This window comes from Netta rufina, assembly GCF_964035555.1.
Source record: "Netta rufina genome assembly, chromosome: 3".
In the NCBI taxonomy this organism is placed as follows: Eukaryota; Metazoa; Chordata; class Aves; order Anseriformes; family Anatidae; genus Netta; species Netta rufina.
The window spans coordinates 79,121,420-79,229,030 of NC_140125.1; the positions used below are offsets into that span (position 1 = coordinate 79,121,420).

The following is a 107,611-nucleotide window of genomic DNA, read 5'->3' on the forward strand; positions in this document are numbered from 1 at the left end:
TCAAGTCAGATAAGTGAAGAAACATTACCACTTCAAACGGTAAAAAAGTCAAAAGAAATTTGAAATTTAACAGACCAGCAACTGAAGGCCATGTATTGTCTGTGAAGCATCAGATAGGTTGTGAACCTGGATTTCCCAGTCAATGGGGAAACAGGGGAGGGTCCCTGTCATCGAGAAATAAAGTATATAAACAGTACTGTGTGACTAGTAGGTGCACTCCTGCTTGTGGGATGCCTGCCATTGCAATTGCGAATAAATTACTACTTCACTGAGATCCTTGCCTGAGCCTGAGTTATTGGCTACAGAGTGTTTCTCACATTATTAGATGACACCAAGTTAGGTGCATGTGTCGATCTGCTCGAGGGTAGGAAGGCTCTGCAGGAGGATCTGGACAGGCTGCACCGATGGGCTGAGGTCAACTGCATGAAGTTCAACAAGGCCAAGTGCCGGGTCCTGCACTTGGGGCGCAACAACCCCAAGCAGAGCTACGGGCTGGGAGATGAGTGGTTGGAAAGCTGCCAGGCAGAGAAGGACCTGGGAGTGATGGTTGATAGTCGGCTGAATATGAGCCAGCAGTGTGCTCAGGTGGCCAAGAAGGCCAACAGCATCCTGGCTTGCATAAGAAACAGTGTGACCAGCAGGACTAGGGAGGTGAACGTCCCCCTGTACTCAGCTCTGGTGAGGCCGCACCTCGAGTACTGTGTTCAGTTTTGGGCCCCTCGCTACAAGAAGGACATCGAGGTGCTTGAGCGGGTCCAGAGAAGGGCGACGAAGCTGGTGAGGGGCCTGGAGAACAAGTCCTACGAGGAGCGGCTGAGGGAGCTGGGCTTGTTCAGCCTGGAGAAAAGAAGGCTCAGGGGCCACCTTATTGCTCTTTACGGATACTTTAAAGGAGGCTGTAGCGAGGTGGGGGTTGGTCTATTCTCCCATGTGCCTGGTGACAGGACAAGGGGGAACGGGCTTAAGTTGCACCAGGGGAGTTTTAGGCTGGATGTTAGGAAGAACTTCTTTACCGAAAGGGTTGTTAGGCATTGGAATGGGCTGCCCAGGGAAGTGGTGGAGTCACCATCCCTGGAAGTCTTCAAAAGACGTTTAGATGTAGAGCTTAGGGATATGGTTTAGTGGGGACTGCCAGCGTTAGGTCAGAGGTTGGACTCGATGATCTTGAGGTCTCTTCCAACCTAGAAATTCTGTGAATCTGTGGTTGTTGTTGTTGTTATTATTATTATTATTATCATCATCATCATCATCATCATCATCATCATCATCATCATCATCATGATAAATTAGTGGGGGTTTGTTCATTGTCTTTGAGGAACTTGGAGAATCTGTTGAGGAGATAAGGTTGTACAATTTAATGGCCTTGATAAAGGGGGAGGATTAAGCAGATACCAGGAGGGGGTGTTGGGTAAACATCCTTGAGTAAAACCAGACTCTGTGAAATTCCTTACCACAAGACATCCTTTTTTCCACTTCACTTCCCCCACCTGAACACGAAGCAGAGGAACAACGACCCCTCTCTCAACAATAGACTGCGCAGCCTCAGCCAGTTCAACAAGTCCTGATAAGCCGGAATTCAACTGCTATAAAACAGCAACACTGGAAAGGGAAGTTGCGTGCTGTTGCGGAGCGGAGACTCCCCAGCCGCCCAGCGCTGTTTTGCTTGTGTCTGCTTACTTGATTAATAAAATAATTTCAATAGACCAGTAAATTGTGTGGTCTAATTTATAACAATCATCATCAATGGTTGTTCTGTATCTGCAGGGATTTTACTGGAGCTATGCTGATATACACCAGTTGTTACTAGTTGTCTTATCATTGACCTTCTCTTCATTTTCAAAGGCAATGAGGAGATATTTCCCTCAATTATGTGTTCTTGCTAAACATAAAGTTTGCCAGTCATGAGTGGCAATACTCTAACCTGAAAATATAATTATGAGATGAAATTGTAGGATTTTAATATTTGCTCCATAGAAACACTTACCTGTTGCAGTAACAAGAAAGGAACAGCTGAGGATCATTTTGCTTTTAGGACTAATATCTCAAGCAGTATGGATAATTTCGAATAAATTAATAACATTGTTGGGATCAGATGTTGTTTACTGGCTATTTTAAACAAATGAAATGACGAATTTGCTGAACCCCTAAGTATTATTTAAGTGGTTCTGGCAATTCTCCCAGAAGACAGAGGACAACAAATGTGATACCAATTTTTCCAAAGGCTCCAGGGACACCTGCACAGCTCAGCCTACGGGGAACACATGCTTCACAAACCTAATAGAACTCTTTAGAAAAGTTAGTGAGCATATGAATAAGGGTGATTTGGCTTGTACAGTGTACCTGGATTTTTAAAAAGCCTTACACAAGGTCCTCAGGAAAAGCTTTCAAAGAAACTAATCAGTCATGAAATGACAAAAGAGGCTCCCTTTTCGATTAATAGCTGCTAGCAAGATCCATCAAGGGCTATTAAACATAATTGTCCAGTTGCAGCCTGTATTCAGGAAATCCTTAAAATGGTAATTGCTACAACTAGGATGGCAAAGCCATCACCACCTGCTCGTCCTTCACTTACACTCTTTCCTGAAGTATTTGCTCCTGTCTGTCAGGCACATAATGCTAGGCAAGGAGACTTACTCTGACCTAAAGCAGCCTTTCTGATATTCTTAGCTAAGTATAGAATTATACACTAAGGGATAAAAAGTATCTACATTTTTCTCTTTTTAATGATAAAAGATATCTTCCTCGTGAAACATAATAATTTTATATAAAAATAGAATAACAATTTCCACATCAATAGCTCCTTTTATGAAGAAAATCAAACTTACAAAATTGTCCTTTTCTGTCCAAAATTAACCCTTATTGCCCCTCCCCCCTCCCCTTTTTTTTTTTTTTTTAATTGTCTCAGTACAATGTAGGGGGCAATGCAGAAATACATAATTTGTTCAGGTTATAGAAGATTTTTGAGGAAGGAACATAATTTCTGCAGTCTGATGAGTTATGGTGAGAGGCCTCCACTGCAGAGCTCTGGGAGGCTGCTGGGAACAGGGGCCAGCCAGAAGCACTTGTGTGCTTGGCAGGGCTAGGCTTGGATAAAGTCCTGAAGTACTGAACACGAGGAAAGGTTGGATGACAACATGGGCTCTGCATCGGTAACAACTTGTATAAGAGAGTGTGAGAGTATAAGAGACAGCAGAACTCTTCCAGTCAACTTTTGTGCATGTAAGCATTCTCCCCTAGATGCAAGTAGACCTATCCCCTAAACAAAACTGTTAGTAGGAAAGATTTCTGTCTGTGTTCTAAACAGAACTGCTCTCTCAGTCTGTTGAGCTCTCAGAATGATCTCCTGGCAAGCCATAATGGTTTGCTGCTGTTTTTTGGAGTTGTACAAATTGCCTATGTGTAAATATAACCCAACAGTAAAAGGCACCATGTATACTGATCAACGCATTCAAGAAAGCAAACTGGTGTTTATTTTCATAATCCTTTGACTTCATATGGAACTCATTTTTACAGAGAGAGAAAAAAAATAATTTCCAGAGATAAAAGCCTAAATTTATATGTACATAAATCCTCTGCAATCCCATCTGAACTTCCTGACTTTCTGGACCTCCAGCTAGCAGACCACGTGGCTCCACCCAGAAATCATGCCTAGTTTTAGGTCCCTTTTTTCAAAAAAATCTTGAGAGAAAGACTAGAGTCAGTGTCTTTTTCTTCCCTTCCCTTCCCTTCCCTTCCCTTCCCTTCCCTTCCCTTCCCTTCCCTTCCCTTCCCTTCCCTTCCCTTCCCTTCCCTTCCCTTCCCTTCCCTTCCCTTCCCTTCCCTTCCCTTCCCTTCCCTTCCGTTTTCATGGACAACTTATCTTGTAGAATCAAAAGTTAAACTGATTTAATATAGTGAGAAGAAAAAAAAAAAATTTACATCCTTCTGTGATTTTTCTTCTTTGGCTTAACAGGCTGGTTTGAAAGACAGTGCTTTTTCACTGATAAGTCTGAGTCTCATCATTCATGCTGTTCACACTGGCATAATGGTATTAGAATAGTTGCTTTCTAATAATGGTGGAAAAGCCACAGGCTGGCGGCAACATTCAGAAGCATTACTATTTCTAAGACTGCTTTGGAATATTTTCACCATTTATTTCCTCTTTATGCATATGAAATTAACCAAGCATAGCAAGGTTTTCTTTCATACATCTGGTTCGCTATACTGCATGGGGAAATTTGTTATCACGAAAAATAAAGGAATCTTAGTATTTTTCCTTATTTATTTATATTTCCTAATCTTCGTTTAACAGAGACTCTCTTTCAACAGCCTTACAACTTATTTCAAGATGTTTAAGCACTGTTGAGGGACCAGAGCAGAACTTTTTTGGTTTGGAGACTGCCAAAGACCAGATGATCATAGGGTGGAGCTGGCAGATAATGTGACAGCTGCTGCAAAATCTGGATCTCCATTGCATGTCCCTCTTTCACTGCTCCAACTGGCAAGCTCACAAGGGCACATAAGAATGCTGCAGGTACTAAATTGTGACCTATAACTACCTCTGATGTTCAAGCATTGACCCAGAAGACATTATCAAGAAAGATAAAAGTTTGAGATATTAAATGCAACTGCATTTCAGGTATTTTCTTCAATACTGTAATTGTTGACTCCTGAGTTGCAGAGGTCTATTGGATAATATTCTGGCTAATCTACATGGCCTCAGAGATACAGCTTATTATTTTAGCAACAAAGACTCTGTTCTTTTGGAGTGCTTACACCTTTCTTTCCCCCCACTTTTTTACTTTTTTTTTTTTTTTTTTTTTTAACTGTTTTAAGTTTTGACTTTGGACTGTCATTTTACCTATATTTATTTCTCATATGATTCTTTTTCTCCTTGAGGTGTTTAGGTTAAAAGAGGAACACTGGTCAAATATCATACAATGACAATGGTGTCAGGAAAAGTTTACGTAGTCTGCTGTGAATTCAACATGTCCCCTAGAGGATCCAATTCCTGTACTTAAAAACTCTGACATCTGAAGAAGAGGGATATTTGTTTAACTATGCAAGAGTTTAGAGTGTGTCTATCTAGTCTGCTACTAAGAATAATGTGGCAGTCCTGCTTATTCATTACTAGTAGCTCCCTGATTTCTTCTTGTTGCAGATAGGTTTATTGTAACCTAAGGCAGGAAGAAGAATTGTGGTAATTTTTATTAGTCTTCTGACACAAACTTTTTTGTCCTTGTTTAGTACTAGTGCAAATGGATTTTTGCTGTTTCATCTCTAGTAAATATTGTCCAGTCTAGCTTTTTTTTCTTAGTTTTCTCAGGCTTTTGCAGAATGTTATTACGACAAATTTGCTTGATCTGCTCCTATATTTTGTGTAAATACAATTATTTACTATGGATATCCTTTATGACTAAAAAGTATTTATCTTATATTTTATATCTTGTATTTTGTATCTTGTATGCCATGGTAACTCAAATTCATCCTACAAAACGTGTCTTCAATGACAATATGTGCCATTGGCAATGTGTGGCAACTGTACAGGAAAAGTGTTCATCTAAAGGAAATACTTCCTGACCTCCCTCCATCTCTCATCCATCAGAGCCCTGGCCTGGGGCAAGTGAGCTCCTCTGGCTGTCCAGAACCTGTCTTAGTCAGCAGCATGGTCAGGATGGCCTTTGCCAGCTCTTCCTTGCACTCTCATCTTACTTTTTGCACAGTTTGTCTTGAGCAGCCAGTGTTTCACACCTACTCTGATAGAAACCTTTCAATGCTGAACAAGGTTAACCCCTATTTCAACTCTAGGGCTTAAAGCTAGGACAGGCAGAACTGTGTTGTGCTGTCTGCTGGAGGGATTGGCACTATGCTTTTCAGTAGCCTCCCACCACTTCTAGAATACCCCCCAACCTGCTTTGTTTTGGAGCAAAGTGATTTGGCAAAAAGTGACCAAGTTGCAAATAGCATTTGCCTATGTCCATGTAGCAAAGCTGTTTTAGGTGGACATGACATGTCTCATAAAAAAGGCGATGAGATTTCCTGCCAGCACTTAGTAACGAATCAGAGCTTGGAGACAGAGATGTCATTCTTGCCTACCCAACTGGTACACAGATAAGAAAAGACAGCTCCAGGCTATACAACAACAGAGGCAGGTTCCAGATCTGGTGTTTCAAGAAAAATAATAAAATGAAATTTTATTTTTTTCCCAGGTTGTAACATCTCTGACAACATGTCAAGTGCTGGAAGTTGAAAGGGCAAGTGAAAGAGCTGGGTGGTTTCAGGGCAGTTTCAGGGCAATGTGGATGGTAACTGAGAGAAATCAATGTGGTGCTGGACTAAATGGTGCTGGGGGTCTGTTAAAGGTCACTGTCCAGTGCCCATTATCTGGGCTAAATCAGAGGCCAAGAAGTACCCTCATCTATCTCTTGCAATGTGGCAAAGTGAAGGCCACACAAAAGCTTTCTTAATACTTTCTTAAATGATGTGCCTCATTAACTTCTGGTTCCCTGAGCTTCCCTGCGTAGTCAGTGAGAGGATGATAGTTCACCCACTGCTATTTTTCTCACTCGACAGTCTCAGGAGAAAGGGCCTTAAACTTTGATATCTTGTCAATAGGACTAAAAGCTTCAGGATAGCACTGAGATGTGTTTCAGGAGGTAGATGAGCTCCTTGCTGTATATATATCATAATCCCAATGATGGAGAATGAAAGGGGAGAGCAGCAGGATGAACCCAGACTTGCCCACTCAAGCAGTTGCACTCTAGTTTTATATTCAGTTGGTACACACTGACCGACTATATTTTTATATAAATATATTTTTATTTCAAATATTTTTATTGATTTAGAAGACCATCCGTTTGCATATTGTGAACTGTCCCATTTTCTACTGGACGATTAGGGGAAACATATTTCAGGGATTATGAAAGTGGAAAAAAGCCTCAGTCTGTGTCTTAGTGATGATTTGAAATGTATGCAAGCTCTATAATGCTAGACTGTCATGGCAGGAACTTCATATTAAGTTTGATTTATGGAAAGACCACATGTACCATTTCTGTAGTCATCAGACTTTTGTGTGAGTCGTTGTAACTGGTCTCATGATAATGGGAAGACTTCAAACAAAGGTGCTGCTGTGGCATCCTGATGCCACATGATATATGAGTAAATTGGAGATAGACCCATCCATTGGTTCTGTATGAAGATATGCTTTCTAATTGGTACCATGTGACTACATCCAACTTTTATTTGAATGTGATTTTTATTGGAATTGTCTTGGTAGCTTTGGTAGGACATTCCATATTTTAATTACCATCAGGGGAAAAGTATTTCAGTTCTGCTTCCTAAAAGCTTATCTCTTTTCCTGTTCTTTCACTGACAATCTTTCTGGCAGCTAAATTCTTGTTCAAACTGCTTGCCTCAGAAGATAACAAATCTGTTATGTCCATTCTTATTCTCTTCTTCTATTGTCTCATTACCTGGTACAATGTTTTGAACCTCCAGTCCACAGTGATTATCCTTTCTCTTAATGATTTTCTGAATTATTAATATTCCCTTTCTACAGAAGCCCAGAGAGTCTTGCACAAGGTTACATAAGAGGGTCACCCTGTATCTTCTAATTCATCATCTGTGCCCTAATTATGATCCTTCCTCGAAGTTTCCCAGAGAACAAAACATTTGCTTTCCTAGTTTTTTCAGATAACTATAATTATCTGACTGAAACTAATAAACACAAAGTTAAGATCTTTGATCTTCGAGGCTGCTTAAATTTGAGATTAATTTTACGATTGGGTAAGGATTTTTTTTTTTTCAGGGGAAAAAGTCTGCTTAAAGCTGAAACCATGTAATGAAGCAGCAAGAATAAGACTATAGGTGATTGGTCACACTGCTTGACAGCTGAATTATAAAGATTAATTCTCCAGTAATGTTGGCAAGTCACTATTGAGAAACTTCCCGAAAGAAATTAGTTCACTGATTCACTGTAGGTTTCTGAATGGTGAGTACACAGGAACAGCCTGTTTTGTAAAACTAACTTGACACACTCCAAACAACTGATTCATTCTGAGAAGGTCTTTCATAAAATGTCTTCTCTCTGCCTTTTTGTAAGACAAAATATCCTTTCACCCCTCTTCAGAACAGTTTTTTGCTGCTTTTCAGTATTCATTTGCCCTCTCCCTGGAGAATTCTCTGAGCCAGCCATGAAATGGGTACCCCCAAGAAAGACACAGCTGTACTGCTTACATCACCCCTGACTTAATGACCTCTACATCTCAGATGGGAACTCAAATTCAAGCCCATTCTATTCTCTGAAATTTTGACTCCAAATCAGTTGCATCATGTCATCTTTATTTGAAACATTTTAGTCCAGGTTACTCAGATTCCAAATTAAAACAACTAATGCCAAATTAATAGATAGTCATGTGCTTGCATGCTTGTTCTGATTTTAGTTCTCTGATCACCTTGTGATGACGTGCAGATAATTCTGCACAATGATGCTGTTTCTCTTATCTTTTGTCTCTGCTGACTTCTGCTTCATTCCTCATTAACGTGTCTTGGGGCTTTTTTTGCTCTTCCAGCTGTTGTAGCCATTTAGGAGCTGTTTTATACGTTTTTGTAATCTCAGCTCCTTCATGAAATACGTGCTGAAAAGTGCTCCTTAGTTAACAAAAATTAGAGGATGAACCTAGCAAAGGGAAGCTGGATGCCTTAATGTGGCTGGTTATTTAGATGGGATTGGCACTTTGAAAAAAATCTGTGTTCCATAGCACTGGAATTTATAGTTGAAAGACAACATATTACTTGCTTTGCATGTATTACTTGCTTTGCTTAAAAAATTAAAAAATAAAAGAGCGGAGAACCATGTTGTGAAATGGTTACAGAAGTATCATACTTTATAAATCACATGAGAAGTAAAACCTGACAGAGACATCACTGCAGCCCATATGCGTCATTTTATTTATCAGGGAATGAATGAATGTGTTATCTTACGCATACAGAAGAGAATCAGGCGCTGTAGCTCTTTTAGCCTTATTTATGGCAACCAACTCACCACATACTGTTACAGAAGTGGTCCTTAGTGCTGACGAAGTTAACCTGATGTCAGGAGCTTTGGTTGACTGTACTTGCTGTCAGATTGCATATGTTGCACCTTGTGTTCACATAAGTGTAGGCAGAAGGGATGTCTCACTGCTACTTGCATTTCTGCAAGCTGAGCAACATGTGCTTTGTGACAGTCATGTTGCATGACCAGGTTTGAGAGACAGGTTAAACACCCTTGGAAGAGGGAAACCTGAAAGGGGACTAGCAGGATGTTGTGAACCTGTCCCTTTTGAAGTGAGAAAACTGGATTCTATGTGTTTAAACTTTTTTTTTTTTTTTCCTTCTCTAATTTCTTTTTCTTTTCAGCACCTTTCCTCAGTAATTACAGTCTACCCTCAACATCTGAGAAGATTGTTCCTGGTAGGACAATTTCCCAACATTTCTAACTGTGACTGGAAATATACGTTCTTGATATCCTCATCCCACACAATCATATTGTCTAACTGCTATAGTGTGGAGGACAGCTAGCTTAGAAAAAGTGAAAATGCTCAGCCCAAGAATTCATGCATCGTGTGACATTACTGTAGCATCCAGTGTTAGCAAATCTGGAAGTGAACCAAGCAGTCACAAAGAAACACCTTGCAGACAGCCATACAAGTAAATGTCTTCCAGCCTCCTTGTACCTTTCCAACAGAGTGAGGAAAAACAAATAGAAAGGTAAATTTAAAAGGAGTTGGTGTATTGAGGGAGTGTTTGGTCCAAAATCTGATAACCCAGAAATCAGGAACTGTGTAAATCTTTCAACTGAGCTAACTTGCTAAATGTTTTATATCAACAAAAGCCCTAGGTTCTCTGAGTAGAGCAGATAAAATTATGCATTGTGGTAATATTTCATTAGACTTGCAAGACATCCCACAAAACTCTAGAAAGGCTCATGAACAGCAGCAGTTAGGCTTTTCTGAGCTGTACATTACAGTGTTGCTTCTTTTCAGAAGCCCAGAAAGTCCTTTTTGAGTCTCTAGCTTGCTTTCATTGTCTTTTGGGGATGGATTTGGAGCTCTGTTGCTGTGGATTATCTGAACAGAAAGTTTTTCTATTTAATGATCTGAAAAGGAGATGCTTTCTCCCCAGCTGTGTGAAACATGGAAATGTAGCCTGGAGAATGACTGTAAACGTATTCCAATTCTCTGTATTTTAATAGACCTCATCTTTTTTTCCCATATTTCATATTTTCACCCCAGTTAGCTTAAGTTCTGAGGGTTAGGCTCTTTATTTCAGAGTTATTCCTTTGCTTAGAGTGATGCTTTGTAAAACAGTCAGCTAAGCATTAATCACCATTTATCTTGTCATTTTGGCTGTGGCTGACATATATTACACTGTACCTCAGGACATACACATCTGGTGATGACAGTCATTTGTTAATTGAATGTGACTTTTAATGAACTTTTCACCCATCAGGCTATGCCAGGGATTTATGAACCACTATGTTTGTTCAAAGTGTTTTTTGTGATTTTTGGTAGCAAGGATCAAAAGGAAGCTTGCAGGGTTGTACATATTTTGCCAGTTGATCCCCATGGGTACCAAATTCATCAGCATCATCTCTGACTCAATAAATGCAAACTCTTAATGACAAGTGTTTTATAACCACTCCCAAATGTATCATCTGAGTACAGCTATTCACCACAGCAGCCATTACAGCGGGTGCACGCCTCAGAGGCAATATCACCAGGTTGACTCCTCTTCCTTCTTCTAGGTTTATTTGAGAGAAGACGGCTGCCTTGTGCATGTGCTGCTGGTGAGGCTACACACGAGTCTGTGTTCTCCATGAAGGTAACACATGGGAACAGCTCATGTTCCATTAGAAAGCAGGAACAGGCATCAAGGGTTTGTGGGTGCTTTTCCCGGGAAAGAAGTGAGGATGATCAAAATAGTAGGACACAAGACAACTGTAAGTATATTTGGGACTCAGAAAAGCAACTTTACACTGCAAACAGACCCTTTCCCAATTCTTTTTGTTCTGTTTCTAATAAGAATTTGGCTTTGATATCTGGTTTATGAAATGCCCCTTTCTTTATCTTGACTTCCGATTGCTATTTTTTACATGCCTTTGGAAGAACTGAAGATCAAACACAGAACAGGGGGAGAGAAGCTTTGGAAATTAGCAATGTATATAGAGACTTGGCAAGAGCATTAATAGATGCAAAGGAAAATTACAAGAAGAAAGAAAATAATCTCAATGAAGTCAACTTGCAATATGAATATCAAAAGAGGACTAGTTTGGAAATGGAAATGCAGCACACTTGGAATTAATGTGGACTCATTCTAGGCCTGGCATGATTCATAAAGTGCCAACAGGCTGTACAGTTTGCATCAGTATCTATGTTTCGATACAATTTTGTAACCAGGCTATTTAAATGATCTAATCCTTTTATGCATGCATGTGGGAGCCTGGAGATGAGGAAGGGTAGGCAAGAGCTGGGTATCTGCGGGGCACGTCTCACATGCAACTTGTCAGGGCCAACTCCAGGCTGAAAAAGCAGCATCTCTGTTCAAACCCTGGCTTTGTCATTTTGATACACACATTTCGGCTGCAGATTCTCGGAGCAGACATTTCTGAATACAGGCAATGTAGTCTCCTCCCTTCCTCTCAGGATGCTTTAATTCAAAGTACATATATAGTTGTCAGTCCTGCTTTAAGTCATTGCAAGATGTAAAGCCTGATGTTATATCACAGAAGACAGAACGTGTGTGTTTGGAAGTTTGCATGTATATGGATACATACATGTAACATCAGGAATCAGAAGCCTGATTTTTGCTTCACCTCCTTTAAACTTATGTGGAGTTAACTCTTGATTTGTACTGAACAGAGGCCAGTTGCTGAAGGCAAATATGTTGGAGGCAGTGCCCTCTTTTTGATCAACATGGGTATACGATGGTTACAAGAAGAAAATGTTACCACTTTGAATAATTGTGCTATGCAAACTAGAAGGGGCTCCACACGGTGCTCATTCTGTCAGTATTGTAATGAAAATGTTGGTACATAATAAATAAAAATTCAGTATTCATACTGAAACGTCTTTTCAAAATAACATCCTCCCCAAGAATATTCCTGAATGTGCTCAGAGTCTGTGCTTTCCCCAGGCAAGCAAGCAAATTTTAGGCCATAAAGCTGTGACACTGATGATGCTCTTGAACTTTCTTTTCTTTTTCTGAAGCCTATCATAAGACTTGTTGCTTTTGGCCTTTTATTAGAGGCCTCATACTTATAAAGAATGGAAAACATATATTTTGTGTATGTGTGTGTATGTTTATTTGTACCTTATGGCTATTTCTTCCATAATTTACACTTTATTACCTGTTTTTTGTTTGTTTGTTTTTGTTTTTGTGTTTTTTTTTTTCCCCTCTACATCATTCTCTATGTGGTAAAATGTCATTTAATAATGTGCTATGTGGAAAGAGTTCTTCCTTTTACTTGTTTCAAACACACTTTTTGAGGATTTCATTTACTGCCTCTTTTCCTGTGTTGGGGCAGAAGTTGCATCTGGAGCATTTTCTTTATCCCTTGACATCCTTTAATATTTTTTTAATATATTTTTATGTAGTTATTAATTCTTTTAAATCTCAAGATACTTGAGTTTCTTTATAAAGGTTTTCATAGGTCTTACGTAAAAGACCTTGACGTAAGTATTAATAATATTTAAAAGACACCAAGATCACTGGATTTTTTACATAAGAAGAAACGTGAAGCATTTGCAGATTGTGAGGCTTCCCTCCACAAAAGGCAGGTCAATGCTTCTCCACTAATTCAGATTTACTTGCATGCCAACAAATCTAAGATATCCAATATAATATTTTTAAATGGATCACCTCAACTACAAATACCCTCTTGGAGCCCTTTTCAAGATATGGTACCTTCTAGTTGTCTGACTGCTAAAACTGTTTGAATGGTAAGTTTACACTTTGGTTAGTTGACAAGCTATTCAATATCTGACCTCTATAGGATCTTCTGGGTGGGCAGAACTTAGGCCAGTTAATTTCATTATTTATTTTATTTATGTGAGCTATTCTTTTTCTTCCAACAATTCGATGTGAGATAATTCCTCAGTCCTGATTTTTGTAAAGAAAGAGTGTGTGTGGACCTCTACAAACTCCTTGGTAGTGAACACTGCAACTAAGATTTTAGTTAGCACTTCTGCCATGACTTTTGTGATCTTTCTGTTCCTTGATTATCTACCACCTGTACAAAGCTCTTACGGCCTCAAAGTTCTTATGGCCTGAGAAAAGGTTTTATTAGTAATTTTAATACCTGTCTTTAGCTAGATGTTCTTCAAAATCTTTGTTTATAGTTTTAAGCCTAATCTGTCTGGGTTTAAGCTCCCTTGTTTGCACACAACTTCCACTTTTTGAAAAATGATTTTTAGCTTCACATAATGCCTTTTACTCCTTCTAACCCTGCCAGTTTATTTATAGCAAGAATATTTTTTCTATTTTTTTTTTACAATGAATATTCATTTATTCTGAATCTCTTAAGATGATGCTTCATATAAGGGCAAAATGTCAGTTTTCTAAAACTAAATCTCTAGAAAAAAAGAGATTTCAGAAGCCTTTACTGAAGCAAGACTCTGCCTGCAGCTTAAAAGACCTCCTGAGCCTCTGATATATTGATGCAACCACAACCATGGCTGCTCAGCTCCCGTGAAATCCCAGCTGAGCACAGCTCTACCCACAGCTCCAGGAAGGGCACTTTGCAAGAGGTTTGCTTCATGAGAAAGCTGAGGAGCAGGACAGTGGTCCCGCAGCCCCTCTGCTCTCCTGCTGCTGTACCTGTCCTCTCCTGCCTATGTCCACTGTAGCAGAGACACTGTGCCTGGAGCAAGGGAGTTTTAGGGTCTGCCTGCAGGTGATGGGCATATTCATCCACCAGTTCAAACTCCTGTGCTGGCTCACTGAAGATGGGTGAAGGGAGACAGCCCTTTTTTACAACCATGCTGTAAAACCGTACCCTCCCTTGCTTCCTCAGATAGATGTATCCTTAGTAATTTTTGCACTAAAATTAAGGCGGTCAGAGTGATATGCAGCCCCGAGGCTGTAACAGTCCTGTGTTTTGCTTTTGTCTCATTTTGACTTTATTGATATCCTGTTCATTTCAGAAATTGTAGCTGTCAGGTGGAAAACATTAGGATCACAGGACAAGCAAGGATGTGGAAAACTGAATTAATTCCCCTGCTTCTAGGCACTACAGTAAAACATAATCTTCATAAATTTCTCAACTAGAATTCAAAAATATTAATCTACAATATTTTCTTCACTGGATCCTCACAATTTCATTAGAAGCTTCATTGGGATTTAATCTTTTATTGCATTCTATCAAAAATATCCAACATTATAAAGAAAGGCTTGGAATGAATATTATTAAAGTACACTAGGATTTTTTCCTAATCTTCCAGATGTCTAAAAATATAGAGACTGCACAGAGTTACATCACAAGTCTCTTAGCAAGGCTTTCAGATATAAAATCTGTTTTTCAAGTGACATTGATTTTGCTATAAAGAGGAAGAAAATGAAACTAAATGAAAGAAATAGCAGTTTATAATGAAGAAAGGGAAAAGAATCCCTGTTGTGGTTCTAAGTGGACTGCTCCATGTCCAAGGCATGCCCACAGTAGTCGATCTCAGCTGCCTTGAAAACAGCTTTCCATGACTGAATATCATTGAGGCAACTGATTTGCTCCTTTGCAGAAAGGTTTCTTCTCTCAGTGTTGCAGTAGGAACATGCACATCCCTTAAGAACAACTTCTTACCTATAGTAACCATCGCACTTAACTTACATCTGTGGTGAGTCTGGGCCTGATCAGGTGTCTGAAGGGCCCTAGGCCAAACAACACATGCCAAATCCAGCCTGTATGCAGCAGACACTGGCTGCAAAGGGAAAGGTGAGCAGCATCTTGGACTACCTCAGAAGTAAGTTCTACCACTGCATCAGTCTGAAGCAGTACACAGGTTCACATTAATATTACCAAGCTAAATCCATTAGTACAGCATTTTGGCACTAATATCTGTAATGGGGGTGTGTACAACAGTTGGGTGTATTCTTCTTTCCTCATGCATCCTCAAGTAAATGATGTACCACAGGTTAACAGCACCCTGAATTCCAGTTCCTGCAGCAAAAAATTGAGCTCCTGAGTGCAAATCGATCATATAAATACTGCCCTCATGGGCAAGTAACTGCAGTTTCCCCTTATCTGAATAAATCTTTCCTATAATCCAGAAAATTAAAAATATCTGACATTTATTTTAGTCATTTAACTAAAAATAGTAGTCATGCGGGTGTTTTTTGTTTTGTTTTGTTTTGAGAAATCAAACCAAATGCCCAAATAATAAAATAAATGACAAAGGGACTAATCATTAAAGGTTATGTGTAGTATGTTATAAGGAAAAATATTTTGGAGTGTAGAGGTATGACTCTAAACTAGAGCTCTTTAAGAGGGATTTAGAAAGGTCTAACAAAAATGCAAGATGAACAACCAATTCTAAGCCATGCACTGAGTTATTAGGTGTTTAAAGTTTCCTCTGTAAATTGAATTACTATAATAATAAGGCGTAAAGAGTTGTGACAATGGACCCCAAGTGTGCTAACTCACACCAGAAAAATGCAAGTAGGGAAGTTGCAGGAATTAGGTTCAGCAATGCCAATTTTAGTTTTGAGATAAATAGAATTCTAAACTTTCTACTGTCTTTATTTATTATCGTAGATAATTATGATGAAAAGCTTGACCTACTTTGTAGGGTATCCACTGAAAAAGAAAAAACAGACAGGTGTGATACCCATTCTTAGCTGAATCTGTGCAGTTCTGAGAAATGGGTATGAATGGAAAATAACTCTGGGGTGTTGTCCATTTGGGACTTTGGGACTACTGGGGTTCCCTCATCATTTTGCTATGACTGGATCTAGGTAGATGACAGGATTAAGGCTCAGATAAATCTGTATCGGCTGTAATGAGATTTCAAAATAAAAAATGAAAAAAGGATTTTCAGACGAATAGTCCAGAGCCCTTTGGTACAATGTACAAACTATGTCAAAATCAGTTCCTAAGATGTCGAGGTTATTTTAAAAGCCTTCAGAGCCTGTGTGCACGAAACATTTTCCCGGTGGCCTCGGCTGCGGCGGAACCTCCCCTTAACCCGAGTGTTTCCAGCGCCGCGCCACGGCGGGGCCCGGGACCGGCCCGGGACAGGAGCGGTGGGGCCGGGCGCGGGGGGACCGCGGCCACCACGAGCTCCGTCACCTTACCGCGGCCACCGAGGGCCGCCCGCGGTCGCCACCAACTTCTCAGCGGCGGCAGCAGCAGTAGCTCAAGTTGGCAGCCGCCGGCTGCTCGCCTCGGGCAAGAGCGGGAGGGCGGCCCAAGCTCCTCTGCTGGCGAAGCCAAAAAAAAAAAAAAAAAAAAAAGGGAAAGAAAGAAAAGGGAAAAGGGAGGAGGAAGGCAGAGGAACGACAGAACGGCAGACAGACGGCGGCCGGCTTCAGGTAGGTGCCGTCCCCTCCCGCCGCCATCAGGGGCAGCGCGGGGAGACCGGGGGCTACTGGGGACTACTGGGGGACGCTGGAGGCTACTGGGGGATGCTGGGGGCCGGCTTTTTGGTGTTTAGTGGTGTTTATGGGAGTGGTAGTGCTCCGGGAGCGCCTGGAGAGGCTGCGAAGAGGAGGCATCGCTGGGCTGCGTCTCGTCGGGGGGGAGCTGAGTTGAGGGGCTCCCGGGGCAGGCAGGCAAGCAGGGGTGCTCCGGCCGCTTTTCTTCGCCCTCCTCTCTCGTACTCTGTTCGGGCGGCACAGTTAAGCAGCGCTAAGGCCACGGGAAAGTAGCGAGTGGGAATAAGCGGCGTTATTCACATAGCCGCACTGCTCACTGATGTTAAAGTACATTTCTGACAAGTCAGGTCTGTGCTTCATGCTCAAAGTCGCACGGGCAAGAGAACGAAGTAACGTGGCTTTTAATTTGTTGATGCAAAAGACAGTCCTGGAAAATTAGTTAAAATACATCCTTGACTTTCATCTTTCTGTAATTGTAACAAAGTCCTTACAGGGACAGGATTTTGACCACTCACAAGACAAGAGTTTTTCTTTCTGTTTGCAACAGTGTTGCCAGTGAGGCAGTTTTTCTTAATTCAGTTCCTGTGGATGCTCTTCTCCATCTATTAAAAAGTCCTTTGTGGGCTCTGAAGAGCAGGCAAGGGCTTTTAGGGAAGGAAGAAGTAGAAATATATTCCTGCAGCAATACCCAAAGTGCTGATGTACCCTACATGCTGTTTGGTTGGTACTGGTATACCAGATTCTTAAATGATTGAGTTTTTGAAAGTAGTGAAACTTTTACAAGAAAATCTGAGCTGACTTTTTGGGCAGCATAGGGAGGAATTGTGAATGTGAAAATATATAGGGTGAGTTGACTTACCCATTGTAACTTAACCACCTTTTGTGCCTAGCAAAAAAAAAACAACAAAAAACCACATCAGAACAGAGACCTGAAAACATCTGAAATAAAGGCCATGACTCTTTGTTTACCTTTCCTCACTGAAGAAGTCATAAGGATGATGATGGTCCGGTGTTTTGGGTTTTGTTTTTGTTTTTAGCTTCAATTGCCAATATTCTCTTTGAAATGATAAATGTCTCTGTTACGATGTTTGTGAAATGTTACATTGTGGTTGATAAAAAATGCTTATATGGAGGTAAAATAAATTGGAATGTCACTAGGGATATCCAAATAACTTCTAAAAGCAATCACTTCACCATTAGAAAGTTTGGTTCCATAGGTGTTTTGAAATAAGTCCTGTTGGAATAGAGACCTGTCAGACTATGTCAAGATAGTAACAAATTTAAGCAAAGCAACAAAACATGCTTGGGAATGCTATGAAAATATCCATGGAGTTAAAAATCATGACAAATGTAAAAATATTAATGCAAATCATGAAATAGAAAATCTCTTAGTATATTGTTAATGTCTGGAAGAGCAAAATTGTTGCTTTGTGTCCATTTATTGATCTATTCTGTTCAAATAAGGTTTATTGATAGTATAACGATGAATGTTTTTAGTGCATCATTCAGAATGTACCTCTGTTCTTTTGTTTCTAAAACCTGGGATCAGTCTGTGAGGAATCATATGTGTACTTTACTTCATAAGCTAAAGATAGTTCTCCTGGGTAACTGTACACTCTCTAAACTCCTGCCAGGCCTTTTCCTGGACTTTATTGATTTCTCCTTCTGGTGAAGATGCTCCAGGACCTTGCTGACCTCTCTTTTGGGGAAAAGTGAGTCTTCAGGGGAGCAGTGAGGGAAATTTCTGTGCTCTCTCCATATCTTGAGCACCAAAGAGCCTTCATTCACTGCAATGTCTTCCTAGCATCTTCCTTGTTCTCAAACAGTTTTGTGAGCAGTTAAACAATTGAGGATTTAGAATTGAGCAATAGCTTACAGCAGCATGAATTATTGATGTAGTGTTTTTGATTTGACACTTGCTACTGTGTCATGTTGATTCAACTCGTATTTGAGTAATCTCAGGCAGTGAATTTTCTTCAGAAGATATGTAATGAAGTCATCGCCTTCTGGAGAACAAGGCAGCACACGTGAGTATCAAATGTGCCAGGAAGACAACAAGTCTAGCCATATCCCAAAGATGAATTTGTCATTCAGAAGTCTGGGATTCTCAAAGCTTGCTGATGGCCTGATTTATTCCACTGTTTGACATCCAGGCTGGCCTCTCAGACCCATGGGTTTGTTTTGCTCCAAGACTAACTACCAGCACTGAAAGGAGAAAATTACAAAAATAAGTGAAAGTGATCTTTTCTGATAGAAGTATTTGAATAGTCAAATATCTGCTTTAGAATGAATGAATGTTCTGGCATTATTTTTTTTATGGATATGGAGATCATCCAGATTTTCATTGCAACTTAAGAGTATTGCTTAGCAGAAATTCTAAGAAGTCAGGAATACTGATCTATTTGTGAAAAACTATAAAATCTGGCTTTTCATACATAAAATAATATATTGTATACTAGACTTGATAATTCTAGAGTTTTCTCAATTTGAGGTTTCTCTATGTTATTTCTTCCCTTCTGTCTTGAGTATATTTTTTGACCTGGTTTCCTACAGAGATGAAGCTGAAATAATAATGCTGTCCAACTGATAGCTCCTCTCATTGTCCACCAGAAACTTTTTTTTACCCCTGGGGATAAATTTCAACCAATATAAATAGAGGAGTAGAGATTTCAAAGTGATGACATTCTTACAAACCTCAAGACTGCTGGTGACCAGGGAGATAAGAGAGATGATGTTGATGCCCCTACTGAGGGGAGAGCAGTAGCAAGCATTCAGCTTATTAGACATTAGAAAATTCATGTGGGTACTCCATAGGATGCTGAACATCCTAGCTTTTGCTACTCACAAGGTTGGTGATTATAGTTTTCAATTTCTCTGCTCCTTGGGAGTGCACAGTCTCTAGGAGGTTTTGATCATGCCTTTTCTCCTCCATAGTTGGTTCAAAATAAACTCTTATCCTGAGATGTTTCTGGTAATGAGATATATGTAAGTGCTGCTGTTGTTCCTTGACTTTATAAACTGACCTGTTGCTTTCCTAACCCATAATTTAATACTTCTCAATGCAGGTCGATAGCTGACTGTGCAGTAATTTTCTTTTCTTATCTTGCCCCAGTGCAAACACTTGATTGCTGTGGTCACAATAAAATGTACTTTCTTCCAGTCAGTTTCTCTGAATTGCTTACAAGTTTTTGATTAGGTTGTAATTTGTTTCCTTCCGTCACTGCTGTTTCTTCTGCTTACAGCTGAATCCAAACTTTCTGTTCTGCTTTCTCTTCACAGCATGGTGTCATAACAATGTGTGTGTCATGACAAGAGAAGGATAACAGGATAATTATTAAAATGCATCATAAGTTTATCTAGCAGGGACTTATGTTCTGATATATAACTATAGTTAAGAGCTATATTTCTGCACAATTGTCCATTTTCTCCTTTATTGCCTTTCCAACATCAATACCATCACAATACTTGCCTTTTGTCTCTCTTTTGTTACCTCTCTAGAAAATTCTTTTGGGTGTTTTTTTAGAAAGTTTTGATATAGTTGATTTGTTAGTGTTCTCCTATTGTAAAAATCATATCACCTGGACTTACTGCCTGTGCATGAACATACATAAAGTAAATCAACTGTGTAGAGCACTTAGTGGTGTTAATTTTTTGTCAAATATTCATCTGCATTCAATGCAGGTGCACCAAGCTCTCCTTTACATATTTCAGAAATCATTTAAATATTATTAAAATCTGCATTCCACACTTGGTACAGAGCATCATGTTCATATAGTGATTAAATTTAACTCTATTCTACCAGCTTAGGAAGAAGGAGGCACATAAAAATACCTTTTTCTATGGGAGCAAGAACGTATGCTGGTGCAACATCTTGCCCTACCCCATCTTCTCATACTTGCACAGAGACAAACAGCCTTACCTAAACCCTTTTCAAGGATCAGGATCTCCTGGCTCTTGCCTGGCCAAGCCACATGGCACAGCCTGCTCACCTCCTGAGGCAAGGCCAGGCACAACCACTCTATTCTGGTCTTGTCCCATTTGGTTGAAGAGGCTTCTCCCACAGCTGCTTCTCACACCCACCCATCACCAGAAGTTGCTGCTCTCTCAGAAGCACAGGATGTAGCAGCATATGTAGGTGTTACCCGGTCTGTTTCAGTTAAACTGGATCTGGAGGATCTTAAAAAACCTTGCCAGTGAAAGTGCTTAACCTGAATCTCTTTGGCAGATCTGTTAGGGTGTGGAAACACCTGGGGTTATGTTGGCAGGTCTAGGAAGGAAGGGCAGTGACATCCTGCAGAGAAAGGGAAACATCCTGAGGGCATTGGCCTGGGTTTGGAGGCCAGGAAAGTGGGTTGTGGTGTGAAAGCCAGCAGCTGGGCTCAGAGCAGCCTTTTAGCTTGGTCAGCTGCAGCCAAAGCAGCTCAGCTGACTTCAGCCTAAAAAAAATCCCTCAGTGTCAGTGAGGGGAGGTGATGGTTCTGCTAAATTGGTTGTATTTCTGTTGCATGTGGGAAGATGTGTACCTTGAGCAATCTTTGAATGTGGAGCTGTGTCAGATGTACCCAGGCTAGGGTGTTTGGACAGGAGGTGTTGCAGCTAACTTGCCACAACACCATTATTGCTGAATATCTGCAGTAGAAGCTCTCCTGCATGTGCTTTCTTTGATACATAGCACAAATCTTTCCTTGCTGATTTGAGAGATAATGGCAATTCTGTACTAGACTGTGCTGCAAGGATGCAGCTCTTAATGAAAAATCTACAATTTTGCTGTGCTCTCCTTAGGAGGATCCCAGCGAAGCAATAACTGATCAGAAAGCATTTTTTTCTTTTTTATTTTTTCCTTCTGTAATCCGGATTAAGCAGTATTTGCTGTGTATGTAAAGTTAGCAACATGCTGTCTTCCTCTCTCTTTGCTTTTCCCTTCCTGTCCACATAATGCATCCGAAAGAGGAAGGTGAAGTGGGTTTGTAGCCCATGTTTATGTCTGCAGATCTAAACACACTGATGTAGGACAGGGGAATGAATAACATCAGCCAATTTCTAGCCTTAGTGGGCAAATAGGCCACCTTTTATGAGCCTTTTTATGAACCTTTAGAACTGGTTTACAACATTGAGAAATCACAAGCTTGTCAATAGGCCCCTGAGCAACCTGAAACTGTGTTCAGTAACGCCACTACAGAGTTGTTGAAATGTCCTTGGAAGACATGTTAAATTCAGCACCTCTTAGGTAGAGGCAGCTTCCTCCATTTGAACCCCAGATCCCTACTGTTGGTATTGGATGGGATTGCCATTAGGCACCTCTGTTTCTGTGAAAAGAGGCTAGTAGGTCAACAGAAATAAGTATAGAAGTGAATATCACTGTAGCACGCAAACCATTTTTATAAGACAAAACCAAATGCCTTCAGATCTCTGGGTTTGGTCTTTATCATTATTATTCTTAATGGAGCAAGACAACTTGGAGGATACCTTCCCCATTACTTTGAGGCAGTTCTAAATACAAAACATTTAGCAGTACTTGTGTGATAAGTCTTAAAAGACAAAGAAAACACAAAAACTTAAAATAAGGAAAAGGAAGGAGGAAATTTCAGTGTGTATGTCCAGAACCCTAGTAGTACTGATTATTTATAGTTTCAGGACTTTATTGCATTAAAGCTTGTAAATCTTCACCATGACATAACATATCCTGAAACCTCTTGGTGTTGTCTTAGAAGCTCTGTTGATATCAGTATTTTCATATATGCTATAGAAAATACCTAAAGTGTATTTCATGATGTCTATACTGATTAAGGAGGTATTGGGGAAGCATTGGGGAGGCAAGGACAATCCCCAGACATGGACTGTATATCTCGAAACAAGACACTGAAACTCATGATAAGGAAGCGGCAGACGGACAGAGAAACAAACGTAAGGACTATAAATCTCAAAACTGGACATTGGAATTCATTATAAAGATACAACAAACGGAAGAATTGGCAACAACCAGCTCTCGCAATTAAGAAACATGCCAATTCAGCAGATTCCTGACCAAAGGTGAAAAGTACACTGTGAGGAAGACTCGGGGTCTTCCTCCCAAAGACCCCTGCCCACGTCCCAAAGACCCCTGCCCACAATTCTTGGAAGGCTCTACGCAGGCGCAAGGTGCCAAAAGGCTAATTAGCATGAGAAGCGAGGGAAGGCGGGGATAGGTAATGCATATGTATAGGTGCTTGTAGAATATTGATAGATTGATTGTATAAATTCAAGACTGCTTTCCGCTTTAGGTATGCACGATAGGTGGAGAGATCCCCCGTGCATCCAGCGCTGCAATAAAGAATATACCACTTAAAGGAATTTTGGCTTCGATCTTTGAATCAATACCATCATTTGGTGACTGAGATACTAGACAAGCATTAATAAACCTCATGCAACTCTGTATTCTGTCTGGGTAATATATTCCTTTCTACTCAGACTTGACATCTCCTTTCAATTCTGTTTTGCCTAGCTTTGAGTCCTGTGCTATTTGTATTCTCTAGCTAAAAACCTCACCCATTGATAAGTATGATGTCTTCATTACAAGGTATTTTCTTAGACAGAATCAGAAGTGTTGGCAGCTGGTACATATTTCGTACATATTAATGAAAGTGCTCTGTCACATACTACTGTGTGATGCTAAGGAGATTATTGTTAAGGTGAGTATATATGTCCTCCTTCTTCCTCACCAAAAATAGCTATAATTCTTGGGCAATATGTGGTATGCTTTGTTCATATGTAATTACTAACTATAAAGTTAGATGTTAGAGTCTTTAATTAAGAGAGTGTCCATTAAATAGTGTTGGCAAGATTTGCTGTGTAGGTACATGTATTTTTATGTGGAGAACTTGATCTCTTCTGTCTGTTGTGGACATGGTTTGGTTAGATATGAATGATAAAGGGAACAGAAGTTGGGAAGATGGTGTCTAGAAGTTCTGTCTCTGAGTGGACAAGCAGTTCTGAAGACAGTATTTGAAATGTAACTAGAGTTTCCCCCATGGTACCATACAAAGAGATGCCCAATACCTGAAGTATATCTATATTTCTCAGGGCTTAGGCAGTTTTGAATAGCACTGTTAGATTTGGCAGATGGTGTGACAAGATGTTGGGCAATCATATGGCACTTCATTTAAATTTAAATCTAGGGTATAGTGGGAGTGCTGGAGCTTTTCCGCTGCTGAATGAATAAAAATCTGGAGGATTGGCTTTATATACTGTCCTTGGAAAAAAGGGAAAGCGTTCTGGCATTGAGGAGCAGAATAGAGCTCTGTGTTTCTGTTGCCACTTTTCCAGAGCAAATGGGATGCTCTTACAGAGAAAAACTGTAGTTGGATGATGAGATGACAGGACAGGCACAGCGATTTGCCTGCAGTCCTGCCTGTAGCAGAGCCTTGCTTGCATGCAGGAACACAGCTCCACCCCTGAAGCAAGGAGTCATGGTTCTGTAGCCCAGTTCGCCAGGGCTGTCAATGTCAAAAAAGGATGCACTTCCCCCTGGGGGAGAAACAAGAGTACCTAGAGCTCATAGGACATCAAGAGCATGATGGGTTAGGGCTGTAGCAGCTGCCCTGTGAGGAGATGCTGAGGGACAGGGACTGGCCCAGCCTGGGAGAGGTGCTGTATAAGAAGTAGCTGGGGAGACAAAGGGCCTTGGCTGAACACAGGGAGGCTCAGAACGGATTCAGGGAGAAACTTTCTCCCCATGGGACAGGCTGCCAGGGAAGGCCACTGGCACAGTTCTCAGGGTTTCTACCCCCAGTCCCACACAGCCCGGAGTAGCCCCTGCCTGACTTCAGCACTGAGCCTGCTGCCTGTTGGAACGGGGACATACCAAGTGCCCAGCCAGGCACAGCTGTCAGGGATCCCATCATCTGAAGTTCAAAGCTGAGCCTTTGAGAAGTTGCTGTTAAGTTTATATTACCATCTGTGCATGAAAAAAAAATGTAATGGGGAACAGGAACCCTAATTTCCCAGACTAGAAGAAAGCCAGTGACAAGTACCTTTAATAAGAAATAACAAATAGGCACTTAAACAGCATAGAGTTTCACAGTCCCTGTCTTTAAGAGATTACATTATCAATATATTTAATATGGCTAAATTCAGTTATGTAAAATCATTTGTAAATGTGCTGCACGTGCTCTGTTTCAGGCTTCAAGTCTAATTCAGTTAGCTGCTGCCTTTGTTGACCTAAGAGAAGCTTTCTCCAAGGCACAATGTGGTATTATGAATAGGCAGGAATTTCTGTAAACATGTTTTGCTTAAGTGTTAGCATGTGATACTTATGGTCTGCAATCAGAAATGAAACACTAATCCTATTGCTTTCTTAGAAGACGGCATCGCTTGTAATGGCGTGATTTTGAGGCTTTGAAGAAAAAGGTCCCTCAGTGGGGTTAGGTCCTTTGAAATACATTTCCTGTTTTTCTTCTTGGAAACCTCAAATATTAGAAATTCTACACCACCATCCTTGTGTTCTCTTTAAGTGTCTTCTCAGAGGAGCTGGAGTGCAGTGAAATCTCATGATAATGAAGTCTCCAGAGAAGACAGCCACTCGCTAGGCTGTTATTAAGACTGTGTCTTGCTTCTGTTTAACACATGCACGTGTGCACATGGCAAAATAAAAGCAATTGTTTCTAAAACAGACATAGTCTCACTTAAACAAACATAAAGCAAAAAGCTCCTTTCAGTGTTGTCAAAGTTGCTTCATAAACAGTGATTGCACATATGTTCCCTGAGTAGTATAAGGTTGTTTGCATTAACAAGCCAGCGGTGCTTTCAACCACCTCCTCACTTTTCCCCATCATTACTCAGAAATTGTCACTAATGGTGCTTGCTGTTTACAGTGGAGAGCTTAAAAAAAGCTTAAGAAGATGAGTGCATGAGCAATATTTTTTTTTCTTTCCCCTTGAACTTTCATTTGTTTACTGGAACAGCTAGAATTGTGAAAGGAATTGAATTGAAGAAAAATCTCTCCTGATTATTAATGGATAGTCCTTTTATTGATGTGGTTGTAAACTCTCCACTTGAATATGGAAGTCTCATTGCACAGAGCCAGGGTTTGATGCCTTTATGAGGAAGAGGATGATGAGAGGATGACAGTAGCTTTTGCTGTTCTGAATTTGGTAGTTTTATCTGTGATAGCTTGAAGAGAGTATACTTGCTCTCCATGCAGTTCTTTTTATTAATGGATTATCTCACTTTTGTGTACCTTTGCTCCTTCCGGACTGTCATTACTTAAAGCTAGCTGGAAGTAGCACTTAAAATAGAATAAATGGGATGATGTTTTTCTTAAACAGATTTACCAATAGAGCCAGTGTATTGTTTCTGTTCTACCAAGTTTTGAAAGAAAAATAAATAAATACTAATTAATTAAGCTTTACTGGTTATAAAAAATAATGCCAAATGGAAGCTTACTTGCTGTAATCATATTTAAGTAGAGACAATTGCTTGTTTTGATTGAACTGTAACAATTCATGCATCTTGCCATGGAAATTGAATGCTATTATAGAAACTCATCTATTTTAATGGAAATAATACAACCTTCAGCTGTATAGTCACTGTGTTAATTAAGTGACTGGTTAATAAGCCGGCCTTTGTAGACAGTTAAATTATGTCATGCAAAGAAGGAACAAACTCATTTGGAGACTTCTTTAGAAAGAATTAGTAATTGGTAAAGCATCTACAGAGTGTAGAAGGAAGCTGAATGAATGTACCCAGCTGACCTATTTTGCAACTTCACATGAAGTGATATGTACCTCTTTTCACATCCAAACAATATAAATTAAAACTTTGCACCATAATGATATGGAAAGTTGCTTGTTCTTTAAACTTGTATAAAAACATATAACTTTTAAGTTCTATTGCTTAAAATTAAATGCAAGTTTATATTCTGGAAAAAAAAAAAGTGAAAGATGTGATGCAGAGATGTACTTTTTTTTTTAAAAAAAAAGGGAACTTCCAAAACATAATTGTTTACTCAGCTCTTGCTGTAAGTATTTTGCTGTGAAAGTTTCCTAAGCACTCATTATGAAATGGTCATTCTTTAATTTTGTATCTCTTCCTTATTTCAGTACTTTGAAAATATATATATAATTTTCTTGCCTAGAACTTAGAAAGTATGTAAGATTAGAGCTGAATCAAAGCATATATATATATTAGAAAAAGTAAATTCTGAATTTGGACCATGCAGGTACTCTCCCCACCCCCTCTCCATCCTCTGATTTGGTTTTGGTTGTATTTGATTAAAGCCACCAAAAAGACAGAACTTTGAGTCCAGGCTTTTCTGCAGACCTGCCTCTGTCAGGGTAGGAATGAATGCATTTTTTCCTGCACTACACCTGGTTGAAAACTGGAGAACAGAGCTAACAGCTGGTCCTGTAGTCTCTGTAGTGAAGGACATTTCCTGCGATCTCAGTTTTCTTGTTAAGGCTTTCCAGTGGCAGTATTTCTTAAAAGAAGGAAAGTGGGGCTGACAGGTTTAGCTACCATCTGATGTGAGTCAAAGTGTATGTATAAATGGCAGCTGATCTGTTGTGTCTGTGATGAATGAGGCAGCCCAGCAATTTAGGCTTAGAAGACAAGGAGAGCCCAGTAAAGATGAAGTGTAATTACCATTTGAAATTAAACTTCTCTTATTTGTTCAGGTGTCTTACCAGGAGCTGTGAGGTCAAAAAAACTCTTGCCTAATAGCAAATAAATGCCAATATACTTGGTGCTTTCCAGAGCTTGTGGAAAGCTCAGGCAAGTGTTCAATGTAATAGGTCTGATGCTGAATTAGAAGGTACAAGTGTTGTTAAAAGAGGGATGAACACAGGGGAAAGATATTTAATCACATTGTCCTTGTGAGAGGAAGAATTGTGTTGCTGAGGTGCAAGACACCCAATCTCTTGATGAGAAGCTTGTAAGCAGGTTGATAAGGCTGTGACTTTGTATTTGAACCACATTTCACAGTGTAGAAGAGGGGTTCAAATTCCAAGGCAACAATTCCAAACCACACAGAAGCTGAGCTGGCAGGTGCATCTGGCTCTGCTCCTCTCCATGCCATTCTGAGCTGCTCCATCAGAAAATGGGCCAATCTAGACAGCTGAAAAAAGTAATAAATGTGCAGAGTAAGACCTAGTGCTGATTTTTCTGGTATTCATGTTGTCCTATATTTTTCGTCAGAGGCCTTGATAGGAGCAGATGGAGACACATGCTCTTTGTTGGAGACCTTTTTAAGGTTTGATCTTGCAATAGAGAGTGTAGGGCATGTATCCTCATGTTCAGAAACATGAGGATAGATGGATGATCACTAAATGGGATGTGATGAGGGGGCAGATGCTAAGCCTAAGGTAGTGGTGTGGGAGCTAAAAACAGCTCGATGTTTTGGGATCTGCACTTGCACAGTTCCAGCAGATAGCACAGCAAGCACCTAAGTTGTGATCAGTTGGAGTTGTTCTGGGATTGTTCAGAGAAGCAAATTCTGTAGGGAGGGAAAAAAACAAAAACAAAACAAACAAACAAAAACCCTTAAGCTGAGTAAGGAATATTAAGGCATGGCTACGTCTGGTGTCAGTGTGTGTGAGTTTCAAAACTTGTTAAGAAAATAAGCATATGGACTGCAATGTCTAAAAGGCACATAGGCTTTTTTGAGTGAGGAACATAGCAGACAACCCTTTTCCATTTTCCATTTCTTCAGAAAGTGTCTTCACACATTTTCTTGTATATTTATGTCTCTGAATTTAGGGAGGGAGGGAAGCTGAGGAGACAAGCAATGTTGGGTTCTGATGGAGATTAGCACCAGTTTGTTTGCAAATGGAAGTGCAGAAGAGCTGCAGTGATGTGTTATATTGTTAATTACGTTTCAGTGGAAAAGCTGAGACTCAGGAGAAAGAGGCATTTCCAGTAACAACTCTGGAATTGGAGCTCCAGCCTGCATGAACATGGTGCTTAGTATTTGTTGGTGAACTGTGGCATCTGAAATGGTACTGCTCTATACAAAAATAGAGCTTCACTGTGCTAAATGGCCACGAAACACTTATTGAGGTTCCTATTTTAATGTTTAAACTAAACAAAATAGCAGGTTGTTGGGAGAATGAATTCTGTCACAGTTACTTTCTAGAGGAAATTGTTCCCTCGTTTTTTAAATTAGAGGAACAAAAATATTTGGTCATAAATTGCATGAAAATAGCACATAATTTTCCTGCACTTCTCATTTGGGGCACTGAGTCTGTGGGACATTCACTTAAAGGAAAGCAGCTGGGGGCAGAAGCACGTAGGAGTAGGACGCAGAGCTGGGGCGACTGGCCAGCTGGTGACTTGGAAAACGAGGTGTGCAAAGCATGGAAAAAGCGTGAGGAACATTTGCTTTGTGCTGTGTGGCCTTGTGGCTTTCTGTGTACAGTGACAACAGCCATCAATTATGTAGAGCAGAGAAGTGAGGAAATGTTGGCCTTGTGTAATGTGGTGGGAGCGTTTTGCAGGAACCAAACTCCCCCAAAACCTTGGCTGGTTCTCTGAGGCCTATGAAGGTGACTGCTCGTCACAGTGAAGCGTGGGTGGACGCCTGCTTTAGTGCTGTGGTGGCTTTGCACAAGGTCCTGGCACCGTTCCTGTCCGGGGAGCCCTGGGGACACCTCTGCCACTGGCTGCTGGGGGCACCGTGGCCTGGTGCAGGTGCAGGGTCAGAGCAGGCCAAGGCCTTCAGCTGCCCCGAGTGTAGAATGTTGCCCCCTCTGAGGAGAGTTATGTGTACTGTCCGCATCACTCTTGTAGATGGTTTGTTTTCCTCGTGTTTATTCTGTCAACACACTCCTCTGAGAAGGACAAAGAACAAAAACGAGCACTGAAACAGGAGCAGCAGTAACTGCTTGTTTTATAGCCAGGGTGGGTAGGTTGAATCCAGCAAGACCTTGTAAATGCTTTCCTCCTCCACTGACTGACAAAACGAAGGTGTGGTGGCAACAGCAGTTGCACCCAGTTGTAAACATGTAGGTGGCAGGTGTCCTGATTCAGATTATTTTGCTCCTTCAAGGTAGAAGACACTTTTGATATCTTGGATCTCTCTGTCCTCCATTTAAAAATGGATTGGTGCTATAAAAATGCCGAGGCTAGGATGTTTCCTCTGGTTATAAATTTCCCACAGAAAGATCGCTCCATCTTTAACAACTTCATGCCGGGTCTGGTGCTGAAGCTTGAGTTTAACAAGGTTTATTAAAGAAGGCTGGCTGAAATTGTACTGATTTTCTTTTTCTTGCACTGTAATTGTACTTCTGAAGTAGGCTTCAGTTTTGGTAGCAAACATTACCTTATTTTCTTCTCCATAGCTCAAGAACAACTCTGGTGTTAAAATGTACCTTTTTTTTTTGGACAGGAAATGTAATGAAATATGTATTGAAGACTGGGTCTGCATGAGCAGGAAATAAATCCATAATCAAACATGGAAATCTGTAGGAAAGGTGATTTTTAGTTAAAAGATGTACCTGCCTTTTCCCATCTGCTAACTTGTTGTTTTACTGGACCTGGGGAGTCAGAGATTTGTTATGAGTCTTTGCCTTGAACCAGCAACGCCTTTTCAGATCATGGAGGAATTGTACAGGACTTTATATTCATGGGTAGCTCAGGCTTTAAAAAACCACCACCACAAACCACTAGCAACAAATCAGATGAAAAGAGCTTCTCAGGATTTAGGCTGTAGCACCTCACAGATGGCCCCACGCTGTGGTTTGGCAGTGGGGCCCCTCTGGTGGTTATGGGGCATACTGCATAGGAAGCAGCCCTCCCACCTGGAGGTCAACATTCAGCTGGGGGAGCTGTGAAGTAGGACTACATTTCCTCATAGATCTCCAGCTTATCCTCACTGGCTCCACCACTATACCTGGAGGACGGCACAGCCAGATCTTTTGCATTTACCTGTTTGCCTCAAAACAATTTTTTTTTTTTCTGTTTTTAAATGACAGAGAAGGAAAAGAGAGGCCATCAGTATGTGTTTAGTCTCAAGGAAGAGCATTGGCAATGCTTGTGCAGGCCTGAGATTGTGTAAAGCAGAATACAGGAAGACGTGCATGCTCACTGCAAAATTTCAAGTTGTCCTCTAATGTATAATAATCCTGATAATAAACATTACTTTGAGTTGTAAGACAAAGCCTTCAAAATGCAGAGTAGACAGCAGTGTCACCAGGAAAGTTTCTTGAAAGGCAAAGAAGTTTGTTTTCTTTAATGAGGCAAATGAGTTATGTCCTCGGGATTCAGTTGTGCCAAGCAGATGATAATGGAAAATCGTTATTTGTGAAAAAGTTTATGGGTATGCCTGCATTGCTATGCATGAATATTTTTCACCTCAAATAACCCCAAAATGAAGTTGGCTGAATACACAGACTCTTGAGGACTGGGCCATGCTCCATCATTTCTGTGAGATCTATCCTACCCATTGCAGCTGGCATTAAAGTGAGGACAGGTTCCTCAGGGATTCCTATTTGAGCCCTGAAAATCTCCTAAGGACAGATCTTCCACAGAAGATTTGAGCTCCATCTCCAGGACTTGGCCACTCTCACTATAAATCTTTTCTTCCTCTGCCCAAAGCAAGTTTCCTTGTTGTGACTGACCAACTCTGAGAAGAGCCTGGATCTCTTTTTAGTAGGCCCATGGAGGTGGTGGAGAGCTGCCATGGCAATCCCACCTTGGTCTTGTCATCTCCAGGCTGAATGGTGCCACTTCCCCCAGCCTCCCATCACACACTGTGTGCTGCAGCTCCTTAAATCACTCCGTGGCCTCCCAGCAGGCCCCTCTCTTCTGCAGTGTGGTGGTGCTGGGGCTGCAGCTGGGTGCCTCACTAGTGCTGACTTATGAGACATCTTCTTAAATCATGTGTGCTATAAGTGCCCTATTAAGAGCAAAGTGGACTGTGCATAAACATGAATATATGAATATATTCTGAATATATTGAATATATTCTTTCTGTTGCTGTGCATAGTTGAGAGATGGACCAGGAATAATAAGCTAGTGAATTAAAGTCAGAATTATGTTCACTTACAGGCTGCTAAAAGCTGAATAACTAGTCTCCTGTCATACATAAACCATATACACAGAGGATGGAAAAGCAAGAATACCATTAAGATGCCTGAGGTTTGGTTTCATAGCACACTGAATGCAGAGGTGACCTTTAGTTATAATCAATGTGATATCCTTGGATATAGTGTGCCAAGGCTTCCTTCCCTTGTTTTATCTGAGGTTTGATCTTGGTGATACCTGATGCAGAATAATGTGCTGTCAGTCAGCCTGCTCCAATAAAAGAAATGCTGGCAGACATGGTCCTAGAGCCAGCATGACAGAGACCCTCATGCTAATAAACATAGTCAAGTTTTGTGCAGACCAGCATTGGTGGGAGAAAGGGAGGAGGATGAGTACTGGTAAAGTGGCATGAAACTGGGGAGGGAAAATCTGCCTGTCTGAGGTGAGGCAGTATGGTGCATGCAGTGGTCATTCTGGACACAGGATTGTAGCTTTCAAACACACTTGCTTCTCTTTAGGCTTGTCATCTCCTGCTGCTAACATCAGCTATGCTTTTGTTGTTGTTGTTGTTATCGCTACTTGAAAATACAAATACTGTGTTTTCATGGTGGGTAAAATTGAATTCTCCTACTGACAGCAGCAAGAGTTCTTGCTGGGGGATTGTGAAGCAATCTGTTCTGTGGATGGGGTATGCAGAAGGTAGGACTGGGATTTAATGATTTCTGCTTTCTTTCTCATGCTCTTTGCAGAGATGCTGTTGTTCAGAGGAGAGCTAAGAAGCGCAGCCCTAACCCTCAGGGAACACCTTGAGCTGCAGCTTTGTATGGTCTGCATATTGCAAGAACAAAACCTGAAGAAAACCTTCTTCTGTTGTTCTTCTCTGCCTCCTTAGGGATTGGATGTGATTTATGGTATTTCCCTGGGGCTCCCTGCACCTCACCTCTAAAAGCCATTCATTCAGCCTTTGGCAAGCCCTAGTGGGGCAGCAGATTGCTTCAGCTGAACGTTGATAAGCAACCACACAAGCTGTGGCTAAGGTGGCTCTGGGCTTCTGTCATCCTTTTCCTTCTAATCGTGTTTTTTTAAAGAGGGATTTAGTTTTGGAACTGCTGACTTCGGCACTCACATCTATGCTGATAGCTTTATTTATGCAGATGCAGCACATAAATTGTCATGTCCTGACTGCCCAGTGTCAGGGATGTCTCTGTAGACAGGAGAGCAGGTGTTATTTCTTTGAGACATTTGACTTTTAAATTTCCTCGGTATCACCTTGCTTGAAAGAGCACTGCTTTAGGAATTGATTTCTCCAGTTGCTGCCCTTTCAGAAGGGCAACCTGCAGCACTGCAGGGCTGCCTCTGCAGCCACCAGCAGAGAGTGGCAGGGTTTCAGGGATGATCAAAATGGAAAAACCTGTGTGTTCATCTCTCTGTATGCTGCAAAACTTCCATTTTAACATTTGAGTAGAGTTCAGCACAAGTGGAGGGGTCACACAACTTCAATAGGAAGACAAAATTGATAATCTTAATGTCCTTTTCTTATTGAGCTTTTTCAGTCTTTAGAGCTCTTTCTCATTCTCTCAGTTTCTTTGAAATCTGAAACTAAACTGAATGAACAGTTAATGGGGTCTTTTCCCATTTTCATTTGAAAACAAAATGCCTTATTAGCCCAAAATACCCTTGTAATTTTCTACTTCCAGATTCTCCTTTATGCCTCTCCAAAATCAGCAGACCCATTTGACTTTTCCTTGCCACAGAAAGGACTTCCCATCTGGAGGGGACTGCTGTAAGGCTGGTTGGGGAAGGTCTTGTATACCAGCTTCTGGAGGTGGAAATCAAAATTGAAAATATTTTTGGTGATCTTCTCTTCATTAAAAATGTGATGTTTTGCCTTGCCACAGCACCAGCCTGCCAACACCAAACTAGAAAACTCTGTGTGCTGTGCTGTGCCATGCCAGTACTTGGGTGTCCAGAAAGAAATGGATTTACCTAAATTAATGTTGACTGAATGATTTGGATGTCTCCGGTGTGGAAGGGGAGGGAAATTTTCTATTTGAAGTGACACAATGGGGATTTCATTTGTAAGTTGTTTTTGTTTGTTTGTCTTTTAATTTTCTTGTTTTCCTGCAGAGTATGAGAACAGTTGTACTGGATCAGATTAAAAGGCTATGTAGTGTACAGTGTCTTGCCTCTGACAGAAGTCAAAAACAAATGGATTGGAAAAAGACTATCAACACACAACAGTACTTCCCTCTGTATATTCTCCATTAGTCCAGTGCTCAGCAGCTCATGCTTACTTGAGCCAGATGCAGTATCTTTGTGTTTAGTAGCTGTTGATAGATTTTTGCTCTCTTTCTCTTGACCTTCTCAACATTATTATTTACCTCCTGGACCCCTCAATCATCTCTTTAGATTGAATCCAGTTTTCAGGTCCAGGATAGATTTGCCTCAGACATCCAGATGTGGCTCCATAGTGACACCTGCATGACATCAAGCATGTTTGGTCCTGGAAACAATCAGGATTTGTTGCTTATCATTCCTGTGGATATCTGAAATGCTAAGATCATGTGCAGTGGAAACCAAACCATGCATCTGTGGAGGTGTGGGAATTTGCAGTGTTGGTTTCTGACAGAGGTCCTGGCCAAGGATCAAGAGATTGAGAACGATAGCCTGTCTTTTCAAAGCCAAGCCTCACTGCTGCCAGATTCATATTTCTTTTCATGGCACTGCTACCTCCTCGATGCCACCTGCCAGCTGTTATAATTATTTCCTTGTCACTAGCCCAGCTATCACCACTACTTTCTTATCTACTCCAGGTATGCAGGTACATGGCTGGTACTTAACAGGGTAAGCAGTTTTGGAGGCAGGAGCATTGCCTCTCAGCACACAAAGAAGTACTGAGGTGAGGTGGGCTGTTATGCACAGCGACCACCCTTCAGATCATCTAGCTGCTCTTTTGATTTCAGAAGGTGTGCATTCAGACATCCCAAAGGAGTTAAGTAACATAGGAATTCATCACAGCTCTGGAAGAAACCAAAATGATCCTGATGATTCCTAAGATCTTATTGAGCAGGAGCGTAGAGCTCCTTAATGTTGCATTTGAAGACGAGAAGAAAATGTATGTTTAACAAAATATTCTAAACTTACATCATTAAAATCAAGCCTGACTAGAGTAGATGATTTTTACATTGTGTCATTCAGCCTATGTTTGTAGAGCCCCCACATGAGAAGTGCAGATAACTCAGCACGTCTGCAGTCAGTAATTCAGTAAGTGCTTACAGTTGGAGTTCTTAAAGGAAGGATGCTTGCTGAGGCCTCTTGCTTTAGAGTGACTTGTTTTTGAAAATTAGTTTTCTGTTTCTGAAAACAACCTTTTTCAGAGTGCTCATTCCTGAATAGTGCAAACAGATTTTAAATATCTCAAGAGTCTGAAATACTTATGAGTAAGTAGTAGAAACACAAGGTATTAAAAAGTTTTTTTTCTCTCTGCAGCTGTGAAATTTGCTTTGAAGCAGTAGAGTGCTCTTTGGTTACACAAGTCACTGGTAGAGGAAGGAGCCACAACTGTAAGTGGATGTGGCTTAAGCATAAGATTAACCTACCTATCAGCTGTAGACATCTTTGTTAAGACTTGATAAAAGCAGAACTCATGAAATACATTTTTTCCCCTTATTTCACTGTAGATAATGCTCATGACACAAATTGTGTAGCTTAATAGTTTACAACATGAGATCAGAAATTGAATTAACCTCTTTTATCTGTTCTGATGTAAAGCCTGCATATTTCTGTCTGGAAATGGTAAAAATGTGGAAATTGATAAGCTGCATACGTTTTTGAAAGATAAACTTCTAAAATGTGGGTTTACAGTGTGCAAATCAGGCCTGCCAATATCCTTCATGTTCAGCATAGGCTGAATGAGGAGAAATAAGTAGTTGTGCTTCTTCTTAAGATTCAGAGATGTCCTAAAGGCAGAACTCTCTGATGCTGGTACAAGCCTATACAACAGCCCTCTCTTTGAGTCCTGTCCTGACTCTGAGATCCTGGAAAGTCTCTGCCTTCAGACTTCAGTGTAAGTTGGATCTGGTACTCAACCCATGTTAACTTCATATCTTTATTTCTTTAATATAGAAGCCTCTTTTTTTTTTTTTTTTTTTTTTTTTTTTTTTTTTTTTCTTCAAAGCCTCCAGGGACTATGTAGGTACACCACTGAAGCTTGCAACACTGACATCCAGATCAACATAACTATACTGGGTCAGGTGGGAACTGTGATAAAGGATTTTTTTGCATTGGAAAGACCATGTAGCAACTTCTCACAAAAAGGATGGTGGAATCTCTAAAACTGCTCTGCCTGCATGTTAAAGATGCTCTGTAAAAGCACTGCACAGACTGAATCCACACTATATTTACATATGTTAGAGGAAAGAACAAGTTGTCCTCTCTTGCGGCCGAAGAGATGCTGTGCTTGCCGTCATGTGAGCAGGCAGGAAGCCTGCGAAAGCTCTGTCCCTAGGCTGAAGTGTTGGTCCCTCGCCTGCTGCAGGGCTTTACCTGGCCAACAAGCCTGTGGCCTTCCTTAGCTGGCATAAAATGCCTTTTGGCAGAGACCAGCACTTTGGAGGCTGGCTCCTAATAAGGATGCAAACTAACCCGAAGGCATAATGAGCCAAGTGGTAGTTATGTCGAGGGCTGAACTGTGGGGGCCTCTCTAACAAGCACTTCATTAACCTGTTGTCTATCAGCTAGCTCTTTTCATGTATGATGGGACAGACATGTCTCCTCTGGGTTACTTTTCTCCAGTCTACAGTCTGGACAAGGAGTGGATGCATGTGAGAGGTAAGTGTTCGGAGTTTCTTTCACCCCTGGTTCCAAAAGAAGCTGGAGTTAGGAGTGGAGATGCTTTCACTGGCCTAGTTTGGTTCTGATTCATTCTGAAAACAGAGCATGCTCTAAAATCATAAGAGCAGCTATAATATGACATGTCTTCTTTTGTTGCCATGTCAGTAACCTTTTACATTTTATCTTGAGAATGACTGTGAAAGGCCAGGCTATCTCAGGAAAACAGTGGCAGGTTAGTGTCTGGAGAGTGCAGTGACATTTGTCATGACTTTCCATGATGCGTGAATCAGACATCTGGGTCCTCAAAGCTACGCTCCAAGTATTTGTCATTTAGCACATTCAAATCCCCTGAAAGTTCCATTTTACTCTGAACAGGTCAAATTATTTGTGAAAAGACAGAAGTGAAGGGGGTGGGAGTGGAGAAGGAGTCCTAAACCATGCACACCAAAGATCTAAAGAACGATACAAAAAAAAGGGATGCCCCCGTACTTTGGGGAGGGCTAACCAGGTGGCCTGGACATACCTCTCGTTACACCTGCCAGCTGGCTCCAGAGCTCTGCACAGTGCTGCTTTTAGCTGTCCTGGGAATGCGAGTGGGGGGCACACACATGTGCCCGAGATGCGAGTCCCAGCTGCCAGAGGGAGCCTTGCATGGGCTGGCAGGTCACATCTGTGCTGCTCCTGGTTGTCTGCTCCTTTTGTCAGGGACTGGTGGCTATCACACCCTAATATTGCTGCAGCCCTTCAGTGGTATGGCTGGAGAAGAGGAATGTGGGCTCTGGCTGGTAGCAGCAATTCCTCTGACATTTCACAGTTGGTAAGTAAGTAGTGGTTGCTCCTTCTAAATCCCGGGTAAATGAAAACCATAAATCCTCTGTTAGGAGGCATGTCTCTGTCCTCAAATGTTCTTGAGGCTATTCAGACAGCTTCAGGCTGAGTTACAGCAGTGGGCTGAGCTGGTGCCCTTCTTCCTCAATGCTTTAGAGGGATGTTGTTGTTTTTGATGTTTTTCAAGTTTAAGTCAAGGAAAAAAAAAAAAAAACAAAAAACAAACAACAAACAAATCCCAGTACAACATCAGCATCATCTATCACAGGATGAAGGCAAATCCTGTCAGAGAAGCCAAGCTCTGTCTTTGCTTTTTGCTCTTCTCTGAGGCACAGAAAGCGGAGGGGAAAAAAGTGAGCAACTGCTTCTAGGGGATAGTACTGAGGCTCAGAAATTAAAACTGGGCTAGGAGAATAGAGTCTTTGACATAGGTGCCAGGGAGGCAATTCTGAAAATGAAAGGGGAACTGACTGACTTTGTTTGTTCCACAGTTCTAGTTTTGTTTGCTTTTTATGGGCCAAATGTTTATCATGCCAATATCATTTCACTGCAGTTTTACACTAGTACAAAAGGAAAATATGTTATCAGATAGTAGTTTGATGTCTGTTCTTGTACAAATGAATCTTTAGCAAGCAATTTATTATAGTTATTTATTCTTCAGAACATCAGGGGATAAAAAAGTCACAGAGTAGAAGTACTTACATAAAGATTGTATTTCTAAGACAGCACTGGGAAAAAATAATAAATAAATAAATAAATAAATAAATAAAAGGTGCAAGTCGTGTCCACAGTGTGATATTTGATATTTGAAGCTCATATGCATAAGGACAGTATTAAAGAAAGACAGCCTTATCAGAAAGTATCAGTTTAGCATGCATTGCAAAACTACAGTACTGTTGACTTCTACAGTGTTCCTGAGTCAGCTGCATAGGAGTGGAGTTTGTGATCTTGAAGTCAGCAAAAGCATAAAATGATCTGCTAGAGAAGGTGATGGAAATATTCATGAGGTGTTTTGACCTTCACCTTTCTTTGTGGTGATCCCTGATTTATAAGTGAATATGGGAAACAAATGAATCAACATATAATGTGGTATCCTGTTCCCTAACTGTTTTTTTCCTTGGTGCTGGAGTAGGAAGTCCTCCCAGGCTGAAATGCATGGTAAATGGTTATTTACAGCTAAACTCTTTAAGGTCGAGGGTAGACTTTTTCTTTGTGTTTCACTGTATAGATTACATTGTTGCCTTTAAACTAAGGATTTGGGAAGGATGGGGTTTTAGTTTTTTCCAATAAGCTGATAAAGCCCAGGAGGCTATATGCAGCTTTATCACTTGCTGTAACAACTCATTTGCACTTTCCTGAATTTCCCTTGCCACTTATCTTTACAAAAGGTAACTGATCTAATCAAATTATGGTCTTTGATCCTCACCAAAATCAGCGCTTCTCTTCTGCAGTTGATTCCAGTGCAGTTTGAAAACTGTATTCAGGCCATGCCATAGCTTGAAACTCAGTTAACTGTTAGTGGCTTCTTAATTTTGATTTCAGAACAAACGTTTCTACCTGTTGGGATCCATTGTTCTGATGAAGAATAATGCATCATGCCACAAGACGAGTCAGAAGTGCAGCTGAATAAATTTAACATCCATGCTCTATGAGAGCAGATGTGTAGCCCAGCTTCCTTCTGCATAATGGAGCTTCATGACCACCTATGCTGGTTTCTGAAGTGCTGCAGATAGCACAAATACCTCATACAGCTTTCAGGTATTGCATGGCAACATCTTGGGGGAATTACTGCAGAACTTCATTTGTACAAGTGAACTACAAAGATGATTGCTTTTCACCAAATTGGCACTTTAACTTTAATGATGTGTGTTAACATTCTGCTGCAAATGTTTACATATCAGTAATTCCCTTTATTTTTCTAGCTTCAAAACAGCCAGCAGCTTAGTTCTATCTCTGTTCCTTGTTTTGGACTTGGAGCGCACCTGTAGGAAAGAGGCCAACAGTGTGCTAAAACTGGAGGCAACTGAAATTTTTTCCTATCTAGGCAAAACAAATACCTTTTTATGGTTTCACACTTCAGTTGTGATATGTGCAAAGTGATATAAAGAAGTGTTTATCTTAATAGCTGCCTTATATATATTTGTCCTAAGTACCAAACTACTTTATTTATTATAAAAATCTTGATAACATTCTTAAAAGTGAAAAGAGCAATTTTTTTTTCTAAGTGGTCATCTAATGATTTAGGAAGTTAATCAGTCCTGGATACAATTGTCTCTCTGGGAATGAGTTGTGGAAGCATTTTTCAAATCTATTTCAGTGCACAGTCACCCAGAGGAGCTCAAATACTTCGTGTGCACATTATCTGTTCTGGTGGGTCAGCACTGAGAGAATGGCAAAGGGGGGACAGGCTTCAGCAGGCTTAGTAAAGGATGTCTCCTTACCTCCTTAGGCTGATACGTTGTCTACTCATGATGTTCTTACACTCATCTCCAGGATGAATGTAGGAGGAAGAATTTCTAAGCAAATTTGTTACTAGCATTACGGTAGATAGATATCCAGCTATTGTCAATCAATGGCATTGGCAAATTCAATGGCTCTTCTGTTCTGAAATCATGCCTAATAAAAGAGAGGCACTGTCACAGCAAGTGATTACAGCAGTGACTTACTTGAAAAATAAAATATAGATGAATGGAAGGTGACAAAGATGGAAACCATCTGAACAGAAAGTCTTTTTGAAGGAAAATTAAGACGTGGTAGGCTTTCAAAATGCAGTGATAATTGGGATAGGATCAAATAAGAAATAGCAGGGCTAACTTGCTGAGGCTGGTTGAACTTTGTGCATGGGTTATATGCTGGAATTATTTCCATCTGTCTTTAGCAGTGGCTTTGCTAGAATAATGAAAGGCAGCAGGCTGTGGAAACAGGCACAGCAGCAGGCTGCTAGGGCAGAGATAAAAACAAACCAATAACAAACAAAACCACACAAACATCAGCAGCTTCATCGGTGCATTGGATGCTGGATGTGTCCGGAGGGCCCATGGCAGAAGGCACTTCAGGAAGCTGTGGTGCCCAGCAGCCTGCTCTGCAAACTGACTGCAAAAATCATTTCCTTAAACATGCTTTGCTTCAGGATTTTTTACCCATGCAGAGGAACGCAACTCCAATCAACCGAAGTAAATTGCAAGCTGTGAAAGAAAAAAGGAAGAGCTGACAAAATTTCTGCTTTTTTAACACTTGAGGGGAAAGCTGGAATCCTGGAAAGCTGAAGAGGCATTACAGTGGGAATGTTCATGTTTTATTTCAGCAAAAATTATATTCTCAGAAGTCACAGTTAATGTTCAAGGGACAAAGTGCAACATACCATTTACATGCCAGCTGTACTTCATTGTTTGTCACTCTTTTCAGTACAGAACCACTGCCCTTCTGCCCTTTTTATATTATACTCATTTTTTAAACTGATAAATAAGTATTAGGATTGAATGAAGGAATGAGAAGATTATAATGTACAGTTTCCATTTTTGTTATAAGAGAGCATCTTCTTGGTAGCGAAAAGAACCCTCTATCTGCAGTTTTCCAGGAGCCTGTTTCTTTAAAAAGATGTTTTCAAGATTGATTGGTATCAGGTGTGCCGAGCCGTCTGATTTCGGTGTTACTATGGTGATAACTCTTTTTAGATAGGATGTCAGAGACTATAATTGCACTTAAAAAAATCCTGTGCACAGTATGATAACCTGTGCGGAAATAGTCTACAGCCTCACTCAGACTGAGGTCTGTCTGTGTGACTTTGCTGACTGTGAGTCACCAAGATTACATACCGGTGTCTGGAGGAGATTGCTGTCCCCTCTCCCTTTCTGTGTGACAGACAGGCAGGATCAGCTCCACCAGCCTAAGAGGAAAGACAAGACTTTCATTTCGACTGACATTCCTCCAGCCCCTTTTGAGTCTGTGTCTTTCTCTGTGTCTCAGGCTACCAGATCTGCCCCAGAGGTGCTCTGGTGACATCTATGTGGCTCTACTTATGTCCACCTTGTGCTAGGTCCTGTCAATAAAAGTGTTTACTTCCATGCTAGCATCTCCATGGTTGCACTGCGGACATGGAAAGCCCAAAACTCCCCCTCCTCAAGCCTTCCCCAAATCTCTAACCGGTGATTAAAATTAAATTACCTTGCTCTTCAAAATGCTTCTTGCTAACACTTTGTATTTCATAGGCCCTAGCACTGCAGCCACACATTTGCCTTTTCACAGTTCAGCCAGCAGTAATGTTACTCTTGTTCATAAACTTTTAACTTGTGCCCCTAACCCTGCAATTGGCCCTCTGCCTGCACAGTGCTTGTCTTCTGGCTTGATCTTTTGGATTCCACAGCCTGTAGATCCTGGACTTCTGCTTCAAGCCATTTATAGTTCACTTGAAGAATAATAGCTTATTAGCTTGAATTCTGCATCAGTAAGATGGAAGGAAAAGAGGCAAGTTGGTAAGAAGTGAGGAAACCATGACATGGCTTTGTGGTCAAGAGGCATAGGGTGAAGAAACCGTGGCATCAGACAGTACCATGCCTTTCTGCCCCAATTCCTCTACCCGACTCTGCTTCTCGGTAGCTGAAAAGAGCTCTGGGCTCGGTCTCCCGTGGTTGCCCATAGGCAGGATGGGATGAGCTGCAAGGTGAATCCTGTTTTTCATGACTTGGGATTTCATTGCCCTTGTGGTCTCCTCAGAGGGTTTGGGCTGTAAGCCATGACTGCATGTCTGTCAGCGTACCAGCTTGGTACAGGAGTTCAGATGTCAGGGAAAGGTCCACTGATAGAAAACATTTTCCTAGAGTTTAATAATGCCAGAAACTTTTCTGATGAAAGCTTGAAAATTCCTGCAGTTTTAATAAGGCTCGATCCTTGCTTTTAATAACTTAACTGCTACTGTTGTTAAGTAACTTCATCTCTCTCCAATGTCTGTAGAAGTCAAAAGTAGTCAGGATTTTTTAGAGATAAGAGTAGAAAGGTGAATATTTGGACCTCTTGTCTCTGGTGGTCTCTCTTAAGCCTGTGATTGCTATTTTGAAAGATAAAATTAGAAAACATGATCAAATAAGCAATTATGGCCCCAGCTGTACGGCTTAAGTATGTGGTTTTAAGCATCCAACTACAAGAATTAAACATTTCACTGAGTGCCTTGGTGGATTGGAGCTATGTGGTACAGTGAAGAATAGTGCTACAACTTTGGAGTAAAAATGGCATTTGATTTGATATTGCACTGCAGTTCAGTTCATTGATTTGACATTATCCCTTATTGTGTTTGAGTTGTCTTTTGCCAAGTAGAAAGTGGTCTCTAATACAATAAATAGATGGAATATAGTTAAATAGCTAAAGGTGAGTGATGTCAGCAGTCCTTTAACTCAGCTTTGTTCTGTCGCTACTGTATTATTAGGTGTGTGCCCTTCAGCCATACTCAGCTTCTGTTAGAAGCCAGAATTAGTACAGGGGTCAAATTCTTAAACTGATCTCTCCCATTGAGTTTTAATGATATTCATCAATGAATTTGAGATCAGTGAGCTGTAAGAAACACATTCAAAGATGGAAACACTCAAACCAGTCCCTAATACAGGCATCAAGCTGTTTGAAAAATTAAATATCAAAAGCAGATAAAGAGCAAAAGAAGGCAGACTTGGTGTAGCATAGAGTACAAACACTGGTATGGAGTCTGAAATCTAAGGGGATGGTAAACAAGAGCATCTGTCCTTTCAAAGACCATTTTTGTCAATAAAGATATAATAAGCACGGTAATTGGCTGCTTTGCATATAACTGTATAAATGAGACTGGAAAATGCCAGCCAAGGCTACTACAGATCGGAGAGTCAAGCACTGATTTGTTTGGCATGAAGTGAGAGCTTCCACAGCTGTTTCCTTACTTGAGAAAAAAGCGACACAGGAAGTGACTTAATTTACTAATTATTGCCTTAGCCCTCACATTTTTACTTCAGTTTCCCTGATTTCTTGCTTCTCTCTGGAAAAGGCTTTTTCCTCTGATTTTGCTGTGTTCCTCTATGCAATAGAAACACACAACAGAAAACCATCTGGAAACTAGTCTCAGTGCCAGCCCCATTCAGAAGAACAAAGCTGATTTTTGATGCCTGATTTGGAGTATCAAATGCTCTGCCTAACAGAAAATCTGGTGCTATGCCCAGTTTTGGAAAGACAGAGGCTCTTAGAATGCAAAGTCACGCTGCTTCAGTTGATAGCTCCCTGGCTTTTGCACACCTGTGGCGGTGAGCAGTTCAACCTGAAAACTCTTTGTGACTGTGAATATCCTAATCCTGCTTTGTGTGTTGGCTACAAGGAGATAAACATACTCAGCAGAGCGTGCTGGTGGCAAGGAAGGTGTAATGAAATACCAGGCTGCACTTCTTAGACTATGTCTGGAAAGAATGTGTCCAGCTTTGTCCTTACCTTACAAGCAGGATGTTGATAAACTGGAGCAGGAGACCATCAAGTTGAGGAACATTTACCCTATGGAGAGAAGCTGAAAGTCTGGGGCAGGAACAACCTGTAGAAGACTTTAGGGGGATCTCAGACTGGCCTTCCTATACGTACAAATGATTACTGAGAAGATGGAACCAGGCTCTTTACAGAGTTGCACAGCAGGGAGGATAAGAAACCAGTTATAAACTAGAACTGGGCAGATTCTGACTGGAGGTAAGGAAAAACTTTTCACCATGTGGGCAGTTAAGCCCTGGCACAGATAGCCCGGAAAGGTTGTGGAGTCTCCATCCTTGGAAAGGTGTCTCCATTCTGGGACATATTCAAAACATGACTGTACAAATCCCTGAACAAACTGCTCTGAATAGTTGACCCTGCTCTGAGCAGAAGATTGAAGCAGATGACCTGAGGTCTCTTCCAACTTGAGTTTTTCTGTTACTATATATCACCAAGTTTTCAGCCATGCTTTATCCCATGCTTCTGGCTCTGTCCCAGATATCTCCTCCTGGCTGCATGTCCTATGCTACTCTTAGAGGTCTACCACTAATGCAAAATATCATTGCTGATCTCCTCCAGCTGAGCCTAGGCATGATAAAAGTTGTGCTGTTTTTGAGATGTTGACAGACTTTTTCTTTGAGAAAAACCCTACCTTGTCTCCATAAAAGAGGTGTTTAACCAGGACATGTAAGTGGTTGACCAAACAGGAAACTCTTTGGTTTGAAATGATAGCTCCTTTTTCTTCCCCAGGAGACTGACATTTTAGGATATCCCGAAATTTGTTTGTTTGATATTCAGAAACAAGCATAAGCAGACCATGATGTCTGAGAAACTACCAGAATTTTCTTCCACCTTCCCCCTGACCCCTGCCCTTTCTTCTTGTCTTGTTCACTCCATCTACCTGTAAAATGTTCAGCAAAGTCATGTAGGATACCTTGCTTTTCTTTAATTAGGCTTTCGAGTTGTCCCGGAAGTGGTGACCATAATTCATTTTCATATGCAGAATTATTTTATAAGACTAGACAGGATGAAGTTGAACTAGCTCGTGTTTTTCCTAATTATGTTAATTCTTTCCTCCCTTCAGCAGACTTTGGGAAAAGCTCAGAAAGCTCATGTTTTTTTTTCAGCAGCAAAGTTAGAATCCATACAGAATGGGAAGAGATGAAGACATCATCTAAAATGTACCCAGGAATAGCCTGAAATAATGACTTGATAATAAATGTGAAATATAGTTAAGAAAATTGCAGAATTTATTTTCTTTCCTAAAATGAAAGGACTCAAAAGTCAGATTTCTAATGTTGATTAATGACACGCAGTGCTTCTAAAATTATGATGAAGTATATAATAGACACTTTGGGACATTCTTGAATCTTTGATAATGCATCTTTTCCCCCCAAATGTTACTTCTGAAACTGAAATTTGCTAGACTGGCTGACAGTAAGGAGAGCAAAGAGTCTCTCCCAGAAAACATAGGGCCTCAAGTAGACAGGGAGGTAGGCTCATGAGTTTGTCTATTGAAAGTTGCTTTGTATCATCTAGTTATACGTGCCTTGACATCTTGTCACCACTGTTTTCTTAGCAGTTGCTGAGTTCAAATTCAGTGATTAACTTGGGATGTGACTGAGAGGACGTGGTCCTCTTAGTGCTTTCTGTTTATATACTTTTTTTAATACTTTTTTCTTTTTCCTACTTTGCCAATATAATATTGGCAATGCAAAGCAAATACTCTTTCAGAGAAATACTCAGCAGTTCCTTGGAGCATGGTCAATGCTTTTAGTGTCAAGTCTTACTTAAATAAACACACAGTGGTTTTACTTTAATTTTGTTTTGGTTTTACTAACAGCTCATTTCTGTGAACACTTTTTTCCCCATCCATTTGAGAGATAATTGGAAAAGAAGACATGTAAGAATCCATGATTTGTGGGGACAAAATGAGCACAGTCATTAAAGGACTCTGTTGGAAATTTGGGGATTGTGAACCTTGCACTGACACCAAGGGCTTGCTCTTCTTGTATAAGAATCAGTCACTGCATAAATTACAGAAGCAGTCTTTAGGCTTCAAGCATAATATTTTCCCTCTGTGTTTCAAGTGGTAGCCTGACTAATGAGAGCCCTGACCCCAGATTCTGTGACATATTTATTTTTTTCCCTTAAAAGAAGCATTGCATTAGATGTTAAAGTGTGAAGATGGTGGCAAAACTTAGTTGACTTCAAAAAGACAGAATTTAATTTAGAATACGTCCATTATCTTCTGCACAGTGGAAAGTGCTGTTGCTCAGCTTATTTTTTTCCCTAGTGAGCAAAGCATTCACCTAGGAAACAGAAGATGAAGCCAGTTTTCCTTCAGAGCCCTAGGTCTCCTCGTCTGGGCACCTTTTCAACAGGACAGAGCTCTGCTTGGTGATTTGAAGGAGTCATTGCAGAGGTGATTATTTCTTCATCTGATGAAGTTGCTGGTGAGTAGATGGAGGTATTTCCTGGCAACCCAACTTCCTTGCAATGGGTAGAATCCCTAGGCATGCCCTTCTCCCAGCTATTATCAGTTGTTTAGTTCCAGGTGCCTTTCCTTTCATGTATGAGCTTTGTAGATTGAAGTGGTTTTCTGAAGCATCAAGTCTTTGTAGATGCTTCAGCATCTACTTACATGGTTTGGTTTCTTTCTACCTTGCAGGACGGGTACCTCAAGTATTGTGGCACCCATCTAATGTGTACACATGCTCTTTGCTAAAGAAGGAGGAAGAATCCAGTCCCAGATGTTGCAAAGAATTGTGGTCTGTGGAACAAGAAATGAGGCAAGATGGGGTCAGGGACAGTACTGGACCTTCATAGTGACAGTCCACAAAAAGCTTTTGCTTATGGCTAACAGTGAGCTTTACACCCATCTTTATTCACTTTAGAGAGAAGCTGTTTCTTTTGTTTGGCTGGATTTTTTTTCATCAGCTGTAGTATGAGCCTGAACAGTTCCATATCCAGACAAATTTAGAGGGATTTATTTTCATCTTTAGTCACCTTACCTTAATAGCCATTGGAATGGCATTTGGAGGAAAAAGAATTTGGATGACATGTCTTCAGACACTGGTGTAGGAGCTGTACATCAACAGCAGTATCCATACCTAATAATACAAAATAAATGCTAATTACAGATAACCTGAAAAGGCCTTTATATGCATAGGTAAGCATTTCATCTATAAAAATAGGAGCATTCTGGACATCGATTATGTATCTCATAGTCTAATTTTAATTTCTTTACAGACTTTGTACAAGATAGCATGGTTGGCATATAGTAGTACAGACTTAACTGAGCTTGAGCAACTTAAGTTGAGAACTTTCTTCATCTGTTTAAAAAAATGACTAAGTACAACTTCTTACTATGGAAAAAGCCAGCAAGGAAAAGTCTCAGCAGTATTATTCGGAAAATAAGTTTCTTGAAACAAGAATTGTAAAATTCTTCCTTAATTAGTGATGGTATGTCAGAATAGACTTTCCACAGCCCAAACATCATGTTGCTTGGGAGATTCTGAATGCTTTCAGCATTGCAAGACCAGTGAAGTTTACCTGGATTTACAGCAAATAAAATCTGTCCTTATACAGGTAGAATGCAAGCTTGCATTAGAGCATCCTGCTATTTATGAGGAAGCTGTTAGATGGATAATAGTTTATCTGGCATCAAGCCATTTGCCAAACTTCTAAGTGTGAGACTGGTTGCTGAGTCACAGTTTCAGCAACTGCAGTAACAGCTCAGAAAAAATTTATCCTTTAGCTAGTGAAAACCCTGTAGAGCTGAAAAGATGTATTATATGTATGCTTTTGAACTTTAAAATAGAAAAGAGAGAAGCCATCAACAGACCTTTTATGTGTGCGTGTTGTTTTCTTCCTCTCCTCAGCACTTAGGTAACTATAAAGCAGCTAAAATCAACACATGAAATGTCAAGTTTGAAAGGGCATGTGTGCAAAGAAAGTGTTTCAGGCTGAGGATGTGGTTCAGAACACTGACTGTACCAACTGTTTGTCCAGTAATATAGCAACTGAGTTAAAAACACGATTTTCAGGCTTTAGGTAAACAAAAAATTTGGAATGGGAGAATGTTTTACCCTGAGAAAACATTTGCAGTTCTGTGGTTCCCTAATGACACCAGGAACGATTTACTGAAGGAGGTGGTAAGGGAAGGTATAAGGAAAGAAAATAGGTTGAAAAGGGGACTAACAGAGCTCTAGCTATTACATTTCCAGAGCTAGGCTATGTATGCGTATCAGCATGATGGCAACCATGTACTTTTCTGCTCCTGCAGCACAGGTAAGTGTGACTGTCATACATGCCATTTACTGCTTCCCTTGACTAATGCTAGTCCTTTCAGATCCTGGATCTTAGGTAGACCCCCATTCCTGCTGTTTTACAACTATACTAGTAAAATAAATGAAGCATATCTCATAACCAGTGTCCAAGAATAGTTATGTTGCTGAAGTTTTCTGGATTATGTTAATTAAGCAAAACCAATAACGTAGGCATAATTGACAAGCACAAGAAGAAAACTAATTTAACAGAGTGCTAAAAGCTGCAGGGAAGACTGCAATTTGTCTTGTAAATGTATTCTTTTTTATTGTATCAATTCCTCTTGCAAAGACATTGAGGTGGTGGTGGAGAAGTGGTACAATTGATTTTGCAGCATTTTGAAATACAATATTCTCTCCATAACAAACTCCTATCTACTTCAAAATGCTGATCTTTGAATTACTATTCTAGTAACTTCCTGGAGAGTCATTTTTTATGACTAGTACCTGCAGTCAGGGTTTTGTGCTGGGTTTGTGCAGAGTTCCATGAAGTAATGCCACTTAATCTGAAAGTCCAAAGGGAAGAATGGTCATCTCAGAGAGAACATAGGGAAGAGAACATTATATTGGGAAGTGCTGAATTCTTGGGTAGATCAATGTCAATTTAATGTGGTTTTATGGTATGCTAAAATAAATACGTAAGTGATTTGAAGGTTAATTTAATATAACTATTTAAACATATTGTTTCATTTTTTTCTCTTCTTTTTATGTCTAGATTAAACATTCAAAATAGAGATGACAGTGCACAAAAGGAGTATATATCTATGCAAATTTATTTCTATTTCTGCTAACTGATTATGGTACCACAGACATCCACTAAAATATCCCATTATAAACAAGCTCTTTTCACTTTAGTAACTAAATAATTGGCTGATATGCACAGTTTGTGGAATGATCCTGATCTCAGTTGCCCTGGTGTACATCCAGAGGAGCTTAACTCCTGTGGCATTGCTCTGGATTTACAGCAGTAGAGTTTTACTCAGCTTGGGTCCTCTGTGTCAGAAGAAACCTATCCAGTGGTTAATAAAATCCCATCACCCCTTCCACTTGTGTGTATTTGACCCTTGAAAAATGTCAGGTGGAGACTCTCTTGCCGTTGTACAAATGGTTGAGTCATTTCCTTGATTGAGAAGTTTGTTTTTCCTCAGTGTTCCTTTTCTTGTTTTTCCCTGCTGACACACTCTGCACACAAGAGCTTTTTTATTTGTACAACATCAAGTTGTTTCAGCCCTCCTGAGTTTTAAAAGCAGCGAGTTTTTTCCATTGGCAATTTGCTTCTCCGGTAGCTGTGAGATGGCAGGTTATTTTCAAAGGGGTGGTGGGAGCCAGAGCTACTGTTGCCTTCCTGAATGTCCCTCGCAGTGACTGCATACAGCTCTACCGATGGCTCTTTCCTCTTTTTAGCTCATACCTAGTCCCTGTTCCAGAAGGACTGTGCCGTGGGACTGAAGGCATACATGAACCATGAACTTTAAGGTACTTTGCATTTTGGAGAACACAATTGGGCAAGATCAGCCAACAGAGTGATCTTGAGGTAACCCTCTTCCATGCTGACCATTTGACCATGCAAATCAGCTGACAGCTAATACAAACTTAAGCAATGTGGTTATTTCCAGGTAGCTTTCTTGGCTGCTGTGAAACTCAATGTGTAGATGCTGGAATATCTGTTGTTGTAGACATTTGATGCCAATTGGGTGGGAAAGTATTATTTATCTCATAAATGTGAAAGCAATTTTTATGCTACAGTGTTGTCGTGACTGCCTATTGACAGCTTCTGAGTTATCACTTCTGATAGCAGAATGCTGTTGAATAGACACAGCTTGTTTCCTTAACTAGCATCTAGGCAGTAATTACTACCTTTGAAGTGAATGTAGCAGCACAGCAAGTGAGGAGAGTTTGCCTCTTTTAATGGAGGATGGAGAATTCATTCTAAGACCCTGTTATTAAGGACTGAGTGTAGAAAGCTTATTTTTGTACCAGAAGTGACCTAAATGGAAATGCTGAAGCCCAGAAGTCTACCTGTAAGGCACACATTCCTGTATGTGGATGTGTTGTTATATATTTGAATGGTGTTCAAGTTTTCTTTCCCTCTTGGCCATAATTCAGCTTTCCCTTGGCATTCTGCTGCAGTCAGTTGAAAGTCAGAAATTGAGATAATGTTCTAGTTGTTTCTCTGATACTCAATATCCCTTCTTGCTGTCCTGTGAGTAGTTATGCTCTCATCTGCTGTATTCTACCATTGTGTTCTCTACCTCTTGTAAGCCTTTTTTTTTTTTAATAATATTTTATGAGGTTTCATAAGTGTCTAGCATTCCTAATGAGTTGTGCTTGTCTCCTTATCACTTTGAACAAAATAAGCAAGCAGAAAAGAACCCTTTTATTTAAAATTTCCTAGCCTTTCTGATGTTCTTCTGTTTGCTGGGTTTTACATACATGTGATCAAGAAGGTCTTTTTAGTCTTTCTATCCCCTCCATTGAAACAGCAGAGTAAGAATCTTCTTTAGTATATGAATGTGGTTAGATTAAAAATAAATAAATAAATAAATAAATAAAATAAAATAAATAAATCACTTCTAGATTTATATTCAGATTTTTTTCTTTGGCCATGCCTGTCAGTGCCTTACAGAGTTCTTGGCTGAGCAGTACAGAAGTACGGTACCCACAATTTTTCTGTGGAAGCAGTTCTTCCTCCTTCAGAGAGGAAGAGTGTTTCATGAAGTGAAATGGGGGAGAGCCACTGCCCATGTGGCCCTCCAGATGGAGGCTGTCAGGCCTGTCCTGTAGAGACACTTGTATCACTGCAAGGCTTTTGGAGCTCTCTGTGACAGAGGGAGCACTGGCCATGAACAGCTCTGAACACAAAGCAATGTGTGGGCTTGGACCTGGCCTATTGGGTCTCCACACAGTCTTCATGAATTTGATGGACTCTTTACAGTTTGGGATGGGTGTTACAACAAATCCATTTTATTTTATTTTTTTCCTCAGTATGAATGAATGAACAAGACTTCTTGGAGGGATGTTTGAAGAGATTTCTATCAACTCTCTCCTAAACCTTTGTTGTGTTGAACAAATCTGTACTGTTTTGGTCGACGCTATAAGGAACAGAATGTGACCTGTGGTTTCAGAATAAGTGCAGCATGCAGATCTGTGGAAGGGTCATGACTCTTTGTCTGCATCCAATAAAATACAGAATTATTTCTTAAAAGGGGACAGGGGGAAGGTTTGAGGAAAAACTCAAACTCGTGAATAAAATAAACTTTGCAACTGCTTATTCTAAACTGAGACATAAAATGTGGCAAAGAAGATCAGAGAAAAATGTCTCCCATGGCCCCTGTAGCCTTTTGTAGCCTCTTCAAGAACAAGTGGGGAAAAGCCAGTTGCCTGAAATGCCACCATCTACAGTTCTCTACCCAGATTCACATAGGACTCCAGGAGGGAAGTGTAGGTTTCTACTCATCTCCAGTGCTGACTGGAATCTAGAAAAACAAAATCCACCATCTCTAAGGATGTACGTTCAATGGGAAAACAAGGCAAGCATCCTTCATATTTTTGACTTCTCAGATAAGGTCTTAACACAAAGTAAACGCAGAAGTATGTAAAACAAGAAGTAAATGTTTGGAGTGCTAGAACAACGTTAAACAGAACACCAGTTATACTAACACAGTTATAATTTCTAGGGGGTTGTTTTGAAAAGCTCAACTCCATACTTCTGCAAACAAAACTCCCTTGGAGTTCCTGTGAGGCAATGCAATTAGGTCTGTGTGTTTCTGGGAAAGATGCATCTTTGTAGAACGTGTCTTCCAAAAGTGCCTTTGTGTTGGTTTCAATCTGTCTAGAAACAGAAGTTTTGCTTGGTGATTGTGCCTATCTGTTTTCCTCTTTCCCTGTCTGCTTAATAAGACAAAATGGGGAACAATCCTCTTCTGAGGGATTTGCATTAAAAAAAAAAAAAAAAAAAAAAAGATTAGTTTATACTGTTGGGTGTTAGGCTGTAATATGATTAAGCTTGCAAAGCTAAAAAAGGAAATGTTCAGAGCTCATAGAAATTTTAGAAGATGTCATTAGCTTAGCAGATGGGAAAATTTTGTTTGAGAGCATTCAGCAGTTCCCGATCTCACACAACACGTTACGCAGGTATGCACTTCAGCCAGCTGTGTGGAGGATGCAAAAGCTTCCAAGTAGCTCACAAGGGTGGTAATTCCAGTTTAACATAAAATGTTAAGGCTACTAAATGTCAGCACAGACAAGCAATCTGTAGCCACCTTGAAAGTGTTTCTTTCAGGCAGTCATTCTGTAGCATCAGAGCACCTTCAGCTAGCGAGTCAAACGGCAAGCGCAGTGTCTGTGGTGAGCTGCCTCCATCTCAGTAGGAAATCCCACCCAATTCTGCTCTGAAGAGTGAAACACTTGTTCAGACTGGCCTTGCTTGTTAATTTTGCTATGGCTTGTGGGAGAAAAGCTCTGGTCCGATATGTCAAAATTAAGCCCATCTCTCACTCAGAATACAGCAGACAAAAAATGTTAAATTGATAACAATAAAAACAAGGGAAAAAGCTGACTGTTAAATTTTTATAACCAAAAGATCCAGATAAATAGGTATGCAGGCCTGCAAACTAAAGTTATTTGTATGACAGATAAGAGCAAGACTTTCCCTTATGCATCAGTGGCCCACGTACATTAAGAAAGTTAAACAAAAGTTCTGTTCTCGGTTATGTTCCAGCTAAAAACAGCTGAAGGATCTAGCCACGTTTGATTCATGTCATTTATAAAAGCACTTTTTTTTTTTTTTTTTTTTACTTTCTCCCCTCTCATCTTTTAAGACGTCCCATTTGTACTGGTTGTTTGCATAGCCTTGTTATCATTTGGGATATAAAAATAGGTGGGTTTTGTTTTGTTTTGTTTTTCTTGGTTCTTATTTAAAGCATTTTATCCAGGTGTTTTGGTAGAAGGGCATGTTTACTGAAGGATCATTTACCAAAATGGAAATGACTCTTTGAAAGCCACCTGTCTTAATTATAGGTAATTTTAATTGAATTAATTTAAAACACATTAATTCAACCATGTGGAAATTATCTGACTGGCTCAGTACATACCGTAGAAATGGCTGTTTGGTGTTTGTTCCTGAACAACAGGCAATAATCTTTGGAGGTAGAGATCTGGTTTTAAGAGTTTACTTTTTTTTTTTTTTTTTTTTTTTTTTTTTTTTTTTTTTTTTAAGGGACAATAATTCTCCTCAATTACTGAATAAGCTCAGGCAGACCATAAAACCTTCTCCTTAGTATATTTTACTGGAAGTTTGATTGAAATATGTCTATTTTCTTGAGCTACTCTATGACTGCGAAGCTCTAAGATAGTAAGGCTGTTTAATGTCCTAGAGCAAGGGCATTGGAGGGTAATAGAGATGATTCATGCTTTCATAAAATGGAAGTATATTGAAAGGCTAAAGAAATTAAACCAAATGAATCCCAGGTGTAATTCCACTGACTTGTTTAGCCTTATAACTAGTATGAATTTCACCTATTAGGCCTATTCTCTAATGGAAAAGAGACACTCTGAAATAGCATGAAAGTCAGGGAGTTTATAAATCGCTGTGATCAGTCATATCCTTTCAGGAAAAATGCAAAGAAAAAAAAAAAAAAAAAAAAAGGAGTCATCTAAATATAGGGAGGTAGGAGCAAGTAGAGTGCTGCAGATAAAACCCTTCACCTGAGCAAAAAATTAATCTCAAATAAATTGCAAAGAAAAATGTTTTGTTACTGTGGCTAATCGTATACCCTACTTGTTTCCACCTTTAGTCCTCAAGAGATTGTTGGTTCAGGGGTATTTTCTTCATTTATTTGAAATTCAATTTCAGCAGTGTTGTTCAATGGGAGCAGGCTGTACCTGGCTCGTTCCCAGAAAATTTAGGGACAAGATGTTCTCAATTATCTGTGCCACCATACTAGCCTTTCTGTGGAGGTTTAGATAATGTTTAGGTGTCTGATCCACTGGAGAAGACTGCTGTCTCCCAGTCTGAGATGGACAAATCTGACCCTGTGATCCATTCCTGAAGGTTACGGAGCATATTCCTAGTTCATTCCCCTTTTTGTACTGTCAAATTTGAATGAAAAGAGCAGAAGACTTCCAGTTAGATAAAGTTAAGCACGTGCATAACTAACTGCAGGATCAAAATGTAAATTTATACTATCAGGGTATATATTTCAGTGAATTATAATTGATTTTTTTTTTTTTATCAGCACATTAAAATATTCTGTAAATAAAATTAGGAAGTCTCATGAATCAGGGTCATTGTTTAACTTAATTATAAGGCTAAAGGCAGACACATTTCTCAAATCTCAGTCTATTTTCTTGGTGAGTTACCATAGAATGAGGCAGATTTTTTCTATCAGAAATTTCACTAAAATAAGTAAACAGGATTGCTACCAAGACTGAACAGGTATGCTGTAGAGGATACATGACTGATTGGAATTATATTAGAATAAACATGATGTGTGTCAAAAAGTGAAATTAAAATGATAAATTATTCATTTCATATTGAAGAAATATTATATATGAAGTAAAATATGTGCTAAGTCATAAATAGAGATTGAATGCAACATACAGAGCAGGGGAAAGAAGTGGAACTGATGATCCAGATTTAAAATACAATTTTAGAAGAGGGTGAAGAAAAGCAGTTCAACACAAACTCTCAAACTGCAAACTTATGTCCTATTGATTTTTTTTTTTTTTTTTTTTTTTTGGTGAATGTTAAAGTCACTGAGATGTCAAGCACAGCAGTAAGAGACTTCAATAACTCATTAAGGGGTGCTTCAGTGCACCAGGGTCACTTGCAGCCCAGGGTGAGCTCTGTTCTCTCTGTATTAGAATTCACATATCAAGCAGTTTCTTTCTTCTGGGGCTTCCTTAGAAGTCATCAGATTACTGTGAAAAGCACAGCAACATGTATTGGTTCATGGGTTAAAAACTGGCTGGATAGCCAGGCCCAAAGAGTTGTGGTGAATGGAGTCAAATCCAGTTGGACGCCGGTCACTAGTGGCGTTCCCCAGGGCTTGGTACTGGGGCCGGTCCTCTTTAATATCTTCATCGATGATCTGGACGAGGGCATCGAGTGCACCCTCAGTAAGTTCGCAGATGACACCAAGTTAGGTGCGTGTGTCGATCTGCTCGAGGGTAGGAAGGCTCTGCAGGAGGATCTGCATAGGCTGGACCGATGGGCTGAGGCCAGCTGTATGAAGTTCAACAAGGCCAAGTGCCAGGTCCTGCACCTGTGGCACAACAACCCCAAGCAACACTGCAGGTTGGGAGATGAGTGATTGGAGAGCTGCCTGGCGGAGAAGGGCCTGGGAGTATTGGTGGATAGTCGGCTGAATATGAGCCAGCAGTGTGCTCAGGTAGCCAAGAAGGCCAACAGCATCCTGGCTTGCATAAGAAACAGTGTGGCCAGCAGGGCTAGGGAAGTGATTGTCCCCCTGTACTCAGCTCTGGTGAGGCTGCACCTCAAGTACTGTGTTCAGTTTTGGGCCCCTCACTACAAGAAGGACATCGAGGTGCTCAAGTGAGTCCAGAGGAGGGCAACGAAGCTGGTGAGGGGTCTGGAGAACAAGTCTTATGAGGAGCAGCTGAGGGAGCTGGGCTTGTTTAGTCTGGAGAAAAGGAGGCTCAGGCGAGAACTCGTTGCTCTCTATAGGTACCTTAAAGGAAGCTGTAACGAGGTCTATTCTCCCATGTGCCTGGTGACAGGACAAGGGGGAAGGGGCTAAAGTTGCGCCAGGGTAGGTTTAGGTTGGATATTAGGAAGAACTTCTTTACTGAAAGGGTTGTTAGGCATTGGAATGGGCTGCCCGGGGAATTGATTGAGTCACCATCCCTGGAGGTCTTTAAAAGACATTTAGATGTAGAGCTTTGTGATATGGTTTAGTGGAGGACTTGTTAGTGTTAGGTCACAGGTTGGACTTGGTGATCTTGGAGGTGATTCTGTGATCTTCCTCTGAAGGCAGGCTGAACCAAAGTGATTTGGTAGAGCTTTCCAGCACCTGTGTTGGCCTAAGGATGTGGTTGCGAAAAAGTTTACAGGGACAGAAAATATATTTTATTAATTAGGAAAATGTCTTTGCAAAATCTTTTGGATATAACAGCTCTCCTTCAAGCTAGGATGGCTTTATAGAATTATCCTACAATAGCTCACTTATATTTGCAACATCAAGGACCTTTTACTACCCTTGAACTGAGTTAATAAAAAAATATTTCACTACCTAAATAAACATTTATGAAGTTGAGCAAAAACATTCTGCTTTCCAAAATCCTGTCCACTAAAGAAAGCTAAAAGAATTATTCTGGGTTGGATTTCCAGCAGCATTTGTGAGTGAAATAGAAGAATATTTCAGGAAACCCAGGCCATTTGTGGGTAGAAGAAGTAACTGAAGCGAGAGTAAGAATAAATTATGGGGGAAAATAGTTATGCGGAGCTTCATGGTGAAAGCAAAGAACTTGAGTCAGTAGAAACCCTGAGAACCTAGTCTTGTAGCCATCACCCCAACACTTCACTCAAACATCTGAGCAGCTATCAGACTGATATTTGCTCTTTGTGAACACAGTGGAATAGGTGCTAGCACCAACAATAAGCACTAGTGAATTATTTGAAGTTGTCAACAGCTTTGCCTTTGATTTGGTTCTTAAAGAAACTAGACAAATAATAAAAACTTGAAAAATGCTAGATTTAGAAATACCCTAATGACAACGACAAGCAGGCTTTGTTGCAGCTGTAAAGAAAATAAAATTAGCTTCTGGTACTTTAGCAGTACTTTGATTGCCCAATTAAGAGCTGAAGGTTAAGCTGACTTTGCTTTAAATGTAGTATTCAGACCCGTATGAGTAATTAGCAATGAAATGGTTAATTTCTCTTCAGGATTTTCTTTTTTTTATTTATTTTTTTTTTATTTTCTTTCCTTTATATATATATATATATGTATGTATATATTTTATTTTTTCCTTCCTTAAACAGACTGCTGTGAGTAATTCTTGGTATCGAAATAGTGACTTCTCTTTCTGTGTGCTTGGCACAATGAAGCCAGAATACAGAAATGAAAAATTGAAATAGGCAAGTTTTACTTCAGTCAGAGAAGAGTGGGTGCTTGGATTTGGTTACACTTCAGCTCTTTCAAAGTGTCCAACAGAACCACAGCATCACAAGAAAATGATGCTCTCCTGTGTTCAGACAAGGAAGTATGAAGGTGTGCGGTGCAAAACTGGCTAAACACAAGAATTTCCATGTCAGTGAGGTGCTACTGAACCTGAACAGGGAAGAAGCCCACATGTAGGACACAGAGTTCTCCAGGTGTGATTCAGACCCATCTGAGGTTGGGTCTAGCATTGCCCATATGAGCACTGCCTACATCTTTTACACAATGTATACCTATCTGTTTATTGGAATTTGCCTGAGTTTCATGACAGTAAACAAGGACAAAATGTAGCCTTACACTGATCTTTTAAAAGTGCTCATAAACCAATCAAATCAGTACTTCAAATCTTTGTTGTTTATCAAAAAGCTAAAAGATATAGCTTGTAAGTTTGAAGGAGGAAGAATCATACAAATAAGATATGATTATGTTTTTCAGTATAATTATGGAATGTTACCTAGCCATAACAAAGATAATAAAAAAAAAGTCATCTGTCATTGGCATAAACGAAACAGTAAAATGCTTCTGAGAGCTTTCCTTGCTTTTTCAGTGAAATAGACCCATGTTTTGAATGCTTAGGGACTTCAAAGCCTTTTAACCAGGTGTCTTGCTGTAGGCTGTTACCACCTACTACCTAGCTGGAGAGAAGCACTGAGTTTCATGACAGCAAGGTAGCTCTTTCACCAAACCCACTTCTGCCTCCGAGAGTCCTGGGGAAGTCTGAATGTGAAGCAGACAGGGACTTTTTGCCCTGGTAGGGAGCTGGTGTGCGGAAGCTCGCATTGTAGTTACTTGTTTTGAGGAGTCCCCACAACATCAGGGGTCATTGCAAATACTGAATCTTCAGTTAAGAAGACATAGCTTGTGGCATGTTAAAGTAGTGTGTTAAACTCTCATGTGCAGACTCTTCAGGTTTTCTGTATGTGGGCCTATTGTGGTAATTGTACACACAAACTTTTAAGCACATACATGCCTGTTTTACTGCTACCTAATTTGCTGCTAATCCATAGTCTCTGCTGGATGTATATATCCTCCAATAAGGCTGGTTTCACCCCAGGCTTTACCATGCCTCTCTTCCTCCCTGCCTACATCCTACCTGCCATCCAAATAAACTCCTCATTACATGATTTCATCCCTCTTCCTCAGTCATTTTTCAGAATTACCCTTTCTTGTCTCTTTAGTTTGCCAGGTAATTTCTTTACCTCAGATAGACCTCAGTTAGTCATTCTTTCTCCTGATGTACAAGCACACCTATAGTCTCTTACTTCTCTGCCATGCTTGTGCTCCTGTCTTTCAGCAATTTGTGCCCACATGTTCCTACAAGTCAACTTCTCTTTCCTCGCAAGGAAAGAGACTATTCCTTACTATTCCTTTTTGTAAGCACTTGCACAAGGATCTGTGTTGCTACCAACCTCCCTGTGAATATCACTACCCTTGATTCACTCTGGTCTAGTTGGAAATGTTCCTCATTCGTGCCTGTAAGATCAGAAGGGGACTTAGGCCTTCTTCAGTAACCAAATTTGGGTATATATGTGTGTTGGTTTAGTGCATAAGATTGTCCTGTTCCCATATATCCTATAATCTGCTGAATTATAAATTCATCTTCTCTCTGTTCTTTTTATATTGCACTGCACTACTTGCCTTACAGAGGGCATTATGCGGGCAGACCACAGCATACCATAAGTCGTTTGCTGCCTGAGCCTCTTCAAGTGGATTTGTCGGAGTAATTTTCTTCCACAGAGAGAGCAAGCGGAGACCAAATCACTCCCTGATTCACATAAAGAATGCAGTACTGATGTATGCATATGCTGGCTTCCACAGCTATTCATTTGTGTGTGCTTCAGGAAATGTTCCTGGGATTCTGGGGTAATGGCTACGGAGGCAGAGGGAAAAGCTCCTTTGGTTCTCCCTCAAAGAATTCGTAGTTCAAAGTCTGAGGAACAAGCTGATGGGAGAGGACAGAGGAAAGGTGTGGTGCACATGTGACCATAGTAACAAGACTAGGAGGTACAGTAAAGATACTCACTTCCTTGTGTTCCTGTGGCAATATGAAAAATCATGAAAAATACAACATAACTGCAATCTTAGTTACCAGGGCCTCTGGAAACTTACGTAGTTAAATCTGATGTCTAAGTAATTCCTAACTTACTTCTAAAGTATGTGCCTGTGGGTGGACAAACTTCTCTAGGATTTCAGGCCAGGTGTAAATCTTCAGGAAGGATATGAGGCTCTGTGGCAGAGATCAGAAAGTATATGTGTATGACAGGGGATATGTATACATTTTGCAATGGGTAATGAAGACTGTGAGGATGAATGGCCAAAATATAAGAGGAGGAATAAGGTTGTTCCCCTTCCCCACACTGAGCTTCAAGCTTCATTTCTTATTTCATAGTAGGGGATGCATTTGACTTTTATTTTTTCTTTTATTTTTTTTATTTTTTTTTTCCCCAGCATAGCTGATGCATCAGCCTTTTTTCCTTGTTGAACTGTATTTTTGACTATAACTTGTGTCTGTCGTTGCTTTTGGTCACTCAGAGACATTTGGAAAGTGACTTGCTCTCTTGCCTGGTATTGACTGCCTTCAGCTAATGTCACTTCATTTATTACTTACTGCAAATAACTTCTGATTAGGTTGTCGGTATCATGACCCTTTCTCCTCTTCCTTATTTTCTTTCACAACGGGAAATTTGTACCATTACTTAGTGCTATTATTATTCTTGTAATGTGTTTTTCTGTACATCAGAGCACTGTGTACTCAGTGTCTAAAAGCTCACAATAAACCTGTTCTACCCTGTGTAGGTTTGCAGAAGGTGAACTTCACCATAGCATCTGCACGTTCTCCATAAGTACAAAAGCATTATGACTAATACATTACATAGCTTTTTTCTCTGCTCTTTCCTATAACATAAGCTATGTGGAAGTGATCAGAAAATCCAGGTACTGTGTACAAGAGAAAGCAGAAGTTAAGAAAAAATATATTTTGTATTTGGACAGAAGATCATTGTGGTAGTCCTTAATATTTAACAAAGTTAATTGCCCATCTTGAACCATTTCTAATGAAAGCACAGACAAGATATATCTAGAAATTGTACGTCACCAAGGGGCAAAAATTGTCAGCTCCTGTCATTATCTTACAGTTTTGGCCAGCCTTTCAGATTCTGCACCCCAAACGGATGAGCACCTGAACAGCAGGAGCAAGATAGCAAGCAAGATCTTGGATTTTGACTCAGTGCTTCTTCTGAGAGGACCAATGCAGGAAATGAAGGGATGGTGTGATCCTGCTATCTCAACCTGACTGGTTTGAGACTAAGTGATAATAAGTTTTGAAAATAACATCTGGATGCCATTGCTTCAGATTATCAGAAATTATATTGCCCCTGGTACATGAAGATAGAGTAGGTAACATCCAGAGCAGAAGAACACAGATGTGTGTCCAGCTTTTTTCACTTTGCAAAGAAACCAAATTGAAAACATGTAAACAACATAGCAAACTTTCAGACGTCATGTCAAGAATGTCATGTATGAGCTGTAATAGCCCAGGCTGAGACATAAGATGTAGGAAGTCTGTAGACCCAAACATGCTTCTGCATTATAGATTCACTGAGACTGGAAATAATTTAATTTCCCTGTTAGTTAGCGTCTCTGGAGGTACTGGAAAGCCAAATCATCTTTCTGCCATGAAAAATAACAGAAACTCGTTTCAACTTCAGTGATATAATAAAAATAATTAAATAAATAATAATACTAATAATAAAGCTAAAGAATTTACTCCTTTTCCTGAGTGCTTCACTTTTAACTTTTGTGTATTTTGTCTATATTGTTATATATGTCTATATATGTCTATTCTGTCTATATTGTTTTGCCATGCCAATTATTAAGAAATGTGTGGTCTCTTATTCTACGCCCAAAACAGTCAAGACATCTGTGTATGCTATAGAAATCCTAAAGACTGCTTGCTTATATTTGTGTGCTGCCCACCACTAGGCAAATAAGTGTGTTGCAAATTTCATTGGTGGGGAAAAACACCAAACAGAGACCTCACAAAAATTGTTATGCAAATGTTCAGGTTATTATTAGTCATTATCATAATCTCTGGACAGTCTTCATTAAAATCATGACTGCTCCTAACTTTTTTTTTTTTTTTTCCTTTTCTGTGGTCCTGTACTGCTTCAGGATAAAGTGTAAAGATTATATTAGCATGTATCACAATGTTCCTAGTCTGACATCTTTGGGAAGAGCAGGCAAAGCCACAAGAGTGCAACAGCCGCAGAAGAGGATGTGGAAGCATGGCAAGTGTGTAGCAAGGAGATGTGGTTTTCATCTCAGTTGCACAGTGGGAAGTACTGCATTCAATAAGTTTTCTGTTCTCCTTACTTGAACACTTTTGAACCTACAGAATTTTGTAAAAAAGGTGCTTGAAGAACACTCCTCTTACTTAAAAGTAAAACAAAAAAAATAAAAAAAAATGAAGTTCTTCTTAAATAAAACAAGATGCTGAAATTTATCTTACAGCAGGAGACCATCAAGACACAAAATCAATCAATCTGGCTCTAGCAGTATTACTTGGCTATTCTATTTCTCAAGTGTTTCTAAGAAGATTTCATGTTTTCCAGTCTGTTCTCACTAATGAGCATTCAAAACGACTGGAAAGGTGTTTGGGAAGTGTACCTTTCAATTCAATAGTGCAGACAAAGGCCTAAGAGAAAAGTTTTCAAAAGGAGAGAAGAGTCTGAGTGGCAAAAAGTGATGCGTTTGGTTGTTCGGTTTCCTATGTGGAGTTGCAACAACATGGATGTCAGGAACATTTTGACATTTCCTGAAGAACAGTTTGTCCTTATAAGCAGAACAAAACCAGTATTTTGTCTTTGTATAAGACAGTAAAAATATGAGAAGAAAAAAGAACTATCACAAATGTGTATGGTGGTGACTTATCTACTTTTTAGTAGATAAGGTGAGCAAGAGACAGCACTGACATTTAATGTGGATTGTGGTACCTACTACGGCTACATGCTGTAAAGCATTTTTGCCTTGATCCTCGATACAAGTTGTTTTGGGAGACTTATTTATTCTTTTCCTTTGTCATTTATTTAAATAAATCTGTGACTCATTTTCCCCGGAGAAGCTGGCTATGCTGCTGACAAAAGAAGATTCAAAGATTAACAAACTAGCTGTCTTGCTTAGAAAAAAAAAAAAAAAAAAAAAAGTTGTCATTTTGCCTGCCATCCTTTTCTCTGAAGACACTCACTTGAAAATCTGATGCATACATTAATCAAACTTTACTTTTGGTGGTAGCCAGTTTGCACAAGCAGACTTCTTCCTTCCCCCTTGTGTACCAGAGAGGTCTTGCTGTGCGTCCTTTGTGGTCCTGCAGGAATTTCAGAGGGTTATCCAAGAAGATTAACTTTATACTTCTGAAATCCCTTAGCACTGTGTCATGGCCCATGAATGAGCAGCAAAATTAATCTGGTACCATGAAATACTGATGGAGTACTTGTTGTGTTACTTTTTATTTATAATGACAGCCAAAGCCCTTGTGCCTAGTTTCAGTAGGAGAGTTCTTCTGGCAGTCCATCTGCCTTCCTACTGTTGACCTGCTGCAAACAGCTACTTTCCCCACTCAACTCATGTCCCACCCTGTCCCTTCTGCTTCTGGGCTGCCTGGTTTTTGCTTTGGAAAAGAGAGAGGCAGCGAAGTAGGGAATCTTCTGCTCCAGCAATCTGTCACTCTTCCTTTAAACTGTATACCATTAGCCTGGTGAGCAGTGACATGGGAGGAACTTGACAACAATAATTTGGAAGTTGAGAAAGACAACTGCGTGCTGGCATTGGTGAGATGTACATATCTTTATCTAGGATAAGTCTACAACAAAATGAGCTCAGTGAAGCTGAAGGAGATGTTGCTGGTGGGAGGAGTGGAATTAGGAAAATTGATGCTGTGCACACTGTGATTATTATTTACCCTGTGAAAAAGCATGAAAAATGGTACACATAACACGTGTGAGAGGATGCCAGCTTCAGGAAGATAGTACCTGATGGAAATGGTGAAAAAAATAAAGCTAGACACAGATGAAGAACAAAAGAGCTCTACATCCATACCTAGATGTAGGACTTAGAAAATACAATTGTAAGGGAGCAGCAGAATGAAACTGAACAAAATCCTTAGAACATTAAAGAAAGAAATGCCATTTAGCTGCAGTACCATAGAAAGGTATTTTAAATATGGTCTGTTCCATGTTTGGAGGTAGACTTAAGTTTTGATTCATATTGTAAATTATAAGCCTGCTGGAGTAGTCTCATCTTTGAAATATACTTAGAGAGTGTCCCGTATTCAGTCATTTCTCTCCAAACTTAGAAGTGTGCTAGCTCAGTAAGTAGCCCTTAACTTTTGAACTCAGCCTTCTCCTCAGCCTCTGTTACTCAGGATTTAATACAGAAAAAATAATGAAGATAATAACATAATGGTAACTGCTACACAAAGGACAGTGTATTGGTATTTTTAGATAGCTACATTTCAGTTATGCCCACCCACCTGACAGATAATGATGGGCTGATTTCCTGTCCAACAAGTGTTCTAAGATTTGCCCCTGCATGCTTTTAAAATCAAATAAATCAAAATTCATGTACATGGAAGGATGGCAGACTGCCCTTCATCATCTTCCTGGGTTGCCTAGCATTATGCACTGACGGGAGATTACATCAGGGAGAAAGGGCTGGAGAGAAAAGGGAGGGATTTGACATAAGCGCCCAAGATGGCTAGGATGAAACTTTGCTACAGGAGAGGGTGGTTTGATACTGCTGTAGTTGTAGAGCGGATTTTCTCCATTTACAAAGTAATTGCAAGGGAGAAAAGAGGAAAAAACAAATGGACAAGGCAGGTTTGAGAAAGTCTCTGGTGTTTTAACTCATGTCAGTCTGGAGATCTTTTGATGAACAGCAGCCACCTCACAACAGTGTTGGCCCACCAACTGTGTGGCCGAAGTGAGATGGGCAGCACTGCAGCCACACCGATATTTTGGCATCAGGAACAAATCTTAATGCCTTTTCCAAGCAAAGGAAGATGCTGAGGATTTTCTGTTCTGATGTGTAACTTACAGTCCTTACCTGCTCTGGTGAGCATGTGGAGAAATATGCTGGAGAAAAATGGACACCCACAGTCAGGTAAATATGAACACCTACAAAAAGCCATGAGACTCTCTGTAAATTTGGATTCATTCTCCTTATTTTGTTATTTCTTGTTCAGGGCTGAGCTCACCCATTTTAATGAACACACCATTTTGCCATATCTAAACCAGAATTGTGATACACATACCTTGTATATTTTCTCAAAGTCATATTCTTGAGTGTCTTTTATCACTTTTATATTTTTGCTGCTTATGGGAAAGATTCATTTGGACTTGTCCTGGTTGTTTTCATGCAAGACAGAACTTTCAAATATCAGGGTCAGAACCGTTAGTCACTGACTTTGGTGGAAGAAAGTGGTTTGTTTACCAGTTCAAGTCATCCTTCAGACTTGCAGATTTTACTTAAACCTCATTTCTTGCCAAGGAGGATTCATTTCTTTTATTACAACGCATTCAGAGATACAAAAAAAAAAAAAAAAAAAAAAAAGAAAAAAAGAAAAAAGGATATTTATTTTCATAATTGGAGTGACACAGCTGAAGGAAGTTTGAGGGAGAAGAGGGAAATGTTCTTTGTGGTGGAAACAAGGTCAGCATCAGTAATCAAAGCTCTGCCCCTCCCTTCCTGCACATCAGAACAGGCAATGTTCAGCCTACAGATCTCCCTCGGTTTTTCTATCCACAAAGTGAGAGCACTACTGTTTCCCAACCTTAGCAGAATTTTAGAGTGGTGACTACGATTCTCCATTTCTTATATGAGGAACAGTAAAAATGAGACTTTGCTTATCTAACTCTCATTCTACATACAGGCAGTTGTCAATCAAAACCTGATATTCTTCCATCAGGCGGGTCTCCAACCCCATCTGTATCCTTTCCACATCACATGCTGAGCACAGTGACACAGAGACAATATTCCTGTTCTCGCACTGCACACAGAACCGCACTCATACAGAGCAAGTATTGCTTTTAATTGAACAGTTCATGTTCAATTATTATAATTTACGCTGTTAATTACTGGAAATTATTGTGTAAAATTCTGGTGTGATAGCCTTCTGTGATTCTTAATGAAACAGTCGCTAATGGGAGCTTTCACACACTATCCCTGTGTGTGACAGGCAGCTAAGTATCACCTTCTGCTCCAGGTGTTCTCACAGAAGCTGGTGCCCTGGGGTGTGATGCTGCAAACGCATCTATTCCTGATCCAAAGCCCATTGTGGTCAGCAGGAGTTTTCACATTCAATTCAATTGGCTTTGAGACAGGCTTGAGGGAACAGAACACTGTTGGCTTTATTCAGTCCAGCTTTTGGTTATTTGTTAGGTAAAAGTCACATGCACAAGCTGAGGTTAAACCAAGCAAACAAGTTATTTCTGTAGGAGCAGAGGAAAGCAAGTGGCTTGGTATTTACAGGATAAAGAAATTTTGTGCGGTTTTTTGTTTGTTTGTTTGTTTCTTTGTTTGAGGGTTCTTTTTATATAATTTACTCCTCTGTGAAAGGAATTTGTTCTAACAAGATTCTAAATAATAGTCCAAACAAGATTCCTAATAAAGAAGGTATGTTCTGCTTCGCAGAGACAGTATGACTAAACAGAGTTTCAGTTCCCTTTCCAGTGGCTGTGTGTCAAAACCACTTATAAAGAGAGCTCAGGTCATAAAAATGCATACAAGTGGCTGGCAGAAAGGTCTGTTGCTGACTTTATTCGCAGGTTTTCTGTAGGTCAAGAGCTGTGCATTGTGCTCCTCGGGTGTGCAAATGGCAACATAAGGAAATGCACAGGCACATACAGCTTCAGCACCCAACATTGAGGTATGTGGCTTTACTAACAACAGACTCACTGGGGCAAAGCCTGTGGCTGTGATTTTGTTGAGCAGCATGTTTGATTAGTGTCCATCCCGAAGAAGCAGACTGATTTCATCATTGTTTTGTTTCGTTTTGCCAGGCTGTAGCTGTTTTCTTCTCATGTTTTTGAGCAGATGTTGCTATGAGGAAAGGAGTCAGCAATGACTGATGTGGAGCCTCTGGTCACAGATTTTGCAGCATCAGGAAGGTCGGGCCGCCGGAACGCCTTGCCAGATATCTTGGGCTCTCCTGCTGGTGCTGGGACTTCAGACCTGCCACACAAACTGGCCGAGCTCTCCGTTTCAGAAGGTAATGCCTGCACATCCCAGAAGCAGGCATTTCTATGCATTCTGCCATCATGCAATTTTGATGTCAATACTAATCTCTCTGTCTTCATTCAGGATTAAGTTCAACCTTCTAAAGCAGTTACCGCTTGTACCTCCTAACAAGACAAGTTAATTTTAACCCAGACTGAGTCTGCCACATCCACCCACAGATTCTCTGTGCAGTAGGTTGTGGAAGGGTGCTGGAAACTGAATTCCAGTTCCACTGAAGAAAGGGAGAAACAATACATTGCTGGGTAGAGTGGAAAACCACCACACCAGCTATAAATTAGGGTCTCCTCCTGCACTGAGATAACATAGCACAAGACAGTAAGCTGTGCTGCTGATCTGATTACAGCTGTCATCCTAACTCAGACGTTTAGATTAAGAGTAGGGTTTGCACTGATTTACTGCTGCTACTAAGCTTTGGACATTGCTGTCTGACAGCAGTGTTGTGTTTTGCCACTTTTCTTTAGGTTGGTAAGTGCTCTGTTAATGAACACGGGTCTAATTGATGCTGGCTTTGCATTTGAAGTTTTGTTTTTGTTCTGTTTTGTTTTGTTTGTCTTTTTACTTTCAGAGAGATTGTCAGATTCTTTTCACTGCTCAGACTGGACTGAAGAAAAGCCTGATTTCTGATGCCTGTGAAAAGAGAATTATAGGTTGTCTCTGAGCATGGCTAGCCCCTACTTTTTTAGGTCCTGATTTGGAATAATTTTTTCTTTCTCATTCCTGTCACTTTTGCAGCTCTTACAAACACCACTGCAGCTGGTGGTCTCAATTCTAACAGCTGCAATGGTGCAGGGACAGCACAGTGAGCCTGTGCTAAGGAATGGAGGGCCCATGAATCCTTGCAGGTTACAGGAAGGATTTCCAGGATGTATGTCCTGTATGTCCTGCTTGTATATTGCTTAAAGCAATTGCAGGGTGTTGAATTTACAGCCTCCTAAAACACCATGAAGTTGTTGGGGGTTCTTTGATTACAATTTGTTTTTGCTCTGAACATTACATTTATACTCATGTCTTTGGGGTTCTGTAATCCAAACCCACCTTGGGCACATCAAAGGACTGCTGGTGGTGAAGGTAGGGTGGGCAGTAGGTAGGGTGGTGCTGGTGGGCAGGTAGAAACAGCACTTCCAGGAGGAATGCGAAGGGACTGGATCACCACCTCCTGGCTTTGAATGTGGGAAGGAGAGAGAAATAAGGACCTGAATGGGATCTGCTGGAAAGAGGCATTACCTTTGAAAAAGGGAATAAGGACTTATAAAGGGGAGAGGGTGGACATAAAAAAGGGGGGGGGGGGGGGGGATAACAACAAAGATGGTCAGATATATTTAGGCTGAAGGGCAGTACTGAGAAGAATTGGGGGAATCTCGAAGATTCCCCCAATTGTGTGTGACTTCAGCACTGAAAATCCATTCCAAAGTATAGACAGGCACTTAATGTTTAATGCTTTAATTTTCAAATATGATGTTTGTTTGTCTGTTTGTTTGTTTTAATTTCAAAAAGCTCTTCCACCTGGCACAGGTTGCACGTGGTGAACAGGGAGCAGGTTCCAGCAAGAGGGAACTGTTTCCCTTATGAAAGGGGATGCAGATGGGAATTGCTGTTGTTATTAGTGTCAGAAGCTGTGGAAGTAAAGCTCTTGGACTGGCTAGTCCAATCCACTGAAATATTCATTCCTACATTACGTATAACTAACCTTTGTATTGTTTAGAGCAGTGAACCATGAGGGACGTGCACAAAACCATGTTAAACAAAGCTCAAAACATACAGCAGTGGTAGATAAATGCCTCATGTTTGTTTCATTTTGGTCTCTGGAAAGCTTAGTAGTTGGAAATTATATACTTTTTAAAACATGGAAAATTTCTCTCTGATCCTTTTTTTTTTTTCCCCTGATTAAAAATAAACATGAAAGAGTGAATGCCTTGTTAAAAGAAATGTTACAGCACAACATATAATAAGCACTCTAGACAGAATAATCCTCTTCTGGTGTTCATCCAATGTATAAAGAAAAAGAAATGACACAGCTACATTAGTATTAGCAAAATGTACCAATGCTTTCTTACAAATGCAAGGACCAGCACTGCCAGGATTTGGAGAACAATTTAGAGCACGGAATTATCCTTTGCTTTTGTCGTCGGCATATAGCTGTACCAGAGCATGCCCGGAAGGAGCAGCGGCTGTTATCAGCACTCTGCAGTAGTGATAATAGAAAGTGAATACAGGACACAGTTAGTCACACTGTGACGAGTGGGCCCTGCTTGGGTGCTTTTTGGGGTTGGGAATTGGGAATTCTACAAGTACCGAATGGGAATTACAGCCTCATTTTCTTGTCAGTTAAACTTCCAATCAGCCAGCAAGCAAAATGAGGGGAACTCGTCAAAATGGAGAGAAAGTTTGTTTGTAAGTTCAAATGCTATGACTGGGAAATTGTTTGCTTGGGAAACATTTTTGGGCTCTAACAAGCAACTCTTTTGCCTGTCTCTGGCTTTAAAAATAAGCTATTAACAAAATGAAAGCCACTTCCAGCTCAGAGCAAAAAGGCTGGATAAATGAGAAAAGTGAAGATGGAACATGTGGCTATATAAAGCATGCCCTATTTTTTTCTGCTGTGAAAGATTCAGTGAAGATTGTGGGAAATGGTGAGGAGGACTCTCCATCTTGCTTCAAATTTAGCTAACACTCTTTGGATCATACATTTCCTTTCCTTCTAAAATGCTGTTACTTGCTGTCAGAGAGAAAGGTCAGGAACAGAATGTGCTAATACCATTTGTCTGGTTGAGATAAGATGCATGTATTCTTTATGAATACACAAGGATCCTGTCTGTGTGATACAAATTGCTGTGTACCCTGAAGGCTGCACCAAATTCATGTTCTCATTGATATGGATGGGAGAGATTTTGGCACCAGCTACTTCTGTCAGAGCCTAATTCTGAAATTAAGGCTATCTGTAGCCTAACTACCTCTGGTGATGTGTTAGTTTTGGAGGGCTGATACTTCCCAAAGGTGGTCTGGTAGGAGGCTGTAGTGGAACCACATTAAACAATTGATTGTTGTCACTGGTGATCCAAAGGTTAAAGAGGGGTCTGCAAGAAGTTTGAGAGCAAAGAGGCCACACTGGCCACCTGTAATCTGCTTTAGGGGAAAATTCTTCAAAAAAACTTGTCTGCTGATTTTTTTTTTCTAGGTGACTATGTATGACTGACTTGATGCACTCAGCAGCTTAGCACTTGTTGCACACCCAAATGCTGCCGAGTATGAGATTAGATTTCCTTGAGCAAAGTATGTTTTCCTCTACCCTGTTTGCAAGACTCCACTGGTATTGGACATCCAAGCCCACATAGAAGCAGCCAATTGAGGAGATTGCTCTATCTCCCCTTCCACAGCAGTGCTGTGCTATGTAATAGCGAAGGATGGCAAATAACTCATTTCTTAATTTACCAGTGTAAATCTCTAAAGCCTCCAAACCACTGAGCAGGCTGAGAACATCAAGCAGTTTCTGCCAAGAGCTTTAGCTGATGCATTGTTGTGGTATGTAGAGACCAAGATATATAATTCTTTTGTCTATTTGTGATATTTAACGGCAAGTCTTCAGGGCAAATAGCTGAAAATGTACCCCTTAGATTATGATTATTAAAGTGGATAGAACTCAGAAGATGGTACAACCAGATTTGCTGAGCAGATCCCTCCTTGCCTGCAAAAGCTACGGTCTGTCTTGGATTTGTGCATACAAACTGTTTTGTTACCATTGTTAATGCCATGTGGGACTTGAAGATAGTGTGAAAATAATTACACTTTGCAAGGAAATCAAGGCAGGAGGAGTTCTCATTTCTCAGTGACAGAAATTGAGCATCAAAAGAGATGGAGCTGAATTCTGTTGTCCTAATGATGACCTTGACCATAAATCACTTGTGCTAGGGCGCTTTTACTTGTACTACTCATGTAATCATTCCACTGTAATGTATGGAAGAATGAGCTTCCAAGCCAGAATACAAGGGAAACAAAAAATAATAAATAAATAAATAAATATATACACACACATCCCCTCATCTTGTGAAAACCGGATGAATTTTCCATGGTATTTTTGGGTAAGGAAGGTCAGCCAGATAACTGGCATGTTCATAAATTGTAATGTTATCTACCTGAAACCAAGCAATGCTGAGAGGAATGCAATCTTCTAACCTGACTTTGGAAATAAACCAGAAAAAATAATAATAATGAAAAGTTATCTCCAATCTGATTCTTACAACCAAGTGCACATTGATCAGCAGATGCAAGGAGCAGGGAAATCAGCATCAATAGGAAATTGCTTTTGGATGATGCCTTTGCAAGTTCTTTGTCTTTTGAGTTAATCTTCTTTTCCAAAGCACCCATGAGTGTGGTAATAATGAGCCAATCTAAATAGTGGTGATCAATAAACCCAAATATTTGGCTGCAATTAAAAAGCTCTGAGAGTGTGTGTAGTATAAACGTTGGATTCTGTGTTTTTTCTAGATGAAGGAGCAGAAGGTGGAGAAGTACCATCATCCAAAGCCTTGCTGGAAAGTCAAGAGGCAGAGGGAAAGAGCAGTGATTCCTAACACTTAAGGACTGCTGGAGTAGTGAAACTCATCAACAGACTTTCCAGAGTTTCCCTGTGTTGTTCCCTGTTCTGAAGTGTGGTAGCTACTGCAGCAGCACAGACAAGACTTTTGCACACCCTTGTATCTAGGTGGCATTAAGATGGAACTACTTTTTTTTTTTTTTTTCTACTGTAGTCCGTCAGAATGTTCTGAACAATGTTCTACACATCCAAATGGGAAGAGAACTAAAGAATGTATCTGTTGTTCTGAGTTTTTTAATGGTTATTGTATTCATCCTAACTAATCTTCTTTGACAGTTTCAATGAATATAAATAGCAGATGTACCAAGTAATGATCGCTTTAAAATTAAAGACCTATTTCTTAATTTTCCAAAATAGCTTCTTTCTCTCTGACACAAAGGTGTATTTATTCTCCCCACCTTAAGAAGATAATAAGTATGTATTAGATTACAGACCTAATCTGCAGTTTGTCTCCAAAGATTTTTGTTCTCATTAGGGATATATAGATGAATATGGAAAATAGAAAAAAAAACACATATATTTTTCTCTCTTCCTCCTGACTTGAAAGCATTTTGTATACCACTTAAACCACCAGTGTCTGTTTTTAAATGTTCTTTAAACTCTAGTTGATTATGGCAGATCATTTCACATATCCCACTCCCAGCAGTCTTGCTACTTCTGTCATTTCTGTTTTCAGGCTTAATATTGTAGCTATTCATGTGTATCTGAAATAAAATAGCCATGTTTGTAAGTGATTAAAACTGTTTGATCTTACAATGGAAATTAAATAGCTATTATGTTTTCCGTCTTCTGTTGAATCCTTGATGTTTCTTTTATTTGACAAGACTCAAACCCCATAATATAAAATTATTTCATCTCAGTTTTGCTTTTTTTCTTTACTGCTGATAAAGATGTTCCAGTGTTTTTGGTATTTACAAAGGGTTTTCCCCACTGAAAGGCATTGTTGTGTTATGGAAGTCATGCTCCTGAAAATACCCACATGCACTCCTTTATTGTAGGAGATCAGAGATTCATGCACAGACATGCACCGTTACTGCAACCTAAAGCAGCTGCCATTTTATGTGCTTTGTGAAACCTAACCAACGCTGACAATCAAATGCTTTTTTTTTGCCCATACAGTCTCTTTGCTGGACTGTAGCCAGAGGGAAGAAGCATCCCCAATAGGAACATCACACATCTGACGGGTATTACATCTACAAAATACCTGTGTATTGTATTGTATAGTTGGCAGAGAGCTGGCAGAGAGGTTTTACCACACCGCTACCCATGCTATACATTTGCATTTGTTCATGGGCTGTCTTTTGGGACCACTCAGCAAAGGGTAAATTTCATCCAACTGAGGCAATACTGAATAGCCTCCTCTTATCTGCATTCCTTCAACAAGGGCAGTATCTCAGAATTACTTTCAAGGTTGGAAAGGTCAATAACCTACTCTGCTGGTGCAAAACAGGTGGCTTAAGAAAGTCTGAAGTAGCTGACATGGAGGACCAGAGATGGAAACCACAGTGGAGAGGGACTCAGAGTTAACTTGTATCCGTGGCACACATGCTTGTTTGGGTTGCAGTCCCATTCTTGTACACCACCCTCCTTTATAGCATCCGGGCACATAAAAGCGTTTTTTCAAGAAGTTAAAATGATCCCATGGAAATCAAGTGGTAGAGCATTACTGAAACAGAATTCCTTATATGCTTTAAGTGGAGCATATGCTAAAATGCTCTTTTGGGTCATGACCTATATTGAATTTTTCTCTTCCATCACAGTTGCAGCACTGGATATATTTAGAATCTTCTCTTACATTAAACAGACACTGAAATTTGAGTTAGAGGAGTAGTACTTAAACAAGTATTTTGCAAGCCTGAGAAACTTTGATTTTATTTTATTTTTTTCTATTAAAATACCAGTCATGCAAAACAGATGAATTTAGCAAATTATTCATGTGATAAACTAGGTATAAAAATCACTCCACAGACACACATACACAGAGTTAATTGCTCACCAATGTTGAGTTTAGAACCTTAAGCAGGGTGCTAGACACCCTGGAAAACTGGTGCTTACTTTGTTCTTGAGCTGTATGAACCTGTCATTGAGAGAAAGGGTATGGAAAGAAGGTTAAAAGAAACACTGCACAAGAACTAAAGACAAACAGGAAGATTTAAAATGCAACTCAATTAAAAGCAGGATTAATGTGTTTGATCTGTAATATGTGGGGTTTGCAAATGACCACTACAGTCCTCATTTGCCTGTTTATTATCTGGTTGCAGATTAACCAAGTTGCAGATGCAGAAATACTTTTTTTTTTTTTTCTTTCCAAATGTATGTACGGTTTTTGTCTAAAGAATTGTTAGTCTAAGCTGCATGAGAGAGCTCTTTTGTAGTCAGGTCGGATATAAAAGATGAGTAGCTATCAGGGCTAACTATACTCTAGATCTTGTCAAATAAGCCTTTCTAGGCTGAGGCAGCTGTGTATTTCTGACCAGTATACCTAGAACTGCAAACACTGGCTGATGTGAGAAACATCATGCTGAAAAACTTTGGTACCAAAGAATTTATTAATTCTGTATTACTCTTAACTCAGACAGACAGGGGATAGTGAAGCCCCTTCCAAGCTCTTTGGGGGCCTCCAGGCCTGGGCTTTAGGGGTTTGGACAGGGTTATGGTCTGAAGCACCCCTGAAGTTGTGGTTCATTTTTTGTTAGTATCTTGAAGATAGGTCATAAATCCTGATGAACTTTGGCTGAGCCTGTAAAGAGCCAATTAAGTGCTTCTGAATACTTCCCGCTGAGCCAGTTTATCCAGCTTTAACCGATATTCAGGATATACCACCCTCCCATTAGTTTGGCTAATGAATAATTAATTATAGTGTTTTCTCTTAATCCATACAGTAACAGATTTATGGCCCTGAATCAGCAGAATATTTTAAAACATGCTTAACTCAAAATACAGACTAGTCTCACTGAAGTCAATAGAACCACTCAGTGCCTAAAATTAGGTACATACTTAATTAGCTTGATAAATGACACCATCAAACTTCTATTAGGGCTAACCTGATATTAAAATGCATTAATCCCAATTTCCATTTTCAGCGAGTGCAGCACAGGCAATAGCATCTTTTTCATCAGCATAAAACACTGTCCTGGGCTTTTATAGAGCCAAGACATGTATTAGGACCAAGCAAAAAGGTAACTGTTGTCTCGAAATTCTAGAACGTAATGAAGTAATTATTCATTCTCAGCCACACTGCATACTTAAAAGAAAAGGAAAAAAAAAAAAAAAAAAAAAGCAAGGAAATAAAAATAAACTCCTGTAACTTCATTGTGCATGCATAAAACAATTTAGGTACATTGCACATGTATAAAATTGGCCTCAATCTTTTCCAGATGTCATTAAGACAGTAATTTTCTTTGGGTCAGCCCTTCATCAGAAGCTCCATGTAAGAGGTGGGTGAACATGCTGAGGCATGTCTTTTGTTGTTATTAATCAGGAAAGCTCAATTTGTTTTCTGGAAGGCAATGAAGGAGTAAATAGGTTTTAAGGTAGAGGACTGATTATTAGAATGTTCTAATTTAGAAAGGTAAAAAGGAGTAAGTAAACTTTTTTTTTTTTTTTTAAAGCTTATTTGCTATAATTCCTCATACAGCTACCTTCACCTATGGCATATGCCATTATTCTTATTATTCTGGTATAATACTGCATCAGCTGAGCTTAAAAAGAAATGTCGGATGAAATGAGTGGCAAAACAGTTTGCAGGGTGGCATATTTTAAAAGGATTTTGCAAATCATTGATAGTACAGCAATGCAGAGGTTGGATTCGGTTGTCATTGAAGACAAAGATCATTTTACACTAATTGCAGTGTGAATTGTATCTAATTTTAGTTTTAAGTCATGAGTTACTAATCATACAGAAAATTTCTCCCGTTTTAGAAAGCCCATGAACAAAGGATTGTTCATGACAAGGAGACTGCTCAGTGGAAACATCATACATGTTTGCACTGTCCAAGATATGATATTTGGTTATATGGATCTTTGATGTGATGTGACCAATTCTCTGTTGTGCAGCTTTCAGTCCAGGTCATAACGGAATAGTAATGACTTATATGTCTTTTACATGCATAATATGCTTCCAAATGGGGCCTAGCAGACAAAAAGGATTGTGCACATAGAAGTTTCTTCATGAGTACTATACAGGAAAATAAATCTTGACGTGTATGTTAAAAGTAATCAGTATTCCTATACTCACTTTGTGGATGCTATTAATAAACAGATGCTTGTAAATGATAGGTCAGCTGCCATATACCACCTGTTTCACTGTTAGGGGTCTGCAGTTTTTGTGAGAGAATTTATTTAAATAATGCTCAGCTACTTCCATGTAAGAATCATAAATCAAAATATTAGCTGATGGCTTATTCTCAGTTTTTATCCCAGCATATTCATAGTTGCACCACAATGACCTACTGTTTGACAAGCAGAGATGTTGAATTATACCTTCTTTATCACTCCCATATAGTGAGAGACTATACAGTTATGACACATTAATAAATACAGTAGTGATCATACAAAGAATTATAACTGCACTTGCATTAATTAAAACAGAAAACACAGCAGTGGCGAGAAGAGATTTAAACCGCGCTTTACCATTGTGTATACCAAATACCTCTACATTTCATACATGCAAAGAGGAATATTTCAAGATGTAGAAAACTTCTTAGGGCTGCTTTTTATTCCTCTGTTCTCCCTGCTTGAGCTCTGTATGAGATAAAACCCATGAGGAAGAATGGAAAAGTCAGATTTATTTCTGCATGGCTTTCTTCACCGGTTTGTCACAAGCCTCATTTGCTGTGCACAAGGAGCATAAGCCCCAGACCTGCTGAGGAGCAATGAGGTTCTCCAGGATCTCCACTGGGCTGTGCTGAGCCCACTAGGGAACAATGGTCGTGAGTTTCAAAGTGGTTTGGCTGAAGTAACAAGGACTTAACTGTCCTACCACCTAGTGGGATCCTCAGTCTGCCGGGTAGTTTGTTTGAATAGATGGAGTCAGCTGTTTAAGAGACCTCAGCACCAGCTGGGAGACAGCTACTTGAGAGTGAAGTGCAAAGCAGGCAACAACTGAGCTAGTGACTGATTGTGTCCATCTGATCTGAGACACCTAGCTTTTTGCTAGGGGTCCAAACACGTCATTACAGTCAGTACCTCAATGTTTGTATATACACAAAGCTTGGTGATCACAAGCAGCAGAGATCTCGCACCTCTGAGAATATTGCTCTAATGGTTAGATTGGGAAAATAATCCTGGCTAAACCCTCCAGCTACATAAGCACTGTCACTAGCAGAGATGCAGCACTTCTTCCTGCTGTCCCTTCTAACCTACTCCCTTGTAGTGCGTCTGTCACCTCTCTGACCTGAAGACCCAGATCTCCCATGGAAACTCACTCACACTGCATGGGCAAAGGCAAGGAATTTAGGGTCCAAGGGCTGAGCTAGCCAAAAGCACGTTCAACTTGCCAGGTCTTTGACTTTTAATGCAAGCCGTATAGTTTATGGAAAAAGTATTTGGCTGATGATATAAAGCCTGCAACATAAAGGGACCCCATTTAATGATTTAGACAATCCTTACCAGTGCTTTATTACTACTTGATGAGAATCCCCCGTATAGTGACTGCAATTGCAGTGCCTATCACACAGCGCAGTGAGAAACGAATCCCTGAGAGAATGGTTTAACCTTCCTGCATGTATCTATCTGCGTTTGCCACAAGCCTTGAGCACTTCGGTCACACTCTTAAACGACCCACCAGTGGAGGCGGCCGGCGGGCACGAGATGGCGCCCGAGCCCGCGGCAGGCCATCGGCCGGGCCCTGCCGGTCCTCATAAGCGCTCCCACCCCTCCTCGCCGCGCCTCAGACATCTCAGAGTTTGGGCTGCCTTCGCTAAAAACCATGACGTGAAAAAGAGGGAGAGCTGTGGCAGCGCCAAGCAGCTCGGCTCCGGCGGCAATGCGGGACCGCGCTCCCCGGAGGGGCCGGCAGAGGGCGCCGCCGCCCGCCCGCCCGCTCGGTGCCGCCCGCGGCTGGTTGCGGCCCCGGCGCGGTGTGCAGGCTGCCGCGGGAGGGCTTCCTCGGCCCCACACCAAAACCTGACCTACCTGTCGCCTGCTCGATCGCTCAGCCAGCCCAGCCCATTCCTTTTCCCTGCCTGAATGTCTTATCTAACGCCATTTGGCGCCCACGTCAACCTCCTCACTGCCTTCAGTGCTCACTCCGTTCTTAACAGACCTGCTTATGCCTCCTTATGCCCTACATCAACTGTTAGTGCTTCAAACATCCCCTGTGAGAAAGCAGTCTCATCAGTTGCCTTTTTATACAGTAAAATGAGATGTAGAAGGACAACACATCGCTATTCCTCCCAGCAAGTACTGGACAGAGAGTTTACATGTCAGACAGACCCCAAAGACTTGAGCCAGACCCTGAATAGCCTTTGTCTTGGGCACTGAGAGAGGGAACGCTGCTCTAGGGAAAAAAAATAGCATGTGACCATGTAGATAGAGGTGGTGTTGCAATATAAAAAAGTGCTGAAATAAGTGTGTCTCAGGCATTTTCTTTCAGACAGCCTTTGAACTCTTGACTTTGTAACTTTTTGTTGTTTGTTTTTAGCGTGGGCTTTTGCGAGTGAAAATTTCTAGCTAAATTTATAAAGGATAAAATGCCGATACGTAAGAAGGAGAATATTTAAAGTTGGGGAGACTAAGAACAGTGGGAATGGGTTAAAGGAATGAAAGCTGGTCCACTTTCTTTACCACAGCCCTTCTTTGGAGCAGAGCAGATGAGTCTGTCTTGGCATGAGTGAAGACAGCCCCGTTCCTGTACCCTCTGTGGCTTCTGGACTCTGGATGTTGTCAGCACTGTCTGCAGCTCCCACCACTTGTTCAAGAAAGTTTCAAAGGTCTGGAGGAAGATGCTATTAGAGGTCTTGTCTAACTATTACAAGATTAGTTAAGGAGCTTGCCATATATAGAGGCTCTGGGTTATGTATCAGCCACACGGAGGAGGAGATCTTTTGAAATACATATACATGGATGTATACATGGAGTTGAAGGAATAGTGGATGTATCTGTACGTTCCCACTGGCACTTGTTACAGGACAATCTAGGTAGTAAGTCCCATGATTATCCAGGCAGGGACTACATGCCTGTTTTCCTTTTGATGCATATCTGCATCTTCTCCTATAACAGAGTCTGGATTTGGCAAAGCATAAGCCCACACTCAGCAAGTTACTGATGTGTTTTTAAGTCTTCCATTGTGACTTCCTCATGTGATTTCTTGCATAATCCAGGATATGGAACTTCTCTGAATTACTTCCTGTATCACGTCTAATAGCAGTGGCTGTTAGCATAGTTTACAACTTGTAGGGATGAAATATCTAATAAGGCAGTTTGTAAGTTGATCTGCTGGTTAAGCCTCCTCACAGCTAATATACACTTCATTTTTAATAAAATTTTCTCTAGACTCAACTCCCAGTGACTGGAGTTTTCATATCTTTGTATACTGGAATGCAGATTCACTCTTATTTCTCTTTTTCTGGGACTGGCTCTTAGTGGCAGGGATGACAAGTTTTCTCCAAGTTTCTCTTGTTATTAGTCCCTGTTTAAAGCTAGTAATGAACTGTCTTAACCCTGCAATGCTCAAACTTGCTTTAGAATTTTTTGTTCCGGGAAGTTTACATATTTAGACTCATGAAAACTGAAAAATGATGCAACACTTGCTCACAAACCTATCTGTAAAGCAGGGATATGTCTGCACTCTGTGAATGAATTGACAAGGGAGGTGTGTAATTCTATCTAGGTCACCCAGCATGAGCTAACATTTCAGAAGCACTCCCGCCTGGTTTGTGTCAGGCTTTTTTTTTTTTTTTTTTTATGATTATTAACAGCAGGCCCATAAATTGGTAACCTATTATTATTTTAAAAATATATATTTATAAAATTATTTATCAAGACTGTGAAATTCACAAATTTCTTCAGGACGCATTAACACTCTCTGTATTCCTCTGCCAGTTTAAGACTGCAAAAGAAGTAGCTCGTGCCACAGAAGAGATTTTGATTCAGATGAGGCAGTGTCAGAGAGATGTGGCTCTGACTAATCTGAGGGATGACTTCTGGCTTTGGCAGGGTGTGACTCAGCCCTTCCAGTCCATAGCTGGATGGAAAAGAGAGATTCATATATCAAAGTCTTGAGGCTGGTTATACTGATTGCCAAATAGTCTCACTTGGTAAGTGTTAGACAACTTCCATGGCATATACTAGGGCTGTAGAGAGTATGATACTCAGAGAGAGAGTATGATACTCAGAGATTACCTGTATCTTTAATATTGTAAAGTTCGGATTGATGATGATACAAATCATTCCTTATCTTTTCTAAAATACAGAATCCTTGAAACTTAATGCAGTGTGTTTCTGCTCCACTAGTATTCTCATTGGTCTGCTCTGAACACCAAATCTACACGAGTCTTCCAGAATAAGTTGCATCTAGTCAAATGCAAATCATCTAATCTGCTTAAATGTTTGTGCTATTCTTCTGATTATACGTGTTATTATTTTCAGTGTGTTCATTTTACATGCCTTCTGAGTTTCTTTCAGAGTCATTATTGCCCCTGGAATAGTTAGTTACTTATTTATAAGATTGCTTTTCTTTCTTCCTCTTGTGTATGACCTCGCATTTAGCCATGCTGAAGTTGTGTCTGGAAAGCTGTTTTCTAGTATTGATTTCACAATAACTAGGCGGCTGTTGTAAGTGACACTAACATTTCTGTTAACCTTTTGAGGTTTTTAAAAATAGCTTTTCTATGTTTAAATGCAAAAGAAAGCAAAGGCAAATATTAAAAGAACCAAAGGCTTAATGGTACTAAGTTAAAGTAACTTAATCTCAATAGATAGAACTGGGAGCCAGTTTTAGCACCATCTTTTTTTTTTTTTGAGACGAGGCTCAGTCTTCAGAGTCCTCTGAATGGCAGATATAGATGGCAGATCAGATATAGATATCAGATGACAAGCCCCAAGATACCCTTAAAAAGCAGTGAAGACCCTAGAGATATTTAGTAATATTTGCCTCACTCTTTCAACCATTGTATACCAGCTGTCCTATCAGCTTAAATTAGTGTGAATAAATGTCTTAATAGTTCATAATGAGGTATTAGCAGGTATTTACTTTCCAGGTCTTTCCTAATCTCATGTTGCATCAATTTGTATCCTCAGAGAGAGTCTATCAAAATGAAATGCACAATCATAGACCACTCTGTAATAAATGGCTAAATCCCAAATAGGATTGGTGTTCACCAATTAGCCAGAGACACCAGAAACAGATCTTAACATAACTTGTGCTCTGATGTTAGCCTGTCCTGGCATTATTTTAATTGAATGTTCACGCTATTAGGAAGCCTGCTAACGTGTACCTTACACTTTGCCTAAGGTACGCCTTGCTCTTAGAAGGCATGTGGTATAAACATTCTTCCCTGCTCCCACCTTGTCTATCGTATGGTCTGCTGTTCCAACAAAGCCCTTCCAGTGGCATTTACATAGCACAAAACTGGATTCTTACATCCTTACAGCTTCTTTATACCTAGGACCATTCTATGACTACTTGTGCAGCTGCATATTTAGGCATCTTCATCAGGCTTTATCTCTTTTATTTAAACTGGGATATCTAAGGATCTGCACATCAGTAAACCTAGTAATTTTCTGACTCACCACAAAGCACTATTGTTTATTTTTATTACTGGGATCAGCAAATCAGCTAGAGGATGCGTGAGATAATTTTCCTTAAGGACATTCTACTGCCCTGTTTGACATTAGATTTTTCCACAAATCAAATCATTCTCAGCCCTGAAGCAACGTCATCCATCTGACACAGCAGCTACTGAAATCCAGTTGTTTCTGTATTACGCTGAGACCAGAGCTGAACAGAGTCATAGCAGGGCTTCAAACAAGGTTAAAATGTGTTGAGTATACCCTGGTCTGCTCTCTAGGAAATCTCTTCTGCTTCCTGCTACACATACTTTTCAATGTGCTTAAATCAAAAGTAGCCCCTTCTATGAGATTCCCCAAATGCCTGAGTGAGTTAGGACCCTGAATCATGTTGGCTTTCAGTGGGATTTAATACCTAAAGTCTTTGAGTGCCAACACTTGCTTTCATATCAGGAGAGTTAGGAGTTGTGTCACTGCTATTTTTTTTTCGCATACATGGATCCATGCAAAGATGTTCTCCAGCTGCTGGGTCTGTTGATCTACACACAGAAATGATTGAATAATGCAGTCATCACTAAATTATCTGAAAGTCTTGTAATATAATATCACCTTAACTCTTGATCAAACTCTACAGAGTAATAATGGCTATCGTACTACAAAGACGGTGAAAGGATAGGTTTAATTGAGTTGCTGTAGCAAGAGTAGCCCTCCTGTGTTAGACCCACAGCAGGACATGGCAAAAAGGTAGATGAACCTGACTGCAAACACTACCTGCACTAATTTTACTACTTTTCCATAACCAGACTGCTAAGCCTCTAGTGACTGGCCACACTGATTAGATTCTCAGCAGCTCCCAACATTGATTATGAGGAATCCACCTAAGACAACCTGTTGGTCAAACTTTTCCATCACATGAGCCTGGAGTCAATTTTGTGCTTTTTTTTTTTTTTTTTCTGAACAAGTGTTTTTATTTTTATTTTTATTTTTATTTTTTTAAGGGTTGAATGGAGTTGACCTGAGTCTGTGCCCCTCATTCTCTGAATGCCTGGGGGCCTGTGAAACAGGACTATGCCAGAGGGGAAAGGTAGCAAAAAGCATTTTTTGTGTCCTTTATTCAAAGGCTGAAGGTTAGAGCTGTCCCACAGTCACCCCGGATGGCCTTTGGGAGCAATGTTTACTGATTACACTGGGGTTATAGAGGGCTTGACTGACTACAGTCATTAGGTTAGTGAACATGAACGTGAGATGCACTGGTAATGATATTCTGTGCATACTTGGGAGACAGCATTTTTCAACTTAGACCAAAAAAGGGACTTCTGTCCTTTCAGCCTTACAAGCAACAGTTGGTGGTCTGTAATTTCAAGTGATGCTGTTACTCTCCCTGTGTTTCTGAACGTGAGTTGAAAAGTCTCAGAAATACAAGTCAGAAGAGAAAGTTGGACATAAACTGAGGACTGCAAGAGGGGATGCATAACTATCAACACTATGCCTCTGTCTGTACTTCAGAGTAAGTAGATGGAAGGGTGAAGAGGAATAGATGCACTAGTTCATATCGTTAGTTAGGTTATCAAAACTAACAAAAATATGTTGTGTGGTAAAAGGAATTACGATTATATCCCTGGGGTTAATTCAGAAAGGGGTTAATTCTTTCTGAGGCCAAGTCAAAAAGTGACATCGATTACCCTATACCCAAAGACAGTGCCATACCACAAGAGCCTGAGAGAAATGCAAATGACAGTCCAAAGCTACTTTCAAAATATTAGGAAAATATTCACAAATATTTATATGTAGTGTGGCTGGACCAGGTAGACAATTGCTGAGGTTTTATTCCTAAAGCACAGGAAATCGCTTTCACTTAACCCCTGATTACTGCTGTAAGAGCTAAGAGCTAGATTCATGACTCTGGAACCTATCCCAGCCATAGGTCAGGAAAAGCTCACACCATCGCTTGAACCACAGCGCCAGGCTGATTTCTGAAAAACTCTCAGGAGATGAGACCCACTGCTTTAAAGGAATTTCCAAGAACTAGGAGGGAAACACTCACAGGAAAAGAAAAAAAAAATAGATCTTAATAGATGTAATGGTTTTAATCAGTTTTATTTCTTTCCTCATTCTTAGCTTCCAGATGGTGTAAGTTTGGGAGGCAAGACACTGTTTCCATGCAACAATAGCAAATACCAATTTGCTGAAGCAGCATCGGGATGAACGGCAGCTTAGGGATATGGTTTAGTGGGGACTGTTAGTGTTAGGTCAGAGGTTGGACTCGATGATCTTGAGGTCTCTTCCAACCTAGAAATTCTGTGATTCTGTGTGAAAGATGGCGGGGAAAGGAATCTGGACTTGGCCAGCACTGAATGAGCCAGGCTGGAAAGGCCTGAAGGGAAAGCTTCCCATGAAGGTGTTCCTGTGGTAGTGCATTTTTATTCAAGCTGAGTCCTTCATGTTTGGCACCCGCTTCTTTTTTGGCAGCGGGCTGTGTGGACGGTGGGTACTGAGGCGAGCGGGCCTGCCAAGTGCATCCCTCTGCCCTTCCACCCGCACAGGACCCCCGGGTGGGCACCGCCTGCCCCAACCCTAGGCACCCAGCGCTCCCCTTCCCCTCCCCAGCACCCAGCTGCCCTCGCCCCTTCCCACCCGGGGCCTGCCCCGGCGGGGCGGGGAAGCTCCGGGCCGCGGCCCCCGGCCTGCCCGCGGGGGCGGACCGCCGCCATCCCCGCCTGCCGGCCCCCCGCCGGGCGCCGGCTTTATATGCGGGGCGGCGCGGGCGGCACGGCGCTCCCTTGGCACCCCCAGCACCAGCACCCGCACCCGCAGCCGGCCGCCATGGTCGAGGCTTTCTGCGCGACGTGGAAGCTGGTGGACAGCCACAACTTCGACGAGTACATGAAGGCGCTGGGTAGGTAGGGCCGGCAGAGCCGGGTGTGGGGCGCCGTGGGAAGCCCGAAATGTGGGAGAGCCCCGTGCCCATGCCCATGCCCATGCCCATGCCCGGCTCCCCCAGCTGCAGGAGGTGGCCGGGTGGGCACGAAGTCAGGGCGAGCGCTGCCGGGGGCCGCGGGGTGCTGGCGCTCGCCGTGCCCCCGAGCGGCGGCTCCTCGTGGCACCGAGCGGGGGCAGCGGCAGGCCCGGGGCTGCGGCCATGTGGGGACGGGTGGCGGGGCGGCCGCAGTCCTGCGGCGGGATCGGGGCCAAAAAGTGGCATTTGTCACCGGTAACCTGCAGCTGTGGGGCAGGGGAGGAGGTCTGTGTGCCTCGGCGTGTGGCGGGAAGGATGTTTTAGGATGACGGATGTCTGATGGATCTTTGTTTTTTCCTTGGGGGTTTAGGAGTGGGGTTTGCTACACGGCAGGTGGGGAATGTGACTAAGCCCACTGTGATAATCAGCAGCGAGGGGGACAAAGTAGTGATCAGGACTCAGAGCACTTTCAAAAACACAGAAATCAGCTTTAAACTTGGAGAGGAATTTGATGAAACTACCCCAGATGATAGAAACTGCAAAGTAAGTGAACTTTTTTTTTTTTTTCCTCCTCCCTTCCTACCCCTGAGCTTGTATCCTTTGCAGGGTAGAGTCAAAGGAGAAAAAAAAAAGTAACCTCTGCTACTGCTAGCTGTAGCACTGTGTAGGACAGGAGAAAAAGACAAGATTGCATCTTGTCTACTTGCACTGTGTCTTGTCTGAATCGGCATATTATGTCTTCAGCCCCCTTTCTACCTTCCAGTGTTGAGGAATTCTGTTGGTTGCCCATTTTTTCTTTTCGTTTGATAAAAGATCATCTGGTGCAACTTTTTCTGGTTGAAATGAGGGAATGCCTTCTGCCTGTGTCATTGAAGGCTTAACAAAGCAGTTACCCAAAGCACATCTGAAAGGATGTTTCCTTCGAGACTGGAACTCAAAGGAAACTTTTTCCTTTCTTTGATACAAATGCTAATTGTATGGAGTTCACCCTTAAAACGAGGATGATTCATGTGCTTGGCTTTAAAATGGCAGGGACTACTTTTTCTTTTCAGTAGATGCATGTGGATCTAGAGAGAATTCAATAGAAAAGTGCATGCTTAACATGAGTTGAATCTTAAGTACCCCCAAATAAATGAGTGTCTGTATTTTTTGATATCTCACAGTCTGTTGTGACCCTGGATGGAGACAAGCTAGTTCACGTACAGAAGTGGGATGGCAAAGAAACAAACTTTGTTAGAGAAATAAAGGATGGCAAAATGGTAATGGTAAGTATAAAAATCACTGAACATTCACGTACACCACTAATATCATTATCTCAAACTTGTCAACTTTGTGGGTAAACGTTAACTTGCACACAAAGCCTAAACTAATTGGTGGGGAAAGCTAGGAGAGATTTTTCAAATGTTTTTTTTTTTTTTTTCTGTTTTGCATCTAGTTTTACTGACAATTCAAGAATTGCTAGTGGTTTTAGGCAGGCCAACCTGGGCATATGCCAAGTGTATCCTTTCTCTCTAGACTTTATGTAAACGCGCAAGCAAAAATAAATAAGTAAATAGTTATGGTAATTTGCAAAATATATGAAGTTCTTGATTATTATATAGGCAGTGATTTGTTGTTAGTGATAATGTAGATTTCTTTAAAAATGTTTTATATGTGCATGTGCAAATGATATTTGATTGCACAGAACAAGTATTTAAGTATTTCCATAGTAAAATAAAACTTGAGTATTGCTGGAGGTGATAGTATTTTCATATTTCATTTAAAGGCTTATTCTTCCTATCTTGTTAAAAATGATTAAAACTGCAATAGTCTGGAGAAAAATCGTTCTTGTTTTAAATTCCCATTATCTTCCTGACTTTTCAGGAACAGGTCCAGACTGACAATACTCATGCTTATTTTTGGCATAGAGTAGCTTTCGAAATAAAACCTCTTCAGCTATTTCAATTAACCTGTGTGATATGACTGTTAGAGAGAAACAGCTTTATTTTCTGAATAGTTCAAAGAGTATCTGTGTGGATGGAGACTTACAAATAATGAACTTTTTAAAGTTTATAGTCAGTGCAGCACAATGTGACAGTGATTCAAGGAAAAATACATTTCGTTTTTGGAAACAGCAACACACATACAGAAAAAAGCACTTCCTTTGGAATTTGAATGCAGTGAGCTGCTATATTCCAATTAGCAAAATACGTCCGAAGCTCACAAACTGCACTCAGTGTTTTAAACAACTGCAGTAATTGGAATATTTGTCAGTTCTAGCCACGTAAGTGCATAGAATGCATTTATTTTAGTATGAGATTCTCCTTAAGTATATACCTATGCGGAATAGTATAGAATACAAAAATGGGGGGGGGTCAGATTTTACACTGCATATTTTGATTAACTTTGGCAAAATGTGTTAAATCTGATAAACGATAAATGATAAATTTAAGAAATTACATTCACAAAATCAGAAGAATTAAACAGTCCTTTCTAGTCTCAAGTTGTATTGTAAGTGTATTATGCCTTTCTTAGGTTTGAGAGTAGCAAGGATGAAGTTACATTAATAAGGGAATCATAACTTTTTGAATTTTTTCCTCTTGCTTACTTAAAATATCAATAAAGTAAAATAAGTGTTTTTTTCTATATATTGAGTAATGTGAAACAACCTTGTTTGTCCAGTTATAGACTTCTTAATATGCTTTAAGTTATTCCAGAAAATGTCTAGTGTCTAACATCACTGTCTTTTCCTTGGACTTGCAGACTCTGACCTTTGGTGATGTGGTTGCTGTTCGCCACTATGAGAAAGCGTAGTTTACCTGACCCCTGTCCAGATGTTACTTCTGGATGGATTAATGTACCGTCCATAACTGAAAGTAGCTTAAATGCACATTTCTGGTATGAAGGATTAATAAAGATTTTTTTTGGAGGGGGGGGGTGTTTTTTTTTTTTTTTTAAAAAAAACTTTATGCCATCAAACTGGCAAACGTGTGCTGTATAGTGCAACAGGTTAAACTTTGCATTAAAACTCTGAAACACTTGCCTTTCTTTTTTACAGTAAATGGAACATATTTGAATTGTTTTGGAATGGAGATTCAACAGAAATTAAAATGTTTTTTAAACCTGTGCTCCTTTTGCATTTTATGGGATAATATTCCAGTGTTTTAGAGGGAGTTGTAAATGTTCCTTTTTCTCAGTTAAGCAGTAGAAAAGCATGTGGTGTACAAAACCCTGGGGCATTGACTGTATGGGATGTGGGGTACGTGGGAAATGAAAAACTGCCTTCATTCAGAAGAGGTAGCTTCTCTGCTGAAGAAATCTAAAGCCCCCTGTCTGTGTGTGTAGGCAGGTGTGAGAGGTTCAACCCAGTTTCAGCTCCTCTCTTCACTTGAAACATGCTATCCGGTTATCCTGTTAAGGTCAGCAGATAGACAGCCTTTGATTTCTGTGGGATTCATGTAGTTTTTGTTTTAATAGTTAGAGTTCTTTGTTTTTAGTTTGGTTAATGTGTTTTTTTGTTGTTGTTGTTTGTTTTTGCTAATATACAGAAGACTAAAGTACATCTGTTCAAAGAGTGAAGTGTTTCACAGGATGGGAGGAAAGGACCGACATGATAAAGGGAAGGACTGGGGGAGCCCAATATACAAAGCTTGTCTTTCATCTGTCTCCCCAGGGGTGGGAGGGAAAACAATACAAGACAAACCTTCTGAGATTCCTCTCCCTGCACTGTAGTTTTATAGCAAATATGTACTGGAATTTACAATGCACTGTGAGCAAATTAAGGTAAAATACTGCATAGAAGAAATAAATTAAAACTTTCCTGGAAAATATTCCCTAAAAGATTAGTGAGGCAAACACTGCCCAGTACTTTATCTTAGGAAAACTGAAGCAGTTGCTGGCATCATGGAGGAGCATGTTTGGAAACTCCCATGTTTTCTGACATGCTGGCTCAGTGGCCCATAGTGAGATGTAGGTAGCTGCAAATCTTTAAACAGGTAGGGTGGAGCTGTGGCATTCAGCTGCTCAATAGCGGGGGAGTATGGCTGCCAAGGGAGGTGCAGGAGGCGAGCCCTTCCCAACCTCCCAGGCCTGATCCTGCACTGTGCATCCCCTCAGATTTGCAACTGGATATCAGGGGAAGTGGCTTTTTGTTTCCTTAGATAGACAGCTTTCTTCCTTAAGGGCTAAGGTAACCTCAATAGCTTATCTCACTCATCCAATAAAAGTTCAGACACAACTGTGGCATCTAGCCAACAACAATACAAGCCTTAATTTGTCAGCTTCACTTTTTCACAAAGAAGCTGCCTGAAAGGAACATCAAAGTGTTTTTTTTTTTTTTTTTCTCTTATGGGGAACACTAGAAATGTAAGACAGTCCTTAATTATGAGCTATCATAAATATGTTTTAAATGGTGGATATTGATCACTTAAAAACTAGGAACTAACTGTTCATCAGAGAAATGTAAACTTGTTTCAATGGTATGGGGAGCTGGATTCTTTTTGTTCTGGGCCATTTCAGCCTCCATTTGCTTAAGCAGCATCTTCTGTCCTTTGGTTTTATTTGCTCATTTAAACCTCAATTTCAGCTTTCATTCATCTCACCCCATGTCTGCCTATCCGCCTGTGTGTGTGTTCATCACACGGGCTGTAGTCCTTGCCACCTCTTTGCACAGAGATGGGAACAGCTGCTTTTACTTCATTGCTGAGGAACACAGACTTGGGTCTCCATTAGTGGCATTCATCTTTCTGACAAGTGATTTATGGGGCATGAAGTGAAAAAAAAAAGAAAAGAAAAAAGTTTTAATCAAATATGAGACAACACTGAGACTGTTAAAACTTGGTTTACACATAAAGCCTGAATGTTGAATATTTTACATTACTTTCACTTTTTAAAAAAGATGACTTTTCCATACAGATGTGCATTCTATATGTAATATATGAAACTGTCATAAATCTTACTGGTGAGGTACTTTCCTGTTCTAAAGATGAACAATATTAATGCCAAAGTAAATAAGGGTAAGAAAAAATGGAGAAGTGTGGTATTCATGAAGTGCCTGTGGCACTGTTCAAAGGAGTGGGAAAGTGAAGGAAACACTGACACAAGGGACCTCCAGCTCTGCTAAAATGGCTTTGCAGACCACTGGAAAACAGATTTGGACAGAAAACCACCCTCAGTGGGTGGACGTGGAGGGGCAGTTTGGGGATTGATGACATTTACTCTAATTTGCTACTAAAACTGACACCGGGTCCTCCACAGGAAACTATTCTTGAGCAATGAGCTCCTCTGCGGTAACGCGTAACAGCAGGGCTGGTGTTTGCGCTGTAACTCCGCATTTTTCTGTGAGGAACCTTCCTTCCAAAAGCTACCCTAGACTTGCTCTGGCCTCCCCTAGGCCTGCCAAGCGCTCCCCGCTCTGCCCGGGCTCGGGCAGCCCCGGACTCGCCCCTTTCCTCCCCTCCCGGCCGGGGCGGTCCCGCGAGCAGCCGTCGGCGGGCAGGGCCCTCCCGGCACCGCCAACATGGAGCCGCCGGGGGGACGCGCCGCCTGCCTGGCCCTGGGCCTGGCGCTGCTCTGCTCCGCGCTGCGAGCGGCCGAGGCGGCGCCGGCCGGCCCGGGGCCCCGCTCCGCTGTGGGTGAGTGAGGCCGCCGCCAGGCCCCGCGGAGGAGCGGGGGGCGGCGGAGGGGCGGCGGGCGAGGGGGCAGCGGCGGCCCGCAGTGCCCGCCCGGCCCAGGGGGGCCCCGGGAGGGGAGGCCCCTACCAGCCCCGGGGGTCCCCTGCCAGCCCCGGCTGCCCTGGCTGCGGGTCCCATAACCCCCAAGGGGCAAGCCCCGTCCGGCGCCTCCCTGCGTGTTTCTACCCCTGCCAATACAGGCTGCTGCTGTTTTGTGTCCCAGCTAGCTGTAACTTTTAGCTAGCTGCATGCGGTGCTGCTCAGGTAGGTGCGGGTTAACCAGGGTCTCCAGGCAGTCAGCAGGGTACGCCGCACTCCAGCCGGTGTCAGGTAAGGTGAGCCGTGCCCTGCCCGCCCTGCAGTGCCCTGGAGCGTGCCCTGCAAACAGGAGTGCTGTTCTGTGCTGTCAGCCAGCAGCGTGCTTTGCCTGGCCTGGTTTCCGGCACGGTAACAGCCACAGGTGAGTGCTCTGACATTGTTTGCACGGGATTCGCCGTCCCTGTGATCACAGACGTCTCAAACCAAGCGCGCAGCAGTGTTCAGGCGTTTCCGCGTCTTGTGCTCGCAGAAGGCGCAGCGTTGTAGATCTGAAAGATTGCTGCTGGGCTTGGCTTCCTGAAATAAAGCTCCACAAGGTCGAGCCGTGTGTTGCCTGTTATGTCGCTGAGTGAGCATGTGACCTTGGGAAAATCAATTTATATCTGTCCCAGTTTCACAACCAGTGCCACCGATAGACTTGCCTTTTCCAAATGCTTTGAAACTGACAGAGAGAAATTGCTCATGTTTTACATGGGACTTGAAGGCTGCTGATCTCATACAGGCTTAATTCATCTTGTTCAATATATTCCCATGCTATTGAGTTTGTTTGTTTTTTTTTTTCCTTCGCGGTGCTAAGTGACAAGTGACTAAGAATGTGTCAACCTAGAAAATACTCAGTATTTAAGGCTGCTACACCTCTCTTTGGTAAGAAGCCCAGTCTTTTTGCTGCTGTGGCTGCTAGGGAGCAGTGCTTTGAAATCTGCACACAAGCTGATTCATGCCTTTCCTTCTAGACCATTATCTTTTATAGCAGCCTCCAGCCAGGGAAGGTGTAGAAAAATAATTAAAATTGTTACTCCCTCTCTTTTTTCAGGTGGTAGAATGGAGAAGTCCCTCTAGCACCTCCTCTGCTCTTCAGTTTCCAGATTGCTATAAATGAAAAGGAGCTCCATATTCCAGCCCCTGCCAATCTCATTTTTTTTTTTCTGCTGAATCGTTGAAACAATCCATGCCTCTGCTTCTGTTTTCATTGTTTCTAAGCAGACTATGTGAAGTACTCTTGTCAGGAATGCACCACTCATGCACACTTATCAGGCGGGATAATCAGCAATTTGTTAAATTCATTCTTCTTTACAAAACTTCAAAGAGGAACAGCAGTAGAAAAAAAATGGAGCAAACATGGGGTTATCCATGTGTATCCAATTCACATTTGCAAGTTGTAATCAGAAAGTCACAGAACTACTATATATTTTTTAAGTAAAATACTTGCACTTTTCAGAAGTCAATGTCAGAGATTCCTGTTTAACTTTAGATTCAGCTAATTACATTTATTTATTTATTTATTTTTTCCCAGGCTGTATAAGGAATGGGATTCTTAGAAGCCTGGTGAGAAATAATGCATTTTCTTTAATCTTTGTTTTCTGTAAACAGGACAGTTCTGGCATGTATCTGATCTGCATTTAGATCCAACTTACCACATCACCCCTGATCGCACCAAAGTTTGTTCTTCTTCCAAAGGAGCCAATGCCTCTAACCCAGGCCCTTTTGGAGACTTTTTGTGTGATTCTCCATATCAACTTATTTTGTCAGCATTTACATTCATGAAGGATTCAAGGCAGCAGGCTTCATTCATGATTTGGACTGGGTAAGTCACTCTACAATTAAAGCTTTTAACAGCTGGATAGGCATATAGTGCAGTAATTCACAAGTTTATATTGACACCAACACATCCTCAGTTTAGTATCTCACAAATGCTACTTTTAAAGAGTCTCCACTTGTCTGAATGGCTAATAAGTGGAAGATTGAGTATATAAGGCCTCAGGAACAGGTTTTGATCTCTGAAACCATTTGTGGGTATTGTTGGACTGTTCACTGTGACGTGTGCCATGTGACTTTATTAGTGCAAGTTAAACAGGCTGCGGGGAGGGTGGAAAGCAGAAAAATGAAAGCAAAGGAAAACTCAGAGGAATAACTGATTAGAGTGAATTATCATGGGAGGCACTGTATTTTTTGTCTTAAGGTCATTAAATATAAAGTGGATACCTTTTTAGATGTATTTCGGCTATATATTAGGTAGTGGGTTCTGTGAGATATATCTAGAATCAAGTTATATTATAACTTATGACTTCTAATCTTAAACTCTTTGTTAATAAAACCTTCTCTTTTTTTCAGAGATAGCCCTCCACATGTTCCAGTGAAAGAACTCTCGACAAAACTCGTCATTAACATCATTGGCAATATGAGTTCTACAATTCGAAGTTTCTTTCCAGATCTTCAGGTTTTCCCAGCCTTGGGAAATCATGATTACTGGCCACAGGTAAAACAAATCAGAAATTTTTTTAGGTACCATGTTAGGTTTGTTTCTCATTCCTCAGAGGGCAAGTGTGGAAAAAAAAAACAACAGTGAAATTTGTATAAATGTTACTCTGGAAACAGTATCCTATGGTTCTCCAATTAGCATTTAAAATGATAAATAAATAATTCCAATCTAAAATACAAAGTATATTTGTATGTGTTAAGTTACCCAACCAAATTTTGGTGCCAGATAAAATCTGTACATTGCCTGAGGTGATGCACGTTTACTGTTAACCATTCCTCTCCTCGTGGCTTAGGACCACCAGGTCTCATCAGTGTGTCAATACACACTTTTTCTTACTATGTAAGCCATACATATATGTAAGTCGGGCGTGTGTACAATAGCTTAACGTAACAGAGATAACATCCTTGGTGCATCTGGCAGCATGTGGTAAGGTTCAAGGCTTGCTGAAAGACCTACTGGAAGTCTACCTGCAGACATCACTGGATTTTTTTATCTCACTGATGGAATAACTTTTGTAATGTTCCCATAGTTTTGCCACTACTATTAAAAATGTGTCTTTCTTTCTTTGCTTATTCAAAATTTAGAAATATTCCCATTAACTATTTACCGTATATGTGGGCCATTGCAGCTGAGGACAGTGCTTCTTTACAGTCAGTGATCTGTGAATATTTTTCTTGGCATAGCACAAAAATAAACAGTTGCTTCATTTGTCCTTTAAAGCATATTGCAAGGTGATCTGGCAGTGCACAGGACTGAGAAACAAATTCTGTCATTGGATCTGAGGGGATCGGAAGGGATGTTGAGCAGGTCAACTAAAACAATTTGATAAAGACTTTTGTTCCAGCCTTCTGTGTTATTAATTAGGCCTATTGTGGGATATTTGGTATGGTAGATGGTATACATGGTATATAGTAGTATCATTGCCTGTAATTAGTGATTCCTAAATCAGGGAGCATTGGAAGTGCTTAGAGAGTGAACAGGGCAATGTGAGAAGGAAAATCAGAGCTAAGCATGTAGCATAGCTTGGAGCTGTGAGTGCCCAGACCAAGCTGGGACTGGAGTGTTTTCTGGTCTTAAGCTGTTAGTATAGTTTGAGCTTGTCACGTACACTCACAGGAAACAAGGTTAGTTCACCAGAAACTACTGATGATTTGGTAAATACCACCTTCAATGAAGTTTAACTCATAGTATCGTTTTTATTTTAATTAAAAAATAAAAGCAGAGAATAGTAGTCATTCAGCAGTCTCCTGTGGTATAAAGAAAAAAAGCTGTATGCAGTAACCCCATAAACAAAGAAAGATATAAATCCACATGGCAGACATTGACATTTGAATGTAGTGACACTTTTTTGACAAATATGAGTTTTGTTTGTGAAATTAAGTTTGAAGGTAGAAAAAAGATGGTCAGCAGGGGCAGCTGGACGGCAAATAGCATTTTGAAGCAGGCTGCGTATTGGAGTAACTGTTGTAGTTTTGTGTCCAAAACTACACAAGTATTTTTGTGGTGCTTTGCTTTGAAATGGCAGACTCCACTAATGCACAGAACCGGCATACGTTTCTGTTTCTGTTGGAAAAAAAACATGCGACCAGAAAATCCCCACTATGAGGTTGTTGGATTTTTTTGCTCTTGAAGACATTTTTATTTTTCTTGGGGACATGCTTGGCAATACGTACCATAGACTGGAAGTAATGTGGAGCAAGCCACACTCTGTAGGCTGTTCCAGAGAAGCAGTGGAGGCTGTTTGCTTACTATACACCAAAGAATTTTATTGCTTTCTGTTGCATTCTGACCTATCCATCATAATGATTTCACGGTCTTGGATGATTTTTCTTGCAGAGCCTATTAAAAATACTACTCAGGTTAATCAAACACTGGGATACCTTTTAGATTTTTTTTACTGTGACCTTGGTCTTTCTGCATAGTCTTTGTTTCACATTCTTGCCCCTGCTTACAACAAATGCCTTAACTGCTGTCTGATCCAAATATTCACAGAACGCTGATTTGCCTTTTAGAGCCCAAGACCAAACCACCTTCAGTCCATAACATGGCCTCTTATCTGAGATCAGACTTTGCTGTGTCTTAGTGACTTAGCTCTGGCTGAACTGATATGACTCAGAGCTTTCTTAGTAACTAATACCTGTGCATTACAAGCAACAAATGTCTGAACAGACTACTGATTGCACTGCTTCTAGACAGAGACTTAGTGCCTAAGCCTCTAATAAAGTAAGGTTAGTTTCAAAGATCTTAGAAAGGTCAAATTCTATGTTTAAGAACCCATGCACTGTAATAGTGTTCCTATTTTTTGACCTGATTTTTTTTTCCTAGCATTAAAGATTGAAGCAGGTATTTTAGAAAAGGCAAGGACAAACTGGAATCTCCCTGTCAGGGTGAGATGGGAGCATGTCTCTGATCAGGCTATGGCACTTGGGCGTTGCTTGGCTTGGACTGAAAAGTGCTGCAGTCCTTATTAGAGCTGGTATGTGAAAACATTGACAAAACTTTTCTTTTACATTTTAAATCAGAACTAGAGGATATCGTGGAAATATTGGTTAATCTCATTGAAATATTTCTGAGGGTTTTTGTGGGATTTCGGGGAGCTATGAATCCCAAGTTGTGTGAAAAATTTACCTGCTATATAAGAAACTTGGGTTCAAGCTTCTTCTCCAAGAGACTGTATTTTTAGAAGGCAAATAGATTGTGAATCTTTGGTTTATAATTTTGCAGGATGTATGGTTTTTACTTAGCTGTGCTCCTAAGGCTTGAAATATTTCTGGCGCTAGTTTAACAATGTGTTAACATTGTTAATGCTGTCAGTTCTAAGACTGGGATTTTTTTCCTGATCAGCAATACTGGATGGCGAGAAGTTTTGTTGCTTTCTGGTGTGCTACCTGGTGATCACTGGTTACACTTATGTATTATGGGAGAAATCAGGTGGGATGATAAATTAATTTTTTTGTACATGTGTCTGAATAATAAGACTTAGGCAAGTTCTGCTGTCTCACAGGATCAGCTTCCTGTAACCACCAGTGAAGTTTACAATGCTGTAGCAGATTTCTGGAAGCCTTGGCTAACTGATGAAGCAATCAGTACCTTCAGAAAAGGTAAAGTGTGTCAGTAATACATCATAAAGCTAGGACTTAGAGACTAATGATGCTATAGATTTGTCCCCTTTGTTCAGCTTTCTCACAGAATGAGTTATTACAGTGGATTATCTAGAATCGTAGAATGGTTTGAGTTGGAAGGCACTTCAACAGAACCATCCAGTTCCAACCTCCCTGCCAAGGGCAAGGACACCTCCCACCAGACCAGGTTGCTCAAAGCCCTGTCCAGCCTGGCCTTGAACACCTCCAGGGATGGGGCATCCACAGCTTCTCTGGGCAACCTGTGCCAGGGTCTCACCACTCTCTGAGTGAAGAATTTCGTCTTTACATCTGATCAAAATCTACCCTCCTTTAGTTTAAAGTCATAACCCCTTGTCCTATCACTACACTCCCTGACAAAGAGTCCCTCCTCAGCTTTCCTGTAGGCCCCCTTTAGGCACTGGAAGGCCTCTATAAGGTCTCCCTGGAGCCTTTCCTTCCCCAGGCTGAGCAACCCCAACTCCCTCAGCCTGTCCTCTTAGTTGTCCCTCTGCACTCTGTCTCTCCCCTCACCGTCCCTCTGTTCTCACCTCTGGTGAGGCTGCACCTTGAGTACTGTGTTCAGTTTTGGGCCCCTCACTTCAAGAAGGGCATTGGGGTGCTGGAGCTTGTCCAGAGAAGGGCAACGAAGCCAGTGAGGGGTCTAGAAAACAGGTCTTATGAGGAGTGGCTGAGGGAATTGCGGTTGTTTAGCCTCTAGAGAAAAGGAGTTTCAGTCTCAAATAATGACACTGTACAATTACTTTAATTGTATGGGTCATAGTGAGGTGGGGATCAGGCTCTTCTCTCAAGCACCAGGTGACAAGATGAGGGGAAATGGCCGCAAGTTGCACCAGGGGAGGTTTAGGTTGGGTACTAGGGTAAATTTCTTTACTGAAAGAGTTGTGTGGCATTGCAATAGGTTGCCAAGGGAATTGTTTGAATCACCATCTCTGGAGGTCTTCAAGAAAGGTGCGGATTGAGAACTTACTAGCGTGGTTTAGTGGTGGACTTCAGTACTAGGTTGAAAGTTTGACTTGATGATCTTGGAGGTCTTTTCCAACTGGAATGATTCTGTGATAGGAGAGGTGCTACAGTCCTTTGGTCATCTCTCTGGCCCTCCTCTGGACTTGTGCTAATAGGTCCATGTCCTTGTTGTACTGGTGACCACCAGAGCTGAACGCAGTGCTCCAGGTGGGGTCTCACAAGAGCAGAAAGGGAAAATCACTTCCCTTGACCTGCTGGCCAAGCTTCTTTTGATGCAGCCCAGGATATGGTTGGCTTTGCCCAACCTATATCTGTGCTTGGCATTTTCCTGCATTGCCAGGCACAGAGGTGAGACTGACTAGCCTGTAGTTTCCTGGGTCTTCCTTTTTTTTTTTTTTTTTTTTTTTTTTTGAGAAACAGGCTTATTTTTCCCCTCTTCCAGCCAGTGGAAACTTCACTGGAGTGTCATGACTTATCAAATATGATGGATGGCAGCTTAACAATAATGCTTCTTCTGGAAGAAGTTACTTAACTTTTTGAATATCAATGCTTATCTTCGGGGTACATTTGTTCTCCTTTGCAATAGTCATTACTGCTTCTTGTAACACGGACAGTTTTATTGGCTTTTTACCAATACTCGTGAAGTATCTTATTGTCTTCAGGACCTCATAAAAAGTGCATTTCTAGAAAAGGATGTATGATGCACAAGAAGAGTTAAATTTGGTTGTACAGAAGTTGATGACATGGTGTTTCTGTTTTGATACTGTATGGAATAGGCATATATTTCTTCAGATTATAGTACATAGTCTTGGTGATTATATTGTTAATTACATCATGTTTGTATCCAACTTACTCAACTGGTAAAATAAGGATATGCTAATTATGATTTTTCTTTTTACCAAAAGACTGAAAAATTCAGCCCAATTTCCAGACATTATGGATTTGGAATTTTAATTTGTGTTTTGTGTCCTGAAAAAGAAAGACATCTGGGTAAGAATGGAAGTAGGAATTCTAATAGGAAAATAAAACTCAAAGGAGCAGATCTTAACGTTAAAGTATATTGTTACAGCTCTATTGTCACGGCTGCAGTGAAGTCCATGAACTATGAAATTGCACCCATTGAAGTCCTGTGTGCCATGCTCTTAATTATGTCCTAGTCTAAAGCTAAATGAGTTTCGAAGTACCAGGCTTCCTGGACAAACCTATGTGTTTGCAGTATTTGTACTTCTAACAATTACTGCATCTCCGTTTGTGGTAGAAATGTTACAGGGCATTTCTTGTGCATGAATTGGATAATTGCATGTGAAACAAAAACAAAGGCAGTTACAGGCAAGGATTCATAAAATATTCAGTGTCCACTTTTCATACTAAAATGTTCCTGAAAACAGATTTTTAAGATGTTCTGTTGTGATAAGGTGATACGTAGCCTGGCTAAACACATCCTATTTTACTAGGAAGAGGAAGACTGGATATGTTGTTGGTGCTGTACTTTGATTCTAAAGTTGTGCTTTGAAGCCTTTCTTTTTTCAGATGATGTTGGTCTTACTTTCACAGGTGGCTTCTACACACAGCTGTTTGAATCAAGCGTTGGCTCTCAACCACTCAGGATAATCAGTTTGAACACAAACTTATATTACAGCCCAAATAGCGTGACTGTGAATATCACAGACCCAGCCAACCAGTTGGCCTGGCTGGAGGGAATATTGGAAGCGTCTTCAGAAAAGCAGGAAAAGGTAAGGGTAGTGAACAGAACCCATTGGTGTTATTTGTTTAAACTTTGAAGAAAAGAAGAAACTAAGAAAAGTTTAGATTTAGAGCTTAGTGAGATGGTTTAGTGGAGGACTTGTTAGTGGTAGGTCAGAGGTTGGACTAGATGATCTTGGAGGTCTCTTCCAACCTAGATGATTGTGTGATTCTGTGATATAAATATGATTTTAGAATAATATTAATGTTACCAAAGAGATGGAAAAAATCACAGTTTCATTTGTATTAATAATTCTTTGTTGAATATGCACATTATATACGTACTACAACAATTAATACAATAATTGCATACTCTTTCTCAAATTATCCAGTAAAATACCTTTTCTCTCTTATAATGTAAAATGCCATAGGAGCCAGAAGGAAAATACTTTAACTTTTGTTTCTGAATCTTTTTACTCTAAGCCTTCAGTTTTAAAATGTGCGCCCTTGGTCTGAGACAAAAGTTATCGTATTTCATTTACATTGATACATAATTATGAGTATGAAAACTAGATATCAGAAAAGATTTTGACAACCACAAAACTTAGCCAACCTTCAATTTAAGTGCTATAATAATAATTAATTGCCTAATAATACTCAGTTTTTAAGTGGGGTTATAACTTGTTGCTCATGTTTATTGATTGGTGTGGGGATTGGATCATCAGCTGACCAGGAAAAGTGTTTAGTGTGAAACATGTTTACAGTTGCTGTCTTTTTAAATATTATATTATATTGGGGGGAAAGGAGATCTTTCACTTTCTTGTGCCATTGGAGGCCAGTCTCAGTCTAAACAACAGACTTAGAGACTTACAGAAAGATCGTAATTAGTTCTTCTATGTTTATGCTGAATATCTGACCATTCCCTATAATATTCTAACACAAATATTTTTTGCTATTCCCTTGAGGTGCCAAATCATGTCTTGCCCTGGTTAACTTACGTTTTCATTTGAAACAATTGAACACATTTTTCTTTGCCCTAAAATCATGCAGAGAGTTAGCAGAACTCTTTTTCAAGAATGCACTAAGAAAAAACTATTTTTCTAATTAAATTTAAACATACTTACTCATTGTATTTTGTATAGTAAAACTGCTGTGATTTCTGGCTTTCAGAATGCCTTTTCAAAGATAGCATTAGAATAAAATTGTGTTAACCTTTTCTAAGTTAAAGCTAAAACTATCAGTTTCAAAGGAAGATGCTAATTGTGTTTTCTCTAATTTCTTAGGTGTATATAATAGGACATGTACCAGTAGGATACTTGCCATATGCGAGGAATACTACAGCTATCAGGGAGTATTACAATGAGAGACTAGTGAAGATTTTTCGCAAATACAGTAGTGTTATTGCTGGGCAGTTTTTTGGCCACACACATAGAGATAGTATCATGGTCCTCCTGGATGAAGAAGGTAAGGATGCTCTTTGAATCCTTCATCCTTTTTGATTAAAAGCAAATTAATGTTTTCTTACATGGTGTTACCGGTCAGTCTGTGTTGTAAATAACTGAAAAATGAAATTGTGAAATTCTGCTATTTATCTACAGAAGTTCAAGCCTCACACACTCGCAGATTTTTTCCAAAGAAAACCTTGCAAGACAGACTGTCTTTTTTTTCTGAAGTCTGAAGAGACTCTGCAGGCTTCCTATATTTTTAATGAATGCTCATGCCTAGACAAGAATTTCTACTCTTTCCTCTCCACTTTCTCAGTGACATGGGCAAATTGTACTAGCCAGTTGCTATTGTGTAATGTGTCAAAGGGAATGTTCTCAGGCCAACTAGACATGCTCTGTGTTCTTGTGTTTCCTGCATCATTACTGTGCCTCTCTGCTGAGTTCCCTGCTGCTTCAAAGTTAATTAAGATAGGGGTAAGCAGGAGGCAGGGGAATGAAAGTCTCTGCTTGTTGCATCTCTTAGATCAGCAAGAAAAGCACCTTCACGAAAAGCAACCAGGTTTGAAAAGTTTGTTTATTGCTTTGAAATCCCTTAATTTTAAGCGTGGATATTTCTGTATGAAACACTCTTACATCTCTAGCAGAAGATCTCTAACAAGTAGCTAGTTAAATGCTTGTGTCTACAGCATAGTGAGGCGTCTACTGCTTTGGTTTACATAAAATATCCCAATATTAATTGGCTCCTTATCTGTGTTTGTTTTTATATGAACTCATAAAAGCAATGCCCAAAACGCAGACTGGGCTAACAGGGCTTTAAATGATTTACCTTCTTGCATACCGTTAACATGGAATTAATGTCCAGTAAATATCAATCCAACCCAGGTGAAATAAATGGCCTTTAATTCACTCAAATGGTTTTCAAAACAGTCTTACACATGCATATTTTTGTCCCTTGTCCCATTTGTGCATGAAATCATCACCTCTACTGCAAATTTCACTGAGAATAGGCAGAACTTGATGCATTCTCATTACAGTTTCCATGTGCAAGTAACTGCTTCCAGAGTATTTTAATAATTTTGCATATTTTGCTAAAATTCAAACAGTGAAATTTCATGTAGCGTGATACAGTTCATTTATCTGTACAGTTTTAGGCTTTCTTCTCTTTATGTCATTTTTCTTTTTGACAAAATTTCAGAGAATTACACAGAGAACCTCTCAATACTCTTACCTGCATATTCTGCCCATTAAGACTTTTGTATGTCCTCATGTTTCAGTTACCGTAAAGATCAGTGTTTACTAACTAGATTCTGGGCTAGTCTAGATGAGTGAAGTCAGAGTCAGTTTATGATACCCTGGTGTTTCTAATGACATTATAAATACATGAAGAACAAATACATAATGCAACATGTAAAGTGTAGCATGAGGAAAGCTACTCAAAGTTCTGGATGTTTCTTCAGTAGAAATATACAAAGTACAGAGGCCTTACCTGCAGGCAAGACCATTTAGCACTTGGATAGTTGAACTGGTGTGAAGCCTCCAGTATAGATAAACTTAACTGATAAGCAGTGGATTGTAGATACACAGATTTTGGTCCATTGAATGGAAATAAATGAATTAATAGTGGTGTAACTAATCCAGGGTAAGAAATTGCTGATGTACTTAAGCTTCTCACTCTAGCTCTTGTTGTGTTGGTTCTCCATAAAAATATGTTTGAGAAAGAAATGATTGAAAGGTAAGTGTTTCCTCCATTCCCTTTTCTTGCAGAAAAGCCAGTAAATTCCTTGTTTGTGGCACCTGCTGTAACCCCAGTGAAGAATGTATGGCAAATGGAGTCCAATAACCCGGGTGTCAGATTCTATCAATATGATCTTCTCGATTATAGCTTGCTGGTATGTAAGGCTTTTAAAGCATCATTTAGGACTTAAATATTTAAATACACTGTCACTAAAAATTACAGTGAGATGTCAGCCTTTGTAGTATTCTGGTAATTGGTGGAACTTTAGTGCTTACTGTTATTTTTCTTCTTGGGCAAAGAAGATGAAATCTGAGAGAGAACTTGGTCAGTCTGTCTGGCTGCAAGACTACCCAGTGCTTCCTGTTCTCTGAACATTCCTACGATGTAGAATCAAAGATGGTCAGAATTTTTCTGGGCATAATCCTGAAACTGTTTGCAGGGAGCTCAGCTCTGCAATGGTGAAAAAGGTTCATACCAGTTATTATTAGCTTGTTTACGTACCAGTGTTGTTTGCTGGTGATTGTCTGAGCTTTGGGAGGCATGAAGTGCTTCTACAGGGTATAGAAGAGCAGATGAAGAAAATCACACTTCTAGCCATGTGATGCCTTTCATAATCATGCAGCTTTCTATATAGGGTTTATACTTTTAATAGGAAATTGTAAAGACATTTTAAAGGACAAAACTTAGAATACTTCTGTAGTCTTTATTTTTTTGGAGATATAGTGAATCCTGTGTGGTGCTTTTAGCTCTGAGTAACTCAGACATTCTCTCAGTAATTCAAAGTAAAGTCTTGACCTTGCCGAGTTCAGTGACAACACATCCTGTGGCTTGACTGAGACTGGGGTTTCCCTCTGGAGATCTGTGCTAATGTTGCCTGCTTCTTTCCTGTGCAGCTTTCATTCCTGTATCTCCATCTCTCCCTTTCCTCTGAATTCTCCCTGGGCTATTCTTTTTCTGTCCATTCTGTCCATTTCTGTCCCTCAAGCAGTGTCCACAGAAAAGAGTTCTGGATTTCACTCTTTTGCCCCAGACCCATGCCAGACACGAGCATAGTGGAATTTGGTTTACAGTTTGGACAGGAAAGACTTCTAACAGTGCCTCTGCTGCCTTTTGTGTTTCTCATTTCTTCTCCCCATCCCCCCACCATTACCACACTGCAAGTACCAGCTTTGGGTGTAAGCCCAGCTCTTGGGGTGGGACGTGACCTTCTATTCATTTGTGAATAATGAGGAGTGACAGCTTCCTAATCAATATATCACTCTAGAGACTTAATGAAGCAGGGAAGAAAGCAATACAGCAGTGCCTATTTTTTTTTCTTCTTTTTTTTTTTTTTTTTTTTTTAAACTGTAGGATCTTTGGCAGTTTTACTTGGATCTCAGAGACGCCAACAAGAAAAATGAATCGGACTGGAAATTAGAATACATCCTGACTAAAGCTTATGGTATTGAAGACTTGAAGCCTGAAAGCTTATATGAAATGGCCAAGCAGTTGTCTATGCCACACAGCAAGCTGTTTGAGCAGTATTACAATAACTTCATTGTGAGTTATGACACAACCATTGTCTGTGAAGAGGGGTGCAAGACCTGCCAAATATGTGCAATCCAATATCTGGATTATTCCTCATACACAGATTGTATCAATCAGGAAGCAATGTGGAGATGAGAAGTCTCTAGTACAATGTATATTAATATTAACTTGAGCCTTTGATTTAAAAAATCTGATCATCCTCTTGCTCAAGCGCTGACATGCTGCCAGGGAACCTGTGGGACTTGCCTGAATTTCAGGGGAATAATAAATCTCCGTAGATTTTTCTTCCTTTAAGCATATTTTCCTTCCACATCTAAATAAAAGTTTATTGGCTGTGTAATAGTGGCCAGATATTTTGCTGTTGTTTCAAGTGTACTGTGCCCCCCTGTAACAGGCATCAGAATGTATGAGAAAAGAAGTTACTCAGTGCTTTGGAAATCCAAGTCTCTTATCAGGGTGTGGACTCAATGATCTTGAGGTCTCTTCCAACCTAGAAATTCTGTGATTCTGTGATTCTGTGAAATGTAGGCAATGCCATTTCAGGCATGGGAATTGTATGGGGGTGGATTTCAGCCATCCGCTGCTGTGATTTACAAAGTGAAGACTGTAGAACCTCTGTTTGCTGAGGCTAGAGTGCAGTTACCTTGTTGATGTGATGCCAGTATTGGGCATCTCTGTCCCTGTGCTGTTTCCTTTTCTTTCTTATCCTCTTAAATTCACCTCTGTTCAGGGGCATATTTTAACGACAGCATGAATGTGATAATGGATCACAAACCTCCAACCTGAAAATACTTGAAAGTACTCAGTACACCTGAGTGTACTTTGTGATTATCCATCACCAAGTGCTTCTTTCCTATGATAGGCCTGTGTATATTGGTGCTGCTATCAAGCAGTCAGCTGGCATGAGATTTTGCAGCAGACTACAAATCAGGTTTAAATTAATCAACATCAATAATTAGACATAGCTAATGTGCAATACAGGCAAACATGCACTAACCATGATAGTCTTGGGTTTCTCAGGTTTCTGTGTTTCACAGAGCAGTTGGACACTTAATGCAAAGCTTATCACGTGTATCAATTTACAAGTGCACAAACCACTTCTTGGGACTGTGTGCACAAAATGATATATCAAGAGGACAATTTGTCTAGTGCATACAACCAAGAAAGATCTTTACTATTTTTCTGTCTCATCAAGAGTCATACTTTTAGAAACTTTGGTCAATATAATATCATACAGACTCTATTGTAGAGAATATAACTCCGGAGTAACTAGACTGTGGCAGTGGTTATGAGAGAAATCCAGTTGCAAACTGTTTATTTTCATGAGATTAAAGTCTTTATTTTAGCTGTTGAGGAATTTTCTGGTTTTGTTTCCATCCAAGCTTGAAATACTTGGAAAATCTGTCCCCATATATTTCACTAAGTCTATAGTGTTCATAATTGTAGATGCAGATACTTCAGATTTGTCATGCATCAGTCATCGGCAGAGGAAATGGCTGGTTTGGTAAATTTGCATTCAGAAACAAATCTTCCTGCGGCAACTGTGTTTAGAAATGCCATTAATGATGCATAACAGGTAGTTGTACTGTATTTTCAATTTTGTTCTCGGAGAAGGTACATGGGCATGTAAACTCTTTAGAGACATTTATTCTGGCTAATCTTGGATGTATCTGGATATGTAAATAGTGTGAGTTAACATGGGTTCCATGCAGACTGTCACTGAGGAAGTACAAGAAAGTTTCAGTAGTATATGTTGATGATTCACTCTTTGTTGGATGTGTTTATTGTTTGGTTTTCTCATGGTTTGGTTCATTAAAAAAAGCTTGTGTTACCAGTGTCACTTCTCCAAGGGCAAGCAAAGTTACGGATGGATAGCATACAGACAATTACAGTTGATTTTGCTTCAATTTGCCAGATGGGTTTTGTTCAATTCAGTTTTGTGCTTTGAACAACTTTCTCTTACTGGTTTGTTTTTGTGATTCTCTGACTTCTGTTTAAACTTAATATCTACAAACCATCCTGGAAAAGTGCAGTAAGAATTACCTAGTTACATACTCCCACTAAATATATTTTTATTGCTGGATCTTAGGGAGAACTGAACCATGTAGCAGATTAGCTCCAGAGCTCTGGTATGCTGTTTATGAGTTCTTGGGCTTCTTGCTTCCTATATTATTTTTTATCTCTGTATATGTCTGTAACTATTATTTAGTGAGCATAAAAAAATAAATGCCTACAAATATCTATTAGCAATCTATGCTCTGTTTGTTTGTTTGTTTTAAAAACATAAATGCTGACTTTATCTGGACTTTAGATGAAGCCAAGTGCTGGATGGCACCAGCCAAGGAAGTTGGTTTTGTTTCAGCCAGAAGGATATATCCCCGAAAGAGTTATATTTAGCTAGGGGCCATCTACTACAATGCATCCAGTTATGCAGCCTGGCATTCTCTGCTTCTCTTATACATAACTATATTTATTCAAGTGCAAATGGAACTGGCCAAGAAAGATCCAGGAATATGTTTAACTGCATCATCTTGTAATTTGGACGTAAAACAAAGAGCTGTTAAGAATGTTGCACTGTAATAAACAACAACAACAACAAAATCACACAAAAAACTTAAATGTCACCTAGGGTAAGGACAAATAGAGGGTGGTATTTTTGTTTCAGGTTCATACTTCATTCCTCCATGGATCTAAGAATGTTCTAGAGGTAAGTTATCCTTTCCTGACAGCATTTTTTTTTTTTTTAAGGAGTCATAACGATTAAACACCAAAGAGGAATGGCCTGATAAAACTTCTGTCTCCTGTAGACCAGACTCCTGTTTCAAATTTCATGATATTTTGTGTCCCTTTCTTGAATGAATGATTTGGAGGAATTTTTGTAAGGCCACGTATGACAGAAAGACAAAACACACCACCTAGTGGAGATGAAAGCTTTGAGTTTATCTAGAATTAAACTTGAGACATATTAACAAGGAAATAAATTTCTCAAATATTCTAGGATTTACCTTCTAGTTATTTCTTTTGTAGCAGTGCTGCCATGCTGCACAATTCTTCTGGATATTAAATTTTCTGTTTCCTAGAGGCCATGACACTTAAGGGGATCCTGAACCCTGAGGCAGGTGCAGGTCTCAGCCCACTTCCTGGGAATAAAGAGCTAACAGAAGGAATCCTCAGAGGCCTGCTCAGCTAAGTAGATAAGGATGTGATAGAAACAAAAGATCTATGGTGTCTTCTTCCCATTAGTTAATTCTCTCCTAGAGTTCACTCTCTGAACTTATGTCTACCTTAACAGGTAGTTCTTTAGGAGCACTTTAACAGCAGAGTTGATGCTGAGAAGCTGATGCCACTGCTGTAGGTTTCATTTACAACTGGAGAACATCAGATGGACCCTTGACGTGCACCTCACAGCTGTATTGCGTCTGAGAGCACTCTCTAAGAGCGCTATGCAACATGGATGAAAGTACAGTAAGTGGGGGCGATCAGTATACTTGGTCCAAAGGTGTGCTCCTGATACAAGCTAAAATTATTATTTAGTGCACCTTGAGGTCCATGTTAAATTGCTTTAGATTGAGGCACCGAGTGGTGTCTCGTCATTTCTGTTCTTCACTTGTCAGCCTGAAGAAACTGAGATGACTGGAGGAGGTGGGCAACGAGTGAACATACTGTTAGTAAAACTGGTGTTGAACTAAAGTTGTCTACAGACAGAAATAGATAACTGGGTGCATGTAGTCCCTCGTGATCCATTTCCTGTGTGGACAACTGATGAGCACATAGCATCTTCAAGGAGGAGTGTCTAGTTTAACAGCCATGTAAGTTCCCTCTGTAGAAACAGACTTCTCAAAGAGAGTTGTCACATTTGTCTAAGAATAAAACCACTAGGAAATCCCTCTCATGCACAGTCAAGAGGAATTATGCCAGTGTCAGTGTAGAAAAGGACTGTAACTGTCTAAGTAAGACCAGCTGCTCTCCCTACTTACTTTCCCAAAGCAGGAGACTGGCTTTTATCTGCTTAATGCTCCAGCTTTCAAAAAAGAACATTGCTCTAGGTAATTTCACTTGTCATTTGCCAGCTCCAGCTTTCCTGTTCTGATGGAGGAACGTTCTACCTAGGAATTCTACTCTGTTTTGTTATTTTCTGATCTGCAAATAATAATATGGATGTTTATTTCACATGCAGGGTGAAAACTAGCTGTAGAAATTCAAAGAAAACATATAGACAAAAAAAAATCATCAAAAATGTTAACAATCACACATCTTTAATTAGTTTCTGATAGTTGGGGGAGTTGCAAAGATAATTTATTGAATTAACATTTCCAGTGTTACTGGATGACTTGTTCCTGTTAATTCCTGTGAACGGGCTGTATGTGTTGCTCAGAGCTGCCCTAGCAGGTGTTAGGAGAGTGGACAGCAATAGGATGGGTGCAGTAGGTGGCTGACTAAAATCATAATGAGGGAATTACTTAAAAAGCTGAAAAAAAACCAACACACTGAAAATGTGGTGAACCCTAAAAAAGTCCAAAACACTTAATGAAGCAGTTGAAGGAGCACCGGTGATGTTAAACATAGGTTTATAAATGCGGCCAGTTTTCACATGCAACTTACATTGCATTCAACGGTAGAGCTATTTTTAAAGGCTGTCTGGAAAAATCCTTCTGTTATCTGTGTTTCCATCTAGTGATCTGAATCTAACTGTCAAATGTGTTGTAGATAGCTACTGAAATATTCCTCTATCATGTCTTCTAGTGTGTAGTGGGTAAAAAAAAAAATGGACATACTGTTCTTGTACCCTATAAAAGTCTTTGATTTTAAAGCAGCCACTCAGACATCAGGAATATTTAAGCTGGAGAAATTTCAAATGTGGAGCTGGGCAAAAAGAGGATTTTCCCATCCTGAAACTTCAGTATGTCCCCCTGGAATAAAACCAAGACCTTGCCAAGTTTTGAAGAGGGGAGATAAGAAAAGTTGAGATTTGCACCTGAGCCTGCCACCTTCCCCCTCAGGCACTTGCTCTGCATCTGTCATGGTGGTGAGTGAGCTTTATCCTTCTACCCTGGAACTGAACAACTTTCTAAATTAAAATTTGCATTAGA

General features: G+C 40.4%; 3 protein-coding genes across 3 annotated transcripts; all 3 read left to right on the forward strand.

Annotated features, from left to right (window-relative positions):
- Positions 1-16,437: 16,437 nt before the first annotated feature.
- PKIB (cAMP-dependent protein kinase inhibitor beta) lies at positions 16,438-71,191 on the forward strand. Its single transcript, XM_084285025.1, has 3 exons — positions 16,438-16,539; positions 66,317-66,491; positions 71,003-71,191. The coding sequence occupies exons 2-3, from the start codon at positions 66,344-66,346 to the stop codon at positions 71,086-71,088; spliced, it is 234 nt and encodes a 77-aa protein (XP_084141151.1). The 5' UTR covers positions 16,438-16,539; positions 66,317-66,343; the 3' UTR covers positions 71,089-71,191.
- A 12,414-nt stretch (positions 71,192-83,605) lies between these two features.
- Positions 83,606-86,897, forward strand: FABP7 (fatty acid binding protein 7). Its single transcript, XM_084284747.1, has 4 exons — positions 83,606-83,736; positions 84,167-84,339; positions 84,960-85,061; positions 86,539-86,897. The coding sequence occupies exons 1-4, from the start codon at positions 83,664-83,666 to the stop codon at positions 86,587-86,589; spliced, it is 399 nt and encodes a 132-aa protein (XP_084140873.1). The 5' UTR covers positions 83,606-83,663; the 3' UTR covers positions 86,590-86,897.
- A 2,322-nt stretch (positions 86,898-89,219) lies between these two features.
- On the forward strand, positions 89,220-104,763 carry SMPDL3A (sphingomyelin phosphodiesterase acid like 3A). Its single transcript, XM_084285106.1, has 8 exons — positions 89,220-89,408; positions 91,137-91,350; positions 91,878-92,022; positions 95,030-95,126; positions 97,686-97,864; positions 99,098-99,278; positions 101,024-101,148; positions 102,345-104,763. The coding sequence occupies exons 1-8, from the start codon at positions 89,294-89,296 to the stop codon at positions 102,654-102,656; spliced, it is 1,368 nt and encodes a 455-aa protein (XP_084141232.1). The 5' UTR covers positions 89,220-89,293; the 3' UTR covers positions 102,657-104,763.
- Positions 104,764-107,611: the final 2,848 nt, after the last annotated feature.

Bases quoted from the DNA above. Each gene is read 5' to 3' on its own strand.
- PKIB (XM_084285025.1), top strand. From the start codon at position 66,344: ATGACTGATGTGGAGCCTCTGGTCACAGATTTTGCAGCATCAGGAAGG. The intron at 66,492-71,002 runs GTAATGCCTGCA...TGTTTTTTCTAG, and splicing joins CGAGCTCTCCGTTTCAGAAG to ATGAAGGAGCAGAAGGTGGA.
- SMPDL3A (XM_084285106.1), top strand. From the start codon at position 89,294: ATGGAGCCGCCGGGGGGACGCGCCGCCTGCCTGGCCCTGGGCCTGGCG. The intron at 97,865-99,097 runs GTAAGGGTAGTG...CTAATTTCTTAG, and splicing joins CTTCAGAAAAGCAGGAAAAG to GTGTATATAATAGGACATGT. The intron at 99,279-101,023 runs GTAAGGATGCTC...CTTTTCTTGCAG, and splicing joins GGTCCTCCTGGATGAAGAAG to AAAAGCCAGTAAATTCCTTG.
- FABP7 (XM_084284747.1), top strand. From the start codon at position 83,664: ATGGTCGAGGCTTTCTGCGCGACGTGGAAGCTGGTGGACAGCCACAAC. The intron at 83,737-84,166 runs GTAGGTAGGGCC...TTGGGGGTTTAG, and splicing joins CGAGTACATGAAGGCGCTGG to GAGTGGGGTTTGCTACACGG. The intron at 84,340-84,959 runs GTAAGTGAACTT...GATATCTCACAG, and splicing joins CAGATGATAGAAACTGCAAA to TCTGTTGTGACCCTGGATGG.